The 144,179-nt window shown below is 31.7% G+C and overlaps 8 protein-coding genes across 10 annotated transcripts; 2 read left to right on the top strand and 6 right to left on the bottom strand.

Moving 5' to 3' along the window:
* Nucleotides 1–65,769: 65,769 nt before the first annotated feature.
* On the bottom strand, nt 65,770–79,987 carry LOC124535401. Its single transcript, XM_047111609.1, has 2 exons — nt 79,963–79,987; nt 65,770–66,638 (listed from the first exon to the last, which is right to left on the bottom strand). Exons 1-2 carry the CDS (start codon nt 79,985–79,987, stop codon nt 65,770–65,772), a joined length of 894 nt encoding a protein of 297 aa, XP_046967565.1.
* A 12,099-nt stretch (nt 79,988–92,086) lies between these two features.
* Nucleotides 92,087–96,166, bottom strand: LOC124535159 (WD repeat-containing protein 36). Its single transcript, XM_047111256.1, has 8 exons — nt 95,068–96,166; nt 94,783–94,952; nt 94,466–94,702; nt 94,069–94,251; nt 93,470–93,665; nt 93,309–93,387; nt 93,009–93,171; nt 92,087–92,808 (listed from the first exon to the last, which is right to left on the bottom strand). Exons 1-8 carry the CDS (start codon nt 96,012–96,014, stop codon nt 92,105–92,107), a joined length of 2,679 nt encoding a protein of 892 aa, XP_046967212.1. The 5' UTR covers nt 96,015–96,166; the 3' UTR covers nt 92,087–92,104.
* A 673-nt stretch (nt 96,167–96,839) lies between these two features.
* On the bottom strand, nt 96,840–105,325 carry LOC124535265 (splicing factor 3A subunit 3). Of its 2 annotated transcripts, XM_047111408.1 has the most exons (12): nt 105,264–105,325; nt 105,060–105,178; nt 104,891–104,938; nt 104,660–104,818; nt 104,310–104,382; nt 104,111–104,202; nt 103,799–104,020; nt 102,785–102,945; nt 99,396–99,524; nt 98,100–98,292; nt 97,187–97,388; nt 96,840–97,060 (listed from the first exon to the last, which is right to left on the bottom strand). In XM_047111408.1, exons 2-12 carry the CDS (start codon nt 105,153–105,155, stop codon nt 96,927–96,929), a joined length of 1,509 nt encoding a protein of 502 aa, XP_046967364.1. In that variant the 5' UTR covers nt 105,156–105,178; nt 105,264–105,325; the 3' UTR covers nt 96,840–96,926. The 2 variants fall into 2 exon arrangements, with proteins under 2 accessions (XP_046967364.1, XP_046967363.1); XM_047111407.1 differs by having other exon boundaries at nt 105,060–105,315.
* A 610-nt stretch (nt 105,326–105,935) lies between these two features.
* On the bottom strand, nt 105,936–108,067 carry LOC124535161 (glucosidase 2 subunit beta). The gene has a single exon (XM_047111258.1). The coding sequence runs from the start codon at nt 107,949–107,951 to the stop codon at nt 106,371–106,373; it is 1,581 nt and encodes a 526-aa protein (XP_046967214.1). The 5' UTR covers nt 107,952–108,067; the 3' UTR covers nt 105,936–106,370.
* A 622-nt stretch (nt 108,068–108,689) lies between these two features.
* LOC124535140 (ATP-dependent RNA helicase DDX18-like) lies at nt 108,690–112,847 on the top strand. Its single transcript, XM_047111223.1, has 9 exons — nt 108,690–108,955; nt 109,402–109,551; nt 109,625–109,789; nt 110,241–110,379; nt 110,629–110,791; nt 111,369–111,521; nt 111,646–111,813; nt 112,312–112,489; nt 112,745–112,847. The coding sequence occupies exons 1-9, from the start codon at nt 108,706–108,708 to the stop codon at nt 112,768–112,770; spliced, it is 1,392 nt and encodes a 463-aa protein (XP_046967179.1). The 5' UTR covers nt 108,690–108,705; the 3' UTR covers nt 112,771–112,847.
* Nucleotides 112,848–113,157: 310 nt separating this feature from the next.
* Nucleotides 113,158–118,400, bottom strand: LOC124535141 (probable ATP-dependent RNA helicase pitchoune). Its single transcript, XM_047111224.1, has 11 exons — nt 118,193–118,400; nt 117,947–118,048; nt 117,692–117,817; nt 117,261–117,521; nt 116,745–116,894; nt 116,360–116,524; nt 115,869–116,010; nt 115,409–115,568; nt 114,084–114,236; nt 113,754–113,924; nt 113,158–113,524 (listed from the first exon to the last, which is right to left on the bottom strand). The coding sequence occupies exons 1-11, from the start codon at nt 118,290–118,292 to the stop codon at nt 113,198–113,200; spliced, it is 1,857 nt and encodes a 618-aa protein (XP_046967180.1). The 5' UTR covers nt 118,293–118,400; the 3' UTR covers nt 113,158–113,197.
* Nucleotides 118,401–119,020: 620 nt separating this feature from the next.
* Nucleotides 119,021–124,860, top strand: LOC124535121 (probable ATP-dependent RNA helicase pitchoune). The gene is made up of 9 exons (XM_047111197.1): nt 119,021–119,392; nt 119,586–119,738; nt 119,973–120,134; nt 120,371–120,512; nt 120,850–121,012; nt 122,649–122,801; nt 123,066–123,233; nt 124,247–124,421; nt 124,699–124,860. Exons 1-9 carry the CDS (start codon nt 119,149–119,151, stop codon nt 124,794–124,796), a joined length of 1,458 nt encoding a protein of 485 aa, XP_046967153.1. The 5' UTR covers nt 119,021–119,148; the 3' UTR covers nt 124,797–124,860.
* A 9-nt stretch (nt 124,861–124,869) lies between these two features.
* LOC124535120 (zinc finger and BTB domain-containing protein 6-like) lies at nt 124,870–128,921 on the bottom strand. Of its 2 annotated transcripts, none has more exons than XM_047111196.1 (5): nt 128,815–128,921; nt 128,512–128,739; nt 128,268–128,413; nt 127,447–128,047; nt 124,870–125,736 (listed from the first exon to the last, which is right to left on the bottom strand). In XM_047111196.1, exons 2-5 carry the CDS (start codon nt 128,714–128,716, stop codon nt 125,432–125,434), a joined length of 1,257 nt encoding a protein of 418 aa, XP_046967152.1. In that variant the 5' UTR covers nt 128,717–128,739; nt 128,815–128,921; the 3' UTR covers nt 124,870–125,431. The 2 variants fall into 2 exon arrangements, with proteins under 2 accessions (XP_046967152.1, XP_046967151.1); XM_047111195.1 differs by lacking the exon at nt 124,870–125,736 and adding an exon at nt 125,882–126,892.
* Nucleotides 128,922–144,179: the final 15,258 nt, after the last annotated feature.

Below are 144,179 nucleotides of genomic sequence, written 5' to 3'. Positions count from 1 at the left end.
TTTTTTATATATATGTATGTATTTTTGGTCTTTTTGTTTTAACTTAGGGTGATATTTAAATCATTATTTCTGTATAATATGCCTTTGATTATTTGTTAGGCATATTTATCAGCAAAATTTAATGTTCTTATCAATGAATTTCGAAAGACGCAAACATACTATTCAATTTTGATCATATAAAATTTACGAATATCGAGGACCATCGTATGAAATAACATAGCTAATCAAATGTCATCAAAGAGAATTAAATAGTTCGTAAATTATATTCACATTTAGAGAGACCAACATAAAAGTCCATTAGAGTAATGAAAAATAGTGGCCTCTGCCGTTGCCATATTTTTTTTACTTTAAAACTAACAAACGCTGTTGATTCAGGAACGTATATTTCAAAGCTTTCATTTGGACAATTTTCACTATAATCATTGATAACACGAGTACATTATTTCCATTTTTGTGAATAGGGTGGCAGGCTTTGTACAAACCCGTCTGGGTACCACAAACACATACAACACATAAAATAATCTACCTTAATGAAGCATCACAAAGGATCGTTGTGTTCCAGATTAAAGGGTGAATAGTTGCAAATATCAATACTTAATATTGTTGTGTTCCGGTTTAAAGGGTGAGTACTAACAGGCAAAGGGATATAACATCTTCGTTTCCAAGTGGTGGCGTATAGAAATCATTGTGCTAATAGATAATTTAAAAAAATAATATGCACCAAACCTGTATTGAAGCATAGTGAATAAATAAGCTCCGAAAATTATCCTCAAGAGAATATACTTGGACGCAACAAACATAAGCTATAAAGGTAATTTACTATATTATATTGACATAAAAATAATAAATAAACGAGAAATCAAGCGATCCATGCGATAATTTTTATTATACCTTATGATGTTGTGCGAAGTGGTGTGTGTTAAATCAATCGTATGTATGAACTATAAATATTACTCACACATACGTCCATATATATTTATACACAACATCTTATTTTGCATGTGTAAAAAACGTGCCTACGTATGCGTTTTACAGTCAGCGATCATTATAATCCAACATAAAAAAGATACTTTGTATGTGGTACATTTATGTATATGTGTGCGTATTACTAGTACATATGTAAAGTAATTATTTACAAAAGTAGACTAAGAAAAATAGACATGAACATAACACAAAACATCTTTGTTTATTTTATATTTTCGTTACGTTGGGTTTAAGTGCTACGGTAAAGTTTTATTTTCAGGCCCTAGGAAATAGGTACTTCGCTTGTAGTTTTGCCATAACTGACGTTTATGCAACCCTTCCGTCATAAAATACATTTCCTTTCTGTTCACATTATGCGGGTAATAATTGCGTTGTTAATGTTATGAGTTATAAAAAAATAGGTACATATTAAAATATACATATTCTATGTTCAATACAGATCAACTGTTTTAATATAATTCTCTAACAAGAACAACAATTACATAATTGAAGGCTTTTCATCGTAAATAGCATGAAATTAAATTAGATAAAAATTTCACCCTATTATTTTCGTAAATCTTGAATTAAAAAAAAATAGACATAGACACTAAAACATTAGTAATAAATAGATTTAGACATTAATTCATCAATTGAAAAATTAAAAAAGAAAATTCAGCCCATTTTGGGTACATTATTTTTAAACCATATAAATTTATATAAATATTTTGGATACTCATTTATACACACAACTGGCTGGAACAAATAAAAAAAAATGCGCGCGAAACTGAATTAAACCGCCATTAATTTTTCTTTTTGGGCGCGGACTGTAAGGCCGATATTGGCGCGACTTGTAATTTGTTATAAGCGATACTTTTGTTTTATTTGAATTTGTAAGCTCAACAAATTATATTTGTTTTAAAGACTAAGTGTAATGAATTTAAAAAATACTCATTAACGTAAAAAATCGAAATTAAGTCATTAATATTTTAATCACTATTACTAGTGTCGTCGTTAGTGTTTATAGTAAAATAATTTTCTGCATAACATTTTTTCTTGTAAGACGTGGTCGCAGCATTTCTCGCACTTTTATTTTTACAAATTGGCGTGGTATTCATTTTTTTTTAAATATCAGTTAATAATAATAAAAAAATAATTTAAATTATAAAAATATCAGTTAATAATTAATTAAATCCACAACCATCACGTTCGAACTTATGTCTTTACCTGTTCAATGTTAACTTGACTTTGTAATTTGAAAATATTTGATTGGTTAAAGAGGCCGGTAAACAATGACAAATCTTAACGCGAACAGACTATAAGTAATTTACTTCTATATGCATGATTTGGTGACTTGTTTATGTTAAGATAAATTGGAAGTTAAAACTATTTTCGTTTTATTACTCAATTGTAATTTATACCTATTAATAATTATACTTATAAAACACAAAAAGAACTAAGAAAACTCCAGTCAGACATAAACATAGTTCCATCAACTGGATCATACAAATTGTTGCCATATGTTAATATCAAAGCTCTTTGAAACATACAACACTAGCTACGTATTTTAATATACTATATTGCATTTCCAGTACAATAGATATAGATGGAACTCTTAGAACCTACTAATTATTATCATAGTTAATACTTCGTATTGTATGCACAATACTCATATTTTGAGTCTCGCATTAGTGAAATTTACAATAGTTGTAGTCAGATTTGTACTTAATTATTATTATTATTTTCATGTTGTTCATCTTATGAACAAGCTTTGTATAATTAACAACAACGGTAAAATCACTTAAAAGTAACTTCACAGTGAACCGACAATTAATTTATAAATTTATAACTATCATATACTAACTTAAAAATACAAATATAGTATACAGTACGAGTTGCTGTTTTCTCTGTGATTTAAAGATAAAAAAAATTTATAAATAAAGACTATATATATTACAATGTATATTCTTGTTATTCTACCTGCAGAATCGTATCGCATCGCTGTTTGCGAAAAAAAAAATCTTTGTAACCCTGTTTTGAAGTTAAGTCCAAAACTATACTGAATTTCATTGGAACCAGCCTTATATTTCCTACCTATACAGACAATATTGTTTTTCCAACCCAATATTGAAAATGAGTAACGCGGTTTTCATTAAAGATTAAAATATGTGTTTGATACACTAGTACACACAAGTGACACGCAAGCATTATATTGACAAAAAAGTGCCGAAGATCCTCGATCGGAAAGGAAACCCACGGAAACTGTTGTCATACAATTAGTTTTTGCAAGGAAAGTATTATTATTTTATTTTATCGTTTCATTTCCTAAGCGTGTTTTTATTTAATTTTTCCTAAGTTTTATGGCGTCGTAAGTACGAAGACTATATTTTTATTGCTTCGTACTTTGCTACTTAATCAGACACGACAGCTTGATAATGCTCTATAATTATCGCCATCAAATAAAAATGACAATACATTCAGCTTATTTCTAATCACATTATACAGGGTTTTTTATTTATTTTACTTACATATGACCTTTTAAAATTTATCATTATATTAAACCTATCGAGTTTTCAACGTGTCGAGATTCATAAAACATTTTGTACTGAAACACACTAAAAAACACCTTCATTAAGTTACACTCTATTACAATAAACCTATATTTTCAACCGACTTCAAAAAGGAGGAGGTTATCAATTCGTCTGTATTTTTAATCGTAAATCGACTTTTAAGTAGTCTAATATTTTTCATTTCATTTTACCTAGGAGGACTCTAAGAATATGTTAAATGTGCAATTATTTTTATTACTTTTTAGTGCATTTTTATTTGTTTTAAAATAGCGTTTTGTTTGAAGTCGGTTTTTCTTTTTGTTAAAATTTTTATTTATATGATATAGCCTAGTGAAGCAGCAAACGGTTGACCTGACGTGACCTAAGTGGTCACCACAGCCTATGGACTTTGGCGTTGTAAGAATTATGTATGTTACTCTGTCTATATGTATGTAACGGATACACAGCTAAGTTAATTATTATCTGTAAGTGAAATCCACAATTAAAATAGCTAAATCATTAATTGGGACACTTGCAAAGTTTTCATTTTAATAAATTTCACATCAAAGTTCACTTATACAATAGTGTGATATTTTGAAGGCTTAAAACGTAGCTCAACTCTCGAAGTTGGTAAATTGCCAACGAGTCAACGGTGCCCGCGTCACCTCACTACAGGATTAAAAAAAGGTTGGCAGCGCTAGTAGACCAAATCGAGAAAAAAGACATCGCAAAATTTTAAAACAGTATAGAACAAAGAATCAGGCGTACGTAGCTGTCTATTTTGCTGTGATTGTATAATAGGATTGTTCAATTTGGTCAAAAAAACATCAATATCAAAATATACTATATTCAAGTAGGTTTTTACAACAACTTTTGAATCGTCATTTAACAACTTTTTTTATATTGAGTGAAGCCCCCACCGGTTGGGAAAGTAGATTACTGTTGTTCTTATATTATATGAATTATAAAATATATAAAATCTGCTCTAGAATAGAGTAGAATTTAAAACCTTGTAAATTTATGTAATTTTCCGTTCTTGTTAAATTACCCCGTAAGGAGGCTTTTAATTATTTCAATTAATAAGTTTTTACTAAATAAATAATAATTTGTAATTTTATATCATGCATTTTATTTAAAACATTTTAAAGGCATAACAATAATTATTTTGCTAAGTAACTACATTCTAAAGGATACGACAGCGAAGAATAGAACATGGAGCTAACACGTGTCGTTCATTAGATGATACTAGTTATAAAAGTGCTAGAAAAGTCACTTAGCTAAAGTATGCCTAAAAAGAAGAAACGAGGCAAATCAAATAGCGGAAAATGGATGAGGATGAAACATGGACGAAGACTTAGGTGAAATCAATATTATTAATAGTGAAATTGTGGATAAATATATAATAACAGTAAATGTAGAAAATAGAAACATAACAATTACTAAATGATTTTGTATAAAATATTGCAAAATAATAAGCCACATTTATCAAAAAAATTTCAAAGTAAATCAATTCCGCAACCTTACCTTAAATATCACCTTAAAATACAGGTAAAAAGTTAAAAGAATGATTTATTGGTGTTGAAAATTAAAGTATTAGTAATAATTAAATAACTTCTATAAATTTCAGTTTATATGACTTCGTATTAACAAGATTATTTAACGTTAAAATACACATAAATTTATCGAAACACTGTTTGTTTCACCACTATCACAGTACAACATCATTAAATATGCCGCTGTTTACGACTTAATACTTACGAGTACATATCCATATTTTAAACTAACCGAACGACTTAATTGAGGGCGAATGTGCTATTAAATAATAAAAAATAAAACGATTCTCAAAACGTATTTTCTATTATAATCGGTGATATCTACTAATTAGCGCGTTTACAAATGTAGAGTAATTAAAGAATTATCAAATTTCAATAAGTGTCTTATAATAATATTATATTCTATATAGCTTCTTTGAAGTACGCTGTGATCTGAGTATCGGTCTAAGTGTTTTAGAAAAAATCTTATTTTTTAAGGCAGTTATTTGATCCCTATATGTTGTTAGTTATTGGGTTTTATACGTGACTAAATATGTATTTACCACCCAAGCCTCTATATTCTTCTGCCAAACACTTAATATGCATGAACTTGTCTATAGCATAATTTTTTATTAATTAATTTGTACAGCAAGTTACAAGTACAGGCAACTTTAAAAAAAAAATTTTATTCTTTTTGTATAGAAACGACAACAAATAAAATATGTCTACTAATTTATATTATTCATCAATTAAGAAAATTTATTGACTATCCAGAAATCTATCCTATCCTTTGCTTATTATTTAACTAAATGATGATGTCAGTGAACTAAAAGCAACAATTTTTGAACAATAAAATTTGTATTAAGACTTCTAAGCAAAATTAAACAAATCCATATGTAGAAACTAAATACCCAATTAAAACATAATTACCTTTTACAAATTACAAATTGAAACAGAGTAAAAGAGATTTTAGTCCATTAAAGTAATGAAAATAGTAGGCTCTCGTATCGCTAGATTTTTTTTTTCCAGCTTAGCTCCGATGCCGCAGTGCAGTTACAAAAATACATGTATCAAAGCACTCTTTCATTTGAATGTTTTTATATCAACAGCCCAGGGATATATGCCTCTATTACCTTTGTATATAACCACAGTAATAACTTCAACTAGCATGTATTTGTATTTTACCTTCATATGCAGAACTGTCGCTTTTATTATAATAACGAAATTTTAGACGCGAGTTTGTTTGCAGAAATATTTGATATGAACAAGTTATTATACATTTTAATTTCCTGGTGTAAATATTCAATCAAGTAATAAGGTCATAAAATTTATTAAATCTAGCCCAGTTGCCTCAAGTCGACTTCGCGTGATACGTGTGTTTTTATATTGACAAAACCTATTAGCACTATTGATTATATCAAACGATATTTTATTTATTCATCTTTTGGAATTCGTTTGCCACTAAATATATAATATGTATGTATTGACGCAGAGTGCCTAGTGTCAACACAAGACTAAAGAATGAAGTGTTGTTGTTACGTACAATCGATGACATAAAACCAGAAATCAACGTATAAATAAACACCCATAAACGAAGTTCATAAGTAGCCAAGACCGTATATTTTAGTGATAATTTAAAAAGTTTATCAATTTTATACATTTCTCTGTCAATAAACTACCTACTATATTTAAGCATATAATAAAACTTATTCTGAGTTAACATCTGAATTTATAAATTAACTCTCATAGATATCAGAGCTATTTACTTTGATTTGATTTATATAAATAGCTAACCTAAATTGCGTGAATACTGATGTTAAAACAACAAACTATTTAAGTTTGTAGTTTTATTAAATAAAAATTTAAAGTCGTATTAAAATTATAAGAACATTATTACTTCATTGTAAAAACAAATGCTTACGAAATAATTCTTATCTCGACTGAGTTAAAAACACCGATTGCAAAATCGCTGAAAGTATATTGTGCCTTGGTCAAATCTATATTAATATGTATAAAATAACATTAAAAGGTGAGATTAACATTTGAAATTTTGCCAGACAATATTTTAAGTACTGATTACAGTTATTTATTGTTTATTACTAAAAATATTTAAAAGTGAATTTGTTTTCAATTTATTTATGTTAATCCCAATCAAGGTATGGTAATAATACTTGACGTCACCATATATAAAAAACAATGGTATAAATATTGATATATGTACGAAGTCATAACGTTCATTGCTTCACAAGCATAATCATCACTAACAATTATACTCAAATGAAACACACTTATTATTTTCGACGCTACGAGGGCGTAAAACTTTCTTTGACTTCACCAATTCACTGCAAGTAATTTAAATTCAAACACGAAAACGTGTTAGTAACACACTCAAACAAAACTGAAAATTAAACTTTGAATAAACTCTTCCATACGAAATTATAATGACTAACATTGTTCTACTCTACTTTCTCCAGTGTAAAACATTAAAACGATCCATTACTTAAAGTTTATCTGAACTGCCATCGACATAAACAAATGTAAATAAATAAATAACCAAAAAGAACTTGGTTAATTATTATAAATTAAATTATTTAGCCGAAAAATATTAGTAAGCGCTCTTGACGCTGATAAACGTTCATTATATAAAAGTTTAAATGCCTTTTTCGTTAGGTATTTGCAATAAATTACAGCCGCAGTCAGCACTTCTGAAAATTTAGAACCTCGTTTTATATCCAAATATTAAGTTTTTGTTATGATAAATACAATATCGAATAAATTATATAATATATAATCATAATGACTTTGTATGAGATTCCTATCAAAATCCATAAAACTGTTGGTTTTAAAACATGACTTGTTATGTTTTAATTTTTTTATTATGCTAGCATACAACATTATTAAGCGAGATTAAATACTAAAAAAAATATTACTCGAAAATACACTTACATAATTGAAAAGTAAATAAATCCTGACTTATTAATAATCCTATGGTAATACTTGTTGTTACTCTTACTTTTTCACGAACAGTTAAATGTTCAGTACAGTTTTATTTTTGGAGTGAAAATTCACCTCTTAATAATAATGCATGAAACCCAAAAAATCCAGGATGTCATAAAAATTGATTTCGTTCAGGAATCGACGTCCACTTGTACCCACGTCACACAACTTGATAGACGGGATATGTTAAGCTATGATATTTCCGATATTTATAATATTCAGACTTCATTTCTTTCATTTTCTTTTACCGTACAACAGGATGATCCTCTTCATGGTAGGTATCACCATCGTCAATATCTGAAGCATAAAGCAAGTGCCGAATACAATGACAAACTCGCTGGATCCTCTACAATCATAAATACAAAATCTCCTCGTTATAGCGATTAGGAATTTTAAGTTTCTTATTTTTTGAGTTTCCTATTAAGTTTGTATTAAAATAAAATGCTTTAAAAAACTACCAAAATAATTATTATGTGTTGGTAATAATAAATGATACAAATGTATTAATAATAATTTAAAAAAAATAATATCATATAAATTATTCAAAATATATGTCCCATATTATAATATAGAATCAAAAGCATCTCTAAAGTTCATATTGTAAATGCAATTCTTAAATTTATTAACAGATACATCTATTATAGAGCGACATAAACATAGCATTCGAATAAAACATAGGAATGTGACCGGGGTATTGTGGGGAATGGGATCGGGAATGTTTTCGGAATCCACAACGATTTTGTTGTCATATTGAGAAATCTGTGATATCTCATTATGAAGCATTGATTCTATACTAAATACGTAACAGTGTTTTCAATAGCCTGAATATATCAATGTAAAGGAAGAAATTTATAGCTGAATATACGTCTAATATATTCTTTAATTTACGTAAATATTAAATTATTTTTTACGACCATAGTCTCCTTACCTGATTCATATTTATTTTCCCATTAAATTGAAGTTATAAGATGTAGCAAATCTCGTACTGTTCAGCTAACCTCGCCCTACTCCGGTCGAGGAGAATTCTTAGACCTTATTACGCCACATGTTCTAATGCTGGTTGGTAGATAACTATTGATACACGATCTTTTCCTTCACATCCAATATGATTTACAAACAGATATTAAGCACACTAAAATTATGTGTGTGTGTAAGCCTTTATGATTTAAATTATTTATTATTGCCACTTATAATAAGTAAATAATTGTTAGATATGTATTTTTCGTCGTCGCCTAAGCAAAACAACCTTAATGTCTTCTATCAATTTTGAATTAAGACACACTACAATAAGTGTAAAACAATTATGCAAAACGACCAGTAGTAGAGTACGTATGCAATTTACATACTAAACTTGTAAAATTAGAGGAAAGGATTTCATTTAGCAAGAAGGTTCTGTAGCAATATTCTTCTCGTTGCAAGTGTTCACGCAAAAATATGTCTGTCTCTTTTTCTCAGCTCTGATACAGCGAAAAGTGTTCTTCTATTCAATTGTGCCAAATTGCAGTTTCCTGTATTTAAGATCCCACATGACAGTAGAAATAACATTGCATTTCACTGTAAATGTTTTTCTTATATTTGTATTATTTTTAAAACATAACTACCACTGTACTCTTAATAGTTGCTAGTGCGTTGCTTGTCATTAAAGTCGGTAGTGTATGATAGATACATGGTCAACTGTTCTTATTTTTTTCCATTACAACAGTTATAATATTATTACTAAACATGATTTTGAGTCAACTGTTGAACATAAATAAGTAATGGCCTTCAGTTTGGTTTTGTTTATACGTGTATTTTAAAATATTTGAAATGGCTGTGAATTTTGTTACTAATAAATACTGGAAGATTTACCAGTTTTCGGACTAATCCTATACCTGTTCTACAAGATTTAGCTTATTGCCAAAGTATATGATTATATGTCAACGGGAAGTAAACTTATAGATATAGTTTTCTTTTTTGTATGTATTGTAAATAAAACATTTATTTTGATTTCGTGTACTTAGAAGTTCCAATTTTCGAATTGGTATTAATTTCAACAATTTCCAAAGAGAAGGGGATTTGATAGACAGATAGACAGACAGTAAGATAAGTGAGTGGTCTTTAAGGGTTTCCTTTTCCTTCCGTACGAACCCCAAAAATAAAAATGATCTGCATAATATTTGTACCATCATCCCATCACCATCATCGTTCATATAAGATCAAATAAGAAGGCTCGTCTATGGAACATTTCTTTTGTTAAGTAATTTTATTTTACTTTAAGACTTTAAAAAAAAACATTTTGCATGTGAAACTTTTATTTTGACGTGCAGAAAAATCTTACAAATTAATCTCTAATAGGTAAGATAGTGTAAATAGCTTTTTTTTCTATTAATTTATCTTATGTATGTATTTATATATCGTTTGTCATTGTAGTTAAAAATATCATAGAAGCTAATCCACAAATTGTTTATTTAACAAAACGAGTTTACATTTTGATACAAAAGTCATTTCAGAGTAATTACATTTTCATTCTATTACGACTCCGTTTCTATTCATGGAAGAGACGAATGTTTGCAACCTACTATAAAATTCTAACAATTGAAGAAAAAGTAACTAAAGTATACAGAAACAAAACGACTATTTATGCAATTATGATATACATATGTGATAATATACTAATTTATTTTAAAATGAAAAATATGGAGAAGTCTTTTGGGCACCCGGTCGGAACCACGCTACTTTCGCTATATTATAAATAACAACAGATACAATAAAATCAATAAACAAAATTTGAAAATAATTAAATAACAATGACAATTTCGTAATTAAAATTCTCGTCTATTGTATAAAACGAGGCAAAATTCAATTTCTTAAGTTTAATAAGTATTAATTAAAACTACATAAATCAATAAAGAGCACTAGAAAGTAGTTGAATTCGGTCTGAAGTTAAGAAGTTATTAAGTAAGAAACGCTCGCAGAGCAATCGTCTTTCACTCACGTGTTTGGTTCAAGTTTGGTTTAAGTTATTAATTTGCCAAATAAAGTTAAAACACGACATTTAAACTTTTCATTAACAGTTCGTCTTTATATTACATAACATAATAATATTTATAATATATAAAATGAGATGCTCATTAATGATGTCACTCGACTCAGAAAAGGATTGCTTTTAATAATGTACGTCGTTATAATATTCAACTCGTAATTTCAACAGAAATAAATCTCTATAGTTTTAAATACTCTGGACAAGTAAGTAATATGAACTCTTTTGTTTTATATATAACATGTCTAGTTGATATGAGCATTTCTCAAAAGGCCTTCTGCGTTCTATGAAATGTGATTATTTTTCTTCTTAGTTATTAGCTCAAATTAATAGATGTTCCAGATATTCATTCTCGACCTTAGCCAGTGTTTCTATTTAGTAGTTCCACGAAACGAAAGAATCTATTTATATGATTTAAAAACCTTTTACATCGCAAATCCATTTACGGTTTATTTTCTACGTATAATAAATACCCGAACCAATTTATATAAAACTCAATGCATATTCAACTAAAAGGCTGAGACTCACGTAAATAGTTTCAATGTATTAGGAAGGAGTGAAAACGGTTAAGTAGAAGGGATAAGTGTGTTTTCGATGTATAAAGAAATTTGGCTCTCACTCAGCTATTTACCAGCGATGGGGCGATAAGCGTTTTCTCTTTCAAAGCCGTCAAAGCTACAGGCCACCCATTCAGAGCTATTCGACAATATAATTTATATAAAAGAACTAGTAAATTGCAACATTCCTGATTAAAAAACAATATAAATATATATGCACGTACAACACTCTTGTGTTATGGTTAAACGATTTTTTTTTTATTTTAATATATCAACTCTTTGCTTATGTTTTTACCTATATTTAACTTTTTTTTTGTTTTTATTTTATTCGGCTTCAATGTTTGTTTTTTTTATACATTCCATTAAACACTATTTATGGTGAAAACTCGCCCCTCAAATCAAATATAATTCCTCGATTCAACAAAATACAACCATGTCAAAATACGTTTCAATAGTTACAATAAATTGTTTCACAATTTATCTATTCAAAGTTACTTATTAATAAATTTAAAATCACAGTCACATATGTAAGTAGAATATTGTTATTATTTATGGTTTATTATTGGATCTTTATCAATAAGTAACGACTAAAAATGGATAGCATTTTCGAAAGCAAATAATAATAATATAGAATAGAAAATAGATACAAACAGATATATTATCATGTGTAAAATGTGTAAATTTGCTCTTATAAAACATAAATATTCATACAATTTTTAATTTAAATGAATCGGCTTATAAATACGCTTAAAGTAATGGGAAAATAAAATTAATTCAAAATTTTACTTAATTATATTAAATGTTCAATTACCGTAAATGATACGGGAGGCTTCTATATATTTATAATATTTCTATAAATATATAGAAGTCTCTATGTATGTATTTTAAAATATTTTACACTGTAGGACACGGCAATTACAGGGTTTTAAAATCTTAGAAATATAATCTTTTTAATTTAATCAATATCTAAGACTTCACTCTAGTTTGATGACCTTAAGTTATGTTACACAAATATCAAGTACACACTAATCCGTCGTAATAACATATACATTTTTAATATACTTACAACATTACAAAAAACGAAAATTCTGCTTTAATATCAGAAGGGATTATTCCGTGAAATGGAACAGCGGACAGAATCTTTTCCGATGTCTTCTATCAAATCTTCGAGAATTTAACTCTCAAGTTGCGGCACAAAACAGCAACGACAAAGAAAACCCTAACGACCCGAATTTATCCTTAACTTTCCACTAATACCATCATTAAACAACCCCTTTGTTTTTAGACTTTGATAAAAACGTCGAGTGGCACCTCTGGGTTCCTAATTTTTATCTTTCACTGTCCCTCGAACAAAGGTAAATACTTTTGAACAAAGACAACAGTCTTATTTTGACTCTTTGTTCGTTATATTAATTGAGGCTCACATTTTACTAAAGTCTGCGTCCTGTTTCTCTAAGTTCCACTCGAAACTGCTTTGTGCGAATTCCTTACGCATTACGGTTAAAAACAAAAGAAGTATAGTAAATTCAACATTACAATCAAATATATTTCCCCACAAAACGAATCTCCGTTTGTTCGGGGTAACTGAATAATCAAATAAAATAAGGCTTATAAACTTTCCTTTGCTTACCTTTTTCTCAAAAAATAGGAAAGAATACAATTAAAAATAAAATAATTATTTTGTAACTATATTTTACTACAGAACCTGTTTTGATAAAGATCATTCAACAAGTAACATTAAAGAGTTTTGGAGCGTATTCGTCTTATAAGGCTTTTTAAACTCTTCAAATTAATGTTGTGGGTATCTACTAACCCTTAGCCTGTTTAGGAAAGTACCTATTTTCATAAACAGTCTTTTAGCAAAGACCTTTCGGCAATTACAAATAATTAAGCTGAACGATAATTGATATTATATAAAGACGTAACATTCTCCGTATAAGGCTCATCCTTATTTCGTATTTATTTTTGAAAATATCGCGTTCATTTTTAACGAGGTATTCTGCTGAACTTAAAATACAACAGACTGTAAACTACAAGCAGATAAATTAGATCTCTTGTTGACCGAAGTTAATGAAATGCAAACAATCCGAAGTAAATACTACGATGCAAATTTTCTATAAGTAACTTGTATCTTTCCGTCGGACACTACTTTTTGCTTTATTTTAAACTCTTAACGCTGAAAGTTAAATCAGATTGTGATATTGACTCTTCGTGAACTTTACATAAAAGAAAAACATATACGTATTGTTTTCATACAAATTGGTGTTTATTATTTACCGATAAAATTTTATATTTTCTTCAATGACGTTGAACATTTTCGAGAAATATTAAATTCTATTATGTCTTTAACAGTCTGTTGATTTTAAATAACAATAGATCAAATATGAAATCATTTGATATCGCGCCGAGGAATCTCATCGCCCGTACTAACTTGTCTTTACTTACTGAGCCCGAACGTTGAACTTAAAAAATGTTCATATTTTATGCCAATTCTTCTCTAATAAATAAATGCGTTTATATACAGTGTAATATAATGTCGGCTACATACTGATATTTGTAGAAGATGTATCAAAAATCGTTGAAGTTTTTTGACAATTTCAAGTTTTTAGTTTTTAAGACATTGGAATAATTATTACCATAAAAATAAAATGTTGTTGATACATATTCGAGCATGTGATTTAATGTGACCATTACATTGTTGGCGGACGTCAATGAAACAACGCAATGCAAATTCGTTTCTGCAATCACAGAGTTGACGTTCGAAATCAGATTTACCTCTGATTTGTGGTTAAACGAGGCTGCATCCGCAATGTGTATTGTTTGCTCTTTTAGATGTCACAGGCTAAAGCATTGTAAATGCGATAGTGCTTATGCAAAACCGTCTACCGTCAGTTCAACTGTTTACTTGTTGATATAATAAATAAGACATGGGCAATGTCTATTCGAGTAATATATGATTTTAGAATATATTTTTATGATAAATATTAAACATTATGTTACAATTCTAGCCGAATCGATAAAACAAAACAGATTCAATCTTTATTTTGCAATCAATGCGAGAAGGTTCCAAATCAGATTTACCTGTGATTTGTGGTTGAGTAAAGCTATGTTCACAATACTATGTATATACTGTTTACCTTTGCGACCAAAATGTTAGAACGTTTCATATTAATTATTATTATCTACATCATTTAATATTTTCATACAATATTCTTCACGACATAAATTTACTTGATTTAAAAATAGAATTAGAATAAATTTTTAAAATAAAACCTTCTTTTGTTATAATTACCTTATATTATTAAATGACTAAATAATGAATATAAAATCAGTATAATCATTAATTTTGCTACTCTACTATTACTACTTACTTGTGTTATTTAAATGATATATCATTGTTAAGAAAACTAAAGCCAATAAACTGAAATTAAAAAACTAGCAACCTTACTTTCGATAAATAAAGTGTCAAGTTAGAATATTTGAACCACTTGTTTTTATAAAAGGTTCTGTCAACTCAACCTCCTTTATCGGACATTGGATAAGTAAACGAAGATTGTTTACAACGACTACTGGCTATTCTTTTATTTCTCTTGAAATATATTTTTTATATAAAAAGTAAGGGATTTATACCGAAAAATTGTGAGTAAGCTTATATATTAATAGTGTAAAATGATTTCTGTCCTAGTTATTATGGCACGATAGCTACACGTAAAAAATGGCTGACGATTTTATTTTAAGAAAATTAAATATCATTCTTAATTGCAATTTACTAAATTGTTACGATTTAACAAATATTTAATTTTAGAGGACGAAAAGAAGTTACTGGTCAGTTAAAGAGAAGTACTACGACTGTATACGAAAAAAAAAGGAAAACATAAACCAAATTGGAATAAATTGTTTTCGATAAACTTCATTTCTTACATAACTAATGTATATTATTCGACATTAAGATTTCATCTAAATAAGGTGTAATTTTGGTGCCAAATGTGTGAATTGCAGTTTACAATGATATTAAATCAAAATAAAATGTTTATAAATGTTTTCGAAATTCCTATAAAATATTTTGATTAAACGCTTTTCGCGAGTGACTTGTAATATAATAATGAACGAATATTGTTTTTCTGGATATTAGCGTTACCTACTACACACCCACGGGACATTTTATTATTTATTTATTTTATTAATTTGAGTAAATAACGTGATTTACAAAGTATCTAATCCATACACATCAAAGGTTTAGAAATATAAATAATATAAAAATATTACAATGTAGGTATGATAATGTGTACATCATTTTTACAGACTTACTCATCATGTAAAAACAAAAGGATAATATAATAAAAATACATTCTTCTAAAAATATATAAATGTATTTTAACTTATATTACATATTTGTATGTACATAACCTCATTTGATCAATGTCAGAACAAGTCTTTATCTTCTTTAATATAACTCAAATTCCTATTCTATAAACTACATGGTCCTTCAAACCTTTTTGTTTTGAGTTCCAGTAGTATTAAATTTTCTTTTAGAGGATTGTCTTAATACGTGTGCGTGGGTTTTATACCTATGCTAACAAATGCTTTTTATCTTGAATGTTTTGTTAGCAAAAATGTAATACTGGCTCCAATATATTTCACCCAACTCGTTAACATCGTCTACAAATGATTCAGATTAATTAATGTCGATTCTGTGTGTAATGAAATAAAAACATTAGGGAAATATGGATAATATCGAATATATCGGACAATTTCCTCCGTGGCGTGCTATGTAAAATTTTTCTTTTGATAACGGTCTTAATGAGAACTGAATTGAAGTAATGGAGAACATAGTGAAACCTGCACAATTGTTTCTTTCTATTATTTTAATTAAGAGTAGTTTGATGTTCCTGGTTTTATTTCCAGTCAGCAACATAATCGAATTTTATGAATTGCATATAGTTTAAACCGAGCCGAAATGGTCCAGTGGTTAGAACGCGTGCATCTTAACCGATAATCGCGGGTTTAAGCCCCGGCAGGCACTACTAAATATTCATCTTAGCCGATAATTGTGGGGTTCAAACCCGTGTAAGCACAACTACAGTCTAAGATTATAATTCATTCGTGTTCACCAGTTATGGATAACGTCTTGAAAAAACTTTATATATCTCTTGTAAACTAAAGTCTGCTACATGTGTATCCACCATTCGGCATTGGGGCAACTTGCTGAAAATAGCTCATATGACTAAAGGTGATTAATTAATATATTGTTTCTTTTAACTGTTTTATGTCTATGGCGATTAATTCAATGAAAGAGTGCTACTGATCTTCATTGTACACATATTACTTATAATTGTACCGAATTCTGAAGTTTAAGGTAGATCAAAAGAGCACGCTCGTCAAACTTTAGATGAGGCATCGTAGTCTTAATAACAGGTGCGCTTCGGCCATAAACATATCATTCAACGCGTAACATGAATCTAGTCTGTTAAAAATTTCTTATTTCCATTTATGTTTCATGTAATCATCCAAGACGTGGACATATTTCAGTTCATTTGTATGTATAATTAAGAACAAACGTATTTTCAATTCAAGTTAAACCACAGAGAGTAAACAAGGAACAATTAATAAAACAACAAACATAATTACGTAAAATGATTGGCTGTTGGACGAAACTTTACAACGAGTTCAGAAGTTTACTAGGCCAAACGTTTATTGGCTTAATCATTTTCGTCGAGTTCCTCTTTCAATGACTTTCATGTATTGCTTGGCTTCCAATGACAGAGGCAATCGCTTGCTATCGTTAAATATATTCAAATAGAATGATATCGTTAAATATATTTAACGAGAACAAAACGCAACAAGCGACCACATAGTTGTAATTAAGCTACTGTTTTATTCTATTCTATTTTAACATATTTCCATTCACCTCCACCACCACCTTTTGACGACCTCCGTGGTCGAGTGGTGAGTACACAGGTTTTCATGGGTACGCCACTCCGAGGTTCCGGGTTCGATTCCTGGCCGAGCCGATGTAGGTTATAATTAGTATTCTATGTTGTCTTGGGTCTGGGTATCTGTGGTACTGTCGTTACTTCTGATTTTCCATCACAGAAGTGCTTTAGCTACTTACATTGGGATCAAAGTAATGTATGTGATGTTGTCTCATATTTATTTATTTATTCAAATCCGTGTTCTTGAAAATTGTATGCACGTTTAATACTCGTATGTTTATAGGAATAATCATCAGTTTCTTTCGAGCCATGCGCATTGCCTGAGCAAAGCAAAGTTGCCCGAAAGTAAAATTTCTCGTCGCGTTATTTTTAAAATTTCAGAGAAATTGTAGGACGAAATATGTATAACAAATATAGAACCTCATTTGTTATTGGGTATTATAAAGGGTAGGTAAGATAATATGTACATTGGTAAATCGCAATGTAAATTTTAATTAACTTTTTTTATTAATTTCCAATGTTTTTTATAGATCAAAATCGAGCATTATCTGAGAGAATATTACACGAGGCATATTAAAAATGTAGGTTATTTACTTTCGTTTAATATTTAAAAAAAATGCTTAAACCTTAAAATAGCAAATGGCGGATTTTGGAGGATTTACGCGACAATCTTTTATAGATCACTTCGGTTGACCAGTTCATTGTTTAAACAGTTTGGAAACGAAATGATAAAAAAAACCGGATGGTTATTCAAATAACGGTATATTTTTTTATGAGTATTGTTACTATATGAGATTTTACAATACAGATATAAAGATCGGTTATTTTTGCAGACAGACGGTTCCGGTTGCTGATTATTTCCGATAGACGACCATTCTCAACGGGGAATAGCTAACCGCGAAGGTGTATTAGAAATTCACAAATGTATATGCAAATACAGATGAAATCACAAATTCAGTGCAATATAAGACAAATAAGATTTCAGGGACCAAGCGTACGCCATGAAATTATGTATAAATTTTGTACCGAATATTTTTTGACAGAATAATATTTTAACTTTTTTAATTTTTAAAGAAAAATATTTTAACTCAATACCAGTTTTGAAAACAGGATCTTTAAATCTGCAGCCTAATAAGTTAGTAACTAAACCAACTAAAGAAACATTACAAAACGGCTAAAATTTCATTTCCTTTAGCGTTTTTCACGCCTTTTATTTATAAAAGCGGTTTAAAAAAGATAATTGTTAGTGACTAAATGCACATGTAATTTAATACTTTCTATGAATACGCTAATGTTAAGAAATTTCATCAGAGAGTAGGCGTGGAAACAAAAATGCCTCGCTCGCTTGAATTTACGAATTGAAAAGTTTCACTAGATTCGCACTCAAGCGGAATTACATTGCTTTTTACACATAACGACTTCTACAAATTTACTGGAATCTGATATTTTATATAGCTTTTGTTATAATGTTTACAAATTTAACGAAGGCTATCATAGAATAAATGCTTTTATTACAGGCTGAACACGACCCGTGTTAAGACTTTGTCAGAATAAGAAAATGTGTACATATCTGACAAAAAAGGCATTTATCATATTTCGAACACGATAAAAACTATATAAAATGTTAGGTCCATTTTGTACTTGCTTGTATGATTGTATCATTTTACCGTTTCAAGGATCCTTTGCTCGGAGGTACAAAAGATTTAAAATTTGGTACAATCCACTACAAAACCAGTACAATCGCAAATAATTCATAAAAAAATATATATACAATTTGCTAAAAAATATATTCGTAACCACATATATCTTACCCCCTTAAGGTACAAACGATCCAAAATGTGGCAAAATCCAGTACAATCGAATGGAAGTCATAAAAATGATTATTGTATACCTAATTTTCAACTTCACATGTGTTAATCTTAAATCATAATTTTTATTTTTTTTAATTCAAACCTGAAATAACATTCATGAAAGATAGAACCATGAACCAATTAAAGATGTTTAAATTTGATATTAAAAAGTAATGTTTGTACATACTAAACTACTGATATCTTATATTTTGATTTTGAATAATATATTATAAAATCACTTATTAGAATAACGTTTAAATGTTTTTTATAACATAAAGGTCAGTCCTTTTAATTTCGAACTTGTCAAACACATTTCGTTTAAATGATAAATGTTGTATACGATATATTTCTCAAAGAATTTAAAATGATATTTTCTATTTGTACTTCAAAGGAATGAGTACAACATTGTTGTCTTGAATCTCATCTATGTATACAAATGAATAAAATAAATGGTAATGAGATGAATCCTGTAAAATATGATGACACGATAATAAAATATGAAACCGTACTAGTTCTACAAAATTATTTTACTCTTTTAAATGACTGAATATATTTTCTATTCATTGTTCGAAAGATTCTCATTTAATGTATTTTACTTTAGTATATTATAAATGAACAATATTGATTGCATAATTGGTTATGCTACATGGCCACAGATCCCGAGGTCCTGGGTTCGAAGCTTTAAAATTTAATGGGTTTTTCTGTCGAAAAATACTATGTAACGGGTCAGAGTATGGAAAATGACAGTGATTACACGTCTGTGCTTCCTAAAACCGTGTAAATTCGTTAGTCCTGCACCTGAACTTTTCGTTCAGGTAGGATTTGCCGTCTGATCGGATTATGAGAGTGCATTTGTGTTTGCCCTCTCACTCAAACACATCACTATATCCAAAATCGATCAGCAAAACGTCATCATCATCATACAATATAATATTTACATGTCTCAAATCAAATCAAAATAAACTTTATTCAACTAAGCTTTTACAAGCACTTTTGAATCGTCGTTTAACAATTAAGTGAAGATGCTTGAGAACATAAATCCACAACATTTAGATGTCAGTTTATATAAAATTAAAAAATATTTTATTCGGCCCGAAAACAAAAGGTTATCAAAATAACAAGAGAAAATGTCAAATGATAGAAAAATTGTCATACTACTCACCCTTCTAGTGAAATGTTCAAATTTGATTAACTTTTCAGCTGTTGTGGTTAACCATCAAATACGTATAACAACCATTAACTATTTATCAAAAAACATGAGTAACAATACTAGCTCTTAGTCCTCTTGACGACCTCCGTAGTTGAGTAGTGTGTACACCGGTTTTCATGGGTGCGCCACTCCGAGGTTCCGGTTTCGATTCCCGATGTAGAAAATTCATTAGTTTTCTATGTTGTCTTGGTTCGGGGTGTTTGTGGTACCGTCGTTACTTCTGATTTTCCATAACACAAGTGCTTTAGCTACTTACATTGGGAACAGAGTAATGTATGTGATGTTGTCCCATATTTATTATTTATTATTATTATTTATTTTGGCCCTAATGCCCTTGTCTAATGGCCCGGGTTACAGTGGCGGATTTACAAATTTGCCGCTAGTTGGCTATTCAATTGTTGCCGCCCCTACTGACTTTTGAAATTCGAAATAAGGTTGAGAGTGTAATTTATGGAAAGTACCTTCTACCTACATACATACATACGTACATACAAATACTCTAACAGATATTAATAACTACAACGATACACGATGTTATATCAATGATGGCTATAATTTGCATTTTTTAAAGCTGAGAGGACTCTAAGTGTCATTGAGATATATATTTTTTAAATTACATTATAGCCTAACAAATTGAATTTCGACCATATGACCCGTCCTTGGTTTAAACTGGTATAACGTTAATTCAGAATATTGATTTAATCGGCGTTCGTATCGAGACCATACAAGATAAATTACGTTTTTATAATAAATTCGCTTTGATGATTTTTTCATAAACAAAATATGTATTAAATAATTAAATGTTATTTCTTAATAACAGAAGAGCAGATCGTATAAAGTTAATCAAGCATCAAATATCAAATAATTTTAAAAATATATAATCATACAGAAAAAAACATATTTATTAACAAAATCGTGCGCTAATCTTATCCAGGTAAAATTTTATTAGATATCATTTTAGACCACTATGACTATAAAGTTTACTTGAACAGTAATTATGACAAAGTCCTAATTGATTATTTTACATGAAAAAAGTCGCAGGTAAAGCTAGTCATGGCATTTGAAAATGTTATATTTGTAACAAGCGACTCGGTCCGGCTTCGGCCGGTGTAATACTGATACTAAATATTTTACAGAATGTGTTTATTTACGACGTCAAATTAGAAACGTCTAAAATTTACAGTGTCTTTACTATATTGTCTATGTATTATATAGGAAAAGCTTCCTCTCAAATCACTCTATTCAATAAAAAAAACGCATCAAAATCCGTTGCGTAATTTTAAAGATCTAAGGGACAGATAGCGGACTTTGTTTTCAACCGACTTCAAAAAAAGGAGGAGGTTCTCAATTCGACCCGTATTTTTTTTCCTATGTTTGTTACGCGATAACTCCGCCAATTATGAACCGATTTGAACGATTTTTTTTGTGTTCACGCATTTGAAAACGATTTTATTTTTTTTTCAAAGTTAATTATATCAATTTTATACTATGTAATGATGATGATTAATTGGATATTTGTAATTGAATGAAACAGAATGAATGGAACCCTAATTTTTGGTTAAGCAATGAAATGAACGATCAAACTTTACTTTGTAATTAGATGAACCGATTATTGGTTATCGGATAGAACTTTACTCGCTGAACCTTTAACAACTGATAAAGTTCAGACGTCGACCATTTTTAGGGAATTTAACTTCAGCTTGCCATTTTTGTTAACTTTACGGCTTTTGTATGCCTATACGGTATAAACAAACTTTGTTAAAATAATGTATTTCTTTTTTATATTTTAAATATTTATTGAAAACCAGTAAAACTGTCAGCAGACATTGTCTGTCATGTAATATTTTCTAAAGCCTTCGTTAAAGCGTGCTGTACTTTCGGGAAAAGAACTATGTATTCAATATATTTAATTATTTTTCAGTTATAGAAAACAAAAGTTACTTCTACTCATATATTAATATATTGTCTATAGCAATGCAATAAATACATTCTGTTTTTTCGTGAACTCTGAATTGTTAAAATCACAACACCCCATTTAATATTTATATCACTCGTCAAAGTTACTGAAATGTAAAGAGAAATTTTTATTTAACTCTTTATACGCTATATAAAAAACAGATACAAATAAAAAGATCAAAGAGAAAAGAAAGCAACCAAAGTGATTCCTTGCAGCAAAAACAAGAAAAATAAATATAAATAAGACATACGCAAAATACAAAATAAAAATAATACAATGCACATTGGAAGAATCTGATGATGTTCAATGAAATAACTTCATAATAAATTAGCACAAAAAAATCAGCGCGGTCACTTAGACAGTAGACAGAAGTTAGTGTGGTGCAGAGCTAGCTATTAGCAAGATACAAGAATGGAGACAGTATAATAATGCTCATGAATTAAAACGTCTCTACATATCGCATACGTGCCAACGCGTATCTATATACGAGCCAACTTTTTGAAAACATTTTAAACCATAATAAAATGTATACTTCTATTTGGTAGTACGTTTTGTTGTTTGGGTATTACTAACGAATAGTCACCCAATCATCATATGTTCAACCAACAAGCAGTATTTGTCAATTGTCATATTCCGATTTTAAGGAGAACATAAAATGGCATTTTCAAAAGTTAGTGACGGTGATATAATATTTCTTACAAATCCACTTACCACATATATAATAAAAATAGATTACCATTATTAAATATATAAATTACAAGCAAGCTTTTACAGGTTTTACAGGACTGTTAACAATAGTAGAAAAAAAATTAAGATACGAATTTTATAAAAGCATTGCATTGGAAAATATCTGCAGAGGACCGGAGGATAATGAATCCATTATTAGTAGATACTCGCTTCGAAGTTAACTTAAAGATAATGTTTTACCACTAAAGAGTTTCGATAATATTGCGATTGAATTCTTTAACGACTCACTTCGGTATTATAAAGTTTTCAACCCGATATCTTTAAATAAAGAGATAAAAAACAGATCTTATGGAGATATATACAAACAATATTAATTACAAACCTTTGCACGAAGTAATCTCTCACTTCTGCTACAGCATCAATAATTTTTGTTTACACGACTTTGAAATTGTTCTAAATAAATTTACTTATAGGTCAAAATCTAAAGAAGAAAGCTGTAATGGTTCAGTGAAAATTAATCAATCAAAATTGCGGCTTCAAACCCAGGGAAGCACAATTTTCATGTGTAATAAGTGCATAATTTGTGTTTACAATTCATCTCGTCCTCGGGGGTGTAAAAAACACAATGAGGAAATCTGCAACGAAATTCTGCCACATTACACACACACACACACACACACACACACACACATTGCAGCAGCGTATTGGAATAAACTACAAACCTTCTCCTCAAGGGGGAGGCTTTAAACCTAACGAAATGTATCTTATCATAAGAACACTAACTAGTTCTCCAATTTTCAAGATTTTTCTCATATTTCTAAATATATTTTTGTAATTTTCCCCTTTCAGTTAAGTGTAAAGTTTGTGGTTGGAGTCAGTACTAGAATATGCCAACCAATAGACGACTTTCATATCGTTAAGCGGCCCGTATACTGTTGAGACTGAAGTGTTGACACGTAAATAAATTGTTTATTTATTCGCACAAATGTATATTTATATGCTGGACATAAATTATTTCGTTAATATTTTGAAATTATAAACTCTTAAGCCTAAAATTATCTTATTATAAGTTTAGTGGTAAATTTTATTTATTGGATATTCAAAAGCTATCATCCTGGAAAATGTTATTGAAATTAAGAATATTTTAAGGCACTAGAGGAATTTACCAAAACTAGTGGCGATGGCGATGTTTAAGTAATTTTACTCACGAAAGCCCAGTCGAAAGAAAATGCGAAATTACTATGAACATTCTTAGGTTATGTTGCGGGAAAACAATTAAGTTTTTACATGTGCTTGTAATGTATGTCATTCTTAATAGTGGACATTGTGAGACAAAACAAGGAAATTTACCGCTTTGCCTCAGACCTGTCTGCAACTGAGAGTCTTGTACAACCTAACCCTTCCTATATTTTTCACAATAATTCTTAAAGGAGACCTCAGTGTATTATAACTTTGTATAAACATCGAATGTATATAACAACCTATGTATGTGTGTAGAGCCGTGATGGCCCAGTGGTGAGAACGCGTGCATCTTAACCGATGATTTCGGGTTCCAACCCAGGCAAGCACCACTATATATATGTACTTAATTTATATTTGTAATTCATCTTGCGCTCGTGCGTGAAGGAAAATATCGTGAGGAAACCTGCATGTGACTAATTTCATTGAAATTCTGCCACATGTGCATTCCACAAACCCGCATGGGAACAGCGTGGTGGAATATGTGCAAAGCCCTCTCCTCAATGGGAGAGGAGGTCATTAGCCCAGCAGTGGGAAATTTAAGGCTGTTGCTTTACCTATGTAAAATATGGCTGTAGACAGTGTAGTAGAACTTGTGAAGGGCCGCCTTGATGGGTACCAACTTCTCATCAGTTGTAAACAAAGATACATATTATAATCATATGTGCCGTTGTGGAAGTTGACGGACCCTCATTGATCATTTCATAGTGATAAAACGTTATAAAAAACTCTTTCAAGAACATATTTTGAGACTATAGAGATATAACCAGGTATCACTCCAAAAAATCCCTAAACATAAATAGTGATGCTACGTTGAATAAAAAAATATGCAGGCGGTACCGTAACAAAGAAAAATTTAAGATAAGATACATCAGGCTCGGAAAACATGTCTGGGGTGATACAAATAAAAAAATATAATGCTCTGGTCGGCGGCGCCGTATAACTTTAATTTTAGACTGTGCCAGTGACAACTACTACCATCACTTACCATCACGTAGCCCGTTCGACTATTACGTAAATACATTTAAATGATTACATAATCTACAAAAATATATTTTGAATTGTGTACAAAACATGCAATAACTGAAATTTTCTTACTTTACGAAGTCGTACTCAAAGTTTTATAATGAGCAGAACTACTTAAAGAAAAATCCAAAGCGTTCTTTGTAAAGTAATTGCATTTTTATTTAATGGATTTGTACTCGGTGCGGCAGTTTTTAGTTGCGTTCTCTTGCCCGGCGTAATAATGGTCTGCGGTTCCTATTGAAATTACTACAACAGCTTGAGCGACGAAGATTTTTATTCCTTTACAACTGTTTAATAAGGGTAGGAAATTCAAGGAAGATTGTTTTCTAAAGTAACATATTCTCAACGCCTGTATAATAATTCAGTAAAATAGTATTGAAATATCATCTTCATTTTTAAACGTTAATTAATATTCGTTATGTACCGAAGGCTGAAGGCAAACATTGATTTTAACATACTTTTAATTGCTTTAGCGATATGAAATTTCACAGGAATTTACCATTCTACTAGTGACCCGCCCCGGTTCCGCTCGGCTACAGAACTAATATAAATGTACTACAGAATCTTTTTATTTACGATATCACATTAGAAACTTCTAAAATTATCAGTGTTTTCATGAATACACAAAAACCTTCCTTTCGAATTACTCTATCTATTAAAAATACCACATAAAAATCCGTTGCGTAGTTTTAAAGATTTAAGTATACATAGGGATATATGGACAGAGAAAACGACTTTGTTTTATACTATGTAGTGATAATTCTGATAACAACTCTTTGATTGCTACAAATAAGACCGTCAAGTTTAGGCACATTTGTCGATAGAATATTTTTTTATGGTATAGGTTGACGGACAAGCATATGGGCCACCTGATAGTAAGTGGCCACCATTACCTATGGGTAGGACGCTGTAAGAAATATTAACTATTCTTTAAATAGTCAATGCGCCGCCAACCTTGGGAACTAAGATATTATGTGCCTGTAGTTACACTGGCTCACTCACCCTTCAAACCGGAACACAACAATACTGAGTACTGTTATTTGGCGGTAGACTACCTGATGAGTGGGTGGTACCTACCCAGACGGGCTTGCACAAAGCCCTACCACCAAGTAAAGACCACCAAGAATGTTACCGATATTTTTAATTATCTATAAATATTACATAATTCGTATCATCAAATAGCTTTATAAACGGATATCCCGAGACTAAAACAAATAAACAAAATAAATAATATCAGATTAATATTGGTTGTTTCGAAAATTAATTATTTTCGTAATTAAACAAGAATATTAATCATGAACTTTTATATACAATTTTTTAATTCTTGTTTTTCGAATTTCGAATATTAGATCAAAATTTGTAAAACGATCTTAAAATGCTCTTAATTATGTCATAAGATTTCACGACAATAACCATTTTTCAAATTGTATATGCAATGGATATAGAATGTTTCCTGTCTTAATTCACTAAAATCATACTATCCTATCTTATATCCTTATATCTAGCTATCTATCTATCCTTATATAGCCTTATATATCCTAGCTATCCTTATATATTCTTATCTACATAAAACGAGTACATCGTTATCAGGTATCATCGTTATTGTATACGATATCGGGTACTTTCTATATAAAGTAAGGCTAAGGGTAGTAAGCATGGTATTAATAATGTTTTTTTTTTTTTTGTAATTACTTAATAGAAACAAAATGAATAAAACCCTAATATTTCGTTAAGCAACTAAATACACGATCAAACTTTCCTATATTTTATTGAAATACATATTATCAACTCGATTCCAATTAAGATATTCATTCCATTGATGCGGAATATTATTAAATAAAATTTGTAGTTTCACGGTAGATGTACGCAATTTTAAGACATGGCTTACTATGTCAAAGTAATTAAAAATAGAGAAAAATTTCGAACAGGCATTTGCCAACGAATGCTGCCAAAAACTGTAACAGAAACCCTGAAACATTGTACGTAAGATTTATAGAGCGGCAGCGCATCCAATTTTTTTTACAATTTACAATTGCAATTTTAGACACAATTTAGATGGAGTAAAATTTATTAATTTCAACATTTATTTAGAAAAGAATAAGTCATATCTCATAATATCTGCGACAGCAATTACGTAAATTGACACATAGCAAATATGAGGGACCTAAAGTTTAGAAAGCACCGTGATTAAACCATTAAAATTACTCGAATTTTATTTTCTTATAATTTTATCTTGTTGTCCGGTAGAAGTTTCATTTTATCCAACCATTACAAAACAATTTATGAAAAAACTACTAGATATTTTTGTTCTTAATAAACAACGACAAGAATTTCCAAAGTATTTATGAACAGCAAAATATCTCCGCTCATATTTAGAAGCCGATAGAAACGCGATAAAATCCCTTGCGTGACAATAAGTCTGAAGCATAGACTCAAAGCGATAGCACCTCATATTAGGAATTGAAGCCTTCCAAAGCGGGAGCGAATCTGTTTTTAAAAATAAATATTTTGATGGTTATTTTAGCCTTAGCTTTAATAAGCATTTTTAAACTACGGTCATTATATTTAACAATCATATGAATAGTTTTTAGTGTGAACAGTTATAACGTGATAGGTATCACGAGTTTTATGCAATGAACTGTAATAATATAAATGTGTAAGTAACTCAGTCAATTTTTATCTGTCTGTAGCTCTTTTAATGCCAAAACACCGAAAACATGTACGAAGATCCACAGGATCGTGAGTTTGAAATCATAATCTGCCTCGTATAACCAATCTGTGGAACAAGCTTCTCCGAAGTGATACTACTTGGGAAGCTGCAAGGAAAAGGCATACTCGCTGTATACAGATCGGCAACGCATCTGTAAACCCTGTGTTCATGTCCACTTAACATCAGGTGAGCGGCCTGCTACCTAAAAAAGAATATAATAATTTCATGAATTTTGGTATGAAGCCAGCTTGAACTCCAAAGAAGTATATAACTGCTTTAGTGAGAGATTCTAGAGCGATGGCTCTAGAATTAATTATTATTTGTATTTAATTTTACTATATTTTTTTTAAATTGGACTCACGCGATTACTATTTAAATTTTTATTTAAGTAGTATTCATAAATTAAAATTAAAATACTGTCGATGTTTCACCAATAGAGCCAGCATGCTATAAAAACATGCAACCGATAAAAGTATCAAAAAATAATAATAATAATGTTTTTCTGAAAAAATTATAAAAATAATGCATTTATTGTTTAAATGCAAATGCCTTTTTTAGTATCTTTTATTTATTCTATACTTTTTATGTGAATTGAGATGTATTTTTTATTTATTCTATACTTTTTATGTGAATTGAGATGTATTTTTTATTTATTCTATACTTTTTATGATAGAGTCGAGATGGCCCAGTGGTTAGAACGCGTGCACGATAACCGATGATGGTGGGTTCGAACCCACGCAAGCACCGCTAATTCATGTGCCTAATTTGTCTTTATAATTCATCTCGTGCTCAGCGGTGAAGGAAAACATCGTGAGGAAACCTGCATGTGACAAATTTCATAGAAATTCTGCCACATGTGTATTCGACCAACCCGCATTTGAACAGCGTGGTGGAATATGTTCCAAACCTTCTCCTCAAAGGGAGAGGAGGCCTTTAGGCCCAGCAGTGGGAATTTACAGGCTGTTGTTGTTATGTGAAAGAGAATATCACAAACGGAATATAAGTACAATGATTATTACATATACGTACATATTAGTTATAATATTATCTTTAATAAATTAATTAATTTTCGTAACTAGTTTGCGTAATCAGGAAATCCAGGCTCCAATCAACGCTTGAAGATGCAAAGTCGGAACTTCTGACCGCTGGGAAACTGACGAAACCAACAAAATATTATCTTAGAACAATGTCTGAAAATGGCTTCGTCTGGATAACTTTATTACGGTAACAACTACAAAGTTTAGAAGGTATGGAAACATTTAAATTGCAATATTTTATTCAAGATATTATATTATAACCATTATATACAAACAATAGGTCAATTGGGTTATCTAATAATGAGTGGTTATAACTGTGGGTGTTAATAGGAGTATTTTTTACCAAACTGTGGTTCACTATCTACACCCTCATTCCTAAAATCCATTGGTAAAACTACCAGCATTATATGCTTTCCGAGACCTGGAAGTATAAATACTGCCACTGTTTTATACTTCTAAGGACTTTACGTTAAAATTCAACCAGTTGTGCCTTACATGACCCGGAGTTGACACAAGAACCTCGGGCTTACACAGAACACAGACTTACAGTGTGTTTTATCACAGAGTACAAATAACGATCACTGATAAATGACAGTAGAATGGTATTTTAAGGAGTAAAGTATTATGGTAATGTAGACAAAGTATTTCTAAAAATACCAATGTATAATAAATTTTGTTTTGCGCAATTATAAAAAAGAATATAAAATTGCAATTCCAAATTGTGCTGTTACTAAGATGAGGTGTGATAAAAATGCTTTAATTCTATGTAAATCTATTCAAATTAATCGTTTTTATTGCTTTTCTTCGAAACTAATCTTTAGAAATGTCTTAATCCCCGGTATAAAAGAAATGGCGAGTAAGCAAACGACATATTAAAAGAAGTTTTTATTCTTTTATTTCTATGATCACCGAGATAAAGTTAAAGTATTCAATCATCAAACAATCATATTTTTCATAAAGTTATTATAAATTTAACTACTAAAATTTTTATGAGTGTTAGTTTCATTACATAAAGCGAACATATTTGTATAGAATTTATTTTTGACTATCTGTTTATCTGTCTATATGTCCCGCTATAAATCAAGAACATTTGAACGAATCTCTTTAAAAATTGGTATGTCGTAATAACATGTAATTATGCAAATGATAGACCACATATAATGCCGGTAAAACTCTTGGCAGTTTAATCATATCATTACATCTATAACAATGTTCGTTTTTAGTGCCCAGCGAATTGGGCGGGTAACAGCCAGTAAATTATAATTATTTGACGTTTGAAGTTTAAACAGTTAGATTAAGAAAGTATTAAGAAGAGTTTGATCAGTAAGTACCTACTATCAAGATATATACGTTACATTTTTTTTTTTAAATTTAGTTATAAAATGTAAATTTATAGTACCAAGCGGTTTTCTTTTATTTTTTTATAATTGAATTCAATGATCACATATTGTAAGTCACTTGACTATATTTCGATGTTAAAGCAGTGGTCCCACTCACCACGTTTAAAGTTTTTTTTTTCATCAAGGTAATCTAATCTAGATCAAACAATTGAAGAATGCTTACTAAGGGATGGATAATAATATTTTGTAGAAAGAAAATCTGCATGAAATTAAACCGTCATAGGTAGTACCTTCATTTACTTAAAGTTTTAAACTATTTATTTTAATATATCCGATACACTTTCAGAACAGATTAATGTCTTCAATTGTAATTTCTCATTAAAAGCCATATTCTTTGGTCCTTTTGAGAAAAAAAAGTAATAAATAAAATCACTTTCAATCAATTAATAACAATAGATACAAAAATAACACTTCGATGAAACCACATACATATTAGAATTTAAATTAACATGGTTATCTTTATTATTAAAGTTATTGATTTCGGTATATTCACCTTTTTTTTTTATTTTTATTCGGTGGTGCTCGATATTTCGACATTATCTACGAATGTCTTGTTCACGAAAATAAAAACATCGATAAAACATGGTAAATATCCCGAAATCAATAACTTTAATCAAATACATATTATTTACACCAGTATCAATATTTTATAATTTACACGCCTATATTTATCCGACATTGCTGAAAAGGTGCCATGTTGTATTTTCCGTGTTTATGTGGAATGTGATTTCTGCTTTCCAAAGAGTTTATATAAAGTATTTTTCTTTGACAAATATCCGTTTACGGACTATGAGCTCTCAATCTTCAAATATCGTCTCTATAGCATTTGTCTGTGTTCTTTGTGTCGCAAACGTAAGCCGTTCAGGCGTTAAATAAAAGTATACGGAAAATATTTATGCACCTTATAGATTTGCATTGTCCAGTTCTTTCAAAAACTATTGTACATATTCAATATAAATAATAAATACATTTAATAATTCAATAAAAATCACCTTAATATCCTAAATTATTTGTAGGACGCAAAAAAACATGAAATGAATCCGATGCTGTCTAATTTTCAGTAGATAATAAATTTCAATTAAATATTAAAAATAATTTAATAAACAGCTATTACACTAAACCCATTAAAATTATATATATTTTTGTCGTTACTCTTCCCGTGTAAATTGTCTTTAAGAATATAATGTGAATGGCGCCGGCGACGAGTCTCAAAGTAATTTGTATTATTTCGCTTGATGTTCTGCTTAACAAAATTATCCGCTACACCGAGACAGGTGCGATGAATCTGTATTTATTTGCATTAAAAATAAATTTACCAAGAGACTTGCGTTGTTCGGGATTATCATCCGACAGCTGCGCCCAACATTTGAATTTTTGGATTAAGTCTTAATTTTGCCATCTCGTTGATTAATACAAAAGTATTATAAATGTTTAAAAAACTACATTATAATTAAAAGGACCATCAAACGAAAAAAACGCATCATATCCCACCTACCATTACCATAATTGGACTATGACGTTAGATTTTTAAATAAATTATGTATATTTTATAAATAGGTACTCATTATAATTATTTAGTCTTCAGTTGGATCGTTACCAAGCTTCGACTTAATTCCTCACCGTTACACTTAACCTTATTTTATACTGTAATGATATATTTGGGGAAGGAATTGCAGGCTTCTGGAGGGTTATTTGTTTGCCTGTCTCAATAGAATTGCCGCGACTCGTATTTCAGATTTAATCAAGACTGACAGCATGATTAACACCATCTTTAGAATTCGTAAGTATCAAAGAGAGTGTTGGCACTCCCCTTTTAGCCCCCTTAAACCCGGTTAATATATTCAAAAAACTATATGTTTTGCTTACGGAGAGTGTAATCGTAACGACATAAGTCACATTTAATATTTATTTACGGAAATATTACTATTTTCTATCTGCATAATCTTCTGATACGTATGTTGCAAGCTATTGGTAGCATCTCAATTATACTTCGAAGAAAATTTTACTATCAGTATGCAAAACGATTTTCACTTGAATATAATAACAGTCACACATTTAACAGAATGCAATATGCAACAAATGCTCTATTTATTTTCGGAACGATTATTTTTGCAAATAAATAAAATTTTTATTAAACTACGAGACCAGCGAATTGTAAACACTTTTTACATATCACTTCTACTTGTATAGTTGTATAGACTGGGTCGAGTTAATTAAACTTATAAATAGAATACAAATAGTAAAATAACTCTAAAATCTATACTCCGATCATACAGAGATAACGTTTTTTTTTTATAATATGTTCTACAATTTTTTTCTGTAAATATTTCCAATATCTAATCCGCTATGGCCGAAGTAACTTACCTTATACCTTACTAATATTATGTCACCTTATTTACTACCATTTCGTAAACAAATTTTAAAATATATTCGTAATATATTTTCAAGCATAAAAACTTCATTTTTTCGCGAACGATGTCGAACCTAATGTTAGTCAAAAATATAAACGTTAAGAAAATATTTTTAAAAATACCGTCTTGTCCGCTACAAAAGCTGTAAGATAAAAATGTTATATTTTAATACAAAAAGACAGAATGGGAACCTTTTTCAATTATTTGACATTGTTACATACCCGTGTCATTCAAATTATTCTGTGAAGTGAAAAGACTCCGTGATTCACTTGAACAATGTTTTGCTTTTCTTCTATATACATATATACATACTTATCCTAAAATATATATATAGAAAAAAAAATATTTACGGAAAATAATCAATACATTTAAAAAAAAAAATTGTATTCAAAATATAATTTTATTCGTTATTTTAATAATTATTATTTTAGAGACAAAATCAATTAACCAACTTTCGCGTACAAATAGTTATTATGTTACTTCAAATATATACATTTCATGTAATTCATGTCAGAATTCTAAAGTCTTATTTCGATTTCCACGTCTCTGTCGAAGGCGTCGAAAAGAACTAAACTGCGTGTTTTGTTGCGCGGTGGGGACTACCTTTGGGGAGTTGCAGCTAAGAAACATCGGAACGACTTTTGAAGGACAGCCTCTTTGTGAATACTCTTCACGCTCGACGACTTAGTTTTGTTCGGGACGAAGCTTTTAAACTATTACAACTTAGAAGATAACTCAAGATTTTCTTACCTCTACATTCAAAATGTTTAACGTTTTTCTTATCCGGTCTTGTTAACATTTTTATAAAATACAAAGAAGTACTACAATTCATATAAATTATTTTAAAATACTTTTTATAAACTCAAACTCAAATAACTTTATACAATATAGAAGCATTACACTTTCTTATTGATGGTCAATTGAAACACTACCACCGGTTCAGAAAAGAAAATACCCTGATCTGAGAAGAACCGGCGAAAGAAACTCAGCGGGAAAATTTTTTTTTGTTTGTCTCATATATGATCCCGCTGAGTTTCTTTCTCGGTTCTTCTCAGATCAGGGTATTTTCTTTTCTGAACCGGTGGTAGTGTTTCAATTGACCATCAATAAGAAAGTGTACAAACAATTTTTTTTTGTTTGTCTCATATATTATATAAACAATTTAATATGAGATGAAATAGCCAGGAGGCGATATATGCAATGATATTACTTTAGAATCAACTGACAGACTTACATAAAATAATTAATTTTCACTGCGCCTTTGTAATAGAATAAAATGATTTTTTGATATAATATCAATGTTTACGCAAACACTTGCCCGACACATTAGTAGCCAAATTAGTCATTAACCCTATTCTGAAAACGGAAAATTTTGTATTGTGTTTTCTTATTCAAAGATAATAATCACAAGCAATATTAAAATAGTTTTAACAATCAGCAAACGTTGAAGATCTTCAAATTGATAATAAACTTCCAACGAACAGTTTTCACTCGCAGATTTGAAGATATTCGAATTAATTTGCCAAATAAAGTCAGAGCACGAATTTTAAACTTACCTCCTAACTTTGCTTGTTAAATGTTAATTATTATCAAAGGAAATACGTTATTAATAAAGAAAGAAGAAATACGGGATAAATATAATTTAAAATGATAATTATGTAAATTCCCTACGTTAAATAATGTATTATTAAATGATATTGATTTAAATCGGCCAATAATAAAATATGCATGTCTAAATGTAGTTACACAACGAATTGCCAAGAATAATGTGTTACATTTATTTTCCTTCAATATGATTTCAAAGCTGCTCAATAACTATACTAATGATAACCAATTAAATTGTGTAAAAATGCCTCGTATTCGTTGCGTAGTTTCAATGCATGTATCTTCTAAATCTTTAAATTCCTTATAACCAATGTTAATCATATAAACTCACTAACAAATGACGATGGTGTTCTACGTTGAAATTGAATTTGTTCTTTCTCCAATATTTAACAAAAAAAAATTATTTATAAAAAAAAATCTACTAAATTGATATAGAGTTTCGGATAAAAAATTTAAATCAACATTCACAGCATGAGATACGGTACACTTTAGCAATCAAAAAAAAAACCTTCATAACACTTCTCTTATATCGAAGAAAATAAATAACATTTAAAAAAGTAAATAAAGGACTTTTATTGTGAATGCATACTTGAATACTGTAAATATTCTTTTACTCTGATATTACAACGCAATAGAAATATCTACTTTAATAGATGCCATCAATGTAATCATCACCACTTTGCCAATTCTTTTGAAGTCCATTGTCATTTACTTTTTGCGAGTTCCTTGTCTTTTTAATAATGACAAATATTAAACAAGATTTATTAAATATTCAAAATAATGAAGTGAAACAATATAAAAAAAATAAACGATTCTTTGTAGAATTTACTCATGCAAAGTAGTTACGAAATTCCTAATAGGAAATGAAATGGCGTTGATTTATTTTAAGCATCCGTTATTATTACACACTTTTCTATTTTTTTAATCTTTAAAGTTTTTTTATGATACATGATTTTATACATTTTAATATAATTCAAAGTTTACAACTACTAATTGTACTTGTAAAATTATAAATTCATATCATTTAACTTACCTTATATCATAACGAAACCTAATCTATCCTTCGAACAGTTTCAACATAAATTTCTTCATAGGTAACACAAAAGAACTTATTCTGTTTTCGAAATCAAAGTGAAATAATTCGAACATAGAGAGTGGGTACGTGACAACAGCTTAGTTTGAAAGGATGTATTTTCCAAGCATGTACCGAAAATTCGACACTCACCCGGCTATTTACCGGCGATGGTGCGATAAGCATTTTCTCTTTCAATGCCATCAAAGCGACTGGCCTATTCATACCCAACAATATGTTACATATAAAAGGACTAAGAAGATTACTGCGTTGCTAGTAACGTATAAAACGTGTTTTATTTATACTGCTACCAGGTATATTCTGAAGTAATGTAAGCCTTTGTAATGTTACAATAGATACTGGATATCTTAATTAGTTTCAACATGACGCATTATCTTCTTACTGAGTCATATTTTTTAAGGAGACCTTAATTTTAATCGCGTTTCAATTACAAAAAGAAACATTTTATATATTTAATTTCATTTGATAGACGTTCGAAGTCGCATAAACTACAATAATAAAATTGGATAGCTATATTTCTCTAGAGGTTATGTGAAAACGTTATTCCGTTGGTTTTCCCAGCGGTCAGAAGTTCCGGCTTTGCCTCTTCGAACTCATTGATAAGCACTTGGCTTTTAGTGATACCGCAAACTAGTTTCACAACTAATAGAAATATAAATACAACTATGTTATAGAGTTTACAGAGCTATAAAGCCGTACGCTTTTTTAGAGATATTTTAATAAAATTTCTTTTAAAAAAACTAAATATATTATTCCTTTTTGTTTCGTTTATTCTATAAATAAATTTCTATAAAAATAAAAAATACCTTTAAAAATATCATTATGAAATCCTTTGTAAACGTTTAATTAAACACCGATTTCTATCTTTTTGTCGTCATTGATTTTTACATTAAATTAAGAAGACTCAGTGTTATTTACCTATCTCCCAAAACAAGATTCAGTAAATAATAAATTGTTGTTTTAAATGTGAAATCGGTGTAGTTTCGCAATATCCTTTCGACAAAAATATAAATCCATGTTTGAAATGTACATATTCTATCAACGCTATTAGCTTTGTTCTGGCTAAAATTTCGCTAGTGGGGCGTAGATGAATGAGAAAGCTTAATACCTAGATTTGCAGAACGCTATGTGTAAAAGAGCGTCGGGCTAATGTTCGATAGTTTCCACGTTTATATTGCTTAAAATCACATTTATTTTTAATCGAACATAAACATGTCGTCTTTTTTGTTTTTATTTTAAGACGAAACCAGTGACGAATGGGTAGGTAAGTACATACGATCTTAAATTTATGTTTTGCTTATTGTGAGATGTAAAAAAATTAAGATGCATTCACGTATTAATGGATAAACCTCACCAAATTCAAAAATTATAAACAATCGAAACCTATAAACGTTTTATAAATACTTCATTAGTGTAAAAATTAAGTACTATGATTTGCGCATATCTGCCTGTTAAAAGAAAATCAATTAAATATCCAGGCCTCTGATCTTAATAGAAATTTATTAATACAAAAAGACTACAAAACTCAAAATACTTACTTACTTAAAAACAACACGGCAAAAGTTTGCTTTTGTTTTAAATAAAAAAAGATGCCCGTTCTCACTTCGCCCGGCGAAATAAGAATTTCATTAGCTTCCTCAACGTAGCGCCACCTATCGGGTCCTACCTAAACCATCCACCCACTCAAACACACACACAAAAAAAACACTGAAATCGGTCCGACCGTTTAGAAGTACTTCAGCTACATACCCACGTACAAGATTTATATGCATAAAGATATACGATACGCACACATTGCATGAAATACGTTTAAAATGAAAAGTCAGAAAAAAATAGATTGCCAGCATTTTCCTCTACATATTGGACTAACAGCGTTTGAAACATGTTAAAAATACGTCATAAAATGTACACTATTTGCTTGTGCCAAAATCTTTCTCCAATGTTCAGACCAATGTTCATAACTATTATAAAACAAAGAAAGTGCCGAAACAGAAGTTTTAGGTAGTAAATACTTACCATCAGACTTCATTTACGTCAACAAATAATCGAAAGCCCAAACCAAGAAGTAAAATATGTACTAGTTTTTCGAATTCCGTATCATTTCGTGATTATTAATTAATCAAATGGACGCAAATAAAACCATGAGAAAAGACTTAGTGGAGCTTGCATTTTTTACAATTACTTTACGTGCTAAAGCAATGTTGCTCTCCACGTCTGCTTCCTTATTTCTTATTTTCATTTTTAAAATAATTTTGGCAATCAGCCTCAGAAACATACATATACCCAAGATTTTTTTTATGTTAAATTTTTAATTTTATGTTAAAACAATGAATATGTTTAATACAAAAGAGTATACTGTATTAAACAATTTAAACCAAAGTTGGCATATATTTCCAAATAAATATAGCCACTGCTTAAAACTGTAAATATTTTGTTGATAGCGTTGCAGAAGTGAGCGTATCGATAACAAATCAAAAGTAAAATATTCAATAAACATAATATTGAAAGCACTTTACTAAATACAAATAGATTATATTGAAAAAGATGATTTAAGTAAATCTTAGGAAGTCCCTACGGATAACAAGACAAAAATACCTTTAATGTAATTGAAAGATTTTGAAAGCAAACGATTTTTTATCAAAGAGTTCCAAAAATAAATTGTCTATCTAGGCCGGTAGGCCGTTTTCTCTGTAGATCCAGAATACCGAAATGAGCTTGTTATAAAAAATAAACAATGGGTAGAGTGGATAAAATTTTGTGCTTTAAGAAATTCGATAAGATATGGATCTATTTACTAAAGCGCTTATAACGCTAGCAGTACGTCAGCTGAACAATGCAGTACAAATTCGTTTCTACTATCAGGGGCCGGACTGAAATCTGATTTGCTCCTGATTTGTGGTAGCGAGGGCGCGTCCGTCATGCCGTTATATGTAACAAAAAGTTACAAAGCAAATCGTTTTTATAAAAATATTTCTTGGCTTACTTCACTTTGATACAATTGAAAAAATATATAAAACAAATTGGCATTTCTACGCGTAACGTAACTTAAATAGGCATTACTTGAATTATATTCATAAAAATAACATCAATAGCGAGGTTCTTACAACTTACACTAGGAAGATTATAATATTTTCGTCATGACATATTAAAACAATTAATCATCAATTTTGCGTTTATAGTACTAATAAGGCATTGGTTTTTTTCTGGGCTATGAAATTGCTGACCAATTTCTTTAAATATGAATTAGCACGGAATTATAAAAGGCAATAGAAAAATATTTTATTAATTATTTCATATACCTGTACAGTGAAATCAATAACCACATATGAACAGTTAGAAATTATAAATATAGGAAGCAAGACACGTGTAGAGTGCATTGAAAACTTTCATCGAAACATCGCAGTAGGAAATTCGTGTTGCTCAAACTGAAGTTGGTACACAACAAAGCCATTACCAGTGGATGCACGCCCAATCTTATTTCCAAGTTTAGATCGAACTAAAAGTTGCTCGGTCACACGCGACGTTATCTCTAAACACACATTGAATCTTAAAAGTGACTTCCAGTCAAAGAATTCCACAAACGAAAACAGTTGATAGTTTCATAGTTCCACTAAGTACTTAAAACTATAAAAAACTTAAATATATAGTAATATTACAAATGTGAAAGTAACTCGTTCGTGTCGCTCTTTCATGATCAAACCAATAAACTGAATATGATGCAATTTGTTGTGAAGCAGGTCAAGCTTGCTTCCAAGGAAGGACATACGCAACGTTTTTTTACCTGACTCAGGACCACCTGCCCACTAAAACGCGAGCGAAACTGCAAATGACAACTAGTATTTTACAATACGAAAAAAACCGTTAATCTCAGAGAAAACAAATTGTTTATTAAATTAAAAAAAAACAGAACTTCATGTTTCTCATTGGTACCTTAATATTGCCAGTATTAAATAATGTATGTATTCTTTGTTAACCGTTTACGAGGCTTTGTGCTGGCTTTACAGTGATTGCGATCACGAATGCAGCGGGCAATGGACGTCCAAATCTGATTTACCTCTGATTTGCGGCGGCGCGCACCGACATCGTCGCTCGCTCGTGGTATACAACGCCTTGTTAGCTACGAGCAAATGAACGTTTGCTTGATGACGAAATAATGTCGTTCGAAAGGTTATTTTGAGTAAAACAACATAAACAAAATTTTAATCGACTATCTTTAAATTAGCCGCATTAAATTCAGCTTCAGCTAAAATTTATAAGATTCATTTTACGTACTCTTGCATATAAACAAATATCTATTCGACAAAGATATTATTTGCTTGAAATATAATTCAGTATATTAAATTAATATTAAAACATAACTTTTGTTGTCTAAGCTATTTTAAATAATGATGTACAACTATCTCATTAATTGAATGTAATCAGTACAACAAAGCTGAATTATTAAAGTAACAAGCTCTGTTTTGTTTTCGTTAAAATGTGAGCTGCTATTTCTAAATCGTTTTCATAATAATTGTATATTTTATAGCCATACAGATTTAAAGATACTTCGATGTAATAATAATTTATTTTTCAATTCGATTGAACATATTATCTCAGCCTGTGCTAATGTCGGCGAATTTAATCAGCGTCGTGGGAGCGGAAGAGGCTCGCTCTCGATTTATGCGCGAAAACCTTCCGCTTTCGCCGTTCATGCGGAACTGCGATTTTTGTTGTAATTTTAAATGTATTTGATTTTCAATTCAAGCTCCATATTTAACGTGATAACATTTTTTTAGTAGCATTTCAATGAATATATATAAGTACAACTCTTCTAAAGGTACAACGCAACTCACGGTTTAACACACGTGAGTTGTTTTGATTCATAGGCCACGTGTACTTCGTACGTTTTTTACGTTAGTTCTTTTTTTAAGAAATCGAAATATTATTGGTTTTCTTTCTTGAAAATTGTAAATTACTAACATAGCGATAGTATTGCTTTTTAAAATTATGTATTGTACGATATTTTTTTTTATTTGGAAAAAATAATTATCCACAAATTATCCACACATCGAGAGAGATTAGTCATAAATTTTTCAACAAAATTAGTAATTAAGTTGTAAAAATAAACATTATGTTATAATCATTCACCATACCGAATAGCAAATTTATACCAACTCCTATGAAAGCAAGATTATCTTCGTAAAGACGCGGCAGGTGTTTTTAATACGAAAAGAAGGCGCTTAGCAGTCTATTGAATTTAGCCTGTTTACTTCAATAAAGAAAATAAAAAGATTATTCTTTTATCATACATCAACGTGATCTATTATCCAAAGAGTATTGTTGTTCGTGTCTTAAGCACTTTATATACTCTCATACATTTTACTTAAGAGTATCTACGCTAATATAATTATTAGGTATATAAAAACTTGAATTATTTGAAAAATTAAATCAGCATTGACTGTCAATATTGAAAATTCCCGCGATAAAATGTCTCTTTTCATTTGCTGCATATTGTAGTCAATCAAATTAATTAACTAAATAGAGACAAATAATACCTATATCCTACAATTTGATTTTACATGATGTACTAGTCGCTTCCGCTTTCCATTTAGTCGTCAGTATAATAAGAAACATTTTTATACATTTCGTTGATATAATTGATTTTATGTTGATTTTCGGGGATTTAATAGAATTTTAAAACGGAGAAAATAATCCGTTAACGTGTTCCTATGGTCAATGGTCCCATTAATTAACATTTTGCAAAGCTTTGGCATGCATAGTAACTTAACTCAATTTCAAGATATAACATGCGGGGTTTTTGCACGCAGAAAACAATACACTACAAAAAATTAGCGGTATCTTTTGATTATTTGGATGCCTGTATGAAAACTCCCATAACAAAGACTTTTTATGTACTCATTTCATAAATGTGATAGTATGTTTGTCTCTTCTCCTTTCAAGCAGCAACCGAGAGTTGATTAGCTGTCTTTATTTTACAAAAAAGATAACTAATTTATCGGAATTTAGATTATAGATTTTATTCCGTAATAAGTAAAAAAAAATATATTAATACATTACACTACTTCCTACATTTAATCGAAATAAGAGAATTAATATTTATTTAAAGAAAAAGATATATTTATACAATATAAGTGTATATGGTACAACGGTTAAGTATAAATTCACTCGATTACATAATAATAGGTTTGAAATGTTTTGTTAACGTTAAGCCGCTTTTTACTAATATTTTGAAAAATCTGAGATTCCTTATACCTATTTAAGTTTCAAAATGTTTTTGCATCAAGAGTAAATTATATATTTTTGCTTATATACAAAACATAGGATTTCATTTCTATTTTCCAATATTATCAATATTTTATCAAACCATTTTAAATGTATTGGATGAATTACATCTACAATCGATACAATATATAATCAACATCCTAGGCGTTTCAGTACAGGCGGATTTTCAGGCTACCAAAATCAATAGTTACTAAAGAACATGGTAAGTATATAATAAAAAGCCAGTAATTACATTCCCATAATCACTTCCAAAACTAAAATGGTCTTAACTAATTTAGCACATAAAACATAGACGAAGTGTTCTACTCTCAATTTTGTCTCCACGCTGCAAAATATAATAAAATGCATAATTTTATCATCTCAAGTTTAATTTATTTTTTAAACTCGCAAATATATGTACGTTACAAAGCTCAAAACGAGTCTGCGTAATTAAATTTGTGATGGTTTCGTCAAACGAACCATGAAAAGTAATGATCACTCATAATCCCAGATCAAGAATTAAGAACACTTTTGTTTTAGTCAACGGACCGAAATAATAGCTGGAGTTTGGCGTCGCTATGCCGACAAATGGTTTGATGGGCTTCATGGGGAATCGAGACGCGAAGATAGAATTTCATTCTTGACCTTTTTAAAATAAAAACAACAATATCTGAGACGAACGCTCCTATTTCAAACAGTAAATCGATACCCTCATATAAATTTGTCTTAATATAATCACTAAGCCAAGAGCTTTTCGGTTGTACTAATTTTAAATATGAGGTTTTCAATGATTCCAAATCTTTACGAAGGGTATAAATAGGCACTTTTTTAATTGATCATTCAAAGTGAAATCAATTAAGCAATTCTGTGTAATATGATTAAACGATTCACAATAACGGAAATTGTATACTCAATCGAATTCACTTCTGCTTCGCCATAGAGCAAACAAGAAATTCGTTAAAAAATAAAAATCGCTTTAATTGAAAGTAAACAAGGGGTAGTTCAAAACCTTTAATTCAGCTACGATATATGTTATATTGTACAAAATTATAAAGATAATATAGATCTTATATAGTACCTAGCTTTATACAACTATTTGCTTGGTGAAAGAGATAATACTGAAAATCTATGTTCAGTGACAATGACGCTGTAAGAAATATTAACTATTCCTGAGTGGGTGGTACCTACCCAGACGGGCTTGCACAAAGCCCTACCACCAGTAATGAACTCCTAGAATAAAGTCAATTTTGATCGGTCACTGTGCCTTTAAACACCATATATTTAGCGTCTATCAAACTTGTACCAACGTATCAACAAATAAAAGACTAGTTCGATATTAAAGTTTAATTTAAGTCATATCCTTTAAAGTTATATCATTAATTAATTACCGTCGTTGATCTAAAATTTTCCACATGGCCGATCATTGTTCGCTCCAACAAGAAAAATATAAAAAGACGAATACTAATTGATGAGTCTCTTGCCTAGCGAGCAACAAAGCAGGCGAAGCTTAATCGATAAATCTATTATTATTATACACGAACAAAGAAAATAATTTTATAGAATTTAATTTGAATGGGAGCCTTAAAGCACCAATTGTCTTGCTAAGATTACGTGCTTGGACATTTCAATTTATTGAAGTCTGGTTGAATATTGCCAGAAGATTAGTACCAATTAAATATTTTTTTTGTAACTATTAAAAATAAGCAGTCGATTTAAGTTTGATTCCAATTAAAATATTTCTAATATTACAAAAGAGGATTTATGTAAAATTTCCCAATTTAACAATTGAAATCATTAGCACAGGCACACACAGCTCGCATCTTTTCAAATATTTGTTTTTTTTAATATTTTTGTAAGATGATATAACAAGTTATGATTATTAAAGTTATTGATTTCGGGATATTTACCATGTTTTTTTTTTTCTTCTTGTTCACGAGACTGTCTCGTGAACAAGACGTTCGTATATAATGACGAAATATCGAGCCCCACTTGAAAAAGTTATGATTATGTATTTTTAGTATACCTATGACAAATATTATCTATGATACTGTAACAGATGGGCAGTAATTATATACATACATATATAATGATTCTGTAAATTTATTCGAGAACAATATAGAGAATTCAGCAAGTTACATTGAATTTTGACTTTATATTGATATGAACGTTAATAATGACAATAAATATGCCAGCGCTTTGTTTGATGTAAAATATTATCAATTAAAATCAACTGAATCTTGTCATATGCACAAACACATTTATCGTCCTTTGATATCTGAAATGTTTCGATAAAAAACATTTAAACTGTAGATTTTTATAATAAAATATTATTCTCGCATATTTTTTTTTTCATTTTCAACTGACCTACTTTAGCATAATTAAGTACTGTGCGTCAAATATCAAAGTATAATGAACTGAAACTTAATTTGCGTATAAGTTGTAGAAGTTAATTTTATGTTTTCATTAATAGATAAAATGTTAAAAAAATATAATCTAACAATCATACTCAAGTATTATGTTTATACAAATCGACAGATGAATGTTATTTAAAACACGAAAAAAAATTAATACGTCGTCGAAAATATTTAAGAATTATATGAGATAAACTATTAGACTTACCCTTAGTTTACATTACAATTGATATATATTACACTTGATATATAAATAGTATTAATTGTCATCGAGACTTAAAATAAGTCACCACATAATATTTAAAATAAACGTTTCAGTAATAATAATGAAAAGCAGTTATTTCAAATTGCCAGTATACTCCGTTATTTTCTCGACGTGATTGCAGACGGCAATCCTTATTGTTTCTTCCGCTCCTTGCCATCATCTTTATTGTTAGACACAAGCCTGAACGATATACTCCTTGCGAAATCTTATTACATACATACTTGTGATACTTTACAAACGTTGAAATAGCATACGATGTAATTTATATTAATATATGTACAAAAGTGAATGTATGTTGTGAATGTACCATCGGAACTCAACTGAAATAATTGTTATTATATGTTATAATATCTGCATCATAAGCTACAAAATAATATCCAGTGATCCGATAGAATCAAATATTTTGAACATTATCGAAAACAAAAAGAATATCTGTATTACTTTTGTCTCATTCTGAAAATACTTTAACTTTCGTGACTGAGTAATCACTATATATTTTGTTCGTGTTGCAAAAATAAACTATCGCACATTAGATTAGACTTTTATACATTACTGTGATAAATATAACACGCAATGTTCTGTTGTTTACCACAGTACGTTTGATATTCTATTAAGTACACATTTAATATTATTGATATTGCCTTTAATTATTCATAATATTATAAGTAAATGTTTCACTTTCTTATATTAAAAATCAATATTAAAAAACAATCTTCAATTAGAAAAGTAACACAAGCCTGTAATATTTCTCTCTTTTTGATGAGGTTCTAGAGCTTATTCCGTCACGTTGCTCCATTGTGGGTTGGTGGACAAAAGTGGAGCTGATTTTCATCTGAACACACATAGGTTTCCTCATGATGATTTCCTACATCACCAGGGCGAGATAATTTAGTAATACAAATTAATAACATGAAAATTCAGTAGCTCTTTTCGCGGTTTGGTCCAATAATTAACAGTTAAGATTCACATGTTTTTATTTTAGCACTCACCTTGATAAAAACGGCAAAGAAAAAGAAAATTTAATAACAATACATTATTGTATTGCTACAGAATGTTGTATAATATAATAAAATGAAACATGAACCGGCTTTGTTATTCTGTAAGAACTCACTTCGAACCCACTCGTTAAATGTTGAAAAGGTACTAACTATGATGCGCTTTTTTGATACGTGCCGTTTTTAAATGAAATAATTATTGTTATTCAACACGTGCCACTTTCTGAAATTACAGAATCGACTACTGTGATGAGTCGTTTGTTCTTATAGTTATTGTTAAAATTCATTGTTTTAATAATAATTAATTATAGCATGAAAATACATTAGTATATGTAACCATCATTTGTTTTATTATAAGCGAAAATCAGCTAATTTCATTGAATTCGGAATTGTAGCTGACCGAATCCTCTTTTATATAATAGATCTACAGCGAATAGTTAGATACATTAATATCTATATTTCAGTTTGAATAATCGAATATTGGAATTGCGAATTCGATTTACTGTCAAACCGATACATAACAAAGCCATTACCTGTAAATGCGTGAAACGAACTTGTTTGCAAAGTTAAGGCTAACCTTAACGTTGTACAGACGTTGTAACTTGTGCTAATACTACATTAATAATGCTATTATTAAATATTAAATATTCCACTGTTGGGCAAAAATTTGTCTTCTCTTGAATTATATAACCTCTTCTTGTAACAATTATAAATAACGCTTAATTAAGTGATAGAATTTTATCTGATATTGAAGGTTCACACATCACACCTTATATTACTCACATTATATTATGGATATGAACCAGCAATACTCAGTTAAAGTTTACATATTCCAGTCACTGTACCTTTGGTTATTTAAATAACAAAACGTAAAATAAATTTGTATTCAAAGAAAAAAATTATAAACATTTAAATTTTGTTAGCAGCTAAAACTTTTTATCGTCGCACAATAAAAGCGTCGACTGACTATTACGTTTTTTATTCTTTATCAAATGAAATATACTGGACTGAAACAAACACCAAGTCATATAAATTATTTTAAATTAAAAAAAAAAAGGATTTCGTTAAATATTCATAGGTTGTTTCACTTTGATTGCGATCACGAATGTAGCGGGCAGTGGGCGCCCAAATCAGATTTACCGCTGATTTGCGGTCCTGTGGCGACAAACATGCCTCACACGTAATATGCAACTACTCGTTTGTACGCAAACGTATAATTGCTAGACAAAACAGAAAAGTCACTTCGCCTCTTGAAATATTCACAACTTTATCTCAATATAGACTATAATTTTTGTATTGTCAGGTCATTAGCATGATATGAAATATCCAATTAAAATTTATTTTTTTTATGATATAAGTTGGCGACGAGCACATGGGCCACCTGATGGTAAGTGGTCACCATCGCCCATAGACAATGACGCTGTAAGAAAATATTAACTATTCCTTACATCGTCAATGTGCTACGAACCTTGGAAACTAAGATGTTATGTCCCTTGTGCCTGTAGTTACACTGGCTCACTCACCCTTCAGACCGGAGCACAACAATACAGAGTACTGTTATTTGGCGGTAGAATAACTGATGAGTGGGTGATACCTACCCAGACGGGCTTGCACAAAGCCCTACCACCGAGTAAATGAAAAGTTTTAACAGTAACATATTTATTACATGACTAATAGACATAAAGCACACATCTTTAATCACGAATATATTATAGCATTTTGATGCTTACAAAAATTAAAATAATAATAATTTAAATTGAAACAACAGAAAAGAATTATTATTCATTTTATATAAATATTATGTAAGTACATTGTACATCGCGCAAATATCTTTGCTTACAATGGTAAGTATATTACGGAATTGTACATAATATTGCCATACTAAAAAATATAATACCTTTTTCATTTATATAATTCAAATCACATTTTAGCTGCGAAACTAACGTTCCTTCATAGATGTTCAATGTTTTCTCGTCGTAAAAGACACGAACATCCCAACAAGAAATTCGTTATCATCCATTTGTTCGAAACGGAGCGACAAGTGACAGATAAAATGTAGTCTCTGAGAAGCTGATTTATTGACGAGATCTTGTAGCCGGGGGAGACATCTTCCTCTTACAATTCATACATCAAATTATTGCAGACACTAGTTTCTTACTTTTTCATTTATTTTATTAAGTACTCTTTGAAATTATGAAAGTAAATAAAACGACTAACTGATTTTTTTATTCATTATTTGATAGTTTGATTGTTTAGTTTTACTAGGGGGTAGGAGGCAGGCGTTAGATACCCTATGTCTTTTCTGTACCCCTGAAAACGTGTTCGTAGAATTTCATGACGATCTATTAAAAAGTTAAGACATGAAAACGCAATAAACAAAGTCGCTTTAACAAGTATAATATTAGTTAGGATAAACTTAACTTCCAATGTTAATTAAAATCTTCAATAACACACTAATCGTGCAAGATAGAATTCAATTAATATCTTTACAAATCAAACTAATTCAATAAAGGTTAAGTAGAGGTACTCAGAGTATATGACGGTCTCTATATAAGTCATTAGTGTAAAAGGTTAGTTCAGGATTTGTGGGATTCAATGTTAATAAGAGCAAATATTTCCTAAGCTGTAGCGGTAGCTATGTCCACGTAGAAACAGTATTAAGTAAATACATTGAAGTCCGTTTTAACGTCGCTACTAGGCCACTACACTGTATTGAGGTAATGAAAGATTTCATTTTTAAAAACGGTTGGTTAGTACGTTTTTTTTTTGTCTTTTAATAGTAGTGATAATAATAAGAATATTATTAACATAATGAATGATTGATTTTTTATTTGAGTGATTTAATCTAAGGGGTTATTGAGCAATGCTAATTTTTATACAGTTTCGATGCCTCATTATAATGAGGACAATATGAGCTGTCAGATAATAAATGTTGGTGACAGTAGTGATACTAATCTACAGACTTTGGCAGTGTATGAAATTATAACCATTCCTTACATAACCAATGCGCTACACCAATCAACAACAACAATCGAAACAATGTTGGGAAGTACATATTATGTCCCGTGTGCCTGTTGTTACACTGGCTCACTCGCCCTTTAAACAGATTTTTTTAAGAATATATGATAAGTGGGTGATATCTATTACCACAACAGGCTTGCACAGAGTATAACTGATATTTTGAATAATTATAATATAAGTAAATAATTAATAAAAAAGTATTTACGCATTCAGAAGTATGAAACAAAATGTATCGTAATATTACAGTCATCAATCGAACAATTTAAATCAAAAGACATTAAAATAAACATCAGCACATACCTTCATTTATTACCTGATAATTTCAATAGTCGGCCTTAAGCCCGCAGGATTCCTTTAATCTGATTTACGAGCGTCTATTAACACAAGTATACAAACGGTCGTTCAAACTTGTGGCAACACGCTAATACGAATATATCCTTAATAGCCACCAAATGTGTCCTACCTAGGAAACAAAAGAAATTCAAACGACCGGTCGGGCGTAAAATTAATGTGAAGCGATGAGTTGACGAAAATGTATAAAGCTGAATGAAAAACAACCGTAAAATTTTCCAATGTTGCCTTTTTACATTTAATGATAAACATCTCTTAAGCTGTACAATGAATGTGAGTATTATTATGACTCATAGCCACTCATACTCCCAATTATTCCTTTGAGGTTTTAATCTAATTTATAAATATCTGGAGCTATATTAAAACTTAAACATACGGTTAGACAATTAATTTTATTTCAAGGTTATATATAATTCCTTGTTTTTTATACATAGTTTAAAGAAAATAACTATTAGTATTGCTATATACTATTTTGTCCTTTGTTGTATTTTTTTTGTTTCCATAAAGTACAATAACAAGACGCCCCTTATTCCTAAAAGGCATCGCTTATTGAAAAAATAATGTCACTTAGCAGCCCATCTGCCTGTGACACAAATGTTGAAAGAGGTCCTAAAAGTAGTTGCGTATTAAAGAAATGAAAGTGTATGGTTCATTATGTGTTATCCAATGGAGCATCTTGTTTCGTTCTCACGCACTTTTACCTTCGTCTTAACAGGTTCGAAGGAGCGTAAAAATCCTTTTTCTAAACCCTTTTAGGGTGAAACGAAAAGGAGTAGCTTCGTAAAAGGAAACTGACGCCGCTAAACCATAGCTAAAAACAAATGAAAATGAAATTGGTTCTCCTGTATGTTACAGGCGTCAAATGAAATAACACTTGTTAGAAAACAATATCCTCGTTCTATATATTACAATTAAATAATAATTTAATTTTTATTGAACATTGTTCATACTTTGTTTCAACGGTGTATTTGTATTTTCCTCAAACCTTTTCTGAAAAAAGGCCAAAAACGAAGTCACTTATTAACAATTTGCATTAGATATTAACGATAGTATAAGTAAATTAAAATATATTTAAAAAATATACATATACTTTATATAAAATGATAATCATTACCTTCCAGGCTTTCATATACAAAGTCCTGCGAGCGATGTTGAGAGAATATGTTATTTATAAAAAACTTCAACATTTTTAACAAATTATGAAATGCTGTAACCTATACATAAACATTAATTCTATCAATAACGGACTATTTTATATTGGATTCTAAATGATAACAAACGTAACGGTTATTTAACAGTTTTCCAATAATATAATATGTTTATTAGTTCATTGAACCCATTCTACAAAGTAGTTAATTGGATCATATGAGTTTTTTAGCTTCAATTTTGCAATGCCATTTTCCCATAACGTGAGTCTAATTTTTTGTCACGAAAATAAAATATTTATGCATAAATGTTGTTATATAAATAAAATATTAACCAAGTATATACCGCCTGTATAAATATTCCGAGACAAAAAAATAATTTCTAATCACTACATAGTATATATAAAACAAAATCACTAACCGCAGCCTGTCTGTCCCTATGTACGCTTAGATCTTTAAAACTCCGCAACGGGTTCTGATGCAGGTTATTTTAATAGATTAAGTGATTCAAGTGGAAGTATTATATATAACCTACAAGACCAATATTGTATATAAAGACTGAAAATTTTAGACGTTTCTAATGTGATGGAATACTGCTCTCACCTCTGGGCGGGTGCTCCCCAGTACCAGCTCCTTACATTTGACCGTATTCAGTGCAGAGCGGCTCGAATTATCGACGTCAAGCCCTTTCCGATCAGCTTGATTCCTTGGCTTTGCGTAGAGATGTTGGGTCACTCTGCATCTTCTACCGTATTTTTCACGGGGAATGTTCCGAGGAATTGTTCGGATTAATCCCGGCTGCTGAATTTCACCTTCGGACATGTTGTCTAAATTCAAAATTCCACTCCCACCGCCTTGATGTCCGAAAATCCACAACAGCGCCATTTTTAAGACATTTTTTACCTCGCACAAGCTCTCTGTGAAACCAGCTTTCGCCGGCGATTTTTCCGAACCAATACGATTTAGGAACCTTCAAAAAAAGAGCATACTCCTTCCTTAAAAGCCGACAACGCATCTACAAGCCCCCCGGTGTTGCAGATGTCCATGGGCGGTGGTGATCGCTTTCCATCAGGTGAGCCTTCTGCTCGTTTGCCCCCTATATCATAAAAAACTAAATGTGATGTCCTAAATAAATATATTTTTGTCGCTTACATTGCAAATGCTGATCATGCGTTATTGAACACCTTAAAGAGGTTTACAAAAAAATACACGATGGTATACGTCTATAATCATTTTTTATCCTTAACTATTTACGAAAAATAGTTTTTTTTTTCGAAGATATTACAGACTTAAAATGCAGGGACATACAGGGTTTTATTTTCTAATGATAAGAAAGCTGTGCACTATGTACATAAAGACAATCTAGTATATTTAGTATCAGTATTCCACCTGTGCGGAGCTTGAGCGGGTTGCTAGTCGGTTTATAAATGACGTTATTCTTCCTAGTCCTTTTTTTTTAAATCGGTTAAAATATAATTGAGTGTTTGCTTTGAGCGAATATGTCTAAGTATATAAGAGTGAATATTTAATTTTTGAGAGACTGCTGAGGTATATCGATGCCATTAATTATCAATTTTACCGCCACAAAATAATGATTTCTATTGGTCAGTTTCGTTTTGAGAGATGAGTGAATTAGTGTGTATACAGGCAGGCAGTGTATTTTCCTCTAGTGTCTATTGTTTACATTTGTTCTTATACTACTAACAAGTAGTAAATCTTAAAGTAGTAACTTCCAATCCAATCCAACCCATCTACGTCCACTGCTGGACATAGGCCTCTCCAATTGCACGCCACTGAGATCATTCTTGGGCTAATCGCATCCAGCTCCTTCTTGCGTACTGACTTCAGGCAGTCTTCTGAGAAATGGCGTGTTAATGTAGCTCTAGAATCCTCATTTTCGGGAATTTCATTATTAAACTTTAGAGTTTCTAAATTAAAGTTATTAAAATTATTTTCTCTTTATGTTCAACTGTTTTCAATATTAATTGCATAATGATTAGTTTTGAAAACATGTTGTAAGGTAACCTTTTATATATATTAAATGTATATAATAGATGAACAGGGTTCAATTGCAGTTAACAGGAACTTGAAGTCTACTTATACTAGTATCACAATTCCCTTTTAACAAACACATCTCTTGTAGAATAACTAAATCAAGCAGATGCTTCGTTTCTATGACATACAAGAGACGAATGATTTGTCTTTTTTTATACAAATCATTTGTAGCGTATAGTACGACACAAATTAGATGTAGCATCGGAAAACGCAATGGAATGAAAATAAAACCGATTACTGACGATTTACACAACCAAGAGAAATAGCTCCCTATCGCGCCATTCGACGCTATTCGTCGCTATAGATTCACGCGTCAGAGAAAGCAAGTGCATGTAAATCGACGTGTCAAATTGACGAATAGGTCATGTGATAAAGTTATTACGCTTGTGCAAAGATCATATTCGCATGAGAAATAAATATTGATAATTTGGGATAGCGTACTCAATTCGGATGTGATCGGTTTTACGAATTTTGCCAATGCGACATCTATGTTGTGTCGTACTATACGGTATTATTTATACAAATCGTTTGTTATATATTATTGTAGAAGTCTCATTATGATACATTTCAATATTATGTATCATAATACATTACTAACGACCTCTTTTCAGCAATCTCATTAGTGAAGGATTTTATCTTCTCGTGCAATATAGGTAGAAAGTTTTCTGTATTATGAGAGTCTCGTTGAAAATGTTATAGGTGTACTTACTGCAATTGCTATATGTATATTTCATTTAGAGAACAATTATATTTTATTAAAATAGTAATCTTAACTTCAAGTCATTGTCACAAACACAGTGGAGTGCCGGGACAGAGATAAATATCAATGGAATAAACTTTGTACAAAGTTCTAACAGCTGAATGTGCTTAGCTTGCCCAAGTTTTATACTGCAAAGCTGTGAACAGGAATCTTGCATATATCCTGAATATCGTACTAGTGTATTGCTAAAGTGCTTTCGTTTCTACATTCTAACAGCTGTGCAATAAAATATTGTGGCTTTTTTCATAACTATACAGGTATGTTATTATTTTATACTATAGGTTGACCAGCTGTAAATGATTACCACCCATATGTTGACAACCTCCGTGGTCGAGTAGTGTGTACACCAGTTTTCATGGTTACACCACTCCGAACTCCCGGGTTCGATTCCGATTAGAGTAATGTATGTGATGTTGATGTTGTCCAATAAGTACGGGTATGGTTGTGTTGGCATTAACCAAACGCATATGCTTTTGCTCATTTATTACTAGTTGTTCGGGAACCAATGAAGCCAAGCAAAAATTACTGCAATTTAGAACGGGCTATTACATGCTTTAACAAACTATTGGATCTCAAATCTTAATAGTTAAATATGTCCCTCCTTTTGACCCGACCTAAAATATAACCGTCATGACATTGTGATGCTTGGAACGGGGTATTATATTTAAATATTATTTTTTTTGCAAAACGAAGAAAAAGAGGTCGCTACACAACTCATCCAGGTACCACATGAGCTGACAGTTGATACGGGACTTATCTAGTAGAACAAGGAGATGATAGATATGCCTGTGATTAAAGTGATCTAAGTGATTGCCTTTTTAGAAATTTGCTGCAACTCTGTAGCACACGTTCATTGCACGATTGGCGGCTATCAAACCACTTGACTTGTGAAAATCCGAAGAAAGTTGTGTGTTGAACCCAGTCTCCGGTATCATGTTATTACACTGTGGGATTGTTGGTGGAAACTTTCTCCAATGATTAAGATTCGAGTTGGTTGCAAAGAGAAAGCATAAAAAATCCACTTTCTCAATAAATAGCGCCGACAGAAAAGTATCATGCCATATGACGTAACACTGTGAAAATAACCAAAATATACTAAACGAGTGGTGTCTATATCAGTTAGTTGTCAAACTTATCTGACTTCGTATGCTGCGGAGTTGAGTATAATACATATATAAATACCTTTAATTATATATATACGTTTAACATAGAAAAGAAGATCATTTATATATACTAGAAATAGATAGGGACCCAAAATTGAACCTTGTGGAACACCCATTTTTAACGTAGTTCCGGAAAACTTTATTCTATTAATGAAAACTTGCTAGAAGAGCAAGGCCTTTCTGTCTTAGGGTGGAATTTAACTGCGGTCAAGATATCTTCCTTAGGTTGCAGAAGTCATAGCGAGGGTTGAAGGAGCTTTCTGTAATGCCTCTTCCGCTAGCCACATAATCACATACCAGACAAACCAAGTAACGATTCTATGCTCATTTTTATTGGCAGAGTGGTCCACCCCAAGAGTGCATGTGTGTTTATAATTACATTTAATTGTAATAAACAAAAGAATTGCAAAACAAAGTCATAAAATTGTGAGCACATTTAGGCGCAGTGTCTTTTGTTTTTTGTAAAATTTTGTTTTTATTTGCTTACTGAAAAGCAGTAGGTCAAATTTAAGAACCTTATTATTATAACGTTTCCAAGTATTCTTATGCATTATTTTATTTTTCTCGCCTTCTTTTTCTGTTTTATTTATTTGGGTAACTATTAAATTATAATTATTTCAAATAAAATTGTGTACATATCAAAATTAACATTACTGTAAAGCAACAATGTACAAATCATGACATGGTAAGAATGCTAGCAACATTTCCACAAATCGCAATTCCGATCCTTTGGGGAGAAAGGAAAAGGGTTAATAAAGATTTTCGCACTATCGGTAATAGAGGTTATCTGATTTCAAATATTTTAACTAAAAACGGAAAAAAGACAATTTATAATAAAACGCGAATATTTGAATCCTTTGTTCGCTTCAGACTCTTCTGTGGCGGCTCCCTACAAAAAATGCTAGAGACCAGAACTTTCAGAACTTTGTAGTGATAAACGCTGGTTCTCATTTGGCAAAATCTAAGGCAAACCCCTAAAACTTCCGCTTATGTGTTAAAGAATTAATAATTACCTGTTATATTATTTTATTTCATATATCTAAAGATTGAACTTATATTGAGCATTTTATCTCTTATAATATTTTTTTCTATGTTCTATTCGAATTAATGTATAAATTTAATTTCTGAAGTAAATGCACCTACCTACGAGTATCCACGTTTGAACTGCGAGCCGTCGATAAATCAGATAATATGCAAATGGACCGTCAGTTGAATCTCCTCCCTCTAAATCATCCACACTAACAGTGCTTTAGTTCCATTAAAAGATAAGATAATTTATTTACTTTGTAAAAAAAATACGGAGAATGCAGACTCTAATGGTCATAAATTTAGATGATGACATAAATTTGTCTTTATTCGTTCTCCTAGCGTATGTGAATATTACTCATAATAATTATAGCGTGGAAACCTCGTTTTAGTATTAGGCGAAGGCACATAAAACATAAATACAAATATAACCTGGCTAATAAATATTCTTTTTATTTATAAACTAAGATTTCAAGTAAACGCTCATTTTTCTTTTTCTGTCATCATTGATTATCATCATCATTCAAATAATTATATAACTAATAACTAATGTATATTGAAACCATTCTGAAGTTATTATTTGTATTTTATAAAATTTTACAGTCATCAAACTTACAATAATATAAGTTATCAATAGCTTATAACGTAATACATTTTTAAATAAAGGAGCGCGCGATCACCTGTCACTACCGCTCGCTCGGGTTTAGTTTATGGTGCGAAGTTTGGATGCTTCCGACATACAATTATCATGTTATATGTTATTTTTCGTTTTCGTTGACTTTGATTATTGTTTATTATTTATGTAATTGTTATTTAGTATATTTTAAGTTATAACGTAAGATAGTTTGCTGTATTATTTTTATCAACTTTATTCTATAAAACCGCTTTATGCTTTTTATTATATACGTAGATGGACAAGTAAATCACCATGTGCCCCCAAAATGGAGACCCTAGTTGGACCAAACAAAAGGATTATAGTGAGCGGGATATATTACAGTATATATATAAAGAGAATTAAAACGTGAATGCTAATTCCGTATTTTAACTTTTGACATACTAACAAAAAGACGAACTAATATTCGGTGTTGATTTTTTTATTTGCTTTAGTTGCTTATGTATAATGTTGCGTCACATTTATTGAAAGATGCACAGGATGGGATTATCGCCTTCATAATGAAAAAAAAAATCATGCTCATTTTATTTAAAAGAAGTTTATAGGTTTAGAAGTTTATTGATTGCTGCCGAGTTACCATTGAATAACTGTCGGGTATTTTACTTTCTCGTTACAAGACTACTTTATATAATATAAAGTTGAGTGGTTGAAAGGTTTCAGCATTTAATTACCCCAAAGAAATATACGAGTATCATATTAAATTTATTATACATTAATAACTATTTATTTATTCTGTATATTCTTTCGTGGTAACCACTGAATAATTAATCGTTGCAAAACTCAGTATAATATTACGTTGGTATTTTGTTTCACGGAACCGGGAAATTGTATCAATGTGTTAGATACATTTATTTACTAACTAAACTCACCTCAGTTCACTCACCAACTCACCAGTTCTCGAAATATTGAAATTATTAATTAAGTCAAGTTTTACTTAATATTAAAGAATAGGACACCCAGTTTTTATACTTTTTACTTAAGCCATTAATAGTATATTATTTTTCTTACTTGTTATAAACAATTTCATAATAATATGAAAAAGTTCAACGACCTCTACGAATACCACTTCATTGTAGAAAATAATAATAAGATCAGGAGACGTATCTAGGCTTTTAACAAAAACTAGATAAGAAATTCTTTGTTCAGTTATATTTTACATTTTCTATAAAAATAAAAATCTTGAAAAAATATACTTGTCGTGTACACTACAATAATAAGTATGAAAATGTTAAACAATATTAACTTAAAAGGAAATAACTCCATCCCAGAGTAAGTGGACGCTAAGCAACATGGACGATGTTTCAAGATTGTATTATAACACAATTAACATAATTATCACTATGTATCTTATAATTTCAAATATATTCAATTATCATCGAAGCCGAGATGGCGCAGTGGTTAGAACGCTTACATCTTAACCAATGATTGCAGTTTCAAACCCAGGCGAGCACAAGCCAGCAATGGGTAACTTTTACCATGTGTAATGGGTAACTTGTTAACTACAAGGCTGTACATTTATAAATAATCATTACGTTGAATGTAAATAGAATTTGCGAAGCATTTAATTTAGAAATACTAACCTCTACAGCTATGTAGCTTAATAGTTACAGCTAATTATATTTTATGAGACCTACAAAGCTCATACAAGATAGTTTTAGCGATTCTCGGCAAAAGTAATTATTGTCCATTTAACTTTAATGGAACAAATATTAAGTATTAAATTTAATACCCAATTTACTTAAAAATCTTTCCCTGTTTCATGTGGGTGATGTGTTTTTATACATAATGAACATTCATTTCGTGAGATCTTTTTATGAACTCGTTATTTTTTATTATTCTTATTATTACTTTCTCTAAAACATAACATGACCCTTATGTTTGTTTTATTTTATAATTTTCAAGCATAGAGTTCGCGACATTTATAACAATGTTTATACCGGAATGTCAACTGGCTTTATGATAATTGCATACAAGGCACCTGCTTACAGTACAGGTCCAAACCTCGTGCGCTTGCCAGACCGCATTGGGCGCCAATTATTATACGAGTGTCTCAATTACTATATACGGTTTCTGTTATAACAAGCCTAGATCTAGTTCAAAATCAAGCTACCTCAAGCCGACATATATATTGTGGAAGTTGTACATAGTAATTTAAAGGTATCGCCTATCACAAATATTTATCACACTGAAACGGTAAATAACTATGTTGATGAAATTTTCTTAATTGTGATCGACTATGGTGATCATTATACACGAATAATCAATTGCGAAGAACAAATTTAAAAAAAAGAACTACAGTTAAATATAAGATTATTAGCGGGAAAATATAATTTATGCATAGTCTCATAGTCGAGAATTATTACAGTATAGTTTGAAACTTTTTTTTTTATTTGCAATTTAAACAAATTTCATTTTTCAAAGTTAAAATTAAAAATATGTATGTTGTTTTTTTTGCAGCCCTAATATGAATTGAATTGAACACGGACATGAAATGGCAGAGATATCATAAAAAGGACATCTTCAATGCATAATTCAAGTCACATTTTTATAATGACACATTGATTTACAACGACACGGTTCATCGAGATTATTTAGTAACCCTTATAAAGTTCAACGGCTGACATTTCTGTTGACACTATTATGATAGCAATTTGGTCCCTACTTTTACTGTTATACGTGGCTCTATGGATGTGATGACATATTATTGTGTTTCTAAGTTTATGTTTTATTTATAGATTGTAGAAGAAAATAGATAGAAGAAGATGGTAAGTACAAAATTCTTATGGTAAAAGGTAAAATTATCATAGGGGATTCCATAGATCCATTCCACAATTTAATAATAAATAATAATAATAAATTTGTTTTTCTTTTACTATTACATGTATAAATGTAGCATGTAAATAAATAAACGGCTCCAGAAAATTACACAACGATTAGTCATATTCAATTATTGTATTTTCTTTTCTGTGGTAATAAATCACATTTAATTTTTATGTTTTATTTCCCCCAAGGCCACAAAATGTTGCCATTTTTAAATGAATATTGAATATTAAATCGCGTTCAAAGCGGGATGTCTAGTTTTCACTAAAATCCGTATTCGATGTTGGAAACTGTTTGAATCAAATGTATGTAATACAGACAGGTTTACATGTAAATGTACATATATGTATATATAAATAAGACATTTTAACGAATTTATTTTATATTACATTTATTTATATCATATTGTAGCTTAGAAAGCAGATTAGTAGCAGAATACGAGCTATGCTAGAGAGTGCTAAACCAATTATAAAAAAAAATGCATTAAATGTACTAAATAAGATCACTGAAGATGGTTATGAGCTACATAGCTTCACGCTACGACGTTAAGACGCCATAAACGTCAGGCACTATTGCAAACGGTAGGAAACAGGGACGGATAATCCAAATTAAACACGGATGAAACCGTGTGGCACAACCAGCCTGTATAATACACACGATATGGAGCCCGTAACTCCATACCGTGGTTCGTGATTGCATGCATTTATCTTGTGACTAGTTAATTATTGTTACAAGGCGTTTTGTCGAACGACATATAAGCTATTTTGCTAACAGGGAATAGAAATTCTAGAGAGAATTCGAGGTTACAAGCAAATTACTTCGGTGCTAATAGCTTGTTTTGAGCTCTAATAGCCGTATGCAAATATTTAAATTTATTAATATTCTAAATTTAAATATTATAAAAGTACCTTAACACGTGTATTAGTAGTAGGTATACGTATACATTGTTAAATTCTTAATATTTTTTTTAAATCAAGTCAAACATGCCTTCGTGATTTTTGTTTCTAAAAAATAGGTATTTTTGTTTCTAAATACTTGTATAGAATATTTTTGTATCTTAACAAATTTCCATTTACTTTTAAGTCGAATGTGTAAGAAATACCACCTTTGGAATGAGGATTCTATCGAAAAGATTAATTTTCCTCAAATTTAAGCAATCATTTATTCCATGTGTTTTTTGACACAGACATGCAGTATTCTAATACAGAAAAACAATCTTGATAAATATTAAAAATACTCATTATATAATACATTAACGTTCCAAAAAAAATTTAAATGTGTTTAGATTTACATTTAGGCATCGTAGTACAGAATCAGTTTTGTTATGCGATATTGACATTAATATTAGTAGCATTTATCAGATACAAGCAAATTAGCGTGTTACGGCTAAACCATATACGAAATGGATTCTCCCATAATGTCACTACGGTTTTAATTTTTTTTAATTGATACGTCTCGTCATTGCGACGTCAAGTACGTGCATAGAAGCGACGGCTTTTTGCCTAGTGTGTTAATAACGCCGGTGGGCGGATGTGGTGCTCGTAAATAGTGGCGCGTTTCGTTTTTCCGTTTCCGTAGTACTGTTGCCATTACTTCCACTTCACGTCTTATTCAAATTACGCGCCCACTTTACCTCGTTTCAAGATATTAGCTGTATTTATTGAAGTACCGTATTCATAATACTGAAATTAACCTTAATTTAAATAGCAACATTAATTAAATGTAAATAGTATATTATATTTTATTCTAAATATTAACTTAGCTTACGAATATAGTGAGCCCTTTTTATGGCCATGTGTAAGCTAGGAGGTGCTTGTTAACAAAACAATAATTACGGTTACATGAGAACCGCTAAAATTATCTTGTGTAAGCTCAGTATGACTAATAAAATATAATTAGCAGTATTAAATGAGCTCCATATGCAAGTTAAGTATCTCTTAATTGCGTATCAAAATTTTACACCTTTACACGTTGAGAAGTAAGATTATCATTCCATAATAAAATTCGTAACTTGCTTTATATTTTTGTGATCAAAACATTGGCGCTTATATACATATATAAATATTTTTAGTGTATTTAGATAAATCTATATTTCATATAATACATGTATCTAAAAATAAACTATTTTGAGCGACCCGACCCAACTACGGTATAATTAATATTTAAAACCGTGACCTTTAATAAATATGAATGTTTAAATATTAATATATGTAGAAAGATATGTAATAAAATAAGTTGATATTTATTTTATTATTAATAAGCGATCGTTTCGCCAAAAAATGCTACTAAATTGTATAATAGCTCACCGCAAATGTTTTTCACAAACTCTTTTCCGATTTATATAAATATTATGCAGTTTGATCAAAATAGCCGTCTAGATAATATAATTTTTTTATATATTGATTTCTCATTCATTTGACTAAATATATTGAAATAAATGTTTTAATAAACCTAAAGTATATATGCAAGTAAAATGTTATTTAATAAGGAATTATCCCTATCGCCTTGGACTGTTTCTAAAGATTATAACGTCGTAAGTACAGCATAAATTACGCTGACTAATGAATTATCATTTCTGATTAAGATAATAAACAAATCATTAAAAATATTACACCAAAACAATTTATTCAGCATGATAGAGGTGAGATTGCTGTCAATGACTAACGAAATAATATTTCTTAATAGACACAAAAACGAAACTGGTCATTGTAGATGTTTCAAAAACTCATCAATCAAACGACAATATTCGCAGACTATATAATTTCATGTTAAACAAAGTTTTTGCAACCCGATCAAAATTAAATGCTGATTAACGTTGACAGCGATGTTAAATGATCGGCTATTTGATTAGCCTTTCAAAAACCGTCCGTAATTTCATTTAAAACCAAGCGTTAATTTAATACACAAAATTATTGAATAATATAATGCTTTCAAAAATAAAATCCTAAAAATAACAGCAACAGAATTAATTCGATGAAGTAATATAATCAAAATGCAATATTATAGTAAATAAGTTAGTCTAATACTTCAGTTTATTATTTGATAAATGTATCATAGGGCTCTTAGTACAGAGAAAACTTTAAATAGCGTTGCAATTTGTATGTAAATTACTTAGATGATAGTTCCAAGCTCAAATGGCCATAGGGGTTTGCGGCCTTATAAGCAAGGTCCTGAGTTCAAGCCTCGGGTCGAGCTAATAAAAAAATGTTTTAGAATGCTACAGCAGTGAAATTATAGCTCACAATCTGGAATGGAGTGTGCACTCTTGCGCAAATTCTCTTTGTCAATGGACAGAAGGACATGATAATTTAGAATATAAATCATTATTTACTACTACTTGTTATACTACTTACTTATAAATACATCTTATATATTTACTTGACATTTAAATTTATTATAAAGTGTAATTGGTAATTATATTTTGCAGATAACGTCTACTAAATTTGGTAAATTATAATAGTGTGTTTCAGTTGGACCTAAAGTTATCGGGAAGTAGGCAAACAGTAGTATTTGACGTTTGATATATTCCTCGCAAGTATATAACTAAGGAACTAAGTACTTTACTTAATTTGATTACATGACGTAGTTTTGCCTGAATCTCTACGTAATTGGTCTATAAGAAGTTGGGCAAAAACTGACAGATAAACATAGATCTAGTTCTAAAAAAACAATGTACCTACCTACACACATTGCACGCCACGCCCACAAATATTTGTGTTCTAAATACACACATCAACATTGTCTAGGGATATTTTGCATTTACTCAATTATTTCAAAATTTATTAAAGATGACATGCAACATGTTTATATTTTTATAAAGCCCATTTATCTGACTATACTCCAGAATAAAAAATAAACCTTATTATTTTGCGTAAACAATTTTCAATAATTAAATAAAGAAAAAAACGTAAAATAATGGTAAAACTAACAATTCATGTTTGTCTCAAGAAAATTTGAAAAATATAGAAAAGTGATTGTTTTTAACAGTCATATGAAAAATCAGTAGTCTGTAAAACCGCCTAGGGCAATTATAACGGTCCTGCAACAATTTTTCATACTTTGGATTAAGTTATCCAAGTCTTGCTGCGGTATATTGTCCCAGGTCCGACGAAGATGCAAAAAATGTTGCTCTTCCGTCGCAATATTTGCAGGGAAATACCTCAAAGCCCTTCTTTGGAGTATGTCCCATGCATGCTGTAAGGGGTTTAGGTCAGGTGATTGAGCGGGCCAGCCTAAGACCGACACGTCTTGTTCCTGCAACCATCTCGTCACCACTCTCGCTGTGTGCTAACGGGCGTTATCGTGCATGAGCGTTAATTCTTGGCCCATTTTTAGTCTATAGGGCTAAATTATTGGCATAAGCATCTTGTTACGGTATTTTTCAGCCGCCATGGTGTTTCTGATCCAAACGAGGTCTGTTCTTCCAACAAGATGAATTCTCGCCCAAACCATAATTATCCCGCCGTGGTACGAATGGACTTTCTAAAGATGTTTCAGACGGCTATTATGACCAGGGAATCGCCAAACACGTACGCTACATGTATCGGGATGGAACCGAACCGGGACTCATCGATAAGCAGCACTACAGACCACTGGTTATCTTCCGAGAGCAAATTTACACGAACCCACTCTAGTCGTCGCCCACGATTTCTTCGGCGTAGTGCTGGAGGACGAAGCGGTCTGCGAGGATGAAGGTTAGCTTCATGCAGCCTTCTCCTTACAGTTTGGTCACTCACAAGCAACTGGTCCTCTGGCTGGAGCCTCTGAACCAATTGCAGTGCCGTAACATTTGGTTCTCTTTTCGCAGTAACTTGCAAATATCTGTCTTGTCGTTGAGTGGTTTGCGCTTCCCACCTGGATATCTTTCCGTCACTTCACCAGAAGCACGGTAGCGTGATCGACCTAGATATAACGTTTTATCTTGTTCCAATCTGAAGAGATTGCTGAAGATTGCTGAAGAGATTGCTGAAGAGCAATACTTCGTTGAGTAGCCCCAGGTTGGAGCATGCCTACTGTCCTTAGCAGTTCTTTTTTCGTTAAATGGCGCCGCTGCATGATGCACACAATAGGTTTAACTCGAAATTAATCGATAACTTGTTATAAAACTTAAATTTGACACAAAATAATATCTTAATATGACTGTAGACTGACCATTATGTCGCGTAAATATTTTATTTTTATTTATTTTTTCAAATTCAAATCTAGAATCGTCCAAGAAGGTTTACAAAATAGTCATTCATTAAAATATTTTCCAACTTGCTATGATTTTTTGAGTTTAAGAATTTTATACAAAATATCCCTAGACGGTGTTGATGTGTATATAATATTATCTATTTGTATTAAATGGAATAAAATTTAAGTCATACAAATCGGTGCACATAAAACATCAAACGTAAAACCTGTTTCTTTTTTAAAGTTGGTTAAAAAGAGCACTCGACCCCTTAAATTAACCATTTTATTAATTCAAAGTAGTAATAGTGAACATGTATTTAAAAATGTTTTAATTTTTTGCTATATCAAGAGGCGTTTTAACTTAAAAGGATTTGAAATGAAATATTCATGATGGGAGCCACGTTAACCGTTGTTACTTGTTTTACCTCGTGTGAACGGAGGCTCGGGAAGTGATTCAAAGGGATTTACGCGATAATGGATTTTAAAAACACTGTACCTTTTATTAAAGAAAATTATAAAAAAATATACGTTAAGTCTATTAAACCTAGATACATTTTTATTTTATCGTAGCTGTATAATCATTCTTAGTAATAAATATTTCGAAACCGATTGTAAACTTAATTTCTTTTCAATTTCAAATTGCTATTTATTCAGTAAATAAAATCTTATGCTTGTTTGAGAATTTGCTTAATATTTTAATCTGACATATATTTTTCAAAGAAATTAATATTTAAAGTAGTTTTAGATACGTCTAAAAGCCAAACGATATAAAACATTACCGCACTCACGCTGACTAAACGAGATCAAAAGACAAAAATTACAGTAATGAAAACTTTTTTAATTACAAATTCGAATTCAAATACAAATCATCATCATCATCATAATCATCATCAGCCCGTTTTTGTCCACTGCTGGACATAGGCCTCTCCCAGTGCACGCCACTGTGGTCTTTCTCCGGCTACTCGCATCCAGTTCCTGCCTGCCGCCTTGCGTATATCGTCACTCCACCGTGCCTGAGGACGTCCTACACTACGTTTGCCGAGACGCGGTCTCCACTCTAGAACACGTTTTCCCCAACGGTTGTCGGTTCTACGACAAATATGACCAGCCCACTGCCACTTCAGCTTACTAATCCGATGGGCTATGTCGATGACTTTAGTTCTTTGACGGATCACCTCATTTCTGATGCGATCCCTCAAAGAAACGCCGAGTATAGCTTTCCATAGCACGCTGAGCGACTTTAAGCTGGTGGACCAGCCTTGTCGTGAGTGTCCACGTTTCGGCTCCGTATGTCATGACGGGTAGGACGCACTGATTGAAGACTTTCGCCTTAAGGCACTGTGGGATCAACGATGTTAAGATTCCACGTAACTTCCCAAACGCTGCCCAACCCAGCTGAATTCTTCTAGTCACCTCGTCCTCAAGGTTGTTTCTACCTAATCGCAGAGTCTGCCCGAGGTAGACACATTTTTGAACAACTTCGAGGACGGTACCGTGTATCGTAGTCGGTTCCGGTAGAACATGTTCATTAAACATAACCTTGGTTTTATCCAAGTTCATCCGTAGGCCGAAACGCATAGAAGAATCAGCCAGCTCGTTCAGCATTTGTTGTAGGTCCTGCAGTGTTTCTGCCACGATGACGATGTCGTCTGCGAATCTCAAGTGAGAGATGAATTCGTCATTGATGTTAATGCCACGTCCTTTCCAGTTCAGCGTCTTGAACATATCCTCCATTGCATTAGTGAACAATTTGGGGGAAATAACGTCCCCTTGTCTCACTCCTCGATGCAATGGTATGGGATTTGTTTGCTGATTCTGTACTCGGACGGACATGGTGGCAGCTTTGTAGAGACATCTCATCACTTGGATGTATCGCCAATCAACTTGGCAACGCTCGGGGACTCCAGAACGGCCTCCCACGCCGATTCCTTGCGTAGCATCGCCGACACGACTGGCGAACAGGGAGAGATTTCGCCCGATTTGCTGGACCAAGACTTGCCTTTCCGCGGTCCACGCGGGACACGCCTCTAGCGTGTGTTGGGCATCGTCTCGCCCCGCAGTGGTGGCAAACCGCCGTCGCCTCGCGTCCGATCCTACACAGGTACTCTCCAAAGCAACCGTGACCGGTCAGCACCTGTGTAAGTCGGAAGGTGACTCGTCGCTTCCGCCGCATCCAGGCCTCGAAGGCTAGCAGGATCGCACTCACGACGCGTTTGTGCGCGTACCGATCTCCGCACAGACGGGCGTACCACGTCGTGTGTGCCCTTCTCTGCTCCTGCCGCCTGAGCGCTTCGAGGACGCTGGCAGGGTAGGACGCACTTCCGCCGCTTTGACGGAAGGCGCGAGTCTGGTCGTAGACCCTCACGTCCCTCTGCGCCAGGATGTCCAACGGCGGAAAGCACGCCACAAGGGTCGCCGCCCTTAGGGATATCGTGCGATATCCCCGCACCATGCGGATGGCCACTCTCCGCTGCAGACTCAGGATCTTAGTCTTGCAGCGGCGGGTGCCCGTCAGTCGGTGTGACCAAACGGGTGCCCCATAGAGGGCCATCGATCGCACGACACCAGCATAGAGGCGGCGAATCTCCTCCCTCGGTCCCCCGAGATTAGACAGCAGTCTGTGCAACGCACCCACTGCCTTCTCGATCCGGGGGACCAGGAGCTTGAAGTGCTCTTCAAAGCTCCAGCAACCGTCCAGGACAAGGCCCAGGTATTTTATGTACCTGGACACCTGGACGTTTGAGTGACCTACGCGAATGATACGCGATGATGATGATGACGAGTACTGCCGGCTTAGAAGAAACGACTTCTCCACTTGCTGTGGTCAACTTCGTCAGTTGGCTCCTTCGAAGAGATTGTACGAACACCTTAGACCCCCGATTCTGCTCAATAACTCTTTCTATTGCAAGAGTATTGGAGCACCGGAGGTCGTGCCGTACGCGCCTGCTGATCTCTTGGTTTAATTGCCGTTTCTCTGACAAAGTGACAGGTGGGTTTTCACGTCGTTTCTTCATGAGCCCTAAAGTCTCTTCCGAAAGGTTGGACTTCCTGTGCTTACGCTGCATGCCACAATATCTCGTGCCTTCTTCCCTGAGAATTCGAACTACATTTTCGAGGTTCTGGTTTACGTCAGTTGTGGTTTCCACAGCAGCGAATCGGTTCTCCAGGATTGACTGGAATGTTTCAGATCCCGCAATGGTTTGGAGCAGCTTTGGTCGGAGCGTGGACTTCATCAGACCGTCGCGCTCGGCCTTAAAATTGATATTCAGAGAGCCTCGTAGAAGTCGGTGATCACTACAGGTATTGAACCTGTTAATCACTGAGACGTCTCTGAATATATGCCTCTTGTCCGTCATTATGAAGTTGATCTCATTTTTTGTCATAGTGTCAGGGCTTTGCCACGTCCACTTCCTTTGCGGCTGCTTCTTCAAGAAGGAGTTCATCAAGAAGAGCCCCCCCCGTTCGAGGAAGTTGACAAGCATTTGCCCCCTATGATTCCTGCTTCCAAATCCATGGGGTCCTACTACCGATACGCTGCAGTTCTGTACTCCCACGTTAGCGTTAAAGTCCCCCATGACAACTTTGTAGTGGGTTTTCGTAGTGAAGTGGAGGGCCCTCGATATGTCATCAAATAATTCTTCCACTTCATCGTCCGAGTGTGTCGAGGTCGGTGCGTACGCTTGCACCACCTTGAGGCTGTACCTCTCGGTGAGTTTTATAATGAGGTACGCTACCCTGTTCGACACACTGAAGATTTTCCCAACGTTGTCAACTAGGGACTTATTTACCAGAAACCCAACGCCACCTTGGGATTGTTGGTCTCCCTCTCGGAAGTACATTAGGTGGCCCGATTCGAGGGTTACGGTGTCCTCTCCCTCTCTACGGACTTCACATACCCCTAATATGTGCCACCTAATTTTCCCAAGTTCTATCTCAAGTTGCACTAGATGCGAGTCAAGCCGTAGCGTGCGTCCGTTGTCCGTCGCAAGGGTCAGTCGGTAGTGGTGGCCTCCCAGAGCCCGGTGATTCTTAGCAGCCCCCGTCCCGCCGTTACCATCGTCGCCACCATGACGAGGAATAGCGGGGCTGCCGGGAACTGGGGGCCATGGCTTGCGTGTGTGCTGCATGTGGAGGATATTGCCCATAATCGCCACGCTGCGCAGGCGGTATGGCGATCGCAGGGCGTAGCTTCTCGCACCGGTGACGCTGCTCGGCCTGTGATATTTAGCTACGCCTATTTTATTTGATGTTTATACCCCTACCTACCATCAGTCGGTCGCTAGAGCCTCGTTTGGTGGTCGGCAGGATGCACCACGGGCAGGTGAGGTTGGCTTGTGGCACTAAGGTGTAGTTTGCGCCCCCTTACATACAAATAGGTCGTAGTATTTACAAGTTTATAATAATTATTAAATTCTACTTCTACTATGATGTAAATAAGATATATTAGCAACAGGTAAAAGACAAAAGTGAAAGCATAGGGTATGGTGACAACTACCACCACCAAACGCTAAACAGAGGCTCTTTACTTTCATTATAAACACTTTAACATCAACTCACTTATTCTTGCTTTAATAATGCAAACGAATATTTTGTTCGTGTAGATTTAAGATTTCACATTTATTTATTTTTTTGGTATTGATAAATTAAACCTATTTGTATATCATTTATGTATAGCAACTCCTTAATTTATTTTTTGCGTTGACAGTTGGCATAATGAATACCACCTTACGACATTCATTCCGACTTTGAACTTAGCTAAGAGCACTTCCTATTCCTTTTAAATTATTTCAATAAACTTGACTGTTATTATCATCAGCCTCCTGCCCTTATCCCAATTTTACTTTTTGTCTGCTCAGCATATCTTTTTCCATACTTCTCTTTCTGATATAATCTCACAAGTAACGTTATTTCCAGACATATCATCTTTCACCTTGAATGTATATTTATATTAAATATTATTATTATTATATAATTGGACAGGTATTTCTAATCATGTATAAAAATATAAATGTCAATACATAAATATTCTGTTTAATTTTTTTTATGTACATTTACATAATATTTAAAAAAACACTACTTATCTATTATAAAATCAGAAAATGTGATGAAAATAATAAAAACAGAATGAAAAGGATTCATCCACCGTTTTGTAATTAACATACCTGGTTAAACCTTTTCCTTCCGATTTAAAAGGGATGGATGTAATTTATACCAGGCTCTTCAGTAAAAAAGGGCTCTAAAAGGAACAGTGACAATATTCTGGAAGCTTTTGAAATTAATGAAATCTTTTTGCTTTTTTAATACAACCAATCAGAAACAGTCTATACAGATATACCATCATTTGGTGGATTGTCAAATGGGCTTAATGATTGTAACTGGTCACCGCAGCTCATAGAAATTTTTACCTTAAACAACAAAAAAATAATTAAAAACAAAATTAGATTGCCCCGCAGATGACTAATTTTATGTAATTGCGGATGTAATGTACCAATACTTCATTTGTCAATAATTTCGGCTTGATATTTATGTAATGTTGTCTTAAATTTTCGCGATTATTACACATTTAAATAAAACTAATTATAACGGATGAATCGCGTATATTAATTATTTTTTAAAACATCCCGACGTTTCGAGCACTTTGCAGTGTTCGTGGTCACGGGTAGACTAAGATGACATTCGTCTATTTGAAGAACAAAGGAAATATTATTAACAACTACCGCCAACGATTTCTCAATTGATATCTTGTGTAACGTTCCGGTTGCACGCAGAAGGCACTAACTGTATCTTTAGGTCTTGCAGTCTGTTGGATTTGGGATTTTAAATTTTTAATAAGTGGATCCCAGGTGTTAGAAAGTCTCCAACCATCTTCTCTATTGAAATTCGGATGTTTTTGAATTTCAATAGCCTCGCGTATCATTCTAGGAATGAATCTGTGTTCTCTAGCGAGGATCTGTGGTTTATCAAATCGGATAAAATGGTTAGGTTTATCCAGAGCATGTTCACAGACTGCAGACTTAGAAGAACGCCTATTTTTGACATCTCCTATATGTTCCTTGACCCTGGTACCGATACTTCTCTTTGTTTGGCCTATGTAAGATAAACCACACTCACATTCGAGTTTATATACTCCTGCAGTTTGTAAGGGAATATTACTCTTGATAGGTCTCAAGAACTGGCTCACTTTCTTATGAGGCTTGTACACGGTTTTAATTGAAGCGAGCTTCAAGATGTTGCCAATCCTGTCTGTAACTCCCTTCACATATGGTAGAAATGCAGGTTGTCGCTCAACTGTGGGTGGCTTGATACGGCTTCTGCGATGCTGGCGAGGCACGGGCAGCTTGTTCTGGTGGAGTGCAAGCTTGACCTGACGTAGCTCGTCCTCTAGGTGTTCAGCATCGCAGAGATGGTGGGCTCTCTGAAACAAAGATTTGCCAACGGTAGCTAACTGGCTAGGGTGGTGGTGCGAGTCACCATTGAGGTATTTGTTGGTGTGTGTGGGTTTCCTATAAACTGTGTGACTTAATGTATTGTCAGGATTCCTGACAATAAGGATGTCAAGGAAAGCTAAAGAATTATTTGCCTCTAATTCCATAGTAAATTGAATGTTTTTGTTTATAGAATTAAGATGTACTAAAAATGCAGATGTCAGATCACTAGGTAATATTGTGAAAGTGTCATCTACGTACCGTTTGTAAAACCTAGGTATTATAGGTCCGGAGCGAAGAGCCCTCTCCTCCAGGTCTTCCATGAACAAATCGGCGACCACGGGGGATACTGGAGAACCCATGGCTACCCCGTCAACTTGTACATAGAATTCATCATTCCACAATAAATAACCAGATGTGAGGCAGTGATGTAACAGCTCTGCATATTCAATAGGCATGTTGTGTGTCTGTAGCTTCCTCTTGACAATTTCGATGCAGTCTTGTATGGGTAAGCAGGTAAACAATGACTGGACATCAAAACTAACCATTGTCTCGTTGTTGGTTAATTTAAGGTCTTTGATTTCACCAACAAACTGGTAAGAATCCTTGACATACGCCGCAGTGTGTCCTCGGAGGGACAAGGACATTATCACCCCCTCGCTCCGGACCTATAATACCTAGGTTTTACAAACGGTACGTAGATGACACTTTCACAATATTACCTAGTGATCTGACATCTGCATTTTTAGTACATCTTAATTCTATAAACAAAAACATTCAATTTACTATGGAATTAGAGGCAAATAATTCTTTAGCTTTCCTTGACATCCTTATTGTCAGGAATCCTGACAATACATTAAGTCACACAGTTTATAGGAAACCCACACACACCAACAAATACCTCAATGGTGACTCGCACCACCACCCTAGCCAGTTAGCTACCGTTGGCAAATCTTTGTTTCAGAGAGCCCACCATCTCTGCGATGCTGAACACCTAGAGGACGAGCTACGTCAGGTCAAGCTTGCACTCCACCAGAACAAGCTGCCCGTGCCTCGCCAGCATCGCAGAAGCCGTATCAAGCCACCCACAGTTGAGCGACAACCTGCATTTCTACCATATGTGAAGGGAGTTACAGACAGGATTGGCAACATCTTGAAGCGAGCTTCAATTAAAACCGTGTACAAGCCTCATAAGAAAGTGAGCCAGTTCTTGAGACCTATCAAGAGTAATATTCCCTTACAAACTGCAGGAGTATATAAACTCGAATGTGAGTGTGGTTTATCTTACATAGGCCAAACAAAGAGAAGTATCGGTACCAGGGTCAAGGAACATATAGGAGATGTCAAAAATAGGCGTTCTTCTAAGTCTGCAGTCTGTGAACATGCTCTGGATAAACCTAACCATTTTATCCGATTTGATAAACCACAGATCCTCGCTAGAGAACACAGATTCATTCCTAGAATGATACGCGAGGCTATTGAAATTCAAAAACATCCGAATTTCAATAGAGAAGATGGTTGGAGACTTTCTAACACCTGGGATCCACTTATTAAAAATTTAAAATCCCAAATCCAACAGACTGCAAGACCTAAAGATACAGTTAGTGCCTTCTGCGTGCAACCGGAACGTTACACAAGATATCAATTGAGAAATCGTTGGCGGTAGTTGTTAATAATATTTCCTTTGTTCTTCAAATAGACGAATGTCATCTTAGTCTACCCGTGACCACGAACACTGCAAAGTGCTCGAAACGTCGGGATGTTTTAAAAAATAATTAATATACGCGATTCATCCGTTATAATTAGTTTTATTGATATTTATGGTTGTACGTGTTTTTACTTCTATGAGCATGTGTAACGAAAGTTATAATATAAATAATCACAGTTTATATTTAAAAGTAGATAAAACTGTGTCGTACATTTGTAATGTAGCCGATCAGATTGACTTGGGGTTGTTGCAAGTTGTTTGTTAGGTATACGAGTCTTGGTTATTGGCGGTACTACCATTTCGAACTACGTCAGTTGCCAACCCCAATTGTACATACGGCGATAATTAAAACCAATTACAATAAACGGCAGAATTACGGACTATCGGATGAATGGCTTTGGATCATTGCCATCTTTACAGGTCTAAGCGACAATAAACGCCTCTAACATCGTATTGTTCTGATAACAAATCGTCGTTTGAAAGCAATACGGATTCGAATTACGAATTTATTGTTTTAACATCATGTACTTACGCAGTTCATTTAAAATATTGACATTTATGTTTTCGATATAAAAAATATATATCTATATAAAAATGTTCTTCACTCAAAATTGACCGCAATAGTTTATTTATTGAATTAAACTATTATCATTCTCTCGGTACAAAATATTGCGGTAAAAGTATTTTAGGAATAGATCAACATAAAAGTAGAGTAAAACGAATGGTTAATTACCACTAAAACTATTTTGGCGAGTTATTTGCATATAATGTAAAATTAATTATTCACTAGTTTGACTACACTGTTGTGATCCATTGTGAGCGCGTTTAATATTTGAAAAGATAACAGTATTACTGCATTTCAGCTGTATCACAAAATTATTTTAGAAGCACCCTTTTTTATTCTGTCACACAAAATACATGTACTATGAAATAAAATGTTAAAAATATTTTTTCACTATTTCCTTGCTCTTAATGATATGAATGATGAGATGAACTGATACGTGTAATACATTTTATTTTTCCCACTATTTTGTTCTCTTGAAAATTGTTACCAGTGACAAAAAAATATTTGTGATTTTGTGATGTTAACAATAAATAAAGTTACCGAATGTATATCAATACTTAACCTTGAATTATTTTTTATTTTAATACTATTTCTTGTAAATTGTACAATCATAAAACATTTTATACATATATGTATATATATTTGATTTGAAGAAGATATATTTAATGATTTTAAGATCTAATCTCCTCAAATGGAGCTACTAATTTTTAACCAACAATAATATGATATAATGGATTCGTAGTATTGTTCTACTTAGCATTGGTAGAGGTTGAATTTTCATTCATAATCAATACGAGTAACCGTCGGTTGACATCACTATCAGAATCATGGATGCCAAGCATAGGTTCGCTACATTACGCTGAGCTGCTAAATCAGCTTACCTGCACCATTTGAAATTGAGTGAGCTATAACGTTCTTCTATAAATATTATTTCTGTAATATTCATTATACTTAAAACGTATTTCATTAAAATGTACATTTCATGCAATGTATAAAATAATGTTTTATATATTTTATTAATATGATTAAAATATTGCATATAAAATCGTAATTAAAAAATATTACTTAACATTCTTCTCAATACAAAACGTATTAAAACTTCTTTGAATAAAAGTTTCTTTATAAATTTAAATGAGACATTTTAATCATTTTAACAAAACAATCCGGACTATTCTTGTTAACAAATCCGAGAACGGAAATGTTTACTAAAATAACTACCTTGTTAATTAAAATAAGCTAAACTGTTATTATAATATAATACCGTTTTTAACAAAACCATAATTTAATTAACTATACCTGAAGTTCTATAAAACCATTTAAATCAAAAGTTGTTTATTTTATATGTAAATTATTCTATAACCCTCTACTCTCTCTATACTTGTGATAATTTTTTTTTTTATTTTTAAAAAAGAGTATTAATTGTTTATTACATATTTATTTTCTTTATCACTACTCACATACGGAGTTTCCGAACGCAATCTCTTTATGCATCTATTCCATCTAAGCATTAAGCTTAAGCTATAAAGCGTACGACGGTTTTCACACAACTAGGCGACTAGTATAACTAAGAGCTTTTGGATAGCAGTTACGATTTCATACGTACGTAACCCCAGTTTCATCGTCAACTTCATTTGATTGCTTAATATTATTAAATAACAATTCTTATGACTAAGAATTAATAATATGTTATACAGGAATATACTGTTTGTGGTTTTAAATGTTTTAAAGTAGATCATAACTTAAAGATGCTTATTCTAGACCAGCAATGATTAAAGAGAAAAATAAACTAGTTATACGGTAGACTAAGGTATGAACAGTCAAAGTGAAACGACAAAGCGGGAAACCAAATGAATATAAGTAAAAATCTTTGTGTATGTTTCGAAATTATTTATCGGGAAACCCGTGTCCGTTCACACGAGGGAATCGAAACATGGGTTAATGTCACTCAGAGCTATCATAAATATTCCATATAAAACCCTTTTAAGTTATTACGAATTGGAAAAGCGCTTTTAAAAATAATCCCATGATAAATGCATTGTTTGTCAGAAAATGCATATTATTATACCTAGTATTATAATGAGTTAAGTATGTATGTACGGTTTATTATTCCGGATTTTTATATCGTTTTGTATAAAAAAGTGTATATTGTAAAATAATAATTAAACTCTGTATAGTGTTATAATTATGTAAAAGATAATAATTTATTTATGGTCTTTACCGATGAATGTGCTAAACTTGAACACAAAGACAATTCGAATTTTAGGGCTGTGTTTTGTATAAAAGAGCTGCAAGAGAAATTGCTTCAAAAACAAATTCTTCATTCAATACAGTGGCGGATTTACCAATAGGTTAAGTAAGCTGGAGTCTAGGGCGGCAGATTAATAGAGCCGGCTAATTTAGCGCAAATTTATTGTCTTACAGAAATAAAAAATTAAAACTTATAATTATATGTATACACATTACGACCGCAATTCATATACTAGTCGCTACATAGCGGTTTGGAAAAATTACCTAACAGAAATATCACCTAGTTTATAATCATACTAATTACGGGAAAAACCGATGTAATGAGGACGATAGAACACAAATCATAAACGTTGCAAAAAAAATAGGGGCGGCAAAAATTGAATAGCCTACTAGCTGCAAATAATTGTAAACCCGCCACTGATTCAATATTTAACTTTGTTCGATTAAAAGTATATTGCCATACAATTTTATAAAATAGACAAGTAATGGCAATATGGTGGTATTATTTAGGACATAAATAAACGTAAAATATAAAACATTATATAACACAGGAAATTTGAATCGCTTTTATAAAAAATACGGATGATTATAGGTAAAAATGAGAGGGAAGTAAGTTAGGATACAGAAAAGATTGATTGTTCCCATGCCGATTATAGTATACACTAGCTGTGCCCGCGACGTCGTGCGAGTTTGAATTTAACAAAAACGTTACTGTTTTGTTCGCAAATTTTACTATAACTTATCAATTATGTGTTAGGCACCTTTTGAGATATTAAGTCGTTGGTGAGAGGCATCCGAAGTGACAGCGGAGTGGTGTTATGCGCGAGGGCTGCGCATTATACTGGACAGTATTTGGACATTTCAGCGTTACTTTATTATTATTTATATAATTCTAAAATAAAAGTTACTCCTTATTACATTGGCTATCAACCATTGAAAGTCCAGCCGTTCACGGCATACAACAATTGTACCGTGTATACATACGCCGTATTGGGTCACCGCCCGTCAGTTGGTATCAAAAAAAGGGTACCACTGAAAACCAGCATTAGGTGTCCACACCTATGAATTGCTGAATGGTATACCTATTTGGGACACGTCACGTATATTGTAGTTGTTCTTTTTCTTTATTTTTTTTTGTATCGTTACTTTTTTAATGTTCATTTTATTTTTTGTGTAAATGATAAGTTGTTAGTACTTAAGTTATTTTTTTTTTATTATTATTATTACTTTTTATTTTGTACCAATTGTCATCTTGTCCCAAATAAAAGTGTTCTTTCTTTCTTTCTTTCTTTCTTTCTGTCTTTCTTTCTTGTACATATGCATTTAGTAAAAAGCGTTTATTTTAATATTACAAACATACACTCCAATTATGTTATATTTTAAGATTCCGTATGTCGAAAGAAGCGGATCATTAATAATAATACATCTTCACAGTCTTATTAACTCGGGATCAAAAATATAGCACTTTCACAAAAATTGTCTTTTAATTCCATTGGAAAAAAATAATATTATAAATCACTGTGCGAATTCGAACTGCCCTTGGTCGGATGTTTTTAAATCATGTTTATTAATAAAAAAACATTTTCGCTTTACTACGTTTAATAGAACAATGTTTAATTTAATAACAGCCTTTAATAATAACGTAGTATGTTTATTAGAAATGGATTTCTATACATGGCGGAAGGCAAACCCGTCTAGGTAGGTGCATATATTCTACCGCACAAGCACAAGATACATATGACACATTCATTTAAAATGTTAGTAGTGCATTAGCTATGTGTTAGCTTCAATTCCTTTCATAAAATATGTCTTACAGTGCCAATGTCAATGGGCAGTGGTGACCACTAACCAGTCTGCCAATCTACGTTATAAAAAATAATGCAGTTGTTTTAACTTTATTTCTGACAGACTAGCTTTTAAGTATATCTTCTTCATTGAACGACATCCCATTTATAATGTATCCCAACCACACAAGGACAAAAGTCTAACCACAAAAGTCTAATAGACGATTTTTGATATCGGTTAAGCTTTGGTCGAGATACGTGATGGTGATTATCCATAATTGATTTGGGAAAAAATTACGCTTTGAATGTTTTATAAACTAAATCGGAATTTTGGACTTAAAATTAAATTAACTATGGATGAGTATTGTTTTAAACATAAATAATTTTTAATTAAAACTGTTATCATTATTATTGAAATAATAATGATAACAGTCACACTCAAACTTGGGTGAAAATTTTAGTAAAGAATATATAGTTAGACAGTGCCTAGTTATTCGGCAAAATTTATACTTATAGAATTCGTATTTATAAATCGAGTGTTAAAATTGACCCAGCCGTTCGACCGTTTTTCCTTTTTACTCCGTCTAGATGGATTTCTTAAAAGTTATTTTTTGTGACTGCTTCGTGTACTGAATAGGCTGTTTGACTGGTTTTTAAAATCCATTTTATATTATTTAGTAGAAGTTAAGGAACCCAGTACAAGTTGTGTTTTTTATTTCTAGTAGGTACATATTTGCCGAAAAATATCATATTAAAAATTCCATATTTAAATAGCGCGCAAAAACGCTACTTGGACAATATGGCGCTGCAATGGGGTCGGTGACGTCACTTTCCTGTATTTTAATCTGTGGTACATATAGTTGAAAAGCAAAGTTTACAAGAAAGTGACTTCATCATAAGCCCGGCCAATCCGGAGCGTTTTGTGTCACGTGACAAATGTTTGAAAATTTACATTTTTATTTATGGATTTTTGAATAAATTAAGTATTATTTTCAACTTTCGTTAGTAAATAACCATTTTTAAACTCATAATATACACTGATTACAATAATGCACAATTTATTTTTCGCATTGTCAAATAGCCTATTATTTCGGTAGGATTTATACAAAATGATTGATGTGGAAATTCTATTGGCATGTATATGTTAATTTTTAAAGGTATCTTACGACGTATCGTTGTTTAACACTTCAATCGATTTAAATGATTTCCTCATATTATCTAATCTTATTAATGAGATCTTATAATGGCAAATAATAGACCTCTTCAATTGTAATAAATATTTCATTACTCATGGGATTGTTTTTTTACATTAAAATGGTATATTTTTTATTGTTATTCTAAAAAGTAGTATGCTCATACTACAAAATAAAGTCCATTTGTACTGTTGTAAGAAGTTAGCCATTTTTCAAATGCGTTGAAACATATTACCTAATGAAGAATGAAGCATATTTTATGAATGCAGTTAATCATCAAAATGGATGTTCAACTAAGGGGCGGCCGTAATGCCTTTACTCTATAACCTAGGTGCAAGTGAAAGGATTGAAAAGGCATTTTTAATCTCTCAAAAGCCACATCAAAAGCAAAAATTCTGCTGTACTCATTTGTGCCGTAACATCATAAAAACGTTATTACGTACGACCATTCATAGCTCTTGATTGCGTATATTATTCAGAAAAAAAAATGTATGTCACGTAAATTGCAAAACATATTGAAATCTGCAAGATTATTTGAAATATATGAATCAAAATATACCTTTACAAATTTATACGACGAATTTCGAAACCTTTATATACATTAATAAGAAGTAAAATAATATTGAATAGTATTTTCATGTAATTATTTCAATTACTACTTAAGTAATATTACTAACGCTTCGAGCTCATTTAGTACTTAAACAAAATTGTTTGTAATCGACTGAATAGATTAACACCGATTCCATCAAGCAATTAGGTCCGATGTTATAACAACGAAAACTATAATAAATAGGTATTAATACAAGGTAATTATTTAATTTATCCCAAAAAAAATATTTTTGTTATTTTTGTGCCACGAATAAAAAAAGTGGGGAGTCTAGTGAGCATAATACCTACATAGGTACTCGTGCTAGAGGGACCCACAGTTACATAACATATTTTGTTACATATAAACAACAAATATAAATTTAATATAAATAAAAAATTATATCAATAAAATAAATATAATTAAAACATAATTTCTAGCACCAGATACTGTTACAGCATATAGCAAATAACCATTAGTAACATTATATTATAGCTCGCAACGTTATCAGAGCATCGTACTACTATTATTGGTGTAATGTTTACTTCTCACCCGATTACGAGCAATTTTGTTTTAATTTACTCCTAAATGAGCCTTAAGCGTCCATTACGTTATTATTGAAACTTACGGTTTCATTTACTTTATTTGTAGAACAATGCCCTAGGATAACTGGAAAACTACAACAAATCAAGAATTGTGTAAGAATAATAATAAATTTGTATTAATAAATAAAGAACGCATACAACCTTAACAATATTATAAATCGAACTACATCTTAAATTATTTTCCTGATTTTAAGACTTCTTAATTCGTTATTTGGCTGTTGTATGTAAGAAAGTTTATTCCTAATGAAAATTTCGCATATTTGTTTAAAAGCAAGCGCTAGACTTCTACGAACAGAACGCAATTATGCAACTTTAGACTTAATTTTATTCTAAAACGAACAAGTTCAACCTTAATTAGACACTCTCTCTCTGTACTGCAATAATAATGGAATAAGTAATTTTAAGCAACGCGCAATTTCTTCATAAGTATAATATTAGCTAGCCTTCTAGGCAATGTTGGAAGTTCTTCCATAAATGTATTTCTCTCGGGAACATAAATGCAATTCGCTAAACTCAATATCTTACGTCCTGAGTCCTGACCGAGATCTGAAGCTATCTGTATGCAGCTCCATTTAGCTGCCTTCAAATGGCATTAATTTTAGCTAGTTACAGATTTCAGTGTTTAAATTAAATTCTTATTAAATTAAGTAGTCAAATTAAGATATGGAATGTAATTAAGTAATCTATTGCTATGATAGTTATATATTTATAAATATAATATTTCTATACGTGAATGTCAATGAACTCCTTCTAATTAGAGAAATCGATTTTGATTAAAAAAATGTCTATTTTTGAGTGGGCGATGGTGGAGCGCGGCGCTACGAGTGGAACCCACGTTAATTTTTTTTAACAAAAATGTATATAAAAAGTATACATTTTTATTTCACAAGGACTGGAACTTTATATATATTATAGATAATTATTTTTTTCATATATTTGATTGCTTTTTTGTCGCTTACCAACATTCTTCATTCCATTCTCCATTCTTAAGGTAGTTTCTATAAATAAAAAATAAATAAAACGGTGGTATTTATACACAGACAAAATTGTAAATAAAAGGTTTTGGTAAAAATTATACATTACGCAGGCATTTATTAAAAATCGATTATTTTAATATTATGAAAAGACACCCCAATTTTGGTATGTATATGTACAGAGAGATGATGGATAGTTTAGATAGTCAGGAATATAAAATAATAATTGTTATCATTTGAAAACATTCAGATATTTGTGTCCCTTTTAACTTGTATAAGTTAGGTGTATAACTTCTCACAGGTGCAATACTGATACTAAACATACTACAGAACTTGTTTATTTACGACATCACATTGCAAACTTCTAAAATTATCCGTGTTTATTTACTATACTGTTCATATGTTATACATATACACATAACTTCCACTTCAATCACACTATCTATTAAAAAAACCGCATCAAAATCCGTTGCGTAGTTTTAAAAATCTAAGCGTACAAAGGGACATAGGGACAGAAAAAGTGACTTTGTTTTATACTATGTAAAGAAGATACAGTAACTATTGCAACACGACTAATTCGAACTGCCCTATATACACATAGACAAAGATATATTTAATTTGTTTGTTTGATAATCGTTTTATCACTGTATGCTAATATAAAACTATTTTTTTTTTCTAATACCCAAATAGCTTTGACTAAAAGATTCGAATAAGTCAAGCTGGCGTTTTTTTGCAAGTTAGTAAGCTATAGAAGCAAATTACTAACTAATATTATTATTTATTTTAAAGTAAATACTAGTAGAATAGTACTTCATTTAAAGCATTATATTAATATTGTTGGAACACAGCAGCTGATCTCAAACACTTGCTGCGCTGGACAAATCATAAACGTTTGTAAAAACACAGAGGCACTCTATTTTCTCACTCTAATAATGAATGAGGCAGTCTGTTGCATCCGTTAAATAACGGAGCAAAGATATATAAAACACATGCTTAAAAAGAAAGACATAAAGACAATATACAACATAAATGTTTTACATCAAAAAAAGATACATGTTTCGATTACGACTAGACTGAAAAAGATTTATAAAACAATATAAATCCTTTGTACCCTCGAAGCTATTGAAAGCCAAAACAGAGACATGAAGATTCAATATCCATTGTGTATATTGTGAATTTAAAACGTTGAAAATTTAAAATGTTGAAAGTGAAAATAATTCCGATTTTACTTCAGTGACTTGAATAAAGTGTTGAATACCTGGATAGGTTTACTAAAAGCTTCTTGAATTGAGAGGCTTGCCTTTGTTAAAGAATAAAAACCTTGACAATCTAGACTAAAACAATTTCGATATAAAACACTGAACATCGACATGTAACATAAGAACTATCTAGTCTAACAATACATGTGCTCTGAAATGTCCCAATTGATGGTTACGGGCACAAACTTCAAACACAAGCACCGATCAACTTTCTTGTACTTAAGTTGTATTTATCTCGTGCTCGGTTAGGGAAAACACCGTGAGAAAACGTTCATATGACTGACATGTACACCGACCTGACTACAACCCGTTACATTTCAGCAGCGTGCTGATATAGAAACCAACAGTATCTAAGCACACCAGGAGCACATTCATATATGATATATTTTTATAGATTTAAAAGAATTTGCCAACAATAGAAACTCATGTATGTAAATATTTTTTTCTTCATATATACTGGACAAAGGAACACTTGAGTAAGTTCAAACTTTTTCAATTGATAATATTTTTTATTGAGATGCAACACAAAGGAACGGAGAAAAGTATGAAGTTCTGAAATAAATTCTTAATTTAAAGCTTGAACCAACAGAATAGGAGTCGATATTAGAGCCGGTGTTTTCATTGTTGACTATTTCCTTTGTTTTCCAGCGGTGATATAAATATGTGTAATTTTATAACCGGCTAGTGAACCTTTCTTCAGTTTCGTGCATAATAACATGCTATGGCCAAAAGTAAAGTAAACATAATTTCGATTACTAAAACTGACTAAATGTTATGCTTAATGTACGAGTATTTTGATAAAAAAAAGTATTTATTCTATGTCATAAGTCTATATTAGTAACATTGGTTATAAAATATGACGTAAAAATATTATATTAAAACTAAATTATTATATTACTAAATATAGGATATAACAGCACGACCTAAATAGAAAAGAACATATAGCTAGAAGAGTTTCTATATATTTTAAGGTAAAACAAAAAATTAAGACGAAATATTTATCGCTTGCACTTTACTGACTATAATAAACTAAGTGAATAGATAGATCTCTATCTATGCACTCACGAAGGCTAGCCCGAAATTATTATCGACTTAGCTATATTAACAAATGTTATTTATATTTTTTTGCCGTCTACATCCTAACAGTAGTCACCTCATCCACTAAAATAACTTACAACATCGAGCGGTTCCTACTTCACGCCGATAATTTAGCGTAGAGGGACGCGCCATCATGAGTGAATAGATCTATAACGAATTTCGATATAATTGTGTTTCATTGTAAAAGTAATTTGATAACCACCTTTCTTGGTGGTAGGGCTCTGTGCAAGCCTGTCTGGGTAGATACCACCCACTCATCAGTTATTCTACCGCCAAATAACAGTACTCAGTATTGTTGTGTTCCGGTTTGAAAGGTGAGTGAGTCAGTGTAACAACAACAGGCACAAGAGACATAACATCTTAGTTCCCAAGGTTGGTGGCACATTGACGATGTAAGGAATAGTTAATATTTCTTACAGCGTCATTGTCTATGGGTAACGGTGACCACTTACCATCAGGTGGCCCATATGCTCGTCCGCAAACTTATTCCAAAAAAAAAATCCTGTTAGTGGATTGAAAATAAGAACAATTCGTGTAATTCATAATATTCAATGAGCCTTTTAGGATCGGATAATTCACTCATATATTGAAGTAAGTCAATGGTTCTCGAACGACCCTTTATAAATCGTTGCTGACTGTCACTCATAACGTACTTTTTTTTTCTTTATCAAAATTAATATACAATAGACTCAAAAATTTTAGATAATGCAGACATTATTGCAAATGATCTTTAAGAACTGGAATTAATCGTGTCTTTCCATTTTACAGGAAGTATTCCTATGTAGACCTGATAAGGATATACATACATATGTATATGTCACCGTTAGATTACACAATTTGTTAGATTACAATCTGACTAGACAGATTGTAAACTGTCGAAATACTGTGAACTGTGAAGTATGATTGCAATTTAACGTAATATTTTTCGCTATATTGTTAACTATCGATGGAAAGCAGTCAAATTGTAAACTGGCGTAGAACGGATGCATGTCGCGCGCTGATCGTTTGAACAATACGCCACCCCGAAATCCGCCATATTATTTCACCGTAAAATACGGTCAAATTATAATCTATTTCGATCGTTTATTAAATTTGCCATAAAATATAAACAACTTCGGTAGTTCATAATATTTCGGTTAGGTTAGAGTTTTTTATAACTGATCTGAAATTTACTTCGATAGAATTTAAACTATAGAATAATAATCGTTACTTATGATTGGTCGCTCTTACAATAAGGCCGGCCAATCAGGAAGAGCTTTCGAAAGTTGACAATTTAACGCGGAACAGATTGTAATCTAACAGTTTAACTTCAATATATTACAATATAGTGAAAAATAATGCGTTAAATTGCAATCATATTTCACGGGTCGCAATAATTCGATAGAAATATTGTAAATCAAAATAAAATAGAAGAATAAAATAAAATAGTATAAATCTGTCTAGTCAAATTGTAACCTAACGAATTTTGTAATCTTACGGTAGCATATATATGATAAGCGATGAGAGTTTATCTAACTTATGAATTTAAACTAACATGAGTTGTACGATCAATTGCGTCTAGGGTACAGACGCAATTGATCGAAACTAAGTTCCATGATTGGAATTATGAAAACGGAATGCCAATCTCAAAACCTAGTATATATTTCTGTTTTTAGACATTTACTGCTTTTACAATAAAAAATGTGGCTCGGGGATAAGACTAGTCTTAGTCGACCCCCATCACTCGTGTACAACTTCTTGACCTCATTGAAATACATATATTATTATATTGATAAGAAAAATAATATTTATTTTCTTGTTAAAAAAACATTTTTTTATTTATGTTGCTTCATATTTATTTATTGGTTTTCTTTAATTAGAAATTCTCTCTCAAACCATCAATTGATATACAAAATCTGGGTGTCTCCAACGGAATATTTTTTTTCTTTTATATGAAATTATTTTGTATAATAATGATGAATAAACGTACTCACATAAATTATAAATTAGATAATTATTAACTGCTCGTAACTAGGACTAAATCATTTCCTATATGAGAACGTTTTCCGCGCGTATCATGTGTAATTCGGAAGCGCTGTCGCTCGTAAATCCACTCTGTTCCGTGGCGCGCCTGCCCTCGCCGATTACGATCCATGTAAACTGACATTCGGGATTTAACCAATTACGAATTTAATTTAAAATTATTCCTATTTAAGATAGAACATATTGTTGTAAAAAACTATTTACATGCTATTGATTTAAGTACAAAGAAGAAATGCGAAGAAGATTAATTTTGTTAATTTTTTACTTTACAAAAAATACATGTAAAGTGTATGTGTGTTAAAAATCATTTTCTGCGAATTATGATTGATATTGCGGTGAAGGTAAATAATGTGAAGAAACCTGCAGGCATACGAAACTCTACCCACAAATCCACCAACCGGCATTGGAGCAATGAGGTGAAATAATATTCAAGCCTTATTTTTACTTAACTTATTGAATAACGATACCATCATTATCCAATAAATTAAGTAAATTTATTAATACCGTCAATAATCATTCATCATGAAAACATAATTGTATTGTTATTGATTTTATGATTTTTTTGTTTCGTTAATGTGTCTTTACCAACTAGATTAAGCAAAGTAGTTTATCATCAAAATGGATACTCTGGGTAGCTGTAATTCCTTTGCTGCATAGCCTAGGTGCAAGCGAAAAGATTGAAAAGGCCATTTTTAATCTCTCAAAAGCCACATCAAACGCAGAAACTCCATCCTATTCCATTTCTATCCACAACGTAAAAGCGTTACCAACTATATACATACATAAGTCCAAACGTAGCTTTGATTACTTTTAATATTTCATCGTATATATTTATAATTGATTTTGTTTATTATATGTATTTATTTACTTAACATAGGTAGCTCTGTATTTTTCATCGCGGATAAGAGAGACGATATATAGCAATTATATATTCAAATAAAAAACCCGCTTTATATTAGATATCTATCAACATAGATAGGCAAATGCCTAATGAGCATACTCGACCTCACAATTTTATCGAGTGTAGAGTAAAGAGAAAAATGTTAAAATCTATGACAAAAAACTGTATTAAAAGTCAAAAAAATATTGTAATTTCTGTTATAATATTATACCAATAATCTTATCAAATATTCACCAACCATATATGTACACGCGCTAATTAAAATGTACATGTTATTTCACGCTAACACAAAAACCGTATTTTGTTTTCGTTCGACAGATGTAAGCTATGTTGGTAGCTCACCAAAAGCTCCGGTGGACAACGTGGGCTTTAATGTTTGCTTTCAATTAACCAATGGTCAACAACCAAGTTCACCCCATACACTTTTCATGAAACAATTCTACAGCACTTAATGCAGTTTCTTGTTTGCTAGCATGTTACAATCTGGGAAATTACTCCGTGTACGTTCACAACATTAACAAGAGATTGAAAGTGATTGCTTTATAACTATTTTTTGAAAATTTATTTCCCATTATTGATGTTCAATAATAGTAAATTATACTCTATCTATATATAGAAATTGAGTACATTCTTGCATATATATATTTAAATAATAACCTTTACTACAATACTATACCGTTTTATATATATTTTTAAAACCAGAAGTAGGAAGTAGGTTAACCTCTAAAACAATTATCTTTAATTTAAAATAACAATCAATGTACCACAATAGAAAAACATTTATCTACAACACAAATAACCATCAATAATCACATTACACCGTAATACTTATATTCGCGATCCCAATGTGTCAACCACGAATCTCCCGCCGTTTTTTTTTTAAAGGAAAGTTGTGTGACTTGTCGCAGATGTTGCTTGTTTATTCCAACAATATAGATATACATCTAACGTTATTAGCAAAAATTGTCAAAGGCTTATAACGAATGTTGAGAGTTGACGTGAAGTTTGTCTGGTTGTATGAGTTGGCATGAGATGATAAATTGCATTACAATTTTTAGATTATGTAAAATTGAATTACAATTAGGTACTATTGTTAAAAAATAAATGCTACTACAATTAGAAACGATTACTATAACTTACACCATAACTTCTTCGTACATATGTTGTCTTATACTTACACGACCTCTTTACCTAAAACATTAATTTCAGTGACTATTTTTTCAATGCTGTGATAATACCGTACAATAAAAATGTTGTAAAATATAGGTACGTCGGTATGAATTTGCATATTTTAATCCGTTTCATTTAGTATCAACGACAATCGTTCGCTTAATATCTGGCGTTAATCCCAGTGGACATAACCAACCGCGAAACGGCCAAGCGGCTCTCAGCGGCCCACGTTATGAAGTCTACTTTTAAAGGAAAAAGTTAAATGGTTTGGAATGAGAGATCGGTAATAGAAAATGAACCGCAGTGTTCATTTCCTTCTGCGTTTTAATGTACTTTGATAAATGTTTATTACGTATAAAATTACTGTAAATGTTGATAGAAGTGCATTTAGGATAAAGATAAAAAGCGTTGAAACGCGAAACACTTTTAATTATTTAATTGTTATAAAATTTTACCCTACCCTTCTTCTGACAGATACCTATATCTTTATGTATTTAAAACTGCATTGAGTGAACTAAAATCCCACTCCGAAATACTACACGCTTTCCTTCTGTCATTTCTAAATCTTTTAACGCATAAGTACCCCAAATAACAAACTTGTTTACTACAAAAATATTTATTTGTACATAATTTATTTTACTATATATGAAACGATTGCATATATACTTTATCTATATGATTACTACGTATTATAAAATAACGTTGCTTACGTATATTTTTTGCGAATATGAATGAAGTTCTCATCAACGAGTTATTCAAGAGGAAGGAAGGTTAAATCTGTACCTGTAATACACATATTTTCAGCTCAATTTTAGTCTGAACTTAAATTGCCAGAAAAAATGTTATTCAATATAAAAGTTTTTTTATTAGATCTTTATAATACCCCTGTGGAGCTAAGGCGGGTTACTAGTTATATACATAGGGGAGAGCCTACAGTACTAAGCCTAAGATTTATCTACAAAAAAAATCAAAATACATAAGATTACATGCTTAATACCTCCTGATATATTTACAAGAATTATTGTACTTTTAATAAAAATAACAAACAACCAAATATTTTAGAACTAGTCAGCTTTATTATCGCAATTCATTTCACAAGTTCATAGACAAAGAAAAATCAATCTAAAAAAATTGCTCTTCAGTACCGGTCATTAAGAATGTAACCTCTAAATGGTTACATTCTTAATACAATAATCGCAAATATATTGATTGGATAGCTCCGATATAGTCGCACAAGCCTCATGGACCCAAATTTGACAGTTTTCGCACTATAACCAATATAACCAATCTTCTTCATGACACTCAGCGCACAAAGGGCAAACTGTCTCTTCTTCAATTTGAGCAACAAAAGTGGAGACAGTATTCAGTACTTTTTCAGCTTTATGCATATGTGCCGGATCCCAGGCACCTTTTTTTTACCTCGGCTGACTATCATTTGTATCATTTAGCGTTTTTGTGTATCTGTATGTAATCAATCAAATCTTTCTAGACTATTTTAAGGAATGGCTGGTCCTGCAGGACATTGTACTGGCCGGTACTGGAAGAATAGAAAAATAAAAGAGTATCGATTTCAAATGAAAACAAACGTACAAAGGTCGATTATACTTTTTATATTATTACCGCCAGGGCCGCCGTAAGCGGGGGTGCGACGCGTGCACCGCACGCGGGCGGCACGTCCAGGGGGCGGCAAATTGAGCAATACATCACGTACCTAATTCAAGTCATTATTATAAATCCCACAAATCCTTAAGTAAAATAAATTATTCAAAGCATCGAAAAATATCGCACTCAGTAAAGTTAAAAGTCCGTCGCCTGTTATCCTATGAAAAACAATACTGTCGAAGTTAGGAGAATCCCCTTTAGCTTCCTTATCAATCGGCAGATTAGGTATCCGTTACTTGTAGTATATAGTATAGCAGAGCTACGGGCACCGTTAAACCGGGCGCGGAGGGCATACGTTCGCTGTCGCAGGCGCAACGTGCTCAACGCAAACTTAGAGGTACACCTGTGGGCTGCACATCGTCAGTTGAAAAAAGAGTTAGAAAAGGCTTTAAGTAAACAGAGAGCAAAGGGGGCCTCACAAACCACGATAGGGCATCGTGGTTTGTGAGGGAAGCTCCGAACATACGGCGCTCCTGTTACGGAATAACTTCCGCCAGATCTCCTGCGACTGATCGGGGAGCTATTTCCGGGGAAAAGGGCGGGTCATTCAACCATCGATGCCCTAAAACACCCTGAAGACCCGGACAATGGAGGCGGTGGTCCAAGGGAACGTAGTCCTAACGGTATCACCGGACGTGGCGAACGACTTCAATAGTCTTCCTTTCTTTTTTTCTTAATTTAATTTACGGCATCCACGGGCTCATAGGCCCATGCCTTTTTTATATTTTACATTTATACACTTTGGCGTTTTATACTTTATATTTTTACTTAACATCAGCAGATATTCGCTAGACTTCAAGCTCGCCGTCTTCCTTTCGAGACCATAGGACCATTTCGATATCACGAGTTGCCTTCCTATCTCAGAAGGGCGTTGGGGCATACCTCCAGGATCAGGTGATCCTTTGATAGGGGGCGATGGACGACTTGTCCGGCGTTTGAAGTTGGTTTGACTGGCTCCTGCGGGCACCGACCTCGCCCGGGATGGGTGTGTTGTGTCACGGTGACGGAACGAACCTTTCAGATGGCGGCCCTAAAGTCGAAGTGTCGCTCACGGTGGATCGAATCGAGATGCTGGTCTTGATGGTTTCTCTTACTAAAACGGAGGGCCTCCTAATCCACGGTCCTTGTTGAGGTCTCCTCGAGGAGCGTCTACCGCCCTCCAAGAGACAGCAATTAAGGCGCAGAAACATATGAAGGATCAGGGCCTCATCCTAGATGGAGCTTCGTGCAACATTTTGTCCAACTCAGCTTAAAGCTCATCAATGCCAACGTAGGAGGACCTCCTAAACCAAACACCTTGCCTGCGTGCGCTCTATGGCATTGTATTTTTTATTTATTGTAAATAAATAAATCTAATCCAATCCAGCCCATTTCCGGTCACTGCTGGATATGTCCAGTCTTATCCAATTGCACGCCACAGAGATCGTTCTTGGGCTCCTCGCATCCAGCTCCTACCAGCCGTCTTGCGTAAGTCGTCACTCCACCGTGCCCGAGGACGTCCTACACTACGTTTGCCGAGACGCGGTCTCCACTCTAGAACACGTTTTCCCCAACGGTTATCGGTTCTGCGACAAATATGGCCCGCCCACTGCCACTTCATCTTATTAATCCGGTGGGCTATGTCGATGACTTTGGTTCTCTGGCGGGTCGCCTCATTTCTTCTGATGCGATCCCGCAGAGAAACGCCGAGCATAGCCCTTGCCATAGCACGCTGAGCGACTTTAAACTGGTGGACCGGCCTTGCCGTGAGTTTCCACGTTTCGGCTCCGTATGTCATGACGGGTAGGACGCACTGGTTGAAGACTTTCGTCTTAAGGCACTGTGGGATCGACGATGTAAAGATTCGACATAATTTTCCAAACGCTGCCCAACCCAGCTGTAGAACATGTTCATTGAACATGACCTTGGTTTTATCCAAGTTCATCCGTAGGCCGATACGTATAGAAGAATCAGCAAGCGTCTGCAAATCTTAAGTGAGAGATGTATTCGCCATTGATGTTGATGCCATGTCCTTTCCAGTTCAGCGTCTTGAACATATCCTCCATTGAATTAGTAAACAATTTGGGGGAAATAACGTCCCCTCGTCTCACGCCTTAATGCAATGGTATGACGGAAAATACACCTATTTGGTTGGACTCCCTTAATGCTCGTAACAAGGTTCTTATCTTACGGGACCGTGGGAACAGTGCTGCTGACCCGCTTCGCCGAAGAAGACCAGTAGAAGAGGTCTTCGCTATGGATGTCTTCTCCTCCCGCCATAAGTGTCCCGGGGTTAAGGGTTTCTGTACCCTGAGAACTCCCTAGGAAGTGGAACTCCGCAGAGGTGAGCCTACCGTTAGAACGTCACGGTAGTATGCACAAAAGATTTCGTAACATCCTCCAAAAAGACAGAGTGGGTCGCTAACGTTGGTTTTTTAGCAGGTATACACCCCGCCCCCCACCTCATGTGGAGGAATAGTGTTATGCGTTTTTGCAGCGAAAAAAAGGGCGGCATAATAGGTATTGCACGCGGGCGACAAAACAGCTAGCGGCGGGCCTGATTACCGCGCGGGGTATATTATACTTGCACGACGGTACCGCACTTATAGCCTAAAACTGTCAGTACCATACTATTACAGAGTTAGAGTACTTGCAACTGGCCAGTACTGGAAGCCGGCCGGTACTTTAGGACTTTCCCCATAACATAAAATTATTCAAAGCTATGAATATGTATAGATCAATTAACAAGGTAATTTCTATATTAAATAAAGATTAGGTGAATAAGATTAATTTTAATATAATTATAGTAAAATTCAAAAATTTATTGTCATTTCTATACGGTAAAATTAATAATTTTGTACAATCATTTTTTTATTCAATTATTAATCTATAAAATGTCAATTCAAAAGATAATTAACAAAAAAAATAGGAAGAACAACATTGAATTTTCACATGCTTAAGCTTAAGCTTTTTGAGCTCAGCGTTAAAAGAACTACTTGGGAAATCGGCATTCGGACTTATTTCCGCACTTCACTAGAAAATGATAAATAAACTTCTAGCTTTCTCATTTCAAGAAGTTGAAACCTTTTATCCAGTATACATTCAAATTCAATGTCGTAGTGGCAATCAAAATGAATTTCACGTGCAACAACAACAACAGCCTGTAAATTCCCACTGCTGGGTTAAAGGCCTCCTCTCCCTTTGAGGAGAAGGTTTTGGAACATATTCCACCACGCTGTTCCGATGCGTGTTGGTGGAATACACATGTGGCAGAATTTCTATGAAATTTGTCACATGCAGGTTTCCTCACGATGTTTTCCTTCACCGCTGAGCACGAGATGAATTATAAAGACAAATTAAGCACATGAATCAGCGGTGCTTGCCTTGGGTTTGAACCCGCAATCATCGGTTAAGATGCACGCGTTCTAACCACTGGGCCATCTCGACTCTTTTCATTTCACGTGCAGTATTTTCCTTATTAATAACTACCAATTACTATAAATGTATATTAAGTCATGGCTTTTTTATTATCTTATAAGGCGAACTGAGAAGGAATTTGCAAAGGAAGCGCAATCAGATTTTCATCACAAACGTCCCCCCTTCGCTGCCGAAGAAATGAATACTTATTGCTAAAATGAGGCGGGCATTAATGAGAGCCGGCTTTCGAGCGCTCGTCCGCGTCTTAATTCTCTTCGAAAAATATTCAATAAGCGACTCAAAGCGGTAGCTGATTTGCGCCATACAGATGAATATTGGATATGCATTAATTTAAATTTATTTGAATTCGGTCTGATTACAATGCTAAGTCTAGATTGATTACGTTTAGGATTTTATTTATTTATGAGAAGTAACAGTATAAATTAGTCTGTACGCTAAGGTAGTCAAGACGTAAAAGGGCAATCCGCAAATCATTAAAAAAACTCAGCTTCACATACGTGAGGATAAGACCACTGCTACAATATTTTCAAGGACAAATACTTTTTACTTTCTGAGAGGAGTGATAAAAAAATTAAATAAATGAATAGCAATTTGTATATTACATATCTTTTAATGCTTTTACAACACATATATTATAAAGCAAATGATTCTGTAGCTTAGACCAAGCTTGTGTTGCAGATTCTTCAACGGATTCCAAAGATTTAAGCAATTCGTCTTCTTGTGAAATTGTCTTTGTATGAGTTTTTAAAAATAAACTCAAGTATGACTGAGCCAATTCAAAATCTCTATTTGATTTAAATAAAACATCTAGCATTTGAAGATATTGTTTCATAACTTCAATGCATCCACCTGCATCGGGCGCCATACTTGTTACTTCGGCTTCAATAGAAGAAGGTGACAATGTTTTTAGTTTCTCTAAACATTGTTTATAATCATCAACATTCTCACAAGCGTTTAGCTTCTTAGCGAATGGCGTTAATGTTGAAAGTGATTCGGGAATCAAAAGCTTGTTATTTGAAAGGTCCTTTTTATCTTTCTCCAAATCAAATTCAAGCTCAAGACTTGGAATTGTCGGTAGGAAGAACGGTGCTGATTTAGGTACAGTTAAAGGAGTTTTCGGTTTATTACGGCGCTTAACAATGTCTAAGTGAAGCAAATTAAGCCATCTTGATGTCGGTTGACCAGACAAAGTAAGAAGTTCTTCACTAATTTGTTCAGGGGATTTATATTCCGGCTCTTCTCCCAAGTCTATCATTCCAATATCTTCAATGTCTGGTTTTTCCGCAGCACTAGTAGGCAACTCTGTAAAAATAAATATTATGAATAATACTTTTCTTTAAATCAATTGCCTTTTTACCTTCTAGCTCAACATCTCAACTGCATAGTAGATAATTATAGCGTACAAGTGTTTGTAACTCAAAAAATATTTTATCTTTAAAGTTATAGAGTATAAATAGTAGCAGCTAATTATGATAAATTCATTAATAATAAAAAAAACTTACTAAGCTGTGGAATATTAACAGCATTTCTGTCAATAGGCTTGAGGAATATCTTATCATACAAGTGCCTGTTGGCCCAAAGAAAGACACCCAACTCTCCGACATGTGTAGTTGCCAAGAAGTCACCTGTTGGTGACATGCTGAGCGAAGTGCAAGGTTGTTCCACCTTCAAATACAAAAAGAATTTTAGATTGATTTTTTTTGTTTTATTTATCCTTACATGTTTTTAAAATCAAAATAACATATGGTTTTTTTAAAAAAGACAAATACTACAAGGCAAGTAATACATATGTTAACACTTACACTAAAAATATCAACAAGTTGAGCACTTGGGATGTCCCATGTGCATATAGTACAGTCCATAGATGAAGTAACCAGCCATCTAAAAAATATAAAGTGTTTAAATAAACATCATTATTTCGACATTACATCTTTTTATTAATTTAGTATTAATATTCACTTACCGGCTTTGACAGTCAAAATCAATGTCATTAATTTTGCCAACATGACCTTCAAATTTTCTTATTACTTTCATTGTATCTATATCCACTAGGGTTATTGAGAAGTCTTCATTTGCTAAAGCCATTAAGCCACTGTCTCTGTGACATTTAGTGCTGTTTACGGATTCCTCCAACCTCAGAACATGATATGGTGTTGTGGCTAGAATTATTATAAATAATATAGATAATTGTATGAAAAATGGGCTGAAAAGATCATTTAGGCAAAAGATTGCTTAGGAACAACATTTTTTTTTCCAAATAAGATATATTCATTTCACCTATACTAAGAGCATAAAACATGAAATACAATAATTATTATTTAAATAGCTAAATTAAAAGCATATAATAATTCCATTGAAATTTAGTCATTATAATGAAAATGATCTACACTAAATCATACCAATAATGTTATTTTCACAGCACAATATTTTTTATTTAAGAATAAGTATTCATTTGGTGGGAGGTTCAATTTAGGGCTTTATTCTTCTTTTTGTTCATTTTATTAATAAATGAATAACTAATAACTTATAACTTATGAATAATATGAATAACTAATAACTTACCAGCTTTAAAATGCCAAAACTTTAATCTGTCATCAGCCCCGACAGTGATGACCCTTTGATTGCAGAGATCCGTTTCAACTCCTCTTACTGCTCCCTTATGTGCTACCTTCTTCTCATTGCCATAATGCCCTCTATATATACCTGACTGCATGTTGAATTTGTGTACTTGACCGTTACTATAACCTAAAAATTTCATTGTTTTATGTATAGATTAAAGAATAAATATGATTTTTTTTTATATAGATGTTTGACTAATATTGAAAAAATTAATAGTAGGTACTTTTTTATTTTATATGAAATGAGAAATATATTTTCAGTATATTTAAATTTCGATCTTTCTTTGAAAAATGGATAATGACTTATATATAAATATAAAATGAAATCGAAAGCATATTACCAATGAGCACAAAATTTCCACAGTGTGTAACTGTCAAACAAGTTGCCAGAGTTCCTTTCTCCATTTCTGGTGGTTTTAGCTTATGTTTACCCATACATATCCTGTTGTATGACCAAGTTGTAGCAATGAACTTCCCATCATGTAAAGAAGCGATGCTATCCCATTGCTTGTCTCTTTGCATACAAGAGCTTAATTTAGTTATTGGAGGAAGTATCAGGTGATCAACTTGTGTTCTTTCTAAAAATATTTTTTTAGTTAAAATAAGAAAGAGCTCATCAAAAAAAAATATTTTTAAATTATAAGTGAATTGTTATTACTTTTCTTCTTGGATGCCTTTCTGTTGTAAGATGCTTTACCCATACTCTTGTTAAATGTTTCTGTAATTGTGTTCATGATATGTAGACTCCTATCTCTACCTGCAGCCAATATATTCTCACCAGTTGGTTCACAGTAGCGAACCAAGTTGGGAGGAAGAGCATGACCTTCCCTAAAATGAAAATAAGTCAGATGATATAAATGACAATAAAAATAAACATGCAAGTAAAGCAAATATAACACTAACTCCAATAATATACATTTTATGAAATATAAGAATAGTAAACCTTTTCTTTAAAAGTCTTGCTCCTCCATCAGGCATATCAAATATCCACATTTTTAAAGAGTTGTCTTCAGAATTTGTTACCATTAATGGTTCAGATGTCAAACATTGCAAACCAGCTATTCTTGAAAAATGAGCAGACTGAATCTGAGATTTGACTCTCTTCTCTTCTAAATCCCACATTACTAAATGCCCTTTAGTGCTTCCTGTTACCATTATTGGTACACCGTCCATTCTAAATGATAAACAACTAACCACTCCCCAGTCATGAACAAATTCCATAACAACTTGGTCATAGCGAAGATTATGAAGAATTATTTTTCCATTTTCTAGGGCAATAGCTACTACATCAATCGCAGGTGCCGGTTCAGTTACAATAACAGCTGATTCCCATCCTTTAAAAGTGAAGACTAACTTAGCGGTCCGAATATTCCATATCTGAAGTTGGCCCTGTTCGCTGCCAAGTAATATTTTATTGAGGTACGTAGGAGGATGACATATTGATGAGATCTTAAAAATTTCCTTATCAAAGCGAAGGTCTAGAAACTCCGTTTCTTCCTTTATATCAAAAATTTTCAATACATTATCTTCATCAATAGATATAATATGTATGCCAAAAGGTAAAAGCTTATGAATAGGTGCCTGGTGTCCTTTATATACGTGTTTTAGTTCACAGCCCCGTCTCCACGCGTAAATATCGTTTTCACTAGCAGTGTACACATGAAAACTGTCGCCGCACATACATGTTATCGGTCCTGGATGTTCTCCACTTACGCTTAGCAATCGGAACTTGTCACATCCATATGTATGGAACCACTTCCCTACACTTGTGCATAAAAGCGTTTCGCCTCGTCTTTTAATAAAACGAGCTACAAACGGCACATGTGTACTGACATAACCTAGAACTCTTGCACCGGTAAATATTTGACTACTTCTTTTGCCTTCCGACATTTCAAAAAGCAGTTTTTGTTTATATTTAACATAAATATTCACTTAAAAGAAAGAATGTTACTTGTTTAAAATTAATAAAATATTTGTTTTGATTGCATGCTTATGCCAGAATTGACACTCACAGCACGTCACATTCACATGTGAGAAAGACAGTGACTTTGACAGCCTACTACTACTTAAATACTGCAAATTGACATATTATTTTAAGGTTAGCAATCAAGTTTTTTAATCAAAAACAATCGACAATTTAATATTAACGCAGTTATTTTTACAAATAAAAATAAAAGTCGATGAATCTCAAGTGAACGGCCATATTTTTATTTAATAATCATCGAACATAATTTTCCTTCTAATTCATACATTCCTTACTAAAGATACGGAAAAAGGGAATCATTAATTGTTAACTTACTAAACTTTTACCATATTTTTAATCGATTCCACCACGTATAAGTTCATTCTTTGAAATACGGTTTAGATGGCTAGTATTTTATGATTTGCCATAAAAAAATACAGTAAAGAAGTCAGCGTAAGGATTATCAAATACATTTGGAAAAAGGGCTAGAAAACTTTTTATAAATAATGAAATATTAATCAAAAACTGTTGCATTGAATGCACTATTAGCATATGTTAACGAAAGTGATGCTTTTGTTTCGCATTCTAGGTTATTTATCCTGTAAAGTGATTTTAAAGATTACTCTTTAGTAGTTATCTAGTTAGTTAGATATAGACTAATTTTGTAACAAAGGTTTATTTATATCTTTCTCTTTCTGCTATTAGAATACAGTATATAAATTGCGGTATAGGGATTTAAAAAAAAAGCAATTCTTATTACACATTATATTTGATAGCCTTATGAACTGTATAATTATTAATTAGTACGTATATTCTAAATATCAATATATAATTAAATTTTAAAGAAGTCCTTGACGTTTAAGATCTTCGAAAGTTTTGCGATTGACAACATTTCCTTGTGAATCTTCAAATTCTTCGTCATTTTCTGCTACAAATCTTTCATTTTCCTTTTGATTTTTAATTTTCTCCCATACTGAAATAAATTTAATAAAATATAAAAATTAAATGTTTCATAATAGGGTTTCAAACATTGTTATATATACATGTAATTAATATACATAATTAATACAATCTTAATTAATGAAATGAGAATACTCACAAGCTAATGCATCTTCAATCTGTGTGACATTAGCAAAATGTGCTGTATTCGGTATCCCGAGACAGCGCATGCCGTGCGCATGACGCCATTCGGCAAAATGGCGTTGGAACGCTTTGGGGCCTTTGTATGTGTAGTTACCGCAAATCTCGCACGAGTAACTGATGTTCAGGCCATGCAATTTGTATAACCAGTACGGGATTGGCTGGAAATTTATGAAATATAACATTAAATAGGCAACGATTACTATACTTTTTTTAACATCTACGTGTAAAACTAATAATCTAATGGTATAAAACTACACAAAATGTGCCCCCCCTCATAAACCATGGTTTGAAAATTGTAAATTATCAAAATTTTATATAATGATAGGACTGAGATGCCGTACTGGACATATTCCATCAAAGAAATTTGCTTATTTGATGAGAAAAGTAGAATTACCCAATTGTGAATCTTGCAACAAAGAGAAAGACTTATATCACATCTTAACAGAATGTTTCAAAAACAGAAAAGAGAGAATTCGGTGTTTTCCAAAGTATCCTAGCAGAACCAACGACATTTTCGGCTAAATATATTTATGATATAGTTCTGGCACACATGCAGCCTCTCTAAAAGATAATTTAAGATTAATTTATACAACAGTCATGTAATTTTTAGATATAAGTTGTATTTACTTTTGATAAGACAAATTGTAAGAGAACAATGAGACTGATATATTTTTTATAAATAAAAGTCCCTTACTTAAATAAAGAATAATAAAAAAAAAAAAAAAAAAAAACATCTAAGTCAGATATGTGATAAAGATTTTAATTACCTGACTGATATATTTTTTATAAATAAAAGCCCCTTACTTAAATAAAGAATAAAAAAAAAAAAAAAACATCTAAGTCAGATATGTGACAAAGATTTTAATTACCTTTCCATCCCATCCCAATGGTAAATTCTTAGGGTTGTATGGAACTTCATCATCATCGGAATCAGCGTCAGCGGCGACTGATGCGTCACTTTCCTCATCGCTTTCGTCGCGCCTCTCCCCCGCGGCACGAGCTGCTCGCCGAGTGACATTCTCGATAGTAGCGGAGCGTGTACCGCTTACTATGTTTGCAAATCTACAAAAATATATAATTAATGGTATATAATTAATTTATAACAAGAAATAAATAGAAAAATAAAACGAGCCGAGATGGCCCAGTGGTTAGAACACGTGCATCTTAACCGATGATTGCGGGTTCAAACCCAGGCAAGCACCGCTGTTTCATGTGCTTAATTTGTCTTTATAATTCATCTCGTGCTCTGCGGTGAAGGAAAACATCGTGAGGAAACCTGCATGTGACAAATTTCATAGAAATTCTGCCACATGTGTATTCCACCAACCCGCATTGGAATAGCGTGGTGGAATATGTTCCAAGCCCTCTCCTCAAAAGGGAGAGGAGACCTTTAGCCCAGCAGTGGGAAATTTGCAGGCTGTTACTTTTTACTTTAAGAAATAAAATATATACAAAAATATCCATCATATCTACATATTTAATGAAACTACTATTGATTAAACATACAAATTTTAAGCTTTATTAGATCGAATCTGAGTGCATGACATTTTACAGGTACTTATATGACTAGTTTTTGGTCGCGTCTTCACTTGCAATTTAGGTGTTAGGCACAAAAAAATCCTTTGTCTTTTGAATTAAAGCTTGTTTCAAACCAAATTTCATCATATTTGGTTCAGTGGTTTTCCGTGAAATAGCAACAGAGTTCCTTTCGCATTTATAATATTAGTGACCGGAATTGGTCGTACAAAAAAGACATAAACATAGAATAAGAAATGTGTCATTTTTCCTTACAGAAGTTTTGAGTAAAGTAATGAACAATAATATGAAGAAAGAAAAGAAAGTTAAGAAAACCTGTCGTTTTGCTAATATACTAGAAAAATAAAATTGACTTAGCAAGTTCAACTAAATATGAGTTGAAATGCCGTAGCTTCATTTAGCAGCAATCCGAAACAAAGTCAAAATAATTTCTTCCGAATAAAAATAATTGATTCGATTTTAATAATAAAAATTTTTGTTAGATAAATTTGTTTATGAAGGTAGCTTACAGGTTTCAGACCTTGACGCTATACCCGTAAAGGTGAGGCGCAACATGTAACTCAAGAGAAACATCGGTCATAGACAAAAGAAGAAAAAGAATAACAATAACAAATGATTAATAATAATACCTATAAACTTGTCCCTCTATAGCTGCAATATCTTTGTGACGTTGTAGAGTCGAAGCCTTGGCCTTGTTAGCCCCTTTCTTCGCCACGAGAGATTTGTCTAAAGCCGTTTGACCTTTTGTGCTGAATAACCTATTAATGATAATTTAATATAAATAAAATGATCAATTATAATATATATTAAGATAACAAAACAATGATGAAATACAAGTGAAATACTGGATAAGATTATTTAAAGTTATTAATTTCGGGATATTTACCATGTTTTTTATTTTTGTTCGGTGGAGCTCGATATTTCGACATTGTCTACGAATGTCTTGTTCACGAGACTGAAGTGTGCGGGTAGATGCTGATAATGTTAGAGGTGTCCGTATCGAACTACCTCCTTTCTTGTACGTTTGCTACGTAAACACCGGTCACCACTACTATTGTCACTTTCACCCCTACCATTGTCACTAGTCGAATTTATTTTATGTACACTCGACACTCGATCCCGTGTTTTGCAGACGAAACTCACCGTATCAATTCGCGAATTTTTTATTTTATTTTTATTTTGCGGGGGTTTGCATAATTTTATTATTGGATTCCATACTCTCGACAGTTGAAACCCATCCTCTCTATTGAAATTACTAAATTTAGTTATTTCAATGGCTTCTCGTACCAGTCGGGGTATGTAGTGGCGTTCTGTCGAGAGTATCTGAGTATTATGAAACTCGATCCAATGGTTCGACCCGGCTTCCAGGAGATGTTTCGCGATGGCTGATTTCTTGGTATCGTTGTTTTTTACCGCCTTGATGTGTTCGTTAATGCGACAAGATACCGTACGCTTCGTCTGTCCAACATAGGATTTACCACAACTACAGTCGATTTTATAAACTCCGGGTTTTTCCAGGGGAAAGCTATCTTTAGGCGAACGCAACATTTGCCCTATCTTCTTGAAAGGAGTGAAGATAGTCTTCACCGCATATCTACTCAGGGTTCTAGCTATCTTATCTGTCACTCCTTTAACATATGGCATAAACGCTGGTTGTCTTTCAACCCTGTACTGTCGCAGTAGCTTATTATTCCGTGCAGCTGTGTTTCTCGTTTTATATCCATTCCGCTGTAGGACCTCTTTAACGTGTGCTAGCTCAGATTGTATATGGTCTTTATCACAAAGGTCGTATGCGCGATTGGTCAATGATGTTACTACAGCGTTTAAGTGTCGAGGATGGTGGTGTGAAGTAGCATGGAGATATCGGTCGGTATGCGTTGCTTTCCTGTAGACAGTATGGCTCAACGACCCATCCGTACGTACTCCAATTTTAACATCAAGGAATGCTATTGATCTATTCTTCTCCATTTCACAGGTGAATTTAATTTTGCTGTGGATGCTATTTAAATGATTTAAGCAATTCATTACACTATCGTTGTCTCCCTTTATGATAGCAAATACATCATCTACATACCTCTTCCACAGTTTAATTGTAGTTACAGCCTTCGCCGTTGACATGGCTATCTCCTCGAAATGTTCCATCCAGATGTTTGCGACTAGAGGAGCGACTGGACTACCCATTGCCACACCATCTATCTGCAAGTAGTACTCGCCTTGGTAAATAAAGTAACTCGTCTCTAGACAATGATGTAGCAATTTCATATATTCAGTCGGTATGTTATTTTGCTGTAATTTCACCTTTATGACATCCATACACTCAACGATAGGCACATTCGTGAACAATGACTCGACGTCAAAACTAACCATCAAGTCATCAGGCTCAACCGTAGTCGAACGCAAGATGTCAACAAATTGTCTGGAGTCCTTGACATGAGATTTTGTCTGGCCTGCTAACGGTTGTAGTACTTTACATACATGTTTTGCCAATTCATAGGTGGGCGAGCCAATCTGACTTACTATCGGCCTCAGCGGGACATTTGGCTTATGTATTTTCGGTAGTCCGTATAATTTAGGCGGTTGTATGTTTCTCGGCCGGAGTAAATATTTTGATGTCTCATGTCCAATAGCATCCCTACAGGTTTCAATTAGAGTGGTCGTAGCTCGGTTTGTTCTTGCCGTAGGGTTATAGGCGACTTTTCGATAAGTATTTTCATCACTCAGTAGGTGTTGTATTTTTCTGTCATAGTCTGTGACATCCATAACCACAGTAGCATTCCCTTTATCCGCTCTAAGTACGATAAGGTCTTCGTCTTTCCGTAGTTCTCGTAAAGCGGACAATTGATCCGACGTAACATTAGGCTTAGGGGGTTTTGATTTACGTAATATAAGGGCGGCATCTTGTCTTAAAATGTCTGCCTCAAAAGTAGGTATATTATTACGCTGAATCACTTCCTCAACACTTCCAATCACGTCTTCATAAGGAATGCATTTTGGCGTAGGGGCAAAGTTCAAACCTTTTTCGAGTACCTCCCGAGCGCCTTGCGTCAACTCTTTCTTTGACAAATTTATCACCGTTCGAGTTTCATTCGAGTTTTTAGAGTTAAGGCTAGTTGGTTTTTGCCGTTTTACTAGTTTTTCGAATTTCTTCTCTTTCTTGAGCGCACTCGACTCACGAAAACGTTGAGCCTGTTGGTAAGTGATACGGTCACAAAAATCAAAATCTTCCGCTGTCAATGACGCACTACACTCAAGATGTAAACGATACAATTCACTCCGACGTTTATCGATTTCAAATCGGGTGTTCCGTATGGATTTACGCAACAACTTTACACTCGCATTTCTCAGAATGCTCGCGGAACCATGAATGTCCGGTCGTGGTTTTATCCAATGGTAGGGGTGAAAGTGACAATAGTAGTGGTGACCGGTGTTTACGTAGCAAACGTACAAGAAAGGAGGTAGTTCGATACGGACACCTCTAACATTATCAGCATCTACCCGCACACTTCAGTCTCGTGAACAAGACATTCGTAGACAATGTCGAAATATCGAGCTCCACCGAACAAAAATAAAAAACATGGTAAATATCCCGAAATTAATAACTTTAATAATAAAAATAACCATGTTAGTTTAAAATCCTATAAAGATTATTTAAAGTTTTCAATGAAAACTTGATTATTTGAATAGTTTGTATAAACTTGCCTCTTCTCTAACTTTAAATCATTGCATAGCTTTTAATGTTGTATATAATGGCTAAGTGTTTGAAAGCATAGATTATAGATTTGGATACCAATTTCTCTATATATAAAGACAAATTGCAAACAAATATTAACAAAATCCTTTAAATGGCTCTTGCCTACATTTTTACAACTTTGCCAGAATTACATAGCTAAATCTTATAACATTTTATTATTATTATTTTAATATTTGTTCTTAGATATTAAAGAGGAAATATAAAACTAATATATATGAAGAAAATTTTTAAAAAGAAAATAGTTGTATAATATTTTTTATTTTTTACCTTTGTGCTCTTTCTTCCAAAGTTCCACCACACTTCAATCCAAGAGCCATCAGAGCAGACTTCAATCTGTCCAAACCAAGTGAAGCTAATTCCTCCCAAGAGAAGAACGCTGATAAATCTAAATGAGCACCAACATTTGTTAAGGCTCCACCAGTCTCTTTCTAAAATTGAAATATTCTTAATAAGTAAAAGTTATCTAACAAAAAGGAGTAATTTAAGACAGATTCATCATACATGACAATCATTTTGCTTTGATAGGACAGTAGTTGGAAAGCTTTGTAATTTTTTTATGTGATGCAAATTTAGTGGCATAAAAATATTATCTATCAATAACAGATTGCCTTGACCCACTTGTGTATCTAATACCACCAGTATTAATGATTAAAGACATACAAATAAACATACAAACATAATAAATATAATAAGACAAATAAGAAATATAATAGTCATCTTTAAATCATTAGTATTTATTTCAATTACGATCTTCTTTGAAATATATTGCTTAAATAAATTTATTGCTTGATAAAATATGTATATTTTAAATTACATAAATTATTATGTTAGGATAGAAAGTAGTTATAATTTTCAATAAACCTCGATAATTTATTGGAAATAACAAATATTATGTAAATTATAGCTGTGCAAGTGTCTTATATGAATTAAATAAATAAAAATATAAAGTTAAAGTTTGAATTTGTATAACATCCATCCATATTATAGACTATATTGAAATAAATTGTTCTTAACACATTGTTTATAAAAAATCCACTGATGATTTACAGAGTCACAAAAGGAAAGCATTATTCGCTTAAAACTTGATAAAGCCATAGCCATAACATAACCGACAAAGCTGGTAACTATTACAGTGCACTAAATATGTAATATTAACCTTTATTACAATGTGCACTATGTATATATATTTGAGTATATATGAGTTTCAAAATTTTTAATTATTTTCACATTTACCATTTAGCTGCAATTTTTATAATATAAAATAACAAAACTTATACATACAGGCCATCCTGGAAAACTCCCGGCTTCCCATTGTTTGATAAACTCTTGATGTGCAATCGCCATTTCCTGGGCTTGATCTAACAATGGTTTAATTCTGCTAACAAAATCCTTCAAATATGTAAGTAGTGCTCTTATGTAGTTCCTGTACTCACTGTTTTTACGTTCTCTTGGTATATCAAACAAGTGGTCAAATATACTTAAATATGTTATATAGTCAACTTTCTGAAATATAAAATTATATTTAAAATAGTAATTATAGTAAAACACCAAAAAGTAATGTTAAAAATTAATCTGCAATTGCTTTTGTGTTACCTCAATGCCCTTTAAATTTATATATTTTTCATAACATTCATGGAGATCTAAATATTTTCCATAGCCCTCTTCATCGGTAAACTCAACAGGTGCTGAAAAAATATCACCAATTAATTGAAATGTTTTATCCAAATTTTATGGAATATTCTTTATTATTACACTTTTTGTTTTGGATTATATAAATATGAATAATACTTACTTGTATAATCCTCTGCAGGATTCTCTCTTATTTTAGCTAGTTCTTCAAACTCAACTGACATTGGCACACATATCTACAAAATTTTAAAACTATGAAACAGCAATAATATACTATCAAGACAATAACATTCCTATTTTTGTACTCAAGGTATATAGAAAAGAAAATGAAATTATTAAATTCTCAAAGTTATTTTTTCTCAAAACTTAATCTCGAACTTGTTGTATGAACAACATTATTTTCATGGAATGTTGCACAGTTATAAAACTAATTTTGAGTTTTAATTATTTCAACAACAAACAATTATATTTGATTATGATTTGCAATGCATCAACCACACCACAATATCTCACCTCATTAGGATGTTTTCTGTGAAATTCTTTAATTTGTTTAAGCCTTGCATAAAACTCCTGAAACTCGTTAGGGCCCGATAAAGCCGCTATTTCCTCTTTTCGCAATCCATCTTTATCTTCATAAAGCTCCTTAAGTCTTATAGTCGATTCTATATATCTCTGCAAGAAATTGTAATAAATTCTTTACAATTTTATTTTGCCATATGTTAGAGATATTTTTAATTTACTTACTTCATGAAGATTTTTTAGACGATGGTCAGCGTTAATTGTTTCACGGTGCTGAAAAATATTTTAGGTTAAGTATAAGTTCTATCAAAAAAGTTAAAACTAAGTTAAAAAAATATTTTTAGGATTAAACGTGTGACGATAAATCGTTGTAAAGGTTAAATTAAATACATACTCCCGTCTTTTTATGCAATATCTCCTTCACCATTGCGTCCATGGTACGTTCTCTCTCTTCATGATAGCTTCTTTGCTGTTCCAATATAGTTTCCATATTCAAAATATTCTCGAATAACCCTAATGAATTTTAAATTAATCGATAAGCAGTCTACTATTAAAATAGAAAATAATTAAACCACCTAAATATAAAAAAAAAACTAACCATTAACCAAGCCAAACAACCAATTTGACAATCAAGTATTAATGTTTGATAGCTGACAATTGAAGTTGACAATTAGGTAAGCGTCAAACATACGAAATATGGAAATTGGAAATATAGATAACGTATACATAAATATATATAAAAAACATTATTTTGTAGTAACCTTCTTTTTTACATTTCATTAAAATGTTAAGTGTGAAAAGAGGGTATAAATAAATAGCAAACCAAATACATAATTAATTTACCTGTAACTTTTTATCACTTATGATGATATTATATGTAATTGTGCTATATTCTTTTTATAGTAAATAATAACAATACAATATGCCACAGTCATATTAGTCATATCCGTAATTATGCTGTTGATGGAAAATACCACTTTACTAATTTTGAATATGTATTTTTTTTATTTAGAAGTATATTATGCTAACATATATACAAAACTGAAATAATAAATGATATTATTACATCATACAAGAACAATTTTACTTTATTATTTGCAAATGAGAGTTAATTATTAATAAAAAAACGTAAAATTTAGGTTTTTTAGTAAACTTCAAGCCTATCTTATCTTAACATTAAGTTCTAGATAAGGCAATGTGTGAAGGCTCTTATATACATATAAATAATAAAGGTGTCTCTAGAAAATAATTTAATAAATAATTATCACAATTATAATCAAAAACAAATATTTTATTAATCACTTACAATGTTTTGTTCACATGATTTTAAATTTTTCTACTCTTATACCACCAACACAGACAGACTTACATTTGAGGAATGTGATAAGATATAAATATATGTTAGCCAGGTCAGTCTTAAGTCCAAATAAAATATTAATTTAAACATAATATAATCATAAATGAAAAATATGATAAATGCTACTGTGAAAGTTTATTAATATTATATAAATGCCTCATTAAAATAAAAGTATTGATAGTCTCACATTTGTTATCTAGTTTAAAGAAAACTAGAATATACAAACAAATGGAAGCTGACCAGACTTCTTTTCATTTAAACTTATTGTGACAAAGGTGACTGAAATGAATAAATTTATCCTAAAATTTCAACACACATCACATGTAGAGTTAACATTTCCTTAATCTACTACAGCTCATCATGTGATGTCTGTTGTTGCATATAATTAGAGTCATCACATGCAGCCGGTGTAGTAAAATCAATTTTGTATTCACACCTATATGGTTCTGTCACTGAGGTCAGTTTTGTTTCTAGGCCACAGTGAATATTAACCATAGTGATTCTATTTGGCCCGTTCCAGCAGGCCACTCCATTTGTATACTTCATTACAGAATATTTATTTCCTTCTTCCCCTGCCCATTCTCCCCAATCACCGAGGCCAACTTCCATACCACCATTCTTAGATTTTTGAGTTACTTTCTGGAACAGACATAGTTTATAAACATATTCTTTATCCTCATATTCTAGACATTGGCCATCAAGAGTTGCATATTCTTGTTGTAAACCATAGTCTTTTTCTAAATTTTGTTGGAAGTTTCTGATGTTAGATTCTATTTCTCTCATAGCACGTTCTGCATCCATAAATTGACGACGGGCTTCTGTAGCTTCGTCAATTAGCCTTTGTGTTTCATCATCATATGTTTTTGTGCTATCAGGTTCTGTTTCATGTTCTTCAGCATCATCATGTGATAGATCTCCATCAAGATTATCATCTTCAGAACCAGTATTATCCAAGTCTTCAACTCTGGGCACATCTTCTGCTTCTTCATCTTCTGCTTCTTCTGTACCTTCTGCTTCAGCTGGACGGAACATACCTTGTTCCATCATCAATAATGGCTTTAGCAGTGGCCAAGTTATTGACATAAAGTCCTCTTTATTTACACTCTCTTTATCTCCTAGAAAATATTGAAGCTCTTCTGCATCCACTTCTCCATCCTTATTTTTATCAAATATATTTCCTACTTTTATTTCATCCACAGTCAATACACCATCATTGTTGGAATCAAATCTAGAAAATTGTTCACTGGCTTCTTTCTCTTGTTTCAGACGCTCATCTTCTTCTTTTTTTTGCCTTTCTTTTTCTTCAGCATCTCTGTAAACTTGGAGAGCCTCATTTTCTTTTGCTTCCAGTTCATTTTTCAGGGCTTCTTTTTCTTCTTTAATTTTTTGTGCCTCAGCTTTATCCTTTTCCAACTGGGAGAGTTGTTCAGCCATTTCTTGGCGTTTTTTATTACCTTTTTCAATAAGCTCTAATCTTATGAAGTTCCCAGCTTTATGTAGATCAGCTAAATGTTGTGCTTTAGCTCTAGCTTCCTTGCCCAACTCTTCACAGGTGTTGGAGCATACTTCAGGGGTGGCATACTCATCTGTACCATCACAACAGTCACAAACTCCATCGTTTACTTGTGAACTGGGAATGTTCTGTGGTCGATGTCCTGCATTTGTACAATGGAAAACCCCGTTTATACAAGCCGATGTGCCAGGCTCATCACTGCCATCGAAACAATCGCAATAGTCATCATTCACATAACTGAAGGGTATGGTACTGGTTCCATCGAAACAAGTGAAATCTTTTGTCGGTGAATATAAGGACGCTTTCGATAAAGAAACACCGCGAGGCCTCGGAACATCAGTTTGAGCTGATATTACCCATGTAAATATGATTATTAGAAACGACTGTAATTTCTTCAGCCAAGCAGAATAAATCATGATTGAATACAGCACCTCCTCTCACTCCAGTAATCGCAAATTACGAAATACAACTTGATAAATAGAACGTGTAGGATAGAAATATGACAGCCGACCGCTGACGATGACCGAATGACATTCATGCAATCATATTCATACTCATGACGTATATTCTGTTTGGATTCCAACCTATTGGGCTTAGCTTATTTATTAAAAATGAAGTTAGATTTTGTGATATGTATAATAATAAAAATGCCTTATATTAACAATTTAATAAAATGCCTATAACTTTTACCAAACGGTGCCATTAATAGGCTAGCACCTATCCGTATTGAGGTATTTTCAAATGATTTTAAAATTTGTTAGATGTTAATTTATTTTATGCTAGGAGATATATCTTACTTAGTAAAATAGTAATAATTGATACAACCACTGTTTCAATGTTTTTAAAAAGTATACCAATTAGTTCTTTAATTTATATCGTCTGTCATCTGTGTCTCTAGCGTAATAAACAAGTGTGTTGCACTATTCACTATTCAGTCTATTCAGTCAGACTTGAGTCAATATCAGACGTCAGATTCACATGTCGCCAGGCTTTGATAATGCATATTATTATTGAAATTAAATTGCAATATTTATGACTCAAGTCTTCACGAAACTAAGTTAAAGTTCATTATTTATAATTTCATATTGCTCATGAAACTGTTAATATTAATTTATATAAGTTAGTAAAAATAATCTATAATAATAGATTATTCATTCAAAGTTGTTTAATATGAACGCCCAAGAAATGACGAATGAATTCAAATTCAGTATGTTAGAGGGTAAAATAGATTATCGTATATTAAAAAGTTTGTCATCCATGGGATTGGAAAATCCAACACTAATCCAAGCAAAAACTTTACCATATATGCTACTTGGTGAAGATATAATAGGAGCTGCGAAGACGGGAAGTGGAAAAACTCTAGCATTTTTAATACCAGCTATAGATAAATTAATCAATTTAGGATTCACTAAAAATAAAGGTACCTAGTAATTGAATTATATTTCAAACAAACAAATCTTGACTAACTTGACTGTTACCTCATTCATAGCAATCAATCTTATTAGCGAAATAGGTTGTAACCTGTTGCACAACTAAAAGCTATTAAACTAAGAATTGAACATTGTATCTTAAGCATTGACAGGGACAGTAGCAAGAATGTGTGAAACCTTAAATGAAGATTCAAACACAGGCATCTTTAAATTATGATTATGCTTAATATGTGTTTATAATTTATTTCTTGTTCAGTGCCAAGAGAATATTTTACAAGGAAGCCTACATGTGGATGAAACACTCACAGAAACAGTTTGTTAATCTATAGGCCAAAAAAATTCCCTACTGAAATAGGAGAGGCTTCAGCCCATTAGTGGCAGATTTACTCTGTTTTCCATTATATATATTTTACACAATCTTTATAATTATTTTTAGGTGTTGGTTGTTTAATAATTTCACCAACAAGAGAATTAGCACTCCAGACAAATGAAGTTCTAAAGAAATTGCTGTCTGATATTAAATTAACACACAGTTTGATTGTTGGTGGTGAAAAAAAAATGAAAGAAATAATGTTATTGCAAAAAGGTATTTTTATTGAAATCACTATAATTGTATAAACAAGGATAATTAAAAGAGTATTCATGTTAAATTTTTGTAGGTATTAATATAATTGTTGGGACACCAGGACGGGTTCTAGATCATTTACAAAATACTGAAAATTTTAACTGCAAAAACTTAAAGTGCCTTATCTTAGATGAAGCAGATAAATTACTCGAAGCTGGCTTTGAGAAAGAAATTGTAGGAATCATTAAAAGACTTCCTAGTAAGTAAAATTTTGTTTTGCAAGTATGTAATATATAAAATGTGGTGTATTGATTGTCAATATGCTTTTAAAATTTAAAATAAAAAAAAAAATGCACCCTGACATAGGGTAGTAGTGTAAAAAGTATTAACTATAGTTTGATTCAAAGTTATGTTCAACATTTTGCATAATGTGTTTAAGAATTTGAGGCTTATAAGTGAAACTTTTTTTCAAACATGTTAATGTCCTAGCTAGGAATATAATTTTATCAAAAATCCTATGATTCTATATAAGTCTATTTTTTATACTCTGATATCCCTAGAGTACATTACTCTAGGGATATAAAAGAAAAAAAAATATGCTAATCCTCATAGTTTCAGAGTTGACCACCAATGCATAGTTAAAAAATTTATACCCCTAAATTTATAACCTGTATATAAAATTGTAATAATGCAGCATTAAAACTTTTTAGAAAACAGACAAACAGTTTTGTTCAGTGCAACAATAGATGATAGGGTAGAGAGATTAGCGAGGATAACTTTAAAAAGTAATCCCAAAGTAATAGATATAAAGGATGATAAACAATCCACAGTTGTTGGCCTTCAACAAGGGTATGTATGCGTTAATCCTTTATTTACATAATTTTTAAATGTATCACTTATTAGTAAGATGCTATATTTAGCATATTCATACATAAAGGTTTATGGGGATGAATGTTTGATAACAGCAATGTATGGCATGTAAAACATTATTTTTTTAATATTAATGAAAAATATTTAATTTTATCTGAAGAAACTCCCTTTTTTAACTTGTTAAATTTAATCTTGATTGTGTCAAAATACTGTTACCTTTGTTCACAGATATTGCATCTGCCCAGTTGAAAATAGGATATGTTGGTTATATAAAATGCTTAAAAAGACGAGAAAAAAGAAAGTAATGGTGTTTTTTTCATCCTGTAAATCTGTCGATTTTCATTATGAATTGTTTAAAACACATTGCAAAGCATCAGTTCTTAGTATACATGTATGTATAACATATTACTTTTGGAGTTGTGCGATACTATATATTTTTCTTTATTTTAATATGTGGAATCCTCATAAAAGTAGTTTACTTTCAAACCTGTAGGTAAAGTCATTACAAGTATTGTGCCCTTGTTGAATATAATCATATAAAAAACAATATATTCAAATATCAGTCCTAAGTCAGCTTAAAAAAATAATTATACAAAAATAAAATAGTAAAATGTAAAAACCTAAAACCATATAGAAATATCGGCATAAACAATGATATTCTAATAAACAGATATGTTATATCCATACTAAACAACAGAAAAAAGTGCCGCGCCGGGGACCGTTTATTTTAGTTTATTTTTACATTTCGTTAAAAGTAAAAAGGATAGCTTGATAAAAACAATAAGTAAAAGGGATAACTAGATGTTTTAATTACGCAAAACGTATTACAACGTAAAACAACTAAAGGCAAACGTTTAGGACGTTTTCTAGTCTTCACTTTTTGCACGTTAATAACATATCTGTTTACTACAATATCATTGGGCATAAGGCATACTTTTATTAATAAATAAAATATTATTTGCTTTAAGGGTAAACAAAGCCAACCAAGAAGAAAAGATGCTTATCAAACTTTTATCAAAGCTGATAAGGGAGCCCTTTTCTGTACAGATGTAGCTGCAAGAGGTTTGGATATTCCATTAGTGGATTGGATAGTTCAATATGATCCTCCAACAGACATGAAGGTAAATAAAGCAAATAAATTTAAAAAATCAAAATATATTTTTACTATATACCATAACAAAATTTCTTTATCAAAGTATTATTATTAAAGAAAGTAATCAAGTTAAAATACAATTTATTTTATAGGAGTATATACACAGAGTTGGAAGGACAGCAAGAGGCTTAAATAGTAACGGCAATGCTGTTATATTAATAAGACCTGAAGAAGAAGAATTTATTCAGTACTTAAAAAGAGAAAAAGTGTATCTAGACAAATATAATTTTGGCGACACTCCTTCAGATGTACAAAAAATGGTAAATTATTGTAACTTGGTAATTTTTTAATGATAGTAAAGTAAAGTAACAGCCTGTACATTTCTCACTGCTGAGATAAGGCCTCCTCTTCCATTAAGGAGAGGGTTTGGAACATATTCCACCACGCTGTTCCAATGCGGGTTGGTGGAATGCACATGTGGCAGAATTTCGATGAAATTAAACACATGCAGGTTTCCTCACGATGTTTTCCTTCACCGCCGAGCACGAAATGAATTATAAACACAAATTAAGCACATATATATATATATATATAGTGGTGCTTGTATGAGTTTGAATCCGCAATTATCTGTTAAAATGCACGCGTTCTAACCACTGGGCCATCTCAGCTTTTAATGATGATGAATAACGTTTTATAATTTTTACCAGATGTGTTTATAATTCATCTTACACTTATTTTAATTTAACAATCTTGTACATTTTTATCATTTAGTTCTTCGTAATTAATAAAAAGAAGAAAAAATATTTCATATTTTACAGTTGGAGGAACTAATAAAACAAGATGGTACTATGAAAGTTCTAGCACGAAAAGCATATCTTTCATTTTTAAGATGCTACAATAAACATCCGCTTAGCAAAGTGTTCAATATTAAAAATCTCAACTTGAAAATGGCGGCTAAAGCTTTCGGTTTTATCGAGCAACCGCACGTAGATTTTTGTATCCTTTTTGAAACAAATTATAAATGTTTGTGATAAAGATTACATGTCAAATATCACAAGACTTTTTCAAATCAGTGCCTTTTATTAGGTGGGGTGGACTTTGTATTTGTGTTGCTTATTATTGTGCTATTTTAATATGCCCCAAGTATATTTAATTAACTTGTATCTTCAAAAATGATTTTATTTTTAAAACAAGTAAACAGATTATTGATGAGTTTCAAAAAAGTAATTTCTTTAACAATTTTTTTTACAGTGAAATCTAGGAAAGACAACATATAAAGAAGAAATATAAGGATTTTACTACTATTTGCTATTTATTTTGGAAGTAAAAGTAATAAAAAAATGTTTAACATAAATAATAGTTTTATTAAAATCATTTTCATGAATGAAGTAATTATAAGGGTGTTACATCAGGTAAAAAATAGGATTTTTTGAAAAGACTAATCATTTGATGGATTTTTTTAATAACATTTTATATCTAGACTTCATATTTTTATACAAAGGCTTTCATTTAGTTATTTAAATGCTGTTCTTTGTTTTATTATTATTTTTAATAATAAACATAACCCAAAAAACGAGAGTCTTATCACATCCAGTAAAATGTTTTTTTTTTTTTTAATTGAAATTATTATTTATAATGTGTCTAGAAATAAAAGGTCATTGGTCATTACATTGACTTTAATAAATATAACCATATTTAATGTGTTCAGCTTATAGACCTATTTCCATTCCCTTTTTGTCTATAGATTTTCGTTTTCTCATTTTTCTTATGACCAGGAGCATTTAGAGATTTGAAATACCCAAAGCCACCTCCTCCTTTCCTTTTTTGTGGCGGACCTTTACTTGTAGGTGCTTTCAATTCAACAGCTGGTGGTACAGTAAAACCAAATGATTTTGATACTTTCGCCAGATCTATTGTGTCAATATCAAATATGGTTTTCAAGTGGTGAGAGTCATAAGCCCGCAGATAGCTTTTAAATGCTTCTTTAGCTGACTGATTGAGGAAATAGTTTCTTGAAATCAATTTTTCCAGCTGAAACAAACCAAGATATTAAGGTATTTAATCGTGAATTACTAATATATCATATTATATAAATACTCAATTTAAATAGCAAGATGGGGTGAGATGGAATTGCTTTAAAAAATAGCTTTGAAATACATATTGAGATTTGTATAACAATAAATGTATAACAATAAAAATAAATGGTTTCGTAACACCAGCATTCAGCATTGCTTTTATTGCAAATAAGTAGTGTACAAACCTGCAGTTGAATATCAGCAACTTTATTCCAAGAGAATTCGAATTCATTAAGTGTAACCCTGGATTGTTTCAAAAACCTGAGGAACCCTAACTCTTCAGGTCGTAAGAATAACAAAGCATGTCCACTTGTGCCCAGCCCTCTTGCAGTTCTACCCACTCTGTGAATGTATTCCTGTAAAAGGTGTACATTTTAATTAATAAAAAGAAAATATACAGTAAAATTTTTTAGTGTGATCATGAACCAATTTAATTTATCCAAAAATATAGACATAGCATTATTAAAAATTACAATATAATTAAAATTATATTTATTTAAATGAATGATCTCTACCTTGGGGTCATCTGGAGGATCATATTGTACAATCCAATCTACTGCCGGTATATCTAAACCTCTTGCAGCTACATCTGTGCAAAGTAGTATACCACTTTCTGCATTACAGAATTGGAAAAAAGTTGTAGTACGCTTAGCTTGTTGTTGTTTCCCCTAAAAAAAAGGTTTTAATTAAATTCTATTAAAAAGACACAGCCAGGCCTCCTGATGGGAAATAGTCACCTCTACTTAAAGATAACACTGTAAGAAATATTAACAATTCCTTAGACCATTAATCATTCCCCAAACATTGGTTGTATGTTTTCACGTCCTATTTTACCTGTAGTTAGGGAGGTGAGGTAGCTAAATGGCGTAATTCAACGGTGCCGTCGAGACCTATCAAAATCGAAAGATAAAATCATTTCGAAAAGAAAAGCTCGTATGGTAAAAACCATTTTAGCGATAGGTTTTTCAAAAATGTTAAAAAAGAAACAGTTACTTGGGCATTCTCGAGCACGTCAGATATTCATACTACGTATGCCCCAAGTGCCTCTGGTAACAAAGGTATTCTAATCTGCCGGTTAGCGTGGTGGGGGTGGGCATATAAAGTAGTCAAAAATTAAAAAAAAATATTTACGCGCCTCAGATTTTCGGAAGGGGTGTTTAGTAGGAAGTTCCCGTTAAAAAAACTGATGAAAAAAACGATTTCGGCGTAACGATAAATAACGATGAATTTTTGAAAATGCAAAAAAAAATAGTTTTCGAAATACGTTAGATTAAGATATTGGTGGTTGATTTTAGTGTTTAAAGACTAAATTTAACTAATCTGATGATAAGTCCTTGACGCCGCCGAGTTATAAGGTCGCGAACTTGGGAAAAAAAACGTGAATCCGGCATTCTCGAGCACATTTTTTTATTTTGAAGAATATAATCTAAAACTTACTAAAAATACAAAATCTGCCGGTTTCCACATGACCGGAAGTGTGGGGGAGCCATTTCGTCTTCCTAAGAACGCGTTGCGGCATATAAGTCGTTTTTTACTAATCTGATCGTCGCGCGTCACTACATATAGAGCTTAATACTTTACAAAGTTGTTCTATTAAGTCTAAGGTATCTCTCATATCTTAAACTGCCACGCTCAAGTATTGCCGAAAATTCTCCTATTCGCCTCCCTAAGCACTATAATTATACTACATATTTTACAAGCAACAACACAACAGTACATGTTTGTGAATATGTGTGATGATAACTAAGGAATTAATTGAATTTTTTTATATACATTTTTATTAGTAAATAATTTTTAAAAATAAAATAACATAAAATGAGAAATTGACTAATTAACTTACGTGAATAGACATGACTGGAAGATCAATGTAATTGAATAATTCATGGTGATATTTCACAGACATACATGTTGAGAAGAACACCATCACCTTCTTCTTCCTGTTCTTCTTAAGGAATGTGAATAGAACCATCATACGTTTTTCAGAGGGGCATACAATGTATCTGAAAATAATATTATATTGACCATTACTTAACATTACGATTATCAATGAACATATAATCTTAGATTTTAGTGGGTAAATGTTTATGTGTAAAATAAGAATTTTATTATTTGGCAATTGGAACAACATAAACACGATATTGTAATTACAATAATTGATTGCTGTAGGATAACTTTGAATTGTAGATTAAATTTGTTTATGAAAAAAATTGCTTCGTTATAATATTTGACAACAAGGTTTATTGATGATATTGATTATTTTTAGGTTTATTTTTAATGAACTTGAAATAAATTATTTTTACCCTTGTTCCAAAGAATCAACGGTAGCTTGTTCTCTGTGATCATCAACACCCACATACACAGGCTCGTGCTTTACAGCCAATGCTGTCAATGATTCTGTTTTCTTGGTTTGTGTAGCACTAAAAAGCATAGTCTGGCGGCGTTCTGTAAAAGGAATAGTCATGAGTGGATAAGAAAGATATCTAAAAAAATTTTTGAATTTTTTTATTCAGGATGATTTCATTTGACCTCAACATATTTTCATTTGATGTTCATATTAAAAAAAATTTGTCTGCTCTGTGCTGGTTTTAAAATACACTTAGTCGAAAATTAATTTGTATTAATATAATTATTTAATTTTAACCAGTTTAGAGCTAATATAACATAATTAGTATTCAATGAAAATATATACATATCCATGTATTACATATAAAATACAGAAACAGGCTCAAACATCAAGCTTTCTGGCATTTCTTTTTATGGTAACATTATACATCATCCAACTTCTACTTACTTGGTAGCAATCTAATAATTTGTTTAACTTCTTCTTCAAAACCAATTTCAAGTATCCTGTCAGCTTCATCAATAACAAGACATTGCAAATTTTTGTATAAGAAATCTGGTGTGTTTTGTAAATGATCTAGCAAACGTCCAGGTGTTGCCACTAATATATTAATACCTGAAAGGAAAAATTAATTTTAATTTAACAATGACATAAAATCAAACATAAAAAGGTTCGTACTAAATGCAAGATAGAACATTACTTTCGTTTTTTTCATATTTAAATAAGCTAAATGAATTGCAAAATTTATGACATATTTTATGGACTTGAAAGTTTTAATAAATATCAGTATAAAAAACAATTCTCATTTTTTATGTGTAACTAGCAATTAACCAACCTTTAGAAAGTTTTTGCGCTTCAGTAGTTCTGTTAGCTCCTCCCATTACCAAACCATATGTATGATGGTGATATTTCATCAATTCCATTAAAACTCCAAATGTCTGCATTGATAATTCTCTTGTTGGTGACAGTATTATAACACCAGTGCCTAGAAATATACTTAGTTTGAGTTATTTTGAAAAAGACAAGAACATAAGTGTAAGTTTCATAGTTTAATCAGATATCCATTCTTTATTCATTAAAAAACTCTGGACATGACATACTTTATTATTTTATACTGAAACAAAAACAGACATGCCTCGACAGGTAACTGGAGACTCAAATCTGATTTTGTTTCAATATAAATAGTATGGTGTCCAATTTTCATGTTCGCCTTTATATCATCATATAAAACAATTTATTTAACAACTTTTATAAAAATTACATGAAATTTAACCTGTGAATAAACGGTATAACTTAAATTATTACTTATGTATATTTTTCTAGGTTTTATTTGTGTAATTAAGCTGCTTACCATTTCTAGGTTTGAATTTTAATTTGTATATGAGATCAATAGCTGGTATGAGAAAGGCAAGAGTTTTTCCTGAGCCTGTTCTAGCCGCACCCACAAGATCTCTCCCTTCAAGTAGAGGCGGTATTGCTTTAGCCTGTATTTCCGTCATTGTTGTGAATCCCATGTCCTTTATACCCATAAGTGTTGCCTCACATACTTTCTCTTTTAAAGATGAAAACTTCTGATCAGATAGAATTCCTAGACATAAACTGGAGCCAGGCACTGAAAAATTAATATGAATTAAGACTTCAATAATCTTTGAAAGATATTGTAAAAGGTAATCTTTAGGCAAATTTTTTAATATCATATTATTCAACATATTTGACCACTTGCAATTCTATTTAATTCATTTATTTTTTAAAACATCAATAGTAATTGTTATAAATATTTACATTGACTTTCATCTTCAGGTTTAACGTCAACTTCATCATTACTTTTCACTTGTTCATTTTCACTCTCTGATGCTGGCTCTTGTTTTGGTTCTTGAGTAACAGTTGCCTTTTGTTTCTTCTTCTTTTCTGAAATATTTTATTCATGTTACAATGTAAGATTTAATATTTAAATTATTAATAAAAACACACAATACTCGTAAATAACGATAATTTTATTATACTACAAGTTTAGCATTAATCATTTAAATAACTTACTTTTCGGCAACGAAACGGAATTATTTTCTATTGTTTCAACTGGTCGCTTCAAAGATTCTTTGGCGGGAGCTTCTTCAGATGTAGAAGTCTCAGCAGATGGTTCTAAATAATAAAAATTTACAAGTTTTTAGTCAATTCTTGTCAAGTCCTTGATATGAAACTAGTTTTGTAAATCATATAAAAGCTTCCTTAGATTTAATTGATTTATACAAATAGTACTTTGATATGTAAAAATTTGGAGGTTACCTGTTTCTTGTGTGCCGTTTGCTTTTTTAGAAATCAGTTTTAATTTTTTCTTTTCGCGTTTTTTGATTTTTCTCATTAATATTTTATCTGGAGTCGGCATCTTGTATAATCAGTAACCTTTTCTATGCTTTATAAGTCTAACAACATAAAATCACTAAATGCGCGTGTAGCAGTCAGCGTGGTAAATAAAAGATTATGACAGTTATATGAAATGACAGTTGGCCATGTGAACATGTGATAGTTCTGGATTTGACTTTTTATTTAAAATGTTACCCACTAAACCATTTATTTTTTAACCTTCCTATACCCGTGTCAAATACAATAATTCATAATTTCATATACCCGCGTCGATCACTGGGACCGATAGTTCTTACGTTTACTAAATAAATAGCTATCATTTTAACCACACATAAATGTAATTTATGATTAAAAAGGACTTTTACACAATCAATATAAAATAAATTTATGGAAATAATAATGTTTATTACTAACTAACACTCTTTTTTTAGAGCCTTTGAAAAGCAGTACTTATTCTTATAAATAAATTGCTACAAAAAATATCTCTTCTGAAATCAAACAAAAAAAACTCTTAAATCTTGAAAATTACTAAACAAACAATAAAAGGCTACAGATTAATGACCAAACTGTTTTTACAGTTCGTGAGTATTGAAATAACGATTAACACAGTGTAACAATACAAAATTATAAAAAAAACATAGATAGCGTCTTTTGTAGGAGCAACGACAGTATGGATGTTAACTTGTCAATGTCAATTCTTAACTCTTGAAGTCTACCGTCACTTACATGTGATAAAGTTGTTTTGACTTACATATAGGTAAGTTTATTTAAGTTAAAAAGGTGCAGTTAAGTTATTGAAAGAGGAGTTCAATATATACAAAAGTATATTCGAATGTATTGAAAATTCTTTGAAATTGTAAATCTAGATTCATCCTAATATGGAAGAACAGTCTAATAATCCCAAATTTAAAGAGTTTAAAAATAAGATTTCAAAACAAACTCTTAGCGCTATTAAAAATATGGGCTTTAAGAGAATGACTGACATACAAACTGAGGTTATTCCTAAGGCTTTGGATGGGGCTGACGTTGTTGCTACCGCTAAAACAGGTTCAGGAAAAACATTGGCATTTTTAATACCTGTTGTTGAAATTGTGGCGAAATTAGTAAATGGGCAACAACAAGGTAATTTTTAATTTGTGTCTATCAGAAATGTATATAATATTATTATTTAATAAATCGGAAATATTTTTGTGTGACTATGAATAATTAGTTTAACTAGCATAAATTTTGTAATACAATACTAATGATTTATTCTGCAGGAATAATAATGAAATCATGTACTCCTTATGATTATAAAAAGAAAAATGTTTTTTAGGTTCATTTTGTATTATAGTGTCACCAACGAGGGAACTAGCAATGCAGACATATACTGTATTACAAGATATATTACCTTATCATGAATCAATAACTTCAGTGTTAGTCATAGGCGGAGAGAGTAGAAGATCACAGAGTATTGAACTTTCAAAAGGTTTGTTTTATCATTATTTTGAAATATTGAAGGATGCATATTTTTTTATTGAAGTATATTATGACACTAGAACAATATTTTATATTTGTGGTGTGCATTATCGTAATATAGGTAAAGCTAACACTACATTTATATTTACAAATCTCGAGAGAAACTGACTGACAGGAAAAATATGCTATAGTTGATAAAATGTTTTCAAGAATATATTATAATGTGATAATAATTTAATTTCAGGAATTCATATTGTTGTTGCTACCCCTGGTAGATTGTTTGACCATATGAGGACAAAGGAGTTTGATTATAAATATGTTAAATGTCTAGTATTAGATGAAGCAGACAAAATATTTCAATATGGTTTTGAGGAGGATATCAAACAGATAGTTAACCGCCTTCCAAGTAAGAAATTAAATTGCATATGTTTTTAATGTTATTTAATAAATCATATTTAAAATGCTTTTGCCATTGATATATTTGGGATTCTTTTTTAAACTAAATGATCTAAAAGGAGAGAGAGTTACTAGTAATCATTAAAAATTTCTGCAATCCTCAAGAATAATAACAATAAGTAGTAAATAAGGATGTTTCTGGCTTTTGTCCACTACTAATTTTTGATTAATAAATATTATTTTCAGAAAATAGACAAACTATGTTATTCAGTGCCACACAATCAGAAACAACAGATTCTTTAATAAAGTCAGCTATGAAAGAAGATGTACAGTCTATTAATACTAATGAGGATAATGATCGTGCTACAGTTGAAGGATTAAAGCAAGGGTAACAAACATTCTATGTTAATTTTGTTTATAATTCATCTAGTGCTCAGTTATGAAAGAAACTTGCATGTGGTATGATAACACTGGTCTAATGCAAGTATGGAGCAGCAGTGGGAAATAATCTCCAAAACCTTCTCAAATAGTAAAGCCTTAGCACAGAAGTAGGAAATTACAGCCTGATACTTTAAGTATCTTATTCTGTAATGTGCTATTAACTAATGTCAAAATCCTTAAAAATATATGATTGTACTTTAATAATAATAAGTAATTTCAGCTGTATATGAAGTTTATTACTAAAATAGCATCATCATTTTTTTATAATGTATATAACATTGCAGGTACGTTATTTGTGAGACAGAATATCGCCTTCATTGGTTACATAAACTCCTGAAAAAAACGAACAATTCAAAGGTCATGATATTTTTTTCAAGTTGCAAGTCTGTTGTGTTTCATTATGATTTTTTTAATAAGTACTGTAACATGAGAGTACTATGTATTCATGTAAGTATATGTTCCAAAGTTTTTCGGTGATTTCATAACCATAAATAAATAGATGCATTTGAGGCATTAATATATTTTTTTAAGAAATGAATCAATGTTCTAACTGATTTTTGTATTATTTCATTTTATAAGTAGTGAAGCACGTATCGAGAACGGTACCGTTCTCGAAGTTGTTCAAAAATATGTCTACCTCGGGCAGACTCTGCGATTAGGTAGAAACAACCTTGAGGACGAGGTGAATAGAAGAATTCAGCTGGGTTGGGCAGCGTTTGGGAAGTTACGTCGAATCCTAACATCGTCGATCCCACAGTGTCTTAAGACGAAAGTCTTCAATCAGTGCGTCCTACCCGTCATGACATATGGAGCCGAAACGTAGACACTCACGACAAGGCTGGTCCACCAACTTAAAGTCGCTCAGCGTGCTATGGAAAGGGCTATGCTCGGCGTTTCTTTGAGGGATCGCATCAGAAATGAGGTGATCCGTCAAAGAACCAAAGTCATCGACATAGCCCACCGGATTAGTAAGCTGAAGTGGCAGTGGGCTGGTCATATTTGTCGTAGAACCGACAACCGTTGGGGAAAACGTGTTCTAGAGTGGAGACCGCGTCTCGGCAAACGTAGTGTAGGACGTCCTCAGGCACGGTGGAGTGACGATATACGCAAGGCGGCAGGCAGGAGCTGGATGCGAGTAGCCGGAGAAAGACCACAGTGGCGTGCACTGGGAGAGGCCTATGTCCAACAGTGGACAAAAATAGGCTGTTGATGATGATGATGATGATGAAGCACGTATAGTATGACACAATTTAGAAGTAGCTTATATAGAATAGAACCGATTACTGCCGATTTATAAAACCAATAGAAATAGCTTCCTATCGCGCCTTTCAACGCTATTCGTCGCTTTAGATTCCTGCGTCAGATCAACCCCAAAAAGCAAATCGACATGTCAAATTGAAGAATATTGAGATAATAATCGAGAGTCGAGATGGCCCAGTGGTTAGAACGCGTGCATCTTAACCGATGATTGCGGGTTCAAACCCAGGCAAGCACCGCTGATTCATGTGCTTAATTTGTCTTTATAATTCATCTCGTGCTCAGCGGTGAGGAAAACATCGCGAGGAAACCTGCATGTGACAAATTTCATAGAAACTTTGCCACATGTGTATTCCACCATCCTGCATTGGACAGCGTGGTGGAATATATTCCAAACTTTCTCCTCAAAGAGAAAGGAGGCCTTTAGGCCAGCAGTGGGAATTTACAGGCTGTTGTTGTTTGTTGTTGTTATGTCAAATTGACGAATATATGATATTACAAGTTATTACGTTTGTCTAAAGATCATATTCACATAAGAAATAAATATTGATAACTTGGGATACTACTATACTTGGTACTTAATACGAATAGAATGAAGTACGGATGTGATCAGTTTTACGAATTTTGCCGATGCTAGATCTCAGTTGTGTCGTACTATACCGGGCTGCTAATAGTATACATCATTCGGTTTTAACAATAAAAATGAATACTGTACTTAAATAAAAAATTAAATTATAAAGGTTGTAATTAATTAAATTATAAAAGTAGATTGTATATTATATTCAGTGTAAATGTAGTTTTATATTATTTTTTGCAAATATCCTAGGGAAAAATGAATCAAGCAGACAGAACAGCTACAATTAATAATTTTTACAATGCCGAAAAGATGGCTTTATTTTGTACTGATTTGGCAGCAAGGGGCTTGGATATACCAGCTGTAAATTGGATAGTTCAGTTTGATCCGCCATCAGATACAAATGTGAGATTTTATTACAATATTTAATACATGTATTTAAAGTGAATAAGTTTTATATTATTTAATACAACTCCAATAATCGTGGTGTTAATTGTCTATCCCACTACTAGTACTAAAACGTATTGGATGCATGCATGTTTTATATTTTTTTTTGAAACATATTAAATTGCTTTGCTCAACTTTACAGGATAAGTCAGTATTAAATTATGTTAAAACAGTGACTTTAATTTTTATTACGGTATTTAAATGATGATTCAATTTTTACAGGAATACATTCACAGAGTTGGTAGGACAGCTAGAGGATTAGGAGCGGAAGGAAGGGCTGTATTATTATTAAGGCCAGAGGAAAAAGAATTTGTTAATTATTTGCTAGATGCAAAAATATATCTGGATAAATATGAACTATGGGATCGCTACAGTGATTTGACACCAAAGGTAAACAATAATAAATTAATATCTATAGTCTGTTCGCGTTAAGAATGCAGTGAGTTGTCATTCTTTACCGGCCTGACTCCGCCCCCTTTGACCAATCAAATCTTTTCAAATTACAAAGTCAAGTTCACATTTAATTAATTATTAACTGATATTTTTATTTTTATAATTTAAATTTTGTTTATTTATAAATTTATATTTATTTTATTCAAGCTGTACACGTAATAATTAATGTAACCTATAGCTACAAGATGACGTTATGTCAAAATATGTAAATTTCTACATCGCGATGGCAAGATTCGCAAACGATTGTATATAGTGTTAAGAATTTTGTTGATTAATACCCCGATTCGATTTTTTATTTTAATGTGTATCTTTAAAATTCATTATACTGAGTCTTTAAAACAAATATAATTTGTTGGAATTTTAACACAAATATGCATACACCTTCACCCTGCTGTTAAAAAAGATTTGATTGGTCAGGGGGCGGAGTAAAGCCGGTAAACAATGACAACTCACTGCATTCTTAACGCGAACAAACTATAGGATAGGAAGAGTGGTTAAAATTAATTTTGCTATTTTTTTAATTTATAAATTATATATATTTTATAAGCAGGTAATGTTACCATAACCTCAAGCCATAGATAAAAAAAAAAACAAATCTATTTAAATAAAAGCCACCAAGAATACCACTTAATGATTAATCACGAAATCTCAGAAAACCATAATACCTACAAACTTGAAATTTGGAGGGTAGGTTTCTTATAGGGTGTAGACATCCGCTAAGAATGATATCTTACGAAACTTCACCTCTAAGGTAGTAAATAAAGCGTCTTTTTGGCACAAATAAAAGCCACATAAAAAAAAAATAAATAAAAATAAAGCGTGGGTTAGAATTGCGCGCGGCTAAAGCCGGTTCAGTTAGTATTCACTTACCCTCGAGCAGGTATATTTAAGATTTATCATAAGTATATTTTTTCATATTATTTACATGGCATGTTATTTATTTAATATAGTTAAATGCCGCAATGGAGGATCCCGAATTTTACAACTTAGCTGTTGAAGCTTTTGAAGGCTATATCAGAGCCTTTGAAGTAAAAAAGTTAAAACATGTTTTTAATTTACTCAATATGGATTTAGAAGCTGTTGCTAGATCGTTTGGTTTAAAAGAGAAACCAGACGTCGATATTCGTAAGTATCGTATATTTCATATATTATTTTTGTCCGAAGATTATAGGGTATTCATTTCTTTTATTGTTGTTTAATTAAATATAGAGTTATCATAAATGCAATAGTTACCACCAAAAAACTTAGTTTTTTGTATTTCTTTATGTACAAAAAAGCTAGGAAATCGACTCGATAGATTGATATTATAAATAATCTGTGCTTTTACAGCAAACTGATGCATACCATATTGTATTTATTATTTACCAATGTGTGTGTACTAATAATGCTGTATTAATTTCAGGTGTAGGATTTAGTAAAAAACATAGACAAAGAAAGAGTATAGCCGCAGAGCTTGCGAATAAAAATTCAGTACCAACTTCGAAATTGTTAAAAACTTAATTTATTTTTGTTATATTATTTGTAAATAGATATACTATAATTACAAATTAAATATATTTATATACATGTGTTTTTTATTTTTACATACTAAGTGTTACGATTATTATAAAAAAATGATTCAGTATGACTAGATGCGCTGAAAAAATAAAATGCTACGATATATCATGTGACACTGTGTGTAATTTTAACAAGTATTTACAATAACATACTTTTTAAAGAATAATATGTCTATTACATAACGTAACTAAGCAATATATAGGTACTTAATGAAAATATAGGAACTTTACACTTTCTATATTGTAATGAAGTATCAAACACCTCCAAAATGTCTATATTATTTCCGCTTATTAAAAAGCGCAATTATCTTTTGGCACAATTACGTACATTAATTGAAGATTGAAAATAATAAAGTATTGCGTTGTTTTTTGGTATATAAATAACTTGTTTATCTTGACAGTTGACGAAAAATATGTATCTTTTTCGTTAACTCCCTACATGAATTTTTTGAATTGAATATATAATCATACTTTTTTTAACTTTTACATTAGATTTCTTATATTGATAAAATTTATGAGGTTTGGTGTGATTTGGATAGTGAGCATTCGTAATTTCGCTTTATTTATATACATAGTTGTCTATTTGGGGGAGTTATTCATTTCATAAATGTTGTTTCTTGATAATTTTTCATAGCAATCTTCATGATTGTGTTGATGATTAACGGCATATATCATGGAGTCTATCGTTTCTACGGTTGCTGGACACCGGTTTAGAGAGAAATATTGTACACACCTCCATGATGTTTTACCATGTGTAGTTGAATGCTTTGTGTAGACAAAATTCATATGCACTAGCTGTTTATGTCCTTTTCTACTGTAAATATATTTGTAACGTACTGGAAGTTGACTGTCACACGATCCATTCATAACAAGTGAAAGAGCATCTGAAACAGAATATTCACATTAATGTCCTTAATGGTTTTGTTACAACGTTCTGTGAAAAAAAGTGCACATTCTATGATAAAAACGAAGTTGACCACATACTGTTAAATGTTAGTTTTATTTATGGGTGCCAAGAAAATAAACGAATTCTGTACACATGATTTATTATCCATAAAAACACTCAGTATACTTTATGTTAAACATCACACAAGTACTACAAAAATAGCATATCATATAAAAAATATTCTTAAAAGACTTTAGCCACTTTCTTAAAAAAAAAGGCTATCACATTTGGGAATGTGAATATAAATTTACTTACTACAAAGATATAAAAATTAGCTCTACCAATACAGAGATCACAAATGTGTTACAGTATTGAGTGTAAATCACTGGGAAGATGTGCATTTCTACCATCACATGAGTAAAAATTTCAAGTTCCTTATTATAAAAATTATTACTTAATACAATAAATAGACTAGAATATGAGCAATAAAGTCTTGAAAATATGGCAGAGGATTGATGGCACAAATCTTTAATACATAATGAAAATAAAAGCAATATATAATGTTGGCACCTTAGAGCAGATTCTAAGTATCACAGGTTACTAACAATTATTGTGCTTAAAAATCTTAAAATGCAAATATATAGTTTTTTGATTTATTTTATAGTAACTTTAAATTTTAGGATAGAATCTTCAATAATTATTAATTTGGTCCCAAAATTTGCTGAATCTATGATTCATTAATTTTGTTCTTTTGCAGTATCACTTGTGATTATAAAAATATATTTTTCTTAAAACTACTGTCTCTTCACAGGTATAAGCAAACAGGAATCTTATAATCTAAGGTGCATAGTAATCTCCTTGCAGTTGTGACACCTTAAACATGTCATTAAAATGTATTTCGAAACATGGTGATTTGCAAAATGGCAATTCACAAGCACTACACATGAATCGAGTATCACGCCGCTTGCCTATTCTCCAACAAAGCCTACAAGATCGTTGTGGGTATTTCTTTTTTCCATCTTCCTTTTGTGGAATGGTAACAAGACGATGTTCCATGACATATCTTGGAACTTCTTCAGTCTTCAAGGTGTTAGTTACTTTACCGTTAACTAGATTTTTAAGATCCATAAATAATGAGTTCAACCCGGTACAATCTGAAATCACGATGGGCATTTTCAATTATATTTAAAAATAAACAAATTGACAAGAAAAATGATAATGTTGAAAATGCCATCGTGTTTTCATAGCATGGAGGGTTTGCAACAGAAAACAACAAATGCTAGAAGAATTAACAAATGATTGCATTTTCAACACAATCTCCATTTCTATTAAATAAAAATAAGCATAAGTAAGCCAAACTATTTTCATAACAAAAATAAGAACTATTTTGAAACTTGTGTAACTAAGAATCATCATAGTAAATACTTTCATAGACATGTTACGACTTTTAATATATATTAATACTTGCAAGGACAAAGCACTACACACAAAAGCAAAGTGTTTGTTATAGTGTGTATAGATATTTACTATTCAAGAAAGTGAAAGAGATAGTTTATGCTAAAAATATAAAAAGGGTAATTATTTATTAAATTTGTTATATAAATATTCAAATGATTCTTATATAAACAATGTTTAGAAGATAGTAAGGTTAAACATTTTTTAAGAGATGGCAGAGGAAAAATAGTGTTATGAAAATGTTTTTACTTACTTTCCTGAGGTGATTGGTAGTCCAGCGGGATAATTAATCCTTTCTTTAAATCCCTTGAGTTTTCATAGCCCTTTGGAGTCGTACAAACAGCTGGATCTGAGACTATAATATCGCTGTCGTCACATTCTGTTTTTAATTCCATCACTTGTTCTATAACTGATTGATTATTGCCATTGTCTGAAGCTTCTTTATCTGTTCCTTGTTTTTGAATGTTTGGGTTTAAAGATGTCGTTATTTCAACAGGATTTTCCTCATAAATGCTTTGAACATTATCAAAATTACTGCTTTGCACTAAATGATTATTCGATTTATTATTTGTTATTTTGTCACAAATTTTAGGTCTTTTTTCTGAATTGATAATATCTGTATAATAATTTTTCTGAAGGAATTCTTCTGATTTTCTTTTTAAACTACTCAGCCTTTGCAGTTTTTCAATAAATTGTCTTTGTTTTACTAAATCTATGTCACTGTTATCCGATATTTCATTAGTAGTTGAGTCGTACATATCAGATGCACAAGACTCTGCATCTGGACTATCATTTTGAGCTGCTACATTTTGTTTTGTTAATTCTTTATCAGTATCAAACACTTCCTCCTCGGTCTGTAAATTGACAAATATTTATTATTACATATTATTATTTATTACTTTGGGAAAAACTAAAATAATTTTGTAAGAATAACACTTTTCTTCACAATAAGAATCTTAATTGGTGTTTTACTTATCTCAACTTAAATGTTTTGCAAAAGTGTTTTGTAATTTTTGTTTAGATTTTTAGTATCTAAAACTAAATTTTAATGTTTCGGTTTAAAATATCACTTACTTCTTTATTAGTTAAACCTTTGATTTGCAGCACTTCAGCAGTGCCTATAAAGCTAGTGAGATCTTCCCTTTTGACACTGACTTCTCCGTGGTACATAAATTGCAATAAATCTTTCATTGCCTTGTGTGTGACATCCCGTAAAACAACTGCAAATTTAATATCAGTATTAAAAATATTCTTCAATGATTACTTGATAAACAAATCTAAATTTTAATTATTGTTTGGTTCATCATCAGGTACCTACCAATTGGATGTTGACACGGATTTAATTGAAACATTTTTTTGAAGTAAGGCGAACATATTGATAGTATAACTTTATGCGCTTGTAGCAAATGGCCTTCGACTGCAATAGTTACATCGACGAATTCTCCGTTTCCTAATAATCCAGCAAAACCTTTACTTAAGTTTCCGTGGAAATTGTTCCAAGACAATGAAAATTGTTGGTCCATTTCTAGTCACCTTTTGGTCGCATCTAAAATATATTTTTAGTCAACTTCGGTCTTGCAAGAACAATTACTGTTACTTTTGCTTAAATGCAAATACTTACTGTAACCATATAAATAATAATAAATAAAAATGTTTTCGCCAATATCAAGATGAAAGCAAAATTTGACATTAGCAAGCGGCGCGTCGCTTAGTGTTGTCCTTCATCAAATTAAACGTTCAGATTAAAACGTAGTGATTTTTTTCTTGGATTTAATTAATAGTACCATATCATACCGAAATAATATAGTATCGATTTTTTTTCTTCAAAAATATAAACAATCAAATGAATCAAAAGTACAATAATTAGTTATTGTACTTTTGATTCATATTCATATAAAAAGAAAATCGTATAACTAAAGATTTTATTTACTTTAAAATGTAATATTTTACTTATATTACTTTCAAAAATACACAGTTCTATCAACCTGTATATTTTGATTATAGGTTTATTAAAGTTATTATTATTATACATAATTATATTTTAATTTCTTAGTATGCTTAAAATATCCTATAGCTGCTATTTTGTGTCATGTGACAATATTTGCATACGTTAATATATCTCATACAAAAATATTGTAATTAAATATTTAAAATTATTAATGCCATTATTTTATTAATTTATAGCAACTAATGCATGTGTAGTTTTATTTATGACAAATATTTGCTTTAATATTTAAAACAAATTCATATGTGTGTTTATTCTTATTATATTACTTATTATATTAAAGCAAGTTGATTCTAACATTTTTTTAGGAGTACAAACTACCTTAATAACCGAAGTTTTATTTGAATCGTGCTGGCCCCTCGTTGATGGTGGTTGAAGAGTTAGCCGCCATTTTGGAAATGTCGTTTTACAAATACCCTATAAACGAGGTAGATACGTGGCAAAAGATTAGTAACCATTTATTGGTGAAAATTCTGCAACTTTTAATTGATTTTAACCCTATGACGTTAATATATTTTCTTAAGTTTTGATAAATCAGTTATTGTTTGTTTTTTGTTAAAATGGTTATGATACAAAATATATTATTAGTATCAAATTTATATAGCCTATACCAAGTTGTTTTTGAATGTTAGAAGCAGGAAAAAAGTTAGATTATAATGAATGTACATAGCTTTATTTATAATATAATACTATAATACACTTAACAACATTATTTCCATTATAGTTTTACTACCAAAATTCTAATAGCAATTCTGTCGACGTATAAACCACTCTCTGTAATTTGTGTATGAAATCTTTCAATTGAATTTATAGTAATTAATGTTTACAGTTACAGCGCACTAATTTTTAAAACAGCAAAGTCGAGTTGCTCCTCTGAAAGCTTATCTGAAAGATTTGAGCACATTAAAATAAAATTATATCCTAACAGGATTTAATTATATCTAATTTTAATTAGGACATTGACGTATAATATTCTTCGTCATTTGTAATATTCTTCGTTAAGTGTGTTATTTACTGGCACTACTCTGTGAAGGCTTGTGTATTCGTATGGATTTTACGTGATGTTTTATATCAAGGTACCAATGCTATTGTAGAATAATTAAATCCAATTTAAAGCATGGGCCTGCCAATTTATTCAAAGTATCAATTTGATACATACGGGATGGTCTAATGCAAAAACACGTTAAACTATAGCTAATATATATATAGATTTTTCATGTTCTCAAGTAACTGATATAAATCCTCTCGTACTTAACGGTGAAAAACAACATAGTTTGGAAATTTTTTCATTTGTTTTCCCACTAACCCGCATTCAAAAAACGTGACGGAATAAGTTTCAAGCTTAGCAGTGTGAAATTTACAGACTTTGTCTATATTATTTAATTTAAATTTTGTTTAATGCGAGTGTCCAATAAAAATAACTATTTACGGTGGAGGTGATAAATCCATCGGTTATTATTATTATGCTACTATATCTAATTAGATATTTTTTATAATGGTAAATTTAAAATGGTAACCGTAACAGCTCTAACATATTTGTTAAACTGAGCTGTATATTTCCAACGTTATTTTAAAGTGTCCATAAGTTAAAAGGCTTGCAGAAGGAAGTTCATAATTGAATGGGATACAAATTGCCACAAACAGACATTTGACTGATTTTTCGTGAGAAGTTTAGCTTAGCTGAGTATACCACACTAATGGTTACTCTAGTTTCCGACTTGGGTGCCTCTGGCGCTGACAGTAAAATTGCACAAATTGCTTGAGTTGCACGACTTACAAATACCTACATTTCTAACTGAGTTTCTAGTGATTTTGTTCGCTTTCCATTAGTATAGAGCTTGCTGAAACTTTTCAACAGTGACCGCAAACCAGTCTGGCTAAATTAAGTTTCAACACAACTTTGCAGAGTTCTAGGTACTCGCAGATCTAAGATTGTACATTGACCTTATATGTGTCATCCTACAAAAGATAAGGAGCGCAAATGGGATGAAATACGAGAAATCATGTCTGAACTTGAAAAAAATGTCAATATAATTGCCTTCGCAAATGTATATCAGTATATATTTAGCAACTTTATTATTTTGAACAAAAAGTTAGTATATGGATTGCTATAACAGTTTATAAGATGCGTAAACATTTTAGAAATGTCCAAGACAGTGAAAGTACCAATTAATTAAGCTTTGTAAGAGCACAGTCACCCTATTTCCTAAGATAGCCAACCATGACAGCGCACTTTTAATTTTCTGGTGTCACGAGTTATAGCGATAAGGCCGTTCCCCTTTTCACCCTCTGACGAAAGTATGCAATGAATGGCCTCTTATTAAAAGTGTAGAAAACTTTCATCATCAAGATAAAGTTTCTTATTGTACCGTTAACACCGTTATGAATGATGGAGACTGGTAAATTGTATGCATAAGTGGTGCACGAAAGTAATTACTTAAAAAAGATGGAAACTTAAAAATATTAACGTTGTTTTTAAAATAATAAAAAGAAGATTTATTATAAGATGTCGAGCCGAAATAAATATCGTATTAAAGTTTTTAATGTATCGAATATTATATGTGCTGAGGGTGGTATTGGAACGATCTCGACGGGTCCGCCGCGGTCATTGGGGAGGCTGCCAGTGACAGGTAATCGATGTGGTTTGCTAGTTTATTTGGCTATCGGTACAGTTTTCGACATGTGTATCTGCTCGATATAATCTATAATATTGTTAAGTCGAGCATAAACTGTGCATTTCGGACTATGGCCGTAAATTGTTCATGTATTTTTGAAAATTCAGATCGATACTTATCGTATAAATATTCGAACATAATAGAATATATTACTTTTTTACCATTAATTGAAAAAAAGTGAACATATTAATGTAACAATTATTTGAAAAAAAGATAAACAGATAAAAAGTGAAAGTTCCTTCTTTATGAGTGTGGTCACTGGAAATAAATGGTAGGATATATTTTATTGAGACCTTTTCTTCCCATTATTAACAATTCGTAAAATCTCACATAATATGTTCATGTTATGACCATTCACTGAAAAGTTCCGTGTTATATTTTAGAAATCGCTCTTATATTAACTTTTAATATTATCTGTTCAACAGAAGACTGAGTAGTTGTGGTAATATCATAAACTTTCACAATAATCGTTAACTAAGTAGCAAGTCGGTACACCTACACTTTTGCTACTTAGTTAAAGACTAATATAATTATTGTAGAATCACCATTCTACAATAATTATATTACCTCATACAGATACCGCTTTGTGTAACAGGTTAATAATTATAAATTTCTTATTCCATATGTATCAAAGTTAGTGGCTCTTAATTGTATCACAGATACATTCACCTAAACATCTAAAATGCAATTAAGTATTGGCTTTGACGGGTTCAGTTCGCATTAAACTGAAATGAGTACTTCATCTGTGAGTTGAAAAGAATAGAGTAAATATAAAATAATACGACGATAAAGTCAGCTCTGCTAAGGCTTTCTTTATTTTTGAGGCAATGGTATTTGGTGTGATGTGTTAATTCCAGATCAGTTCAAACGTATAAGATTTTCATCAGACACATATTGTTTAATTTAGTTTAATAAATTTTTTTAGCAGTTCATAATTTCTTCTTTTCTACCGATGACTTAAAAATCAGTGACGTTTGCTCGGATTTGCATCCAAAACTTTCGGTTAAAATTTCCAGGGTCTATCAACGAAGACATTGCAACTTCAATAATGAAGTCATTCTAAAGTGCAATATATGTTTGTACCTACATTCTAGAATTCAATATGACGTATCCAAATAACATGTAATTCGTGTCTGCATTATAACTTCCCCTAGGTTTGATAATTATAACAGCATTCAAATATCTATTGCATTTCAAGTTCTTGTTCGAGCTGTTGTGCAGAACTTCTAGTCGACCCATTTACGATACATTATGTACCTGGAACTTCGCATTCCATCTGATAGATTTAGTCGATAGTATGACAATCTTGAGACTATTGTAGAGAAACTTTGCCACTAAACACACGGCGAGTTAGATGAGACTACATAATCATCTATTTCAATTTGAATGTAACGATAGTTTAATAAGAATAAATATTTTTAATGCTAGATTAAATATATACATCCGTAGGGATATACATATTTGTTTTATATTGTTTGTTTGTTTTTACATATCAATTATTTTGTTTCTTTGAAGCTGACGACAATACAAGGAAAAAGTATCCTTTCTCCAATCTCTTCACTTATCAAAATTAACTATTTTTTTATTGTATTTTTACTTAATAAGTCGTACCAGGTACCATATTTCAATTCCAATTAATTAGAAAATTAATTTTGTTACATTCAAGTCTTCTTAAGAGTTAGTTCGTTATAGTTAGTACCTATCGCGGTAAGAATTATTTGTCGTATTATTGTTTGTATATCGTTGTATTATTTTTCATTTAAAATATATTAAATCACTTAAAATTATGCAGTTATAACAGCATAATGCAAGATCTGTAATGTTGTTATCTAGGATAATAAATATGTCACTTTTTTGTCAATGAACGTTACTTAATAACATAAAATAGCCGTTCTATAGCTACACAAAATGTACAATTGTGGGAATCGAAAGTGTTAGAAAATATACAACAAAGGAGCTCGAATATATTTAGTTAAATCAGCCACATGATCTCGAAGATGTCCAGGGGACTACTTCTACTAAATTATAACATGAAAAACACCTAGGTACCCGATTTTATAATAATAGTAGAAGTTAAATTAGCTTCGACTATTCTTCATAAAAAATATCATTGTAGTAATAATAACTTGGAGCAATTTACTTATTTAGGTATACCGGTTACTATACGATTCTGTTTATATTCCGATTCAATTTTTACCGAATCGCGCCTGGATTCGAATGCGATAAATTGACAATTCGGTAGTAGAATTACGGCCCTGATACTGCAAGATGTCAATCGAATTTTAAAATAATATTTCCTGAATTAATTTGATCGATTATTTCCGATGTTGGAAATATTCATAATTTAGTTTTTAAATTAAGCGTGCTACTCTACAAAATGGGAAATAGACTTACTTACTTAAATACAGAAAATAAGTACTATGTAGTGATTAAAGTAAAGGGCTAAAATATATTTTTAAAAATTATGAAGACCAGTACTTCCCTGACTATAAATTTACAAGGAAGCCTTACTCGTAAAAATCACAAAAATGTGTGTCTCTAAATGAGTTGAAATAAGCTTACTAAATATAAATATAAAAATGATTTATTAACACTAAATTCGAGTCTTAATTATTTACATTTTAGCGTATCTTTTATTTTGTAATATATGTTAGATCAAAAAAAGTCACAGCAATAACCTTTTCTCTCTAATTTAATTCAAGATAGCCAGAATAAGTCTTTAATTACGAGTAAGTAATAACAAAATTCACGGGTCGCGACTGAATTCGACTCCCAACTCGGAAGTGTGAGACGTGCTTCCAGAGGTCTTGAAAGTTGGAGCGTGATTGGCTCCATTGTGAACTCTATACTCAATAGTCCATCCCGAGATTTCTAACTAAAGCGGTTCAGCTTATTAGATGTTCACTTTTACGTTTCATCATGAATACGATGACAAAAAATCTATGAATAAGTTTGTTTGAAATACTTATTAGACTTTATGTGGCTGTGTGATATTATATTATAATAAAATCATAATATAAAAAACTCATTGAAATATTTTTTTTTGCATGCATACCAATATATAGGTACATATAAATCATATTAAAATTATTTTAATTTTTTGACACATTAATATAAAATTATATGTAAAAATTCAAATATTGTTTCTTAAATATAAACCAAATGTATAACTTGAACATCGTCATAAATTATGAAGTTCGGATGAAATGATTGATCTTTCTTTTTTAATTAACTCAATATCTGTATTGAATGGGGTTCAATTAAAGGATAAGCTCTAAAGAAGAAATCTCCTTCCTTTGGCTAAACTTTTTTAAAGAGAACACGAAAATTAAACCACTTGATCTGAAATTAAATTTTCGGTAAATTTCCATCTTCTGGCTGTTAATTTTCTTAATTACAAAAAATTGTTAATAATTAAATGTTTTTTATAGTTTTTGTATGAAGCAATTGAAAAAGCTTTCGCATTTTTGGCGACTAGAATTACGTATATTTCAAAAATAGTTCGTAAAAAAATTAAATAACAATATTCTCCGTTAGGATTGAATAACTAATTTACGTCATGCTATAACAAGTCACTAACATACGATAAGCATGTTCGTGTTAGTGGAAAAATCACTCATAATAAATATGTTTACAAAACAGACGACCTCAGAGTCGTGTGTTCTTTACTTTATTGTCAACTTAAAAGTAGACAACTTGAAGAACAATCGTAAATATATAACTGGTTACTTTTTAATTAAACTCCCCGATACAACAGCTTAATCTTATAACCTAACAACGGGGACATTTTATGGCTTTCAGAGTAGTGCTTCAAAGGGGATATTCATAAAATTTTCCATATCCGAAATCGATGTGATTGAAGTCTCTAAAATGCCTGATTCGTAAAGGATAAAAATAACATATATTTTTTGTCAGAAAAATTTAGAATATGAAAAGTGTTGTTCACGTTCAGTTTTTCGTTCAGCTTTGTTTAAAAGGTGGCAATACATAGCTCCGGACATTTGTACGAGAGTTTCCAATACATACCATTCACTGTCATCATTGTATGGTTTTTAGTCCTCATGTTTGATGGTAATATTTGTAAAAGATGACTGACAATACTATGCTTTCAGGGAAATGAAGGAAAATATTTCAGTTCATACTAGCTGAGATTCATTGTAAATATATATTTTATGTATATAAAGCATCATTTTTATGGATTCTTTTTGGCTGCTCATTAAAAATATAACTATTGTCATGCGGATTTTGTGTTCTTTCATGCGGTCGTCTGCTCACAATAACATGGTGGTTCGTGGTATAGTTTTTACTATGTGTGGCTTGTGTGTGTTTCGTAAGAGTACAGACAAATTCTTGAGATTCAAAAATATGGACAGCATCATTGTTCTCAAGCAAATCTTTACCTTTAAAGATAAGAACATCGAACTTGTACTGAAGATTGACTTAATTTAAGGTTGTCAACTTTTCGTGTTTTGTGGTTCTTTATGGTTTTTATAGGTATATTCATTGTGATAGCCTAAGACATAGTATAGAACATTTTTAAGGTTTAATTCTTTGGAAATCTGAAGTAAGCATCTCAGTGCTTACGCTTAGTATTACGGGGGCACTTACAGGTGCTTACAACTCCGTCGTCGCGTCCTCGGTGCGGACTTCTCGGTGAGATAATACCTCTCCAGAAGGATTATTCCGTAAAACGATTTCGCTTATCCTCCACCTTGCTGTGCTGCGTTGCTTATAGTAAATTACAGAAATGAAAGTGTATTCAAAACTCAAAACACAACACTATTCACGTCATTTAATTTTATTTGGACTCGTAATATTGAAATATAAAAGTAAATATTATTAAAATACTGGCAAATTGAACATTTTTAATGTTGATTAAAGAAAATATTTTTAAAACGAGGTCTAAAATTAAAGTCTTACCTAGAGGTTATAAGATTTCAGTTTTGTATAAATATATTTTATGAACTTAATTTGAAGTATTTCTCTTTTTGTGTAGAGACTTTAGCTGTCTATTTATTATGTCTTCTTTTTGTTTCAAAAAGGAAAGTTTTTATACATTTTGTGGATAACAAAAATAACCCTCAACTGAAGTTAAATGGAAAAGTACGTACACATTTAAATTTCTTATTTAATTAAGTCATAATGAAGATACAATTCCGTATACAACTGGTAGTTACTGTTAGCTCTTTTCGAAGCTATAAATAGCTAGAGAGGATTTCTCTTAAGCAATCCTATAGCTGAGAGCGTTAGAATAAGAGCATGACAATGCATCGGCGTGGGATCGCTAATGCCTCTCGGGTAGCGGATTAGTTCGTGAAATGGTTGCGCTTAGCCTTTCAGCGTGAAAGCTGCCGGCGATCCGGTCGCACTCGACAATACAATCAAGCGACTGCCAGCCTCTGATGAGAGAGATGTGCTGTTCATTATAGGCGTAATAAAATTAACAAAAATAAAATCTTAAACAAAAAAACCGGAAAACGGAAGCCAAAATAAAAGTAATTGGCCTAAAAAGCGAAGGATAACTTCATTGAATGAATTGATTGAATTTGTAATTAAAAGGTTTTCAGTATTTGTAAACAGTCGTTGGAAGTCAGATCGAATTTCTATGCAGTACTTTCACTTACTCTTCCGCTCAGTCATGTTATAAAATTTAGTAACTAATAATGGGATATACAGTACAGTTACAGTAAAGTACTTACAAAATATATTATTAAGTAAAAAGGATGGTGTACGTTAAACCATAGAAGTTTATCTACATATTTCATATGAAAAATTCATAGTCTACTTATATACTGCAAAGGACAACACACGTCATGTTAAAGGGTGATTTTTTATATTTGAATGTTTTTTTGCACTGATTGAAATTCGTTTAGACGAATAATACTAGTAATTATTCATTAGTATCGATTTATACTTTATATGGATATATGTATATTATCTGTGTATTTATGCAGCTGTCATTTCGAGTGACACACATGAACACGAATGAGTAAAAGCGCGGGAAAATAAACGTATATTAAATCCAGAAGAGGGTTACTGTCAGTTCGATTTATTTAAATATAATACGTATTAAGTCTAATTTGTAAATCGAAATTATATGTACCTAAACATTACAGAAGCGACAATAACTAATAAATAATAAATTTTGGTTTATAAGAAACTTGACTATCGAAAGAATTGGTTGACATGAGAATAGGTAAGTACATAATTATTTTCCTTATTTTTGAAGCACTGATAAAAAAGGAAATGAGTAGGTAATATTATGCTTTCAATTGTTTGTTCAGTGGTCATTCAGAGTGTTGATAATTAAATCATTCAGGTCAAAAGTTTTTAAATAACCTCAAAAAGGATTACTGGGAAAATATGAATCCTAGATATAATCCAATTAAAACGATTCTGCACACGTAAGCAAATCAATTAACATTTTTAATCATTTTCAAAGCTATTGATAAATCAAGTTTACCATAGCGATGTTTTCGTAGACTTCTGAAATAAATCACGTGATCATTATGCTATTAAGAGTCAAAATTTAGCTTGGCTCTTTATCGTCATGTTTTAACATTATGTGCGAGGAGACATTCACTTTACGAGCATCAATAAATATAAGCATACATATATGTATGTACAATAAATACATTTGAACTAAAGAAGAATAGTTTTAAGGATCAAATATTTCTTGTTTCGAATACATCATATTCTAATATATTCATCAAATCTACATGTAAATTTATATAAAACCTTTTCCAACTACATGAGAACGAAAGACAAATTACAACGTTTTATATTAATTTGACGTGTTATCATTGCGAAAAATTTTTACGCTTCCATTTTCGGCGAAGCTATTATCGGTATTAAGTTAAATATACAGTATATATAAACATCAATCAAATACTTTTGCTGTACACATTATACCTGTGCTATTATCAGATCGAATGAAATACGGACTCCAAAGTTTGTCAATCTTCATTCCTCCTTGAGTTGGAATATCCTGATTTTCATTTGTTTTCATAAAAGTCTGATGAATCATATTTTAGAATATACTCTGTATTGAATAAGATCGATACAGATTCTTCAGTAAAGTTATTTCCTGTACTTTCATATAAAATTTTAAAGCATGTGACAATATTATATTCCATATAATAATTTATGAATTGTCATCTTTGAATTTGAATATAAATTACTTTCGTATGTAGCGTGCGTGCAAATGGAAAACGTTATCACAGCGGCGTAACGATTGCCGTGATCTCTCGTAAGCCGAGATTAGGCCGGATTTAAACCGTATACCGCTGTATGCCGACCTATAGGTAATAAACCCCGTGCGGTATTATCAATTAACTTATAAGGACGTACAATTGTATCAATGGAATTGTTATTTGTGCCTACGAAAAAAACATTATTAAATATATGATTTATATACAAAAACTGTAATTACTTTTGAAGTAAATATTATCTAGCTAGGATAATTATAAATTTTCGTGATAGTAGAGTGAATTAAGTTAGTTTAATTAAGGGTGGCTTAAGCACTGTATTTAGTGAACAGAGTAAATAAATTGTTGAATTTGTTTTAGTATTTTATAAATAATTATTATCGATATCGGGTAATAACTATATTAGTAGTATAGTAATAATACTTTAAATACTTGATATCCGTTAAATTTCCATATATTTGTACACATTATTGTAGTTATATGTTGAAATAGTTTAAAAATGTTTGTTCAGTATCAGTGGTTAACTTTTAGCCGAATATACGAAAACACATTTTAAAAAGGCTTGCACGGCGCGCCCGAGGCGGTTCGCTTGGCGGAATATAATAATAGTCGTCGGGGCACCGAGAAATATCATCTCGGTACATTGTGGAGCCCAGGATGCTCATTAGATGAAGCCTCGGGCCGCCACCGCCCTACCTTTCTATACTAGACTTCATAAGCAGTCGTCCAAATTAGTTTTATTATAACTTACTCTCAATAATCCTACCTTGCTACTTAAACGTTCATCGTACGATAATGCTCGTGGCAGAGCCACCAGTTTCGAGTTCTGTGGCGCTGTTACCTTATGAAATAAAAAAGTCAGAAGTTAAATGCTATTACACGATATGGATACCTAGCTATGTATTGGGGTACTGGGTAGAAGAAAACAATGTTTATTTAGCGATGAAGTTAGGTTAGGTAGGTATATCACACCGTCACAGGATATGTCAAAAGGCAAGTAAAGTAAAGTAGAATAATAATTATTAAATTTACAGGAAACATGTTTGATACACGTATCCTGTACAATGTCGTATCACAGTCAGTTATCAACATTTCACAAGTGACTCAGTAAATTTTTACAGATTCGCGCCGCTACACTGGTATGTTAATTAATGATTTGATTGACTAATTTTATTTTAATATATGACACTTGCACTCACCACATATATCACATAACATGTATCATATATCATATAACATCACGTTTACGTTTTACATCGATAAATTTATGATGACGAATGTAGATACAGTCAAATATCTGTATTCGTTTTGGTTCTGTCTGATATATAATAATAGGTTGGGGAAAAAGTTTCTTCGTATTTTATATGAAAATTCAAAAAGTTTTTTTTATAGTTTATTTACATTTGACTAAAGTATGTAGGTGCCATTTTGTTCCATAACCTTTTGCCATCTTGTTGGTAGTGACATGATCCCATTGCTGTAAAAATTTTGGGACTTCTGATCAAAAAACTGCGACAAGTGGTTTTGGCAGTCCTCTCGTGATGTTAACCTGACACTGCCTAAGGAATTCTGCAGAGACCGAAACAGATGAAAATCTGAAGGTGCAAGGTCAGGACTATACGGCGGATGCATTAATAACTCCCAGCCAAACTCTCGTAATTTTTGTTGAGTGGCTAAAGATGTGTGAGGTCTAGCGTTGTCATGGTTAAAAACCACACCCCTTCTGTTGATCAATTGTGGCCGCTTTCTCTCAATTTCTTGCCTCAATCTCATCAATTGTTCGCAATACAGTTCTGGTCCTGCCGGGCGGTAACGGCTCATAATGAATGATGCCCTTCCAATCCTACCATACACACAGCATTACCTTGTTGCGAGTTAATCCGGGTTTTGCCACAGTCTGTGAAGCTTGACCGGCCTTTGACCACGATCTTTTTCGCACGTTCTTGTCGTATGTGATCCACTTTTCATCACCAGTTATCAGCTTCTTCAAAAATGGTTCGGTTTCATTACGTCGTAATAAAGAATCACAAATGAGTACACGGTTCATTAGGTTTCTTTCAGTGAGTTCATGAGGCACCCATATATTGAGCTTTTTTGTGTACCCAGCTTTATTCAAATGAGTCAAAACCGTTTTGTGGTCAATTGCCAGTTCTTCAGCTACATCGTAACTACTAATATGCCGATCTTGCTCCACTTTTTCAAAAATGGCATCAATTTTGTCCGTAACAGGGCGACCAGATCGAGATGCATCTTTGATATCAAAATTTCCGGCTTGAAAACGCTTAAACCAAACTTGCGCTACTCTCACAGATACTGCATTAGGTCCATAAACATCACAAATTTTTTTCGCGGCTTGAGTTGCATTTTTACCTTTTTTATAGTAAAATTTTAAAATGTATCGAATTTCTTCTTTCGATTCACTCATTTTAACAACAACAAAAACAAATGAAAATCACACAAATCCTCATCCTAATTTGAATCGGAAGTGCCTTCTTTAAAATTAAAACTTTTTAATGATACCAAAACCAGCCAGATACAAATGGTATAGCCAAAGAGATTTTATTACAAGTTCATACATACATACTATATGCGAAAAGACTTTTTCCCCAACCTAATATATGATAAAAGAGATCATCATGGTTTAGTTTATGTACAAGCATAAATGTAGGTTTTATTATAGAAGTATTGTACGAAATTAAGATATCCATATCGCCTTTCGTTTTTGATTGGGCCACCTAATGGAAAGTGGTTACCACCGCATAGACATTAGCTTTGTAAGAAATGTTTACTACTATATAAACAAAAAAATTATTATTGTCTAAGTAACTCTTTATTACGTCAGCTTTCTGCCAGTGAAAGTCCCGACAAAATCGGCCTGGCTGTTCCAGAGATTAGCCGTAACACAGACAGGACAAACGGACAGAACTGGCAAACAGACAGACAAAAATAGTAAAAAATGCCATATTGGTATATTATGTACCGTGTATACATACATATGAATGTATAAAGAAGTTGTTACTTTATTATTACAAAGAGACACGTCAATTTTATTAGGTATTATATGTGTAGGTCTAATGCAATGACAATGCTCCATCAACTCTGGGATCTCATAGGTCCTAGCTAGGTGATCATTATCCAGTTGTCAAAGACTAGACTATCACTTATTTTCAACCGACTTCCAAAAGGAGGAGGTTATCAATTCGTCTGTATTTTTTTTTTTTTTTTTTTTTTTATGTTTGTTACCTCATAACTTTTCACTGGGTGGACCGATTTTGATAATTTTTTTTTTGTTTGAAAGGTAGTGCTTCCCGTGGGGTCCCATTTTTTTTATTTTTTTCCGATGATGGTATCCATGTGAAAACGACATAAGTCTTAAATTTGCATTATGTATATGCGCGACAAATAGGTGAATAACTGAAAATCACGTTAACCAATTTTGATAATTCTTTTTTTATTATAAAATATATATTTCAAGGGTAATTTGGTGAAAGTTTGGTAAGGTTCTGAGCACAGGATCCATGACAAAGTAACGGAACGCAAGGGAACGGAACAATTCTGAGGAGAAGTTAGCGATACTCGGTCGAATCTTTTATTTATAGGTTATTTGGATATTTGAGTCACCTTCCGTAATGTGGTTATGTTTATGTAATTATCATAGTCGAATATTATAATCAACTAGCTACCCACCCCGGCTTCGCACGGGTGCAATACTGATACTAAATATACTACAGAATTTGTTTATATACGACATCACATCGCAAACTTCTAAAATTATCAGTGTTTCTTTACTATATTGTTCATGTTTTATATACACAAACCTTCCCCTTGAATCACACTATCTTTTAAAAAAAACCGCATCAAAATCCGTTGCGTAGATTTAAAGAAATAGGGACAGAGAAAGCGACTTTGTTTTATACTATGTAGTGATGGAACTCCTATACGGCTCGCAGTTAGGGTGCGATATGGGGCAGAATTTCTTACTATCTTTAATCAAATTTTGTGTATGTGATGTGATGTCATATGATGTACGAAATATAGTTGGTCTTTTTCAAAGTTTTTTTGCTGAGTTCGATTACAGCTCTTTCGAGGGATCCTTGTAGCTTACGCCGCGTGACGTATTAAATCCGCATTTTCGAAAGTCTATTTTTGCTTTATTCGCAAGTTTCCTTTGAAATTGTCCTCGAAGTAGTTTCTGACTCATATAAACGGAACGTTTAATCTATCCATATTAAAAAAAATTAGTTAGTCAACATCAGCTTCACTTAAAATCAAAAAATAAATAAAATTTTAACAAAAAGAAAATCCGACTTCAAACAAAACACTATTTTAAAACAAATGAATATGCACGAAAAAGTAATAAAAATAATTGCGTATTCAACATATTTTTTAGAGTCTTCCTAAGTTAAATGAAATGAAAAATATTAGACTACTTAAAAGTCGATTAACGATTATATCATGTAGTTATAATTATTGTTATATTTGGAGTCGGTGTCAGCCAATAAAACCCTACAGTATATCTATCAAAAAACCATACGAGAATACTTTGACAAATATGTTTTTTACAAATTACCTTTTACACAATAATATACTGGATCAATCAAGGGGCTCGTATCGCTTCTTTCTTTTGATTGTTGGGGCAAGGGCACCGTGGCTGACACTGGCTCCAAATATACCAATAACTATAACTACATGATATAATCGTTAATCGACTTTTAAGTAGTCTAATATTTTTCATTTCATTTAACTTAGGAAGACTCTAAAAAATATGTTGAATACGCAATTATTTTTATTACTTTTTCGTGCATATTCATTTGTTTTAAAATAGTGTTTTGTTTGAAGTCGGTTTTTCTTTTTGTTAAAATTTTATTTATATGAGGTTTTAATACAGTGAAATTAAAAAGGATACCGTACTAAATTAACAACCGTAGCAATGCAATATGTTTGATATATTAAAACAGAAACTGCACGAAAGTTAGGTGAATCTGTACAATTATCGTCCTTTTGACTGTGATGAATATTTACTTCTAGAAATTGCACCCCCTTTAAAACCAGAAGCAAAATGTTAATAACGTTCATCAAACTCAATAAATGTGATTGC

The sequence above is a fragment of the Vanessa cardui genome, chromosome 14 (genome assembly GCF_905220365.1).
Source record: "Vanessa cardui chromosome 14, ilVanCard2.1, whole genome shotgun sequence".
NCBI lineage: Eukaryota > Metazoa > Arthropoda > Insecta > Lepidoptera > Nymphalidae > Vanessa > Vanessa cardui.
The sequence above is the reverse complement of the archived record's forward strand: the minus strand, read 5'-3'. Positions and strand labels throughout refer to the sequence as shown.

Coding starts and splice junctions, on each gene's coding strand:
- LOC124535140 (XM_047111223.1), top strand. CDS start 108,706: ATGAACGCCCAAGAAATGACGAATGAATTCAAATTCAGTATGTTAGAG. Junction 109,790..110,240: donor AATCATTAAAAGACTTCCTA/GTAAGTAAAATT, acceptor AAAACTTTTTAG/AAAACAGACAAACAGTTTTG. Junction 111,522..111,645: donor ATCCTCCAACAGACATGAAG/GTAAATAAAGCA, acceptor TTTATTTTATAG/GAGTATATACACAGAGTTGG.
- LOC124535159 (XM_047111256.1), bottom strand. CDS start 96,014: ATGTCGGAAGGCAAAAGAAGTAGTCAAATATTTACCGGTGCAAGAGTT. Junction 94,703..94,782: donor AAAGGCATCCAAGAAGAAAA/GTAATAACAATT, acceptor AAATATTTTTAG/AAAGAACACAAGTTGATCAC. Junction 92,809..93,008: donor TGTTAATATTCCACAGCTTA/GTAAGTTTTTTT, acceptor TTATTTTTACAG/AGTTGCCTACTAGTGCTGCG.
- LOC124535161 (XM_047111258.1), bottom strand. CDS start 107,951: ATGATTTATTCTGCTTGGCTGAAGAAATTACAGTCGTTTCTAATAATC.
- LOC124535265 (XM_047111408.1), bottom strand. CDS start 105,155: ATGGAAACTATATTGGAACAGCAAAGAAGCTATCATGAAGAGAGAGAA. Junction 102,946..103,798: donor GGAGTTTTCCAGGATGGCCT/GTATGTATAAGT, acceptor TTTCAATTTTAG/AAAGAGACTGGTGGAGCCTT. Junction 97,061..97,186: donor GATTGAAGATGCATTAGCTT/GTGAGTATTCTC, acceptor AATTTATTTCAG/TATGGGAGAAAATTAAAAAT.
- LOC124535401 (XM_047111609.1), bottom strand. CDS start 79,987: ATGGAGAATGGAATGAAGAATGTTG. Junction 66,639..79,962: donor GAATGGAATGAAGAATGTTG/GTAAGCGACAAA, acceptor TCATTCGCGTAG/GTCACTCAAACGTCCAGGTG.
- LOC124535141 (XM_047111224.1), bottom strand. CDS start 118,292: ATGCCGACTCCAGATAAAATATTAATGAGAAAAATCAAAAAACGCGAA. Junction 117,522..117,691: donor ACCTGAAGATGAAAGTCAAT/GTAAATATTTAT, acceptor TTAATTTTTCAG/TGCCTGGCTCCAGTTTATGT. Junction 113,925..114,083: donor ATCCTCCAGATGACCCCAAG/GTAGAGATCATT, acceptor CACCTTTTACAG/GAATACATTCACAGAGTGGG.
- LOC124535121 (XM_047111197.1), top strand. CDS start 119,149: ATGGAAGAACAGTCTAATAATCCCAAATTTAAAGAGTTTAAAAATAAG. Junction 121,013..122,648: donor TGAGAGTACTATGTATTCAT/GTAAGTATATGT, acceptor CAAATATCCTAG/GGAAAAATGAATCAAGCAGA. Junction 124,422..124,698: donor GAAACCAGACGTCGATATTC/GTAAGTATCGTA, acceptor TATTAATTTCAG/GTGTAGGATTTAGTAAAAAA.
- LOC124535120 (XM_047111195.1), bottom strand. CDS start 128,716: ATGGACCAACAATTTTCATTGTCTTGGAACAATTTCCACGGAAACTTA. Junction 128,048..128,267: donor AAGGTTTAACTAATAAAGAA/GTAAGTGATATT, acceptor GTCAATTTACAG/ACCGAGGAGGAAGTGTTTGA. Junction 126,893..127,446: donor CTACCAATCACCTCAGGAAA/GTAAGTAAAAAC, acceptor TCGTGATTTCAG/ATTGTACCGGGTTGAACTCA.